General features: G+C 40.7%; 3 protein-coding genes across 6 annotated transcripts; 1 reads left to right on the top strand and 2 right to left on the bottom strand.

Annotated features, from left to right (window-relative positions):
* Positions 1-3,263: 3,263 nt before the first annotated feature.
* Positions 3,264-33,181, bottom strand: LOC127564203 (zinc finger protein 777-like). 2 transcript variants are annotated; one of them, XM_052000612.1, is made up of 7 exons: positions 33,067-33,181; positions 31,859-31,938; positions 28,554-29,414; positions 25,548-25,674; positions 14,175-14,288; positions 5,582-5,830; positions 3,264-4,988 (listed from the first exon to the last, which is right to left on the bottom strand). In XM_052000612.1, the coding sequence occupies exons 3-7, from the start codon at positions 29,397-29,399 to the stop codon at positions 3,754-3,756; spliced, it is 2,571 nt and encodes an 856-aa protein (XP_051856572.1). In that variant the 5' UTR covers positions 29,400-29,414; positions 31,859-31,938; positions 33,067-33,181; the 3' UTR covers positions 3,264-3,753. The 2 variants fall into 2 exon arrangements, with proteins under 2 accessions (XP_051856572.1, XP_051856571.1); XM_052000611.1 differs by lacking the exon at positions 31,859-31,938.
* A 13,469-nt stretch (positions 33,182-46,650) lies between these two features.
* Positions 46,651-59,167, bottom strand: ZNF746 (zinc finger protein 746). Its single transcript, XM_052000619.1, has 7 exons — positions 59,030-59,167; positions 55,948-56,247; positions 55,683-55,809; positions 53,185-53,298; positions 50,062-50,247; positions 49,281-49,406; positions 46,651-48,042 (listed from the first exon to the last, which is right to left on the bottom strand). The coding sequence occupies exons 1-7, from the start codon at positions 59,051-59,053 to the stop codon at positions 46,982-46,984; spliced, it is 1,938 nt and encodes a 645-aa protein (XP_051856579.1). The 5' UTR covers positions 59,054-59,167; the 3' UTR covers positions 46,651-46,981.
* A 17,932-nt stretch (positions 59,168-77,099) lies between these two features.
* On the top strand, positions 77,100-117,425 carry KRBA1 (KRAB-A domain containing 1). 3 transcript variants are annotated; one of them, XM_052000613.1, is made up of 20 exons: positions 77,100-77,511; positions 91,931-92,057; positions 93,073-93,189; positions 94,303-94,458; positions 94,584-94,763; positions 95,635-95,775; positions 97,562-97,735; positions 99,160-99,315; positions 104,550-104,729; positions 105,988-106,161; positions 107,048-107,221; positions 110,735-110,896; positions 112,053-112,229; positions 113,554-113,788; positions 113,874-113,990; positions 114,420-114,524; positions 115,346-115,494; positions 116,605-116,664; positions 116,992-117,100; positions 117,327-117,425. In XM_052000613.1, the coding sequence occupies exons 1-15, from the start codon at positions 77,500-77,502 to the stop codon at positions 113,923-113,925; spliced, it is 2,217 nt and encodes a 738-aa protein (XP_051856573.1). In that variant the 5' UTR covers positions 77,100-77,499; the 3' UTR covers positions 113,926-113,990; positions 114,420-114,524; positions 115,346-115,494; positions 116,605-116,664; positions 116,992-117,100; positions 117,327-117,425. The 3 variants fall into 3 exon arrangements, with proteins under 3 accessions (XP_051856573.1, XP_051856574.1, XP_051856575.1); XM_052000614.1 differs by lacking the exon at positions 116,992-117,100 and having other exon boundaries at positions 117,327-117,364; XM_052000615.1 differs by lacking the exons at positions 115,346-115,494; positions 116,605-116,664; positions 116,992-117,100; positions 117,327-117,425 and adding an exon at positions 114,645-115,201.
* Positions 117,426-144,179: the final 26,754 nt, after the last annotated feature.

Below are 144,179 nucleotides of genomic sequence, written 5' to 3'. Positions count from 1 at the left end.
TATGGATCATTATTGTTCTGTAAGAAACAACCAGCAGGATGAATACAGAGAGGCCTGGAGAGACTTACATGAACTGATGCAGAGTGAAATGAGCAGGACCAGGAGATCATTATATAGTTCTACAACAATATATGATGATCACTTCTGATGGGCGTGGCCATCTTCAACAATGAGATGAACCAAATCAGTTCCATTTGCTCAATAATGAATATAAGCAGCTACATCCAGTGAAAGAACTCTGGGAAATGAGTGTGAACCACCATATAGCATTTCCAATCCCTCTGTTTTTATCTGCTTGCATTTTTGATTTCCTTCTCAGGTTATTTTTACCTTCTAAGTCTGATTTTTCTTGTACAGCAAAATAACTGTATAGAGAGGTATTTGTATTTAACATATACTTTAATATATTTAACAAGTATTGATCTACCTGACATCTGGGGGAAGGAGGGGAGGAAGGATAGAAAAGTTGGAACAGAATATTTTGCAAAGGTCAATGCATGCATGTATCTTGTAAATAAAAAAACTATATTAAAAAGAACTAATTCAGCCTGTAACACCTGAACTAGAACTTTGTATATATATGAGACACTTTAGTTTGCTGCTGGTTTTTTAAGACTAAGTATGTCTGGTTGTTCCCAATAAAATATGTTTTCACTGAGATCTGATTTGCTTCTTTAAATTTTTTCCTCAACACATGGACTGATACTGATTCATCTTCATCAGCACATCATTAATATTTATACAATATTTATCTCACAACTCCACTTTGAGGCAGAAGTTCCAAGCATTATTAATCTCTTAAAAAAAAAAAAAAAAAAAAAAGGAAAGTGTAGTTGAAGAGCTTTTTTTTTTTTTTTTAAACCATGCTCATATATCTTTTCAGTTGGTACCTGAGCCTGGATTCACCCTCAGGCATTCCGAATTCCCAGTTAAAGTTGTTTCACTGAAAAACTCTCTCTCCCCAAATTGACTGCAGTATACCTGAAATTCAGAAACCATTAGAAATTGATTCCTATGGGTTAAGGCATTGTTTTTCCAACACCTGCTTTAAAATGAAGCCTTTCTTAGGGAAGAAACACCTTATACTACTGTCATTTCTATAAGGAATAATCTCTCTCAATCAGAAACTAGCTTGCCGTAAAGTATGAATTAAGTCATGTCCTGGTGGGCACAGGAGTTGGAGTTTCATTGTGGGGCCCAGCAAGAGAAAGAAATGAAGACGGGGACATTGTTTGGGGTATGGAGTTGTTTAGGTTGAAGAACATCAAAAGAGGGGAATGTTCAAGAGGAAGGAGCTGGAAGAAAAGGAAAGACAACTTGTATTTCATCATTTTTTTTCACAGTTTCAGCCTTGCAGGTAGTGTTCATAGTTTATGAATACTTCATTTTTAAAATCTGGATTTTCTAGAAGAACCCAGCCTCTGGAAATGCTCACTTATTTCCAGAATGTCATGACAACTTTAGGGATCAAAGTCAGTTGCTCTCAGGATCTCTTGGCTTGGCAGCAGTCCAGGGTTGCCAGAAAACCTCAGTCCAGTTCTGGTCTCAGAGGCTCTGTTTCCTTTTCTGTCAGCTCATCATAAAATCTATCTTCCAATATTATAAGGATGAAATGAAATTTTTACAAAGCACTTAGCACAATATTTGTCACTTGCAGGTACTTAGTAATGTCATTTCCTTCTTCTGGTTTGTAAATGAGGAGGGTGTCTTAATTTTTTGTATGTCATGGTCCCCTTTGGCAGTCTAATAAAATCTACTGGCTCCTTCTTAGAATGATGGTTATAAATAATTGTAGCAAATTCTAAATTATAAAGATTAATGAAAAAGTAGTTGTTGTTTTTTCCCCCCGAAGTCAAATTCACAAATCCTTTGAAATCTGTCCACAGACCTCTTAACTCCAGCCTGGCAGAAAATGTTTACAGACCCTTCTAGCTTTAACACTTTATGATTCTGTGTCTCTATGGACTTATCTCCACCCAAAGATGTGCAGACTCTGCCAGCAGAACTGACATAGAGTGCTGACTTCTGGTTGTCTGGCTCTTCCCTTTGGATCATTCAAGTACCATGGACCAGAATTCTCAACAGCTTGATTTTTCTGTTTTCTCCAAAAGCCCAGTGCTACTTTGTGTTAAATTCCATTCATTCATGCAAAAATTATCTCACTAGCTAGATTTAAAATTCCTTGAGGGCAGGATTTGTGTCACAATTCTTTGTATTGTGTACCCAGTCTAACATAGGGTTAGGTATACATTCAGGGTTCAGCTTCATGGATGGTATCTTCACACTTACTTCCTCATTCCCTTATCTTTGGCTCATCCCTTCATTATGTTCTCTGTATAAATCATTGTTAATGGCCATAATGCCTTACTTTGCTTTTTAAATAACCTTCCATTCTCTCTTGGCCTCACTTTTTGATAATCTGTTATGTCCTTGGGTCTCAGTTTACTCACCTGTAAAAAAATAAAATAAAAGGAGTGATTGGATTTGATGTCTAAGGTGCCTTCCAACTCTACCATTCATTTCTTTGGCTTGTCCCTTAAAATTTAGCTTTTCTAAATCAGTCCAAAGTATCCTATCCTCCCCTCTGTCCTCCCACATAGATCAGATGCCAGACTGACAATTTAGTACTTTTACTGCTACATGTGGACAATCATTTTTCCTTTTTTCTTCACTGCTTATTTATCATTTCCTTCCATTTTCACTCACCAGTTCAATTCAGATGGTAAGATGAGGCAAGAAAGAGACTTGGTGCTACCTTTCATTCATATCCAAACTTCTTCACACTGGCAGTAATGATGCTGTCACAGAGGCAGCTGTGCTCAGTCCCCCAAGAAGGGACTTTCAGTTCTGAAGGAAGCGTATTTGCCATTTTACTTTCCACATCCACCCTTGAAGCCCTCCCACTTAACTCCAGCCAGCCTCAGTTTTCCCTTCCCAGGGCCCTACGCCTTCTTCAGCTAGGCAGCCAAAGTGCATGGTCTTAGTCATTTATAACCTTACTGCTGTTTTCTGACTGTTCCCTCAGACTTATTTTCTCAGGATGAGAAGATAAGCCTATAGAAGGCCACTCCATCTTAAATTTCTGGCATACTTTATCAAAAGGCTGAGCACTGCGGGTGCCGGGAAAAGGTCAGCTGAAGACCAGACGAACTGACCCCAGGCGAGCAGTGACCGTGACATCCCATCCCATCCTCCAACCAGTCCCACTTCTCCCCCCAAAACAAAATAAAGCAAAAACAAAAACAGCAAACAGGAAACACTGGTCTTTTAAAAATTACTCTATTATTATCAAATAGAACCACAGTATCCAAAAGGTAATTATAAAGTTCTATCCCCAACTAAATCAACCTGCACCACCCCCAGGTGACCCCAAGAGGCCGGCAGCCAAATCACTCCCCCCGTGCTGATTGGTTTCATCCATTTTATTGTCAAGGAAATTAACAACCCAAGGGGGTTCCCCAGGCCCTCACGCTCCCCCTTGGGGCAAAGGTTGAGGGAAGGATGGCAGAGTGCAACTCGGTTTCACTACCCCCTATTTTCCTGGGGGAATAGGGATGGGATGGGAGGTTACAGTAAAGGGGTATGCTTCCCCTCAGCCCCCCGTCCCCAAGTTTCTGGGGTTGGCTCTCCTCCGGGGTGGCAAGGAGGCCGGATGGGTGCAGAAGTGGGATCTTGCCTTGTTTCCCGTGTTCCCCCCCTCCCCCAGTGCCATCCAGCGAGAAGCAGGGCCTGGGAACAAGGGGGGAGCCTGGCTCACTCTCCGGTGTGAGTTCTGAGATGGTACTTGAGCGACTGTTTGTAGCGGAAGCACTTGGCACAATGGGTGCAGGGATAGGGCCGCTCGCCGGTGTGTGCCCGCTGGTGCTCCAGCAGGTGGTGTTTCTGGGTAAAACGCTTGCCACACTCGGTGCAGTGGTAGGGCCGCTCGCCGGTGTGGATGCGCCGGTGCTCCAGGAGGTGGTGCTTGCGGATGAAGCTCTTGCCGCACTCCGGGCAGGCGTGCGGCCGCTCGCGTGAGTGCACGCGGCAGTGGTTGGTGAGCTTGGACTTCTCGCTGAAGCTCTTCTCGCACTCGGGGCACTTGAAGGGGCGCTCGCCCGTGTGAGTCCGCTGGTGCCGCAGCAGGTGCGAGGGCCGGCTGAAGCTCTTGCCGCACAGGCTGCAGATGAAGGACACCTCGTGCTTGCCCGCGTGCACGCGCTGGTGGATCACCAGGCTGATCTGCAGCCGGAAGCTCTTCTTGCACTCGGGGCAGGTGTACGGGCGCTCCCCCGTGTGCGTGATCTGGTGCTTGGTCAGGCTGGACTTGTGGCTGAAGCTGCTGTCGCACTCGGAGCACTGGTAGGGCTTGGCCCCGCCCCCGCCCCCTGCCCCGAGGCCCGGGGACTTGGGCCGCGGCTTGAGGGCGTGCTTGGGGGTGTAAGGGGGCCCGCGGTCCGGGGAAGCGTAGCCGCCGCGCACCCGGTGGATACGCTGGTGCAGCGTGAGCTGCTGCTTATGGCGGAAGCTGATGTCGCACTCGGCGCACTCGTAGGAGCCCTCCTTGATGTGGTTGCGCTGGTGGATGATGAGGTTGATCTTGAGGCGGAAGCTCTTGCCGCACTCCATGCAGGTGAAGGGCCGCTCGCCCCGTCGGTTCCGCTGCTGGTTGGCCGCGGCCGCCGCCGCCGCGGCCCGAGGCTCGCTCAGGGAGGGCGGCGCCAGGCGCTTCACAGCGGCGCGGCCCCCCAGGTGCAGGTGCGGGTGCGGGTGCGAGTGCGGGTGCGGGTGCGAGTGGGAGTGCGGGTGTGGGTGCGGGCGGCCTTCGGGGCTCTCCGAAGACACGGCCGCCGGCAATTGGGCCGGGAAGAGCCCGCCATCATATCTATCGGACAGCGACCCCAGGGCCTGCAGCTGCGGCGGCTCTTCCTCCTCGTCGTCGTCCTCATCCTCATCGTCGTCCTCATCCTCGTCGTCCTGCTCCTCGGTTTTTATCACGATTCCTTCGGCTGTGGGGGAGGGAGGAGAGGCCCTGTTAAACCCCCGAGACAGCGCCGCGCCCGCAGCCACAGACCTGAGACTGTCGAATTCTTCAGCAAAGACCCTGACCCCTCCCCCCTCCCCTTCCCAGAGGTCGCCCCCCCATCCCCCCAGCGTTCGACTCGGCCCCGAGCCTCCCCCACCGGGCTCGTGGGGATGAGGAGCTGCAGGGAAAGTCTGGCACAGATCTTACAGAGGACCAGGCCACTGGGAGAAAGGGCAGCGGGGCTGGGCCCAGGTCACAGGAAGTCTGACTGCAGGGGCGCTGAGCCTGGCAGCCCGGCAGCCTGCTCTCCGAGCAGGACCCCTGCCTACAGCCGGCATTCACATAGTTCCGAACCAGGACCGTCCTGCCAAGGCAGCATTCAATCAAGACGGGGGACATGAAGGAGCTGGCTAAATGGTCCCATCTTTATTCCTCTGGGAACTGTTGGGGAGCTACAAATTGGATGTGGAAAGAAGCGATTTCTCTGCCCACTTCTTGCCCTTCAGGCATACAAGGAGCAGCGAGTCCTTGGGGCAGTCAGTCTGGCCCTGCTGTCAGCCCTTCTCCCTGTCTTACCTGTACAGTTTCTTTGCTGCACCAGCATCTGCTTCAGTTCACTGAAATCCCTGGTGTTATCAGGGGATTCTCCAAGTCTGGCTTCCTGCTGTGCATCCGAATCAGGCTGTTCTCCACAGCCTTCCCCCAGCTCTGACTCCTGAAATCCATGTTCCTCTACTTGTCCCGCCAGTGGTTCTGGGGTTTCCAGACTTTCTGAGCCTTCATCATTGGTCTGTACTTCAATTTTTATCACAATTCCATCATGTGCTGAGAGAAAGGGGGGAAAAAAAAGCAACTCAGGGAAGGTACTTGCTTCCAGAAAGGTCAAAGCAAGAGTCCAAAGATACACAGAGATCAACTTTCAAGATATGTTAAAGATGGGAGGATTCCAAGAGGGAAAAAACAACAACAACAACAACAAAAACTTGTACAATGGTTTTTAAAAGTGGCCAAGACATCAGCAATTATATATCTATATGCCTATTTTCATTGTCTTTTAAAAAAAATTAAAAGTAATCATGTTTTCAGACTTTTTTTGATTTCTTGATTAATTATGCTAATTTTTCTTTTTTTTTTTTTTTCCTTTAAAAATACTATGTGGGATGGCTGTCTGAAAAGGCAGAGGAAGGGATACTGGGAGAAATAACAGTGAAGTAAAAAAAGATAGCAAAATGTAATTTTTAAAAAAGTAATCTGTGTGGGCACTGATGGAATCTATCATGAAACAGGAAAAGGAAGACTTTTGCACATGATGGTGTGTTCCCACTCATATAATCAACTGAGTTGAATGATCATAAAAGCCATTAAAATAATAGGAAGGCATCCTAGACAAAGGGTAGATCTTTTGTGGATGATTTATGTAAAGCAATATGACAAGACTCCCATAAGGTGAAATCATCTTCCAAAGTGGATTAAGTATACACATCTATCAGACTCATCTGCTGTAACCTGAAGTATTCTCATGAGCCCCAAACACCACAAGGCACCCCCCCTCCCCCCCTCCCGCTTCTGTTCATCTGGGCCAGCCTTCTGTATAGGCAGAGTATAGACACTATATGGTGTCTGATGAGCATAAGGAAGGCCTCAGTCCTCAAAAATATCTCCTGATTAAGATGCCACTGTCAAAGAATGATTCCTCTAGCTTCATTCAACTAACATTTTAAGTAATTACTATGTACAAAGTGCTGTACAAAGAGGAAAATAAAAACTTAGAGGAAAAAACTAGTCCTTGTGCTCACAAGTGCTTCCCAGGATTGAGAAGTATGGCCTTTCCTAAGTGCAGAGGTTTTATCAAACTGCTAACACTGCTGATTTCTTCCTCTCAAACTGGAGAGCTCTAGGGTAGCCAGAAGGCATGGGGCCCTTGGGAGGAAAGGTAGGTGAAAAGCATAGGGATGAAAGAGGACTTCAAAGACAAAGTGTAGACATCTCTGTTTTACCAGAGTTGGGCTACAAGGGCACACACAGACCATCCTAACAGCAGTTAGACTCAGTGTTTCAAGCAGCACAAAAGAATTATCTAAAAAGGAAGCATTAATTTAATTGCAAAGGTACAAATTTGGAGTGTGGTTTTGTGGAGATGTTAACTACCTTCTTCCCTACCATGGACTCCAACTCAGGCTCTGGTGAGGAGGACATTAAAAAAAATAAAGATATTTCAGAGGTTCCTACTTCCAGAACAAATCTCAGGTAGCATCATAAGGGCTGGGCTGGCTTATTTCCCCTGGGAAGGGTGAAGAGGTGCTTCAGGGATCAAGTGCCCTGAAGGGGGACATGAAAAGAACTGAAACACAGGGCATTAGAGCTGGAAAGGGCTTTTAAAATAAACTATTCCAAAATAATCTACAAATTAGGAAACTGCATTTGAAAGAGATGAAGAGACTTGTCCAGGATCCTAGTGGCCAATTAAATATCACAGGAAGGTTTTAAACTGGCATCTCTGCACTCCTGAATTAATGCCCTTTTTTTTATTGTGCCGTGCTTCCTAATCCATTTGTCATAAAAATGTTTTTATATCTTTTGATTTCCTATATCACCAAATTTCTTCCAGAATACCTCCCTATCTAGAGAGCCATCCTATATAATGAATTTTTTAAAGAAAAAAAAATCTTAGTAAAACCAGTCAATACACTGAAAAGTTTATATATATATGCAATTTACCAGTAATTGACCTTACACCTCTACAACCAAGTAAGGTGAAAATATCTTGTTATTTCTTTTGCAACCATATATTCTTTGTAATTTTGCAACATAATCTTTTGATTGCTTTGTGGTTGTTCTTCCCATATCTTTATGTTGTATAGTAGTCATTATTATGTATGTTAATTTTTTGACTCTGCTTGCTTTACTCTGTATAAGATTGTGTGAATCTTTCCATGCTTCTCTGTATTAGAGGACAGTAATATTCCATTACATTCATGTACTCCAATTTGCTTAGTCATCCACTAATTGATGGAATATAATCCCATGCCTGGATTGCTTTTCCTCCTCCATTCCCACTACTGACCTACCTGGCTTCCTTTAGATCCCAACTAAAACCTCATCTTCTACAGGAAGCCTTCCCAAATTCCCCCTTAATTTTAGTGCTTCCCCTCTCATTTACTTCCTATTAATCTTACATGTGACTTTTTTGTAGATATTTATTTGCTTGCCATCTTTCTCATTAGGCTGTGACCTCTCAAAGAGCAGAGTATCCCCACCTGCTTAGCACCATCCCTGGCACATGGCAGTTGCTTAATGTTTCTTGACAATCTGATTCATAGATTTCAGTTATTTCCTACCACAAAAAGTGCTGCTATAAATATTTTTGGTGTGTATGGAGATTTCTAATCAATGACCTCCTTGGGGTATAAGCTTAGCAGTGGAATCTCCTAGTCAGAGAGTATAAACATTTTAGTCACTTTGTTTACAGAATTCTAAATTGCTTTCCAGAATGATTGTACTGATTTAGAGCTCCACTATAGCACTAGTATTTGTGTCTTTTTATAACCCCTCTAACTTGGATGATTCCAATCTTTTATCATCTTTATTCACTTTTCAGTGCTTGAGGTACTCAAGTGTGATTCACGTTTCATATGGTGATGTTAACAGCAATTCTTTTAAGAACTGTTCAAATCCTTTCACCTTTGACCATTTTCTAAGTTTTATATTTGCTGTCTTGGTTTGAAGATAATAGGTAATTTGCAGCCTTGGATGTCCTATAGGTTCATCAAACTACACATGTCCAAAAGAAAATTCATCATCGTTCATTCAACGACTTCCAAACTGATTTCACTTCTAAAATCAGATATAAGTTCTTCCATTTGGCATCTAATTCACAACTTGGCCCAACCAAGCTTATTACATATTTGATATATTCTAAGATTTTCTCTAGCTCCAACGTTCTATAATGTTATGCTTCTGTGATGTACAATATTATTGCTTTCTTTTTGAAAAGTTTTAAAATAACTTTTCATATTGATTCTTTTTGTTTTTATATAATATTCATTTTCACATATGCCTCCTACCCAGTGAACCTTCCCTTTTTACAAAGATCTGAAAAGAAAAATACATTAACTGAATTTGACAGAATATATATTATATTCCACACTCACCAAGTGGTGCATTTTCTCACTTTCTCTTGTGGACAAAACACTTAAATCATTATAACTATACATTATTCATTTTATCATTCTTTCCATTTGCACTATTATAGTTATTAGGAATATTAGCCTTCCTGATTCTGCTTACTTTACTCTGCATCAATTCCATGTTTCTGTGATTTATGTGACTATATTATTAGCATAAGAAAATTCCCTTGTGTTCATATATCACAACTTGTTTAGCCATTCCCTAAGTTAATAAGCATCTATTCTTTTCTAGTTCTTTATGACCACAAAGAGGAATATAATGATACTTTTTGGAAGTAGGACCTTTATTTCTGTCTTTGATCTCCTTGGGGTATATGCCCCATAATGGAATCTCTGGGTATGAGGATATGAACATTTTAATTATTTCTAGAAAGCATAATTCTAAATTGCTTTCTAGAATAGTTAGACCAAATCACAGTTTCACCAATAGCATGGTTTGTCTAACACTATTTCCATCTTTTGTCATCTTGGATAAGTGCTGAGTATGAAGTAAAATCTCAGAGTACTTCTTTTCTTTGAAGACCTCTCATCATGAACTCCTTATAATATATTCCCTTAAAAATTTTTTATTTTGAATTTGAACAGGAAATATAAGATTTCTATATATAAGATAGAATCAGAAAAGAAGGTTGTATATGAAGCTGATTATAAGTTATTCAGTATATAACTTCAATACATAACTTTCAGAGTTAACAATCTTGTCTCTTCTGACTTTCTGTTCTCTTTTGTATATTAAATAACTGCTTCAATTATCACACTGTATTTACTTTTACTTTAATATTTTGGCAACTTATTACTGGGCTCCCTTTTCTTGCCACCTCCTGATCTTTATCCCCACCAATGAAAAAGAAAAAAACCTTATAACAAATATTTTGCACAATTACACATGTATAATTGCATTGAATTGCTTGCAATCTCAAGGAGGGGGCAAGGAGGGAGGAAGGGAAAGAATCTGGTACTCAAAAGTTTTAAAAATGAATGTTGGAAATTGTTTTTACATGTAACTGGGAAAAATAAAAATATTAAATAATATATTTTTAAAAAAACTGATCTGTATTAAAGCATAGAATCTTCTCAAATATATAAAAGAGCAGAACTACTAAATCAATCTCTTATGCCATAAAGCAAAAAAATCCTACAATAACCATGTCTTATTCCACACTCTTGAGTTCATCACCTTTCTGTCAGCAGGTAAGTAACATGCTTTATCATCAGTCTTCTAGAACGGTGGGTTAGCTACTGAATAAGTCTTTGTTGTTTTTCTTTACAAAGTTATTGGATAAATTCTTCTTTTGGTTCTGCTCACTACTCTGCACTGGTTAATGAAAGGCTTTATAGATTTCTCTGGTTGCTATATCACACTATGGACTCATTGGATTTGCACTCCACTAAAATACCAATTGTTTTTCAAGCAAACAACTATGTAGAATCAAGCAAAGTAATCTTCATAGCTGTATACAAAATTATGTATGTATCATTGTGAACCCAAAATCCATCACTTTCTCTAGTAGATAGCATATTTCATTATTGGTCCTCTGGAATGATGAATAGTCATTGTATTAATCATAGTTCATATAATTGTCAAAATTGTTTGTTTTTTCAAGGTTGTTTTTATTGTATTCATGGTTAATGTAGAGATATATAATTTTCCTCTAAGAATTGCATTAAGTATATCACAATTTTTTTTTGATATGTTATCTCATTGTTATCATTTTCTTTGATGAGAAATTACCTTTTGTTTTATGATTTGTTCTTTGATTTACCTATTCTTTAGGATTAAATTAATCTCCAGTTTATTTTTAGTTCTTCAGTAGTTCAAATTTTAGTCCTTTGCTAAATATAATTTTTATTGCATTCTGGTCAATAAAAAATGTTAAATATTTCTGCATTTGTGGAGTTTTTACTTGTTATACAGAATCAGTTTTTGTAAAGGAACTGTATATGTAGCTGTAAATTATGAATATTCCTTTCTGCTTCCATTTAGTAATTTCCAGAGATCTATCATATCTAACTTTTCTACAATTCTATTCAGGTCTTTAAAAAAGGAAAATGTCAGGGTTTTTTTTTTTTTTTCGGGTTTTTTTTGGGGGGGTAAATCTTTGCATCAGGATCTGATATCCAAATATGTAAGGCCATAATACTAATACATAAGAAGAGTCATTCCCAAATGGATAAATGCTTAAGAATATGAGCAAATATTTCTTAAAAGATAATGTTCATGATTTTGAAAACCAAAAAAAAGCCACATTTAAAACAAAAATTCAGACAGTTAAAATAAGGAATTATCACAAAATCATGATGCTTCAAATAAATTCTGAAAACAGGGATAACAATCATGCTATCAGACAAGACAATAATAAAAATAGGATTAAAAGAGATAAACAGGGAAACTACATCATACTTAAAGCATCATAGGAAATAAGATTCTTAATATAAATATACCTAATATTATAGCATATAAAAACTAAAAGAAAAGTTATTCAAGGAATAACAATAAAACTATATAATATTAAAAAGCTAATTGCTAGTAAAAATAATAACAAACTTCATCTGGAACAACAAAAGGTCAAAAATTTCAAGAAAATTAATGGGAAAAATGCAAAGGAAGTGGCCTAGCTAAACCAAACCTAAAACTGTATTATAAAACCATTTGTTACTGGCTAAGAAATAGAATAGTGGATCAGTGGTACAGATTAGGTTCACAAAATATAATAGTCAATGACTAATCTAGTATTTGAAAAACCCAGAATCTAGCTTCTGGGATAAGAGCTCACTATGTGACAGAAATTTCTGGGAAAACCACAGAAACCTGGCATTGACTAACATCTAATATTCTATACAAGATAAAGTCAAAATGGTTCGTATTTAGACATAAAGGGTGACACTATAAGCAAATTAGGAGAACAAGGGATAGTCTACCTCTCAGATCTGTGGAGAAGGGGAGAATTTATGGCCAATGAAGAACTAGAGAATATTATAAAATGTGAAATGGATAATTTTGATTATATTAAATTTAAAAGGTTTTGTACAAACAAAACCAATGTAGCCAAAATTAAAAAGGAAGCAGAAAGGGAGAGGGAGAATTATATCCAGTGTTTCTGATAAAGTCCTCATTTCTAAAATATACAGAGAATTGACTCAAATTTATAAGAATACAAGCAATCCCCAATTTAGACATGGTCAAAGGATATGAACAGATAATTTTCAGATGACAAAATTAAAGCCATTTCTAGTCATATGAAAACATGATCTTAATCACCCTTAATCAAAGAAATGCAAATTAAGATAATGTATCATATCTCTCAGATTGTCTAAGATAACAGGAAAAGATAATGATAAATGTTGAAGGGGATGTAGGGAAAACTGAGACACTTAATACATTGTTGGTGGAGTTGTGAACTGATCTGGGGTCCAATCATTATAGAAAGCAATTTGAAATTATGTACAAAGAGCTATAAAGCAGTGTCTCTACTGAGCCTGTATCCCAAAGAGATCATAGAAAAGGGAAAAGGAGCCACATATGCAAAAATGTTTGTAATAGCCCTTTTTTGTAGTGGCAAGGAACTGGAAACTGAGTGGATGCCCATCAATTAGGAAATGACTGAGTAAATTACGATACATGAATAAAATGGAATATTATTGTTTTATAAGAAATGATCAGCAGGCTGATTTCAGAAAATTCTGGAAAGAGTAACATAAATTGATGTTACATGAAGTGAGCAGGACCAAGAGAACATTGTTCACAACAATAAGATTATATGATGACTAGCTGTGATGGGTTTGTCTCCTTTCAACAATGAAGTGATTCAAGGCAATTCCAATAGACTTGTGATGGAAAGAGTCATCCTTATCTAGAGAGAGAACTATGGAGAATGAATGTGGAGCAAAGCATAGTATTTTCACCTTTGTTGTTGTTAAAATTAAGTTGGGGGTTTTTTGGTTAGTTTTTTCCCTTTTGATTTGATTTTTCTTACGCAGCATGACTAATACAGAAATATGTTTAGAAGAAATGCACTTACATTAAATTGCTTATTGTCCAGGGAAAGGGGAAGGGAGAAAAATTTGGAACACAAAGTTTTGCAAAGGTGAATGTTGACAACTATCTTTGCATGTCTTTGGAAAAATAAAAGGCTATTATAGGAAAAAAAAAAACCCCAATGATTTATATCCTTTGGCTCAGCAATCCCCCTACCAGGCATACATCCTCAAAGGAGTTATAGACAAAGGAAAGGGTCCAGGTCCCAGGTAAATATGTTAATATTCATAGCAGCACATTTTGTGGTATCAGAAAATGGAAACTGAGTGGGTATCCACTACTTGAGGAATGGTGAAACAAATTGATATATGAATGTTAATAAAATATTATTATATTTTGATATATATGAAAAATTCAGAGAAATATGGTTAGACTTGAATGAATTGATAGAGCAAAAATTCAGAGAATATAAACAATGACAATAGCAAATGATATGGCAAAACAGTTAAAATATTAAATTAAAACAACATTTAAGAAAGAGCAAAGTTCAGAATAAATGGGAAAATCCAATATTGAATCCAGAAGTCAGAAAACTATACATGCTGAATGAAGCAGATGAAAATAATCACAGATGTGTAATTGGATGGCTTTGCTTTATTCTTTGTTTCAACAGAGAGAGAGAAAGAAGGGAAGGAGAGAGAATAAGAAAAAGAATAGGGAGATAATACATATGGAAATGAATTGTGATGTAAAAAAACAAAAACAATTAATAAAATTGTGTTCAATTGTTTAGACATTTGGAAACATGAGAAAGGATAGAAATCCTCAAGCAGATCTCACAGTCACCCTGAGAGTTTTTTATTTATAATTTGTTTTCTATAGTATGTATTTGTAACATACATAACCTCTCTAATTTATCGTAGAAGAGATAAAACCCAATAGAGCAAAGCTGCAGTTACATAAGAGTTAGAGGAAAAGTGCTCTGGGAACCAGGGCAGCCACTTACCAGCACTGGGGTCAGTGGGTGTTTCTCCTTCCTCAGAATCTTCCTGTTCCTGCATGGTTGGCCTCTCTCCTCTTTCCATCTGTGACATAAGGTCTGGTTTGGAAATTGCATAGTCTGTCCAGGAAACAGGAAGTAATAAAAAAGCATGGGATAATGCTAAAACAGGTGTTATTAACAATGTTACAGCATGTGTGCGGTATTAGCAGATGATAATCTTTGAAAAGGAGTATGCTTATGCTCTTATATATTAAATTTTCTTCTATATGTTGTGTATCTAATCTGTTCTATGGATTGATCTCTTTCTTAACCAGTAAAAAATTATTTTAATAATTACTGCTTCATGGTATCAATTGAGATCTGGTACTGCTAAATCCCATTTATTCCCATTTCTTTTCATTTTTTCTTCTGAGATGCTTAACTTCTTCTCTTCTCCCCCACCCCCCACTTTTTAATTTGTTTTTTTTTCTTACTTTATTTTTTAAAACAATTTTATAAAGTAACCCTTTGGTAATTTGATTGATATGGCCTTGAATAAGCAATTTAGATAGTATTATCATTTTAAAAATACTGACTTATGCTATTCATGAGCAATGACTATATTTTCATTTTGTTAGGTATATATTTTTATAAACAGTTGTTTATAATTTTGTGCATGTATGTGTATAGTTCTTGCGTGTATCTTGGAAGATAGATTTCCATGTATTTTATATATTCTGTAGTAATTTAAACTGCAATTTCTTTATCTCTTCTTGCTGGATTTTGTTACTTATAAGATTTATAAATAGAAAAGTTCATGACCAAATAAGAAAGAGTATCATGAAAATAAAATTAATAATTTTAATTATATAAAATTTAAAAATTTTTATACAACCAAATCTAATAAAGCTAAGATTAAAAGAATAACAATTAATTGGGGAAAATAATTGCGTGAAGTTTGTCAAGAAAGGATTCTGGAAAGATGGTAGGATAGGTCAGAAAACTTTTAGCTCTCCAAATCTCCTCCACAAAAAAAGTTAGATTACTTTAGAAGGATTAAAAAAAAAAGTCCAGAAAAAGCATCTGTCTTTTCCTAATTTAAGAAATTCCCACGAAAGATCTCATCTCTAGGAATGCAGGTTTGGCCTGAGTCAAATGCAAAAACCTCCAACCCAACTCAGTGAGAGCTACAAAACAATAAGCCCTGGGGGCAGCTGAGTAGAGAGGCAGCCTTACTGCAGGAGCTTTCACTTCACTAACTATGGAGGTCCCGAGGCTGTGTACAAGATTTAAAGACCTCCCAACTAACAAGGAACACCAAGCACAGGAACTGGCCCTAATCTTTCCAGGTTATGAAGGTCCCAGGAGCTAACACAGGCCTGTTGAATATCGTGGCAGCACAGTGGGGAGTCACCTGGCTGTGGGCATTTGCAAGAGAGCAGAGTCCCTGGTTTGAGTTCCAGGGCAGAGTGGACCACTGTAGTTGGCAGCCACAGGAAGGATAGCATCGACAAGATTATTTGCAGAGCATCATAGCTGGGGACCCTAGCCACGGCTTAGAATAGAGAGGATAGCCTCAAGACAGACCTCAGAAAATAAATAAAAAGAACCTGAGGCTTGGGCATCAATCCCCAAACCTTGGGACTAGGACTTGATTATACTAATAGCTGCTATTTTAAAATTAAAATGTGCAAGCAAAGGAGAAAGAGCCCAACCACACATAGCTATCATGGGGATAAGGAAAATCAGGATTCATATCAGAGGAAGATAAAGGAACCAAAAAAAAAAAAAACAAAAAACTTCTTTTTCAATAAGAACCAACAAATGGTCCCAATCTTGGAACAAGTTAAAAATGACTTTAAAAATCAAATAAGAATGACTGAGGAAAAATCTGAAGAGGAAGAAAAGAACAATCCAAGAAAATAAGAAAGTGATGAAAACATCAACCTAAAATAGAAAACCAAGAATTTAAGGAAGAAAATAATACCTTAAGAACTATAATTGGCAAGGGGAAACTAATGACACCAAGAAATAACAAAATAAAATCAAGAGAATGTAAAACATCTCTTTAGAAAAACAACTGATAAGGAAAACAGATCAATGAGAAATACTATGACAATAATCAGCTTATTTGAAAGATATGATCCAAAAAAAGAATACTGAAACAATATTAGGGGGAAATTATCAAGAAAAACTTCCCTTAAGTTCTAGAACAGGAAGACATTGTAGAATAGAAAAAAAAATCCACTAATCACCACCTGAAAGAAATTCCAGGAGGAAAACTTATAGGAATATCACAGCCAAGTTTCAAAGCTTCCAGGTTAAGGACAAAATATTGTCAAGAAACAAGAAAAAGCAATTTAAATATCATGGAACTATAATAAGAAATCCACAAGACCTAGTAGCTACTACACTGAAGGACTATAGATCTTGGAATACTATATTTCATAGAGCAAAAGAGATGGTGGTGTGACCAAGGATAATTTACTCAGCAAAGTTAAGTATAATCCTGAATGGAAAAAAAAAAAAAAAAAAGGCTACTTTAATGAATTGAAAGGTTTGCATATATCTGTGACCAAAAAAAAAAAAAAAGAAAAGCAGAATTTAATGGAAAATTTGACATATAAGATCCAGAAGAAATATAAGGTAAACATTAAAGAACAATCATAACATACTTGATGGGATCAAATTGTTTACTTCTTGTATGTGAAAATGTTAGCAATAGTCTTATGACTGTTATTATTTGGATAGTTTGAAAGAAAGCCTTGGGCAAGCTATATAAGATGGGGTGAAGTCTTTAAAAAAAAACTGTAAGAGAGATAAAAAGGAGTACTTATCTCCATACAAATGAGGCATAAAAGGGAAAACTGATACAGAATAAATTAGTAGGGGGTAGTCCTAGAATCTTATTCTCATCAGGAATGGGTTAAAGAGGGAAAAACATACATATATGATAAAGGATATAAAAGTATTCTAAATTTGGAAAGAAATAAAAGAGCAAGGGGATAGGACTGGGGAAGAGGATTAAAGGACTCTTAAAGGGGTGGATAGCTTAAGGAACAGGAGAGCAAGATAGTGGGTAAAAATAAAATAGAGGAGTAAGGAGGATAAGATAAATAGAGAGGGAAGGATTGCAAGGAAAAACAGGAGGAAAATACAAAAGTAAATATTAGAATATGAATGGGTTGAATTTACAACCCATAAGATGGAAATGGATAATAGATTAAAAATTTGAATTCATACTATATTGCATTCAGGACTCAATAAAAATGAGATATACATAAAGATCAAATGAAGGGAAAAAGTAGAATTTGTTATGTAAAAAAAACAGAAGTAGTAATTATAATCTCAAAGTTAAAACAAAGTGAAAACTGAAAAATGAAAAGAAAAAATAGGGAAACTACACTGTGTGTCATCAATATTATTCAATAATTTTAGACCATTTAAAATAACTAGAAAGTATAAAATGAGGGCATATCTGCCAGAACAGACACAAACTATGTGAACATAAACATAAAACACTTTTTATACAAATAAGGCCAGATCTAAATAATTGGAGTAATATAAAGCTAATATAATTTTTATAAATGACAATTTTACCTAACTAATCTATTTATTCAATGCCATCCCAATTAATTACTAAAAAAATCTTACTGAATTGGGAAAAAAAATAATTTGGAAGACCAAATATAAAAAATTTCAAAGAAACCAGAAAATTTTCAAAGAAAAAAATGTAAAGGAATGAGATTCAGCATTAATCTATAAGGTGAGAGCATTGTTGAGGCTTAAAAGGGATAATTTTGACTATTTTAAAGTAAAATATTCTTGCACAAATAAAACAAATGTAGCCTATAATATAAGGGATGCAAAATATTGGGGAAAAATTTTCATAGACTTTCTTAGATAGGATGTGATTGTATGCACTGTGCCATAGGAAATGATGAACTAATTGATTCTGAAAAACATGGAAAGGCTTGGATATATGAAAAAAGATGTCATTCACTTTCAGAAAAAAGAGATCACAAATGGAAATGTGCATATTAGTTTTACATATATGAGTACGAGTGTATGTGTGTTTATATATGTATGCTTATTGGCATTTATGTATATGTATGTATGTATCATATAATTGTTGCTTCTTTATGGCAGAGTAGGATGATGGAGGGGAGGAAAAGAGAAAAAATAAAGTAAAAAGTACACAGCAGAGAATAAAAGAAAATGTACAAGGAAACAAAGAAAAGATGGGTAGCTTGGAAAATAATGTTTAGTATTTATTTTTATATTTATTTAGTATTTAGTTTTCTTGAAATGAAAATTTATTGTTTTATATTGAATCCTTTCTTCTGCGTATATGGCAATGTTCTTTTTTTCCTCATTTATATTTGTTTAAAATGAATAAAAAACTTACAAAACAAAAAAAAAAGTTTCTCTAATAAAGGTTTCATAGATAAGAAATGAATTCAGATTTGTAAGAAGTACCATGTCCCAACTAATAAATGCTCTAAGAATATAAAGAGACAGTTTTCAAAGGAAGAAATCTAGGCTAGTTATAACTATATGAATTATGAAAATGAATAGATATGTGTATATGAAATTCTCCAAATTAGAGAAACTATTTGCATTTTTGTTTTTCTTCCTGGGTTATTTTTACCTTCTGAATCCAATTCTCCCTGTACAATAAGAGAACTGTTCGGCTCTGCACACATATATTGTATCTAGGATATACTGCAACATATTTAACATATATAGGATTGCTTGCCATCTGGGAGAGGGGGTGGAGGGAGGGAGGGGAAAAATCGGAACAGAAGTGGGTGCAAGAGATAATGTTGTAAAAAATTACCCTGGCATGGGTTCTGTCAATAAAAAGTTATTATAAAACAAACAAACAAACAAAAACAATAACAACACTAAAAACAAACAAATAATTTAAAGGGTTGTTGCGTAATGCAAGAATTAGATTTTTCTTCTTGGTCAAGGTGGGCAAGATTAGGCATAATACTTTTTGATTCATTGATTGATTAGACAGATTTAGGGATTTAAGGAAAAATATCTTCTTAGAGCTAATCCAAAACAGACTGAGCTACAATAGGAGGTAATGGATTCCTTGTCCTTAAATATCTTCAAGCAAAGATTGGATAACCTCTTGTCAGGGATCCTGTATAGTAGAAGTATCAAACAGGTAGCTTCCTGGCAGAATAGGCCCTGACACTCTCCTAGTGCATCCCTGAACCAGATTACAATGTGATTGGAAAATATTTAACAAAATCAACAGAAATATAATAGGACATAGATAATGTTGAACTTGATCCTATTGCTGTAGAGGAGATTCTTGCTTAGATTATGCTGAATTTAGATGGCCTCTGAGGTCCTTTGCAAACCTGAATCTACAAATGGCAGTGAAGATTCAAAGAGGCTCAGTGGGGCAGAGCATCAGTGCTGGCCGGAGTGGCTCCCATATTCACTCCATCAATTCGCATTTGTGAAACACTTACTATGGGCCAGGCACCATAAGCTTTGGGCACATAAAGAAAAACAGCAACATGGTATTTGCCCTCAAAGAACTCACACTCTAATAGCAAACAAATTACTTTGTACAAATGAGCCACAGACAGGATTAATGGGGTTAGTTTCGATGGAAGGACTGGCAAAGGCTTCCTCCTGCACAAGATTGGACTTCAACTTAGAATAGATGGAAGCAAGGAAGTCAAGGAGGAGAAATAAGGAGTGACAGCATTGTGTGCCTCTAGATTTAAAAGATCTATGGTTTGTGGAAGAAATTTGATTTCAAAGCTTCAACTCCCTTCAGGCTTCCCAATCCTTGGCATATTGTTTTGACTTTGAACTATGACCTACAACTAATTCACTCTCCTCAGCCTTTAGGAATCAGTACTTACAGACTCCCTCTTCTCTGATTTTTGGCTAATGCATCAGTTCTGTTTTGGACACTTGGGAGTCCTGGAATCCAACACTCCTCTTGGCATATAGGAGTAAAAGTGATCTTGTATTTGAATCCCCAACACTTCAAAAATGGGCCTAAAAAGTACTATGCACTGTTTCCTTCATGTGCCTGTGACATCACACAACTCTGTTATCTCCTACTCCCCTGAGGTCCCAAGGTCCCTTAGGATTCCCTCCAATATTGTGAGAAGAGTTATTCAAGGGATATAAGAGAAAAAGCAAAAAAGAGGAATTCCAATAACATATCTACATATCAACCAAATCTGATAACACAAAGTGATTCTCTATAGCACTTGGTCTGTTCTGCATATTTTGGAAAGCTCTGGATTCCTACCCCTTCTGCTTACTGATAGGGTAACCTTGGGAACTTAATCAATAATTTAGCAGCTAGATGATTACAGATTAGGAACCTGAACCTGAAATCAGGAAGACCTGAGCTGAAATCCAGGCTCAGAGGCATAAGTCCTAGCTATGTAGTCTGGGGCAAAACATTTAACATCTGCCTATTTCCTCATCTATAAAATGGGGATATAACTGGCATCTACCTCCCAGGGTTGTTGGACAAGTAAAATAAGATAACATTTGAAAAGTGCTTTGCTAATCTTAAGTGCTATATAAACACTCATTATTATGCACTTACTATGTGCCAGGCACTGTGCTAGGTGTTGAAGATACAAAGAAACAATCTTTATTCCAACATGATTATGGGGCAGAGAACACATACATATACCTAGAGTAAGTACAAAATAAATCTAAGGCAGTAAGAGATGGAGTCAGGGCTTAGCAGATTGGGGAATGAAGAAAGGTTTCATGGAGAAGATGGTACTTCAAGAGCAACATTATGATTCTCTAAAGCAGAGGAGAGGATAATTAGTGCAAGGACACTTAGATGGACAATGTTATATCCTAAATGAGGAACAGAGAAAATGTCAGTCTTTCTGGACCACACACTTTGAAAAGGAAAGTAACAAAATGAAACTGGAAAGGTCATTTGGGACCAACTTGTGAAAAGTTTCTAAACTCAAATTGAGAAGTTTATATTTTATCTTAGAGGAAATAAGAATGCTTGGAATTTATTGAGTGAGCAAATGATGGGATGAGATCTGTCCTTAAGGAAAATCTCTTTGGCAACTGTGCAGAAGATGGATTGGAGCAGAGAGAGGCCCGAAGCCCGACACTAATGAGGAGGCCACTGGAGTCCCAGCAATAGTGATGGAAAGTTTGCACTAATGTGGCAAATGAGTGAAAGGTGTAACATTGGATGTGAGAGATATGAAGACAGATAGAGGAAGAATTGGCAATTCACTGGACATGTTGGATAAGGGAGAGAGAGTACAGGATAACACTGATCTAGGAGCCTGGAGGAATCCATACAGAGAATGGGAACAACTATTAATTGGCACTTGCTGCTCAGTTCTGCATCAGATTCAAGGTAGGCTGGCTGACCAGGAGACTTGTGGCCAGGAGTAGTGTGCTCCCTGTGCTGTGCAGCAAGTTCAAAAGCAAGTAGCAACTATATAACTGACCCCAGGAGCAAAGCAAGGCCTCAGTTTCAGTTTCTAGCCCAATCTGAAGCCTGCAGAAGAATAATGAGGGCAAGCTAAGAATGACCAAATCTGACAATAGAAGAATTCTATTTCTCAAACCAGATCAAGGTTAGGAACTTGCAGGGTTCAGATGGGGCAGCAGCCAGGTGCGGGGTGGCAAGCAGTATATTGGATTCTTATTAAGATTAGATCACTTTGTGAACACTGAAAGCTTGCAGGTCCTCAGCCTGAGCTGTCCTTGAGAACCTGGAATAACACAATATTCAGCACCCCAAGAAAGCAGAACAGGATAAGCCCAAACTTTCCCTCCAGCAGTATACAGAAACTTGCCTTAATATTCAAGCCTTAAGGCTTGGCTATAGGCTGGCAAATGGAACCACTTAAGATGAAGGCCCCAGAAGAAGAGAATGACTCCAAAATATCTACAAGCAAAGCCTCAAAGAAAAACAGTGTGGACATAAATTTAACAAATTCCTGGAAAAAAAGTTAAGGGTTAAAAATAATTTTATCAATGAAATGATAGCATTAGAGAAAAAAAAAGAAAAAGAAATGAAATCTACAGAAGAAAGAATTAGAAGGGGAATTAACAGCTTGGCACAAGTACAACCTTGCTAAAACAACAAGCTCCTTTAAAATAGGAATGGACCAAATTGAAGCTAAGGACCTACAAGAAATATTAAAACAAAGTCAAAAGACTTAAAAAAAAATAGAAAAAATTGTTACTTGAAATCAAAAGTAAGTTATTTGAAAAAAAATCAAGAGGAAAAATTTGATAACCATTAGTCTATCTGAAAGTCATTACCAAAAAGAATATAGACAGCATATTTTAAGAATGATTAAAAGAAAACTGACCAGATCGATTAAAACCAGAGAGAAAGTTGTTAATAGAAGGAATCCACCAGTTGTCTTCTGAAGGAAATCTCATAAAGAGAACTTTTAGGAACATTATAGCCAAAATTCAAATCTTCCAGATAAAGAAAAAAAAATACTGCAAGCAGTCAGAAAAAAAAAAAAAAAAAAAAGATTCAAGTACCATGGAGTCAGTCACGATCACACACTATTTGGTGACCTTCGCTATGAAGGAGCAGGAGACTTTGATAGTCCAAAAGGCAAAGAATATTGGCTTATAATCAAGAATAACAGCAAAACTCAATATAAACTTCAGGTGAAGGAAAGGGGGGGGAGTAAAGGGCCTTTAATGAATTATATAATTTCCATGCATTCCTGATTAAAAGACCAGAGCTGAGCAGAAATTCTTAAGTTCAAACACAGGAGCAAAGAGAAAGATAAAAGGGCAAACATAAACAAATATATGGAACTAAAGAAGGATAAACTTTTTACATTTTAATATAAGGAATGATGTATGTATCTCTTCTGAACCTTATCATCTTGTGACTTGAAAGTCACAAAGAGAGCCTAATTAGAAGGAAGGCTTAGGAGTGATTTTGCTCTATCTTGATAAAGGAAAGAGAAAGGAAGAGGAATATATGGGAATGGAGGAAAGGGGAAAAAAGGTTATAGAAAATGTTCTTATGTAACAAGGATTCAAAAGTAGAAGTCAACAGGGAGGAAAGGGTAGGGGGAACAGTTAATATTTGAGCCTTAGTCTCACCTGAATTAGTCAAAGAAAGGAAGAGAAGATACATCCACCATTGGGTATAGAAATGTATTTAATTCAACAGGGAAGAAGGGGAGAAGGGGAGAAGTGGGAATTAGGAGAATGAAAGGGAGGATAGATCAAGGGAGGGATTGTTGTCCTTCATTTTCAAAAGCCCAATGACATCATGAGGGATGTCTTGACTTTTGTGTGAATTAGATTAAAATAAGTTAATGCTGTGCAAAAGTCATTAGCCTTACTCTCTCTTCCTGAGTTAATGAAGTCCAGGGGTAGGACAAAAATCAAGATACCTGGCTGTGGCCCGGGATGGAGAGGGGGACCTTGGCACCTTGGATGCCTGACCAAGCTCCAAGCACCTGCTTCAGCCATCTTTATGGTCAGTGGAATGTGATATTCTCATCTAACTATTCCACCAGGGAAAGTCTTTGAATGCTTGGGGAGACCTCCCCCTCACTCACCAACAGGTTTAAGTCAGAAGCTTACCCTCAAACTGGTTCAGCCCGTCTGAAGAGACAGTTTTACTGAGGTATAGCTGCTGCACGTGCTACAGCTTCCTGGAGTTGTGGTGAGAGTTTAATGAATCACTTAGCAAAACAAACTCTGGAAGATGTACATGGTGGGAATTTCCCCACTAGAGTTCTCCATAATAAGAAAATCATAGGTCTGGACTGAAAACAAAAACTAACCTTATATCTAGAGTGGTGAAGGATCATGTTCAAGGTCACACAGTATGTTGGTAGCAGAAGTAGGACTAGAATTTCCCACATCTCATATAAAGTACTGCTGATGATGGACACACAGTCCAGGAGCCCATGGGACACGGCTCCCTGGGTTGGTCTGATCTGTCTTGTGCTGCCATGGTTTTCTTCCTCATGGTTTATTTTCAGAACCTACTACCTTCTCCCTCTCTTGCTTCTGGTCTTCTTGTATGCATCCTCTAAGATGGCAAATGCAGAAATAAGGCCTAAATATGCCCTATCTCCTACCCCTTCTCCATGCCAGGAACACCATCACCCTAGCTAGGTCCTCAGTCTATCCCTTTTGACTCCTGCCACTCGTCCTGAAGGGCTGCTGAGCACAAATCACTTCTAGACAAAAAGAGAGGCATCCTGGTGGGCAGAGATGAGCCATCGCTGAGACCTTGGGCAAGAGGACCAACTTAACCTCTCCTTCAGCCTGAAGTTTTTTTTTTATTTGTAAAGTGAAAATGATAATCTTTATGCCCCCTTCTTCATGGGGTTGTTAAGAGATTCAACAACAACAGGGATTTAATAAGCTCCTACCAAGTACCAAGCACTGAGGTAAATTCTGGGAATATAAATTAAAACAAATACCCAGCCCTGTACTCCCAGTCTAATGAGGAAGAAAAACATGGAAACAACCAACTTAAGTACAAGATACAAAGTAAATGGGAGGTAATCTCAGAGATAAGGCCTCAGCAGGGGGGAATATGAAGGGAGGGGAAAACCTCCTCCAGAAAGCAGGATCTGAGCTAAGTCTTAGAGAAAGCCAGAGAGATTTGGAGGTGGAGAACATTCCAGGCATGGGGGACAGCAGAGGGAGAAGGATGGAGTCAGACGAGAGACTGTCCTGAGGACGAGCAAGGATAGAAAGCAGGCCTCTCTGGAAGAGGGCAAAGGGTAAAAAGACTAAAAAATAGGAGAACGCCAACCAAATGTTTTTAAATTTGATTCTGAGGCCGTTGGAGTTTCTTAAGCAGGGGAAACAAGGTCAGTTTAATTGTTGAATGGAGGACGAACTGGAGTGGAGAGATACTAGAGGTTCAGGATACTGCAAGAGTCCAGGGCTGAGAGGATAAGGCACCAGGAGGGCGGCGGGGATGCTGAGCAGACAGAGAGATCTAGAAGAGATGGTGGAAAGGTAGAAGCACCAATCTTGGCAACAAACTGGGTTTGTGAGGGGAGGCAGGGAGGGAGTGTCCCCAAAGTTTCAGAGAAGAGGAGAGGGTTTTGGGTGGGAAAGGCAAAGGGATTGTTTTGGATCTCTAATTTGGGTTGTCTAAGAAGCGGCTGGTGCAGTCGGTACCCTGAAGACTGGGAGCGAAGTTAGGGTTGTATGAAGATCTTTTGCCCGGAAGAACCCAGAGGAACTGATGAGATCACCAAATAAGACTGTGTAAGGGGAGGAGAGAAGAGGGCTCAGCACAGACTCTTGGGAGACAACTACCATTAATGCACGTGAACTGGAATTTAGGTAAGATAATACACATAAATTATCATATCTAGATAGTGTTATTAAAGAAGCATTCCTTACCCATTGAGACAAGAGATTCATAGTTGCCCCTCATCACATTCTTGTAAAGTTCCTTTTGCCACTCAGACAGGTTCCCCCACTCCTGTTCTGAGAAATGGACTGCAACATCATCAAATGTGACTGGTACCTGAAATCACAAAACAGACCCTCAGCACTGTCCAAATATAGAGCTGGTAAGGATACACTTGTTGGACAATTCTAGCACAAAGAATATGGCCCAGAACTGTTTGAAATTCACAATGTAAGCTAAGGAACATTCCAATTTATAAGTAGAATAGAGAATATATTTAGGGTGAGGGCTGGTTCAAGGGCTGTATAGCTTAATGCATCTTCATTTTGAAATTTTATTTGAGTATGGGCATATGGAAAAATAATCAAATATCACATCTATGCTGCTAATGCACTAGTGAAACCTGACTCTTTTCAAGGGTAATCCTGCAGAACTAGAACATGACTTATCCTGTCTCCAAGAGAAATCCTAAAAAAAAAAAAAAAAAAAAAATCAGAAAATGAGTTGATTTGCATTCCATTCACTTCATGCTGACATTACATTCTACAATACTATAAGCCCGAAAAACAAATCCTAAGGAAAAAGAATTCAGGATACTGTTTCTCATGCCAAAAGTTAAAATCACAAGTAGAAAGACACAAGCCAGAATACAATTGAATTACAAGAAAGGAAAAGGTTTTACCATGGATTCTCCTTTTTTTTGGTCTGGATTTGTGATTTCACTTAGTAAAAGGAAATCCCAGGTAAGGAAACTCTTTCTACCAATCTGGATCATCAACTGTTCTGCAACTTACAGTATTGCCTGGAAAACTGATACTAAAAGAGGTTAAGTGACAACCAGTATGGGTCAAGAACTGGACTTGAACCCAAGACTACACTATGCTGTGCTACCTTTCTTGTAAATCACTTCAAAGGTATCAGGTAAAATAATAAGTGACAGTCCCTGGAAATACATTTTAGAATTTCATTAAAAATCTAAATGTGAATCTGGGAATACTAAAGAATTTAATTCAAGAAAGGTTCCACTTTGATATCAAAAACTAGTCTGAAAAAACAGTTGTTTTTTCTTGTCTATACCCATGATCATAAGTGGGTACACTGGAAACAGAACTAAAAAGACACAGGCTCTAGCAGTTTTTTTTCTTGGAAGCACAGAATATTATGATCAGAAGGTTCCTTAGAACTCAACTGGTCCCCTCTCCCAGGAAATATCTGTGCTGGATCTCTGACAGGTGGTTGCTTATCTAGCTTCTGTTCTTTGAGAATTTACTAAAAAATTATGACACCAAAGTAGGCCTCTAATTTTTAGAAAGTTGAACCAAAATTTGCCTTCTTTCCTTCATCACATTAATGAATTACTATAACTTTCACCCATAATCTTATCTTTATCTTCTTAAAAAATTTAGTCTATAATCCTTCATATTTGAAGCATGTTATCCCTTCTCCAAACTAAACACCCCTACTTTAATATGATTTCTTGACACCTCATTTTCCTAATTCCTCTCCTCTGAACATCCTCAACTTTATTCAGTTCTCTTTTAAAATTGGGAGTCTACAATAGAATCCAGCCCTATAAATGATCTGTGCAACAGGACTCAGTATATATCTGTCCTTAATGATCATTAAGAGACTGTGAGACCTTAGCAGATTGAGGAGTAGCCTTAGACCTGGAAAGAACTGGATTCAACTCTTGTCCAGAAGGAATACTACCCAGGAAACCACAGGTAAATTGCTCTTTGTGCCCCAGACAATTTTTCAATTCAATAAATTACAAAAAAGTTACTGATCTATATCCATGGAGGTTAACTTCTATATTGGAAGAGCATAACTTTAAAAACAAACAATAACTGTTTCACTCTGTTGGCTCCATATTAATCTAGTAATCAACTAAAACCTTTAATTTCATGAACTGTGACTAAACCAAGGATCCTCCATCCTGATTCTTATAGATTTGATTTTTACAAAACAAAGTCTAAGCCTAGGACTTTACTCTTATTTCAGATAAAATTTATTTTGTTAGCTTTAGCTTGTGGAGATATTTGGGAACCCTGACTCTATTATCCATCATGCTGGCTGTGCCTACAAGTTTTATGTCATGTGGAGATTGGCATTCTTATGCCATCTATGTCTTCATCACTAATAAAAACCAATTCTGAACATCAGTGTCCTGTAGCATTCCTCTGAGCCTATCAGGCTAACTAACATGAGACATGTCAACATATTTTGGTTGTTCAATCAGCTGTGATCTAATTAATATCACTTATTCACCCCATTTCACCATCTAATTAACAAGGATATTGTATAAGATTTCATCAAGTATTTTGTTGAAACTAAAATACACTAGAACTTAAAATGTCTCTCTAATCTATTAACCTAGTTTCTCTGCCTTAAAAGGAAATGAATTATTTGGCATGACTGACTCGTGGACATCACCTAATTCTTTTATCTTTACTTAGTCAATACCAAATTATTTTTGATGATTACTGCTTTGTTGAATAGTTTGAGATCTGATACTGACAGATCCCCTTCTTTCCCAATTTTTATTTCATTATTTATCTTAAGGTTCTTGACTTTTTTTTTGTTTTGTCAGATGAATTTCGTTATTCTTTTAAATATATTTATAAAGGAATGATAATTCTTTTGCAGTTTGGCCCAACAGTAAAAAAAAAAAAAAAAAAAAAAAAAAAGAAATTAATTTAGTTAGTATTGTCATTTTATTATATTGGTTTCTTCTATCCATAAGCAATTAATATTCCTCCAAATATTTAGGTTTCCTTTTCCCCTTCAAAGAGTATTTTGTAAATGTATTCACATAGCTCCTGTGTATATTTTGGTTAAGTAGAATCCCAACATATTCTGTAGCTATTCTGAATGTTTCCCTTTACTTGGACTCCCCCTTGATCCACCCCTTTCCCTTTTCCTTGTATCAAATTCAACTAAAATGAATTTTTAGTTCTGTTCTTTAGTTATCATTCTGCCATTCAGGAAAGATTTACCTTGGGAACTTCTCCATTGCTGCCTGGGGGAAGTCGAAGAATCCAGAAATTCCTATTTTTCAGTAAGTTTTCCATATTCTCTAATCTTCTTTGCAATAAGCCATACTCCTGGAGCAAGGTCCCTAGCACAACCCATTTGCTCTCTAGGTGGTTTGCAAATTCCACAGCTGTCTTTTCACAGTCAGTTAGCTTTTTCTCAGCAGTTCCTGCTCGCCCCTCCAGGGTGAGTAACCTCATGGCCTGGGCTTCCACTTTCCTCTCCACTGCTTGGATGGCAGCCCATATTGCCAAGCGGGATATTTCAGCAGTCTGAAGTGGAGTTTCCTTCTGAGAGGCAGCAGAGGTCTGAAAGGATGTATCCTTTTGTATCCCATGGCCTGGGTTTTGCAGTAGGGTCTCCATCTCAGCTTCAGGAACAGTAGGGGAAAGGAGCAGGCTTTCTTTCTCAGGAATTTCAGGGGAATGGAGTGGGATTTCTTGATAATGAACAGGATGGGGCCGAAATAAGATTTCTTGTTCAGAAGCAGCTAGGGGTGGACACTGAGTTTCAGGCTGGAGAACAGGAGGATGTTGAAAAGCTATCTCTTGCTCAGAAGAAGCAAGAATTGGGAGTGAAATTTCCCTCTGGGAAACAGGGTGGAGTCGGGCAGGAGTCACTTTCTCAGGAATGATCCGGGGTGGGGCCTCTTTCTGGGGAATGGCAGGGAACAGTGATGGAGTTTCTTTAGAGGAAAGAGCAGAGTACTGGGATGGAGTCTCTTGGAGGGGTCCAGCAGGTGAGTGAGGGAGAGTTTCTCGCTGAGGAACACTGGAGAATGCCAAAGGCGAAGATCGCCGTGTCTCCATGTCTAGTTCCCAAACCTGTTTGGAAGGAAAGAAATGAAAAGACAGTATTGAAACTCATATTCCTACATGGCAATTAAGTTAAGTCCAAAAGATTATTAATCACTTTTCAGAGGTTCAGTTATGATAAGCAAAAAGATAAGTTCTATAGACAGAATATTAAATCTTGAGGCTATTTTTATCATGCATGTACTCTGAACAGTTTTTATTGTTTTGGAGCTTCATACTAATAAGGCTGTGGTTATTAATTATAATGGTAATATTATCTTGAATCTCTATACAGCATCATACTTTTCTGATTTCATTTTATTCTTATAATGTCTATGAGCTAGGCAAAGAGGGATTATAATCTAAATTTTTAAAATGAGAAATTGAAGACTTAAGAAATATGACAAATTAGTGTTAGTTAGGGTTGGGATTAGAAATCTGGTCTCCTGAATTCCAGGACTATTTCTTTACATCCAGATTATGGGACCTTTTTCCATCATTTTCTCAATAGGATAAAGACTATATGTGTAATTTCCTTAGTGCAGACATCTCCCAGTGAGGAACTTTTTCTACCAGTGCAGGTTAGCATCTTTTCACTGAAAATCAAAGTCACTTTCCCAGGCTCACCAGAGCCAGTATCTTACTGGCTCTCTATTCACTACATGATAATACCTATCAATATCGCTTAGAAAGGGCACTTTTTTTTCTTTTTCCTTTCAAATATTCCAAAATAAAATGTTTAGATAATTTTTTTTTACTAGTGTTTGCCATGATGGATTCTGAAAGTGTTTTGTTCATATAGTACCTTTCATAAAGAGAATTCAGATTCATATAGCATGTTCACTCTTCTGAGAAAAATCCTGAGACAGGTAGCAGAAGGATTATTACTCTCATTTTATACATAAGACAAGTGAAGCTTACAGATATTGAAGGACTAGCCCAGAGCCATGGGCCTAATCATTCCAGAGTGTGACTGCAAACCTTCATTCCAGATCTACCACACTTTCTGACTAAAAATTACACTATCTTCTATAGACTCACAGGATTAAATGGGAGTCTTTGGGCATTCAGTCCAGCCTCCTGCTTCTAGGTAGGAGAACCATTAACATTTGCTCAAAAGATGAGTACTGATTCCAAGATATCATAATTCCAGGGAAGAGAATCGAACAGGATTCTTTCAGCTAGTGAATGACCTAAGCTTCTGACTATAGCACACGATGATGCTGTAAGTATCTCTGTGAAGGTTAGGGATACAAGGTCAAGGACTAGATAAGAAAAATCCAATAGATCCATTTTGCTACTTATTTCTAGCTCAGTTGAAAGACAAAGAAGAAAAAGAGCAAAAATGAAGTTTTCAGAATACTCTGTGAACTTAATATATTCATACTCAAGCTGTTCCAAATAAAATATAACTTTTTCTAAATGGAAAACTTAGTATCTTTAGGGAAAGAAAGCTCTTAATCTACTGGGTTACTAATGTTTCAACTACCAACACAATCATTATCTTACTGAGACCAGATCTGAATCTCTCGTTACAATTTTTGTCCAATTTCCCTTACTTTGTTTTTCAAGGACATGAAGAAAAGCCATAGACATTTATTAAAGTTCCTCTGGACCATTTCTAAGTCTCCACAACTATTCATTCATAAGCTTATTCATTCCTTCTTTCAAATAAGTGAGATGAGACAGTTTAGCTCATAATGTAAAAGAGAGCCTAGGGTTCAAATCCCTGGGGAAATTTTTAGAATGTGTCTAGAAATCAGAACACCTCTTTACTACAGAAGACTCTAGTTCTAATATTCTGAAAATCTTTTAAGTATTCATTAAGTCTCAATTAGATCCTTAGCACTGAGTTAGGATCTTTGGGAGCTACAAAGGAGACCCTGCCTTCAGGAAGCTTACAACCTAGTACATGAGTATGATAGTAGTAGAAAAAGCAATGATACTGGTATCCAAATCACTTAGCTTCAGTTTCTTCATCTGTTAGGAAAAGAAAAAAAAGAGGGAGTAGGATTACATCATTTTTTGAGGTCTCTTTCAATTCTTTTGGGACTTAGGCTCATAAGTACCTGATTAATGGGATGAAATTTATTATTATACCATGTCACCTCTAAAAGATATGAGGTACTAAGTTGTGGTCCTTTTACAGATGAGAAAATAAGAACATGAGGCATGTGATTAATTCTCAATAAGCTCACAATTTTTCAGTTTAGTGAGAACACCAATGATTCACTATGGTCAAGAAAAATGAAAACTATCCAGTCTGTATGAAGAAAATGTGGCTACAATCTAGTAAATAAAGCTTAAAGAGCAGAAACGTCCTGCCTCACAATGCTGATCTGAAAAATATGGAAAATCTGATTTTTTTTCTAGATGTTCCTCTTATTGGTTTAGAGAACTTTATATGAATCCTGAGAGAAAAGAAGAAAGTTCCTTTAAAAACAAAAATAGTGTTCTTGCTGTGATTTCCTCACCAGTCTTAGAAGCCTGTGATCTAATCTGACCAGGACTAGATGACTTCAGAAGTCCCTTCCAACTCTGATATCCTGTGGTTCTGTGAGGTAAAAAAATAAATAAATAAATAAATAAATAAATAAGATTTTTAGAAGTTAAAAAAAAAAAACCCTAAAGTTATCTATCAATTCATTTAATTCCTAGGATACTCGAGTTCACAAATATCAATTCTAAAATTGTAATTTCACAGGGAAGAATCCTATTCAATCTTTCAAAGCCTTTAAAAGATGATTTTATAATTTTCTCTTTTATTGTCTTTTCTCTTCTCTTGTGGTTTGAGTTCCCCAGAACTGTGGTCATATCAATAAAAGAAAACTCTTTGTTCTTTTTTTTTTTTTTCTTTAAATCCTCCAAGTATAGTGAGGGGGTGTGGAGAAGTCACCCATTTGTGAACTTAAAACTAGGGATCATTCTTTTGAGGTCACAGATCCTGGCAAGGGCCCCTAAACAAGCTGTGGGAGCTGCTGTCGCCCAGATACCTGCTTGGGGGGGGGGGAGGGCACGAGGCCGGGGCATCTACTCTTGGGCAGCAGCTCATCCTCTGGCCTTCCCTCACTCTGGGGCCCTTAGTCTGTGGTGGGGGCCGGCGGGGGGAGGGAGGGAGAGACACATGGGGAGCCCAGGGAGCCTCACTACTGCTGCCCCCAGCTTCTCATTAGGGGTGGAGGCCCAGGTCCGGGCCAGTCCTGACTGGGGGCCCCGGCCCGCTTTCTCCGGGTCTGGTCGCCTTTGCTGGAGGGAGCCCGCAGTGCAGGGCAGGAGGCCCCGAGAGGCAGGGATTTCTCCCCAAGTAGGCAGAGAGCCACGGATGACTGGCTGCATGACCTTGGGGCAGGTTGTTCCCTCTCGGTCCCGGATCGGGCGTGAGTGTGCCTCTACAGCCACTATGAGAAATGGGGAGAGCAGGAGCGGCGGGATCCGCCTGCCCCGCTGACCAGAACAAGACCGCTCCCCGAGGGCCCGGCACGGGCCCGGCATGACAAGCCGCCGCGGCCGGCTCCCGCGGACTAGAGGGGATGCCCGCAGTCCGAAGAGACCACTACGGTGCAGGCTCGGGTCCCCGAGGGTGACGGAACGAGCTCCGGCCGGCGCCCCTATCCCCGATTGCTGCGCCCGGACCCCCACCCGCCCCGCTCCCCGGCTGGGCCCGCGCGGGGACATCTCTCACCGGAGCAGGCGCCGCCTCGGCCATGGCCCTCGGACTCGCTCCCAGACCCCGGGGAGGCTGCGACGCGGAGGGCTCCGGGGCGTCCGGCCCTTCCCCGTCCCCTCCTCCTCTGCTCCCTCCCGCCCCGCACCGCGCACGGGACCCGCAGGGGCTCGGGCCCCCGGGCCGGGCCGCGCCGCGCTCTCTGGACGCAGGGGCCGGGCCGCGCCGTCAGCGCGGAGGGCGCCGAGCCAGAGGAGCCCCGGAGCCAGACGGCGGCCGGGCAGGGGCCGGAGGGGAGCTGAGCGGAGCCCCTGGAGCGCCGGCCCGGAGCTGGGCCGCCCCCGTCTCCGCAGCCGCTGCGGCCCGGGCCCCACGCTCAGCCCAGCCCCAGCTCGGCGGACTCGGGCTCGGGCTCGGGCTCCGGCTCGGGCTCGGGCTCGGGCTCCGCGCGACGCTCTCGCCCCAGCGCCCGTTCAGCAGGGGAGCTGCACCGCAGCTGCCATGTTGATACAAACTGCATCCTGGGAGGCATGTCCCTCTCCGACCGCTTAAAGAGAAAGCGCCGAATCTCCGCCGAGCTCACACCAACCCGGACAGCTCCATCTACAGCTGGTAGGAGCGAACAGTGCAGGCAGCGCCGGGCGCGCGCCGCGCGGACACGCCCCAACAGCGGGCTAGCGGGCAGCGACCCTGCCCGCCGCCCCCAGCCCACCCAGCACCGCGGCGCGGGGCTCGCCCGCAGCTCACCTGCCTCCCACATTTCCTGGTCTCTCCTCCCCAGAGCGTTGGGAAGAAGCGACAGGGCGCTCGCTCCCGGACCCTCGAGGACCACGCGGACCTCCGACACTTCTCCTTGACCTGAGTGCTGAAAGCAGGAAGCCCTGAGTTGGGAAGGAACCTTCGCAGTCCCCCCCGCCCCCCCGAGGAGGCATCCCTTCGGTCCCCTCTATGGCATCCGAATCATGTGGTCAGCCAGCCTCCTCCCTGCATGGGGAGCTCCCCGCGAGCGTGCGAGTTATGAACTCTCTGTGTGTGTGTGTGTGTGTGTGTGTGTGTGTGTGTGCGCGTGTGCTGGGGGGCTCAGTGTGAGCTTGAGACAGTTATAAATGTGTGTGTGTGTGTGTGTGTGTATCCCAGGTGACAAACTCCTATCTTATGGGAAATTTATAAAACAATTGGGACAATACCTGTCAACTGTCGAGCAAGCTTTTTACAAATCTTAGAGCCACGTCAATGTTTGCCTCATTTACTAAAAAGGCGTTTTCAGCTTTTGGCTCAGGACCAGGAAGTTCCCCCCCTTACAAAGATCCTAATAAGCCTGCTCTTCTGCAACCTGCTCCCAGTGCTCTTCAGAACGTAAAGAAAATGAATTTATCTTTCTTACCTTAGAGGACCCTTTAAATATTTGATATCATGTCTACGATTCAATTCAGTCAGATGTGGTGTTGGTGGCTGAGGATGCAAAGATTAAAGAACTGACCTTAACTCATTCCTCAGACCGTCCATATTTTTCCTTGGGTTTTTGGGCAAAGTGGAACATCTGAAGTGCCCTAGACGGTTTTCTTGTGACATGGTCCCCATTTCCCTCTGCACCCTTATTCTGCTCTGGTGTCATGGGCCTTCTTGAAAAGGCAGTGCCCGGAATAGAACACAGTACTCCTCATGTGGATTTTCTGAGAAAAGGGGGATTGTCATTCTTTATTCAATCAACCAGCATTTTAAAAAATGTTTACTGTGAACTGTGCTAGGGATAGTCATGGGGATAGGGACCTGGACCTGAAATTCCCTTCAGGATCAGCAGCTTGCAGGTGAGGAAACTCTATCAATGCTACCTGCAATGTGGAGGCTTATCCACTTGCCTAGAGCACTGACAGGTTAGACTGATGGCCAAGGCCACACTGGGTCAAGCCAAAGGTAACACATCTCTGTCCACTATTCATGGAATACAAATACAAACGTGAGTCTGTGACCTCAAAGAACTTATAGTCTATCGGGGGAAAATGTGTACATCAATGTCAGTAGAAAATAAACACAAGGTAATTTTGTGGAAGAGGCGTCAGCAGCTGGAGGAACCAGAAAAAGCCTCATGTAGGAAGTATTCAAGCTGAGCTTTAAAGAAATTCTATGGGACACTTTAATTTAGACACTATCTTACTGTTAATGCAGTATAAGATGTATCAAGCTCTCTTATCCCTCTTATCACACTTTTGACTCATTATGTCTACATCCTACTAAAAGCTCCAGTTCTTTTTCTAATGAGGATAATAATAGTACCTACCTCCCAGGGTTGCTGAGGGGATCAAATGAGAATTGCAAAGTGCTTTACAAAGCTATATAAATGTTAGCTATCATTATCAATACAATTTGGGTGAGGAGAGAAGATGAGGGAAGGGAAGGCAGTTAATATTCTAGTTCTATTTTTTGCTGTTTTTTTATGGATGCCTTCTGTTTTTACATCGCATTTATTTCTGAATATAGATCTTCCCTCTACCCATAGAGACTTCCTTTGTAACAAGGAGTTTGAAAAAAATTCAGCAAAAACAACAGATTGACTAACAATATATGTAATATTATATACTCAAAATTCCCCATCTTTGTAATAAAGGAGTTGACCTCTTATTCTCAGTTTCTTTCTCTGTAAAATGAGTCTTATATTGGATGATCTCTGAGAATCTTGTTATTTCCAAGGGTCTATGCACAAATGAATGGGGATAACAAAGGCCCTTCCTTGTCTTTGTCCACTAGGCTTGAAATGCATTTCTCTCTTAACTTGATATCTTGTAAAATCCCTAGTTACCTTCTAAACTCTACTCAAGAGATACTTCTCCCATAAAAATTCTCATCTCACCATATGTCAAACCTTTCCCCCATCACTTGTAAAATGTTTATTTTGTATGTACTTATCACTGTATACATTTTCTTCCCATTTTCACACACACATAAAGTAAGCTCTTTGAGAAGTAGGGACTGTTTCTTTTTTTGTTTGTTTTTGTTTTTGAGTTTCCAGCATATAACAGTGCCTGGCACTTAGTAAATACTTAATAAATGTTAGTTGATTAATTGCTCCTATTCTCCCATTGGTTAAGCACTTTATCTCCCTGAGTCTTATATAGCACATTAAACTGTTCTTAGACGTGTGTGTGTGTGTAATATTTGGACATTTATTTAAAATTTCCAAAATTATTCTCTCCATCTTCCATCCATCTTTCCCTACTTTCTCGGCCCTTCTTCCCAAATATCTCCTATTCCTGAAAGATTTCATAAGTGGTCTGGTGCTCAATGATAAGTCTAGAATGCTCTTCCCCTTTTCTGTCTCCCTCCCAAGCTCAGCTCATCTAATTCCTCTTCAATTCAACTAAAACATCAGGCCTTTCCTCTCCAATTTCACTTTCCAAGTGTACCCTGAATTGATGTCTTAGCCTTCCTACTGAACTGTAAGCCCCTTGAGGATAGGGTTTGCATATTTTTATTCTTTAAATCTCCCACCGTACCTAACAAGGGCAGCGCTTTGCATATGATAAAGATGTAGTAAATACTTGTGGAGTAAAATTTCCTTTTTTTTTTTTTTTTTTTTGAAACGGGATATCTGGCAGTGGGCCAGTTGTTGCTTAGAGACAAAAAGCCTTCAGGGACAACTCACCTGAAGTCAGAGGGATACAAAGCAAAGAACCCTAACCAGAATCATTCATTTACATCTTAATGTGAGGTATTTTAACAAAATTTCCACACCCACTCACTCTAGGTGAAGAAATGGGATTTTTAAAGTGATGGAGATGAGAGAGGTAATTGGGGATTCAGGGACTGTTCTAAAGTCATTCTACAAAAATGCTCTACCTATTGATCAGAGAAATGCAAATTAAAACAACTCTGAGGTACCACTTTATACCTCTCAGATTGGCTAAAACAACAGGAAAAGATGATGATGAATGCTGGAGGGGATGTGGGAAAACTAGGACACTGATACATTGTTGGTGGAATTGTGAACTGATCCAATCATTCTGTAGAGCAATTTGGAACAATGCTCAAAAAGTTATCAAACTGTGCATACTCCTTGATCTAGCAATGTTTCTACTGAGTTTATATTCCAAAGAGATATTAAAGAAGAGAAAGGGATCCACATGTGCAGAAATGTTTGTGGCAGCCCTCTTTGTAGTGGCAAGAAACTGGAAACTGAATGGATGCCCATCAGTTGGAGAATGGCTGAGTAAGTTATGATATAACAGGGAATATTATTGTTCTTTTTTTTTTTTACCCTTCTATCTCTTTTTTATTATAACTTTTTATTGACAGAACATATGCATGGGTAATTTTTTTTTTTTTTTACAGCATTGTCCCTTGCACTCACTTCTGTTCCGACTTTTCCCTTCCCTCCCTCCACCCCCTTCCCTAGATGGCAGGCAGTCTCATACATGTTAAACATGTTAACGTATATCCTAGATACAATATATATGTGCAGAATCATGCAGTTCTCTTGTTGCACAAGAAGAATTGGATTCAGAAGGTAAAAATAACCTGGAAAGAAAAACAAAAATGCAAACAGTCCACATTCATTTCCCAGTGTTCTTTTTCTGGGTGTAGCTGCCTCTGTCCATCATTGATCAATTGGAACTGAATTAGATCTTCTCTTTGTTGAAGAAATCCACCTCCATCAGAATATGATCTCTTGGTTCTGCTCATTTCACTCAGCATCAGTTCATGTAGTCTTTCCAAGCCTCTCTGTATTCTTCTGTTGGTCATTTCTTACAGAACAATGGAATATTACTGTTCTGTAAGAAACAACCAGCAGGATGATTTCAGAAAAAAACTGGAAAGACTTACATGAACTGATGCTGAGTGAAATGAGCAGAACCAGGAAATCATTGTACACGGCAATTACAAAATTATACGATGATCAATTCTGATGGATGTGGCTCTCTTCAACATTGAGATGACTCAAACCAGTTCCAGTGATCTTGTGATCATCTATACCCAGAAAGAGGACTGGAGACTGAGTGTGGATCACAACATAGCATTTTCATCTTTTTTATTGTTTGCTTGAATTTTGTTTTCTTTCTCATTTTTTTCTTTTTTAATCAGATTTTTCTCATGTACTATGATAATTGTGGAAATATGTATAGAAGCATTGCTCATATGTAACATATTGGATTACTTGCCATCTAGGGGAGGGGGGGAGGGGAAGGGAAAGAAAAAAAATTGGGACACAAGGTTTTGCAGGAATGGATGTTGAAAATTATCTATGTATATGTTTTGAAAATAAAAAGCTTTAATTAAAAAGAAAAGAAAAGAAAAGAGTTATTCTGTCAGGATAGGCCTGGGAAGGTGTCACCTTATGGGCAAAGAAAACATTATAATGATGGAGGGGTACCTGGCAAACTAGAAAGGAAAGAGTATGACAAAGAATGAGGACACTAAAAACAAATGGCTGCTGATGTATCTCAGCATGTAAACCAGCTTCCTCGGCATCCTATTCCCAGTGACAAAACATACTTTTTAAGTTTGAAATATGTGTGTGTGTGTGTGTGTGTGTGTGTGTGTGTGTGTGTGTAAAGATATATGCATATAGTTCAAATGTATCTTTTTCTTTATATCCCCATTCCAGTGCTTGGCACTTAATAAATGTTCACTGTTGATGATTTTTATATATTTGCATATATGAAATATATCTCTTAAGTCCTTCAAGCAAATTTTGTATTTTCTACTTGTTCAAGAACCTCTAAAGATAGCCTCTTTATGAGACTTACTGGCAATAAATTTTCATTTCTCTCTCCTATAGATAGTTTTAAAGTAGATAATCAGATTCTCATTTCTGAACTGGAAAGGTGAATGTCAAAATTTCTCCATATCCTTCACAAGAGCTCTGATTTGAAAGAAATGGCCTCTGAACTCTTCCAGCACTAAAGCCAATTTCTTTGTCCCATGGAATTTTTTTTCTGAAAAAGAAGAAAAAATTCTTTTGCTTGGAAATGCAGGCTAAGGAATATACTTTCCCCTCTTTGGTCTAGTCTTAATCACCTTCCTCTTCTTGACTCTTTCCTCTTCTGAATTCGGTCAGCCTGTCAGCCTGCCAACAACAAAAAAGGTCACACTTTGCACTGAAACCTCTATAGGCAATTAGTGGGCCTCTGGAGATTTGCTTGGGTCTTATCAGAAGTTGAGAATGGGGTACCAGGAAAGTTGGGGCTAGCTCAGAACGACCCTTCTAGCCAAAGGTAAGAGCGCCATGAAAGGACTCATTAGTTTTCAAAAGTCGGATGTTCTACCATAAGCTTTTTAAAAACAATTTCAATTTTTAAAAAATCTCTTCCTACTTGAATTTGCTCATATATGTATCCACACACAAGAACACACGCAGGGAAAAAAAAAAGAACAAAGTTCTTGTAATAACTATACAATCAAGCAAAACAAATTCCCACATTGGTCACATCCAAAAGTTCCTATTTCATTTAGCATGTTTTCTATAAGCTTTTATAGCTTCAGAACTTTGATTAATACAATGATCCACCAGAGACCGCCCAAAAATTCCTGATGGGAGGTGATGGATTCATGGTAGATTCACATTTTTTGGACATAATCAATGAAGGAATTTGTTCTGCATATCTGTTATGCAGAGGGTTTTATTTTGTTTTTTTTTTTTTTTTAATTGGGAGGGGAGAGAAAATTTTTTGAACATTAAAAAATTAGTTTAATTTTAAATGAACATTTCCCTCAAATAAAAAATGTAGGTGTCCCCAAAAAAGCCTTAATCTTGAGGAAAAGTAACACCAAAGAATATTCAAATTACTGAACAATTGCATTCATCTCACATGCCGGAAAGGTTACTTGTGATTCTGCAAAGTAGGTTTCAGCAATTATGTGAACCAAGAATTATCAGAAGTACAGGCTGGTTTTCAGAGACAAAGGAACTAGAGACCAAATTGCTAAAATTTTCTAGATTATGGAGAAAGCAAGGGAGTAACAGAAAAACAACTAGTTTTGTTTTATTTGTATTTTAACTGAGACCAAACAATTCAAAGGAATGAAACCTTCATTGGATCACAGGATTTGGAACAGTGGTTTCCTAAATAGCTCAAACTTCCTTTCTTCTGTGAAGCTTTTCCAAGCTAGTCTATCCACTGGTAATCTTCTCCAATGGTACTTATCTTTTATTTATCTTATATTTATTTCTTCTATCGGAAGAAGAAGGTAAGTTCTCTCAGGACAGAGTTGAATCTACAGGTGAGAACGAAGTACCATGCTGCATGGTACAAGTTATAGCAACAATTTTTTACTTTCACATAGCACTTTGTGACCCACAGAGAGTTTGCTACATGTCATCATTCATTCCCCCTGATAACTGGGTGAGATAACTAGGTGGTGGTCGGTCATTTCTGTCATGTCTGATTCTTCATAATTCTATTTGGGGTTTACTTGGCATTTTCTTCTTCAGCTCATTTTACAGATGAGGAAACTAAGGCAAACAGAATTATGTGGTGGCCTGTCCAGGGTCACAGGGACAGGAAGTGCCTGAGGTCACATTTGCACTCAGGCCTTCCTAACTCCAGCTCCAATGCTGTATTCCCTCACCATTAGCTGCCTCAGTGAAAAAGGTAGTGCAAGTTTTTTCATTCTCCAAGGCTAGAAGTCCAGGATCCAAACACACTGAACTGGCAAAACTCTGAACACATGATCTTTTAATGGCATTGTAAAATTCTAGTTTTCCTCTGACTCCCCCTTTCTCCTCTTTTTATGCTTTTAATTAATGCAAATTTTCTTTGAGGCATCTTCAAAGCATGGTCCTCAAGAAGGCACTTAATTAACTGGAATATTAAGACAAAGTCTACACTTCTGTCTCAGGCACAAATGAAAGATTATAAACTCTGGATCTTCAATAAAAAAAAAATATCATCACCTCCCAATTTGGGTTTTTTAAAGCAGCATCATTTTCCCTTTGTTTTAGTAAGTTTGTATATATGACAATGAGCCAAAAAAGTATGAGTTAAGTGATCCAGGGAGTCATTTATTCTCCAAAGGAATTGAAAGAAATTAAAAATTGAAATTCCCGCCCAAATGCTGTAACTCCAACTGCCTATTCTTCTGCCTTTGCCCTCATTCTCCCAGGCTTAATCAGTCTCACTGCTTCCTTGGTCACTTCCTAATCTCTTTTCCCCCCATCTCTATCCCTAGTAGCCTGGACCATCTTGCTCATAGATGCAAAGCTCCTGCTCCAAGAATATCCTAGTCAGCTCAGCAATAATAGAACACCCTGAAAAAAGTCACTCTCACTGCCCTACTGCTTCAGCTCTAGGCAAATATGAAACCTTCAGGCGTCTGCAACACCTTTCATCTCCCTCTCCCCCATGGTCAATTTTCAGTTCAGCTTTGTTCTTTCCCACATTACTTGAATCCACCCATTCCTGTTTTCCTCTATAAATTTTGTGAAATCGACTTCTTTTCCATAAGTAACAGCTTCTTACTCCCTCTGCCACAGACGGCTCTCCATACTTGAGGTTAAGCAACTAAACAGCCAGCTCCCTGATGGGAAAACTGCTTTTTGCATGCTGTTTAATTCCCAAGCATTCACCTATAGCACTTCTATGGGTTCAGGAAACACTGCCAGAATTCACACTGTTCAATACACTTGGGAAAGCCTTTAAAGCTTTTTGCGGGTTTACCTCTTTTCTTTTGGATCAACCCCTAACTTCTGATACCTTCCTAGCTATGATCCAACCCATACCTTCCATTCCAACCAAATCAGCACCTTGTCCCCACTTTCTCCAGTGTCCAAATCTTTGCTCACATCCATGGAAGGACCTATTTACTATGTTCTAACAAAACTCAAGGATTACCTCCAAAAGAAAAGTCTTTCTCACTTAACACCAGCAAATTCAAACCTAACATTCACCTCTTTCCTTCCATATTATCTAATAAAAGTATTTAAAAATAAATATATAATATATAAAATAGTTTTACACATTTTAAATATGTATAATTATAAAATAAAGGGCATAAAGCATGAGCATTAAGCTTAAAACTGCCCCATCCCTTTTGGAATACCCTGTACATGTATGTGTATACATATACACATGAACATATATGAATATATTCACCTATAAATATACATATATAACACGTGTGTGCATGTATAATATATTTTATTGTTATATGTGTGTATTCTATATTATAAATTCATGCATAAATACATATACAGATTACACACAGAAAGGCAGCATGATGTAGTGGTTAGAGGGCTGACCTTAAAACCAAGACCTGGGTTCAAGGCCTATTTCTGGCACATGCTGGTTGTGTGACCCTGAACAAGTGACTTAAGTCCTCAGTGCTGTGGGAAGCTCTCTACAAGACTCTACTTTGTAGAGAGGGTGCTGACCTGTATTAGAAAAGGGTATTCCCTCTCTTGGCAGGGAATACCCTTATATGATATGACAATACTTATACTAATGACATCACAGGTCCAGTCTCTGTCCCATTTATGTACTGATGTCTGGCAGCCCCTCAAGCAACACAGAACTCTTCTTGAGAGTAGGAATCGTCTTATTTTTTCTACTTGTATTTCCAGTACACAGTATCTTGCACTAAGCAAGTGCTTGGTACTTTTTTCACTTATCCACTCATACAGATAGGCCTAATTGTGAAAGCCATGCCAATGGAAGAAAAACTCTGAAAGATCCTACCAGGCTAGAAAGGCTTTCTTTACGAGTTCATGGCCAGATTCTCTCATTCAAGAACCGGCCTAAGTTTGGAGAAGCTTTTCACCAGCTTGACCACAGCTAGATCCATTATTTTGGCCACAGTGACTCATTCTAAGGTTAACAAAAAACAAATTAAAGGGATATTTCTATAGGCATAGTAGGATAGAAAAAAAAAAAAAAAAGATTGTCTATGAAACTTCAGGTCTCTATTATGTTGTTTTTCAGTCATATTCATTCATGTCTAACTCTTCATGACCCTACTTTCCTTGGCAAAGATACTGGAATGGTTTGCCTCTGCCAGCCCATTTATTTTACAGATGAGGAAATTGAGCCAAACGGTGAAATGACTTGCCCAGGGTTTCCCAGCTAGGAAATATCTGAGGCCAGAAGTGAACGCAGGAAGATGATTCTACCTGACTCCAGGCCTGGTGCTCTAGGTACTGAGCTGCTGAGCTGCCCCCACTGTTTCTATTATGTACAATCTTACTTTTCTTAAGCATATAAATTCAACCTGTAGCTTTCAAAGTTGATCTTGCTAGTCTGTAGTCTTTATGGCCTTCCTTCTGTTTTCTTCTCTGTATGATAAAAAGTTTTGATCACCTTCTTTCCTTTTTGCTATTCTAGTCCTATCCTTCCTTGTCCTCCCACCATAATCGCCTCATTGGGAAAAAGGAAAACAAAACTCAGAACAAGTATGGAGTCAAGAAAACCCCAGATTTCTATCTTGGTCTCCATGGCAACCCTTGCACCCTACTACAACACAAAAAGGCAACTGGGCCAGACCACATTACCTTGATGTAACATTCATGCTGATGAGGGCTTGGCTTTTTCAACTACCTATGTGTCTTATCTGCCTCAGGGCAAGTACATAAACCAATTTGCAGCTTTCATGTAGGGCTGGCTAAGACAGCTTTGACTGCACTTTCTCAGGACACAAGAGCTAGTTCAACCTTAAATGAAACAAAGTTTATGTGACTTCCAAGTTCATATTGCTTGTTAGAGATGGGATTAGAACTCAGGGCTCCTGACTTTCCATCCAGTACTCTTTCCATGCTGCCATATGGCTTATGTTAAGATGAGCAGGAAATAGGTCTTGTTTTCATTTCTTTCTCTGGCTAGGATAGTACATCTTCTGTGGATATCCCTAAGAGTGAATATCACTCATTCTGGAAGACAGAGATAGAAAGAGTGGCAGCTAAAGATCAGATTTCTGTCCAAAGAAGAAATATACAGGCTCAAAAATTCAGGAGACAAAAATGTTTCCTCCAAAACTGCTGAATTTTTAAAAGGGTGGGGAAGAGGCAGGATGAGAAGGGAGGTGGATATTTCACTTTTCCTTTTTCTCTTCTAGGTTTTCCAAAATGTAAACAAATCAAACATGACTATTTCAGGAGCTAATCAACTTAAACACAAATCTATTTTCACCTCCTCAAATTAACAAAAAGCATTTGAATGAGTGGAAAATGTCTTCTAACAAGGTATCTGATTCCTCTGCATATGTGATGTAAAACTATCTTAGTGTCCTTGAAAGATCAATGAGACAAAGCTACTTAACTATCCTATGATGATTGAACTAAGCAAGGCATAAAACAGAAAGGCATATTGCCAAAAAAGGGTCTGTCACTTATAGAAAAACATCTAGGCTATAGACTTGAGGGCTTCCAGTTGCTCCTATTCACAAATGACATTGTGATGACTGCATTGGTCCCAGAGCTTTCAAATTAGATCCATAAGCACCCAAGAGTTCATCTTAACCATTCACTTAGGGGAAAAAACAAGTGGATGAGGAATACCTAGTGTCCAGACTAGAACATGCATTTGGATGGAAAACCCAGAGCCAGACTCTATAGATGAATGAGATGGGCCCAAAATTTAAGGGAAAGAGCATAGGATTTCATTTGGGAAATTTCATAACTTTTTAAATTACCCTAGACTCTCTCCCCATTTGGAGGGAAGGTTAGATCTATTAAGACTCTTGCTATTTCTTCTTCCAATGACCCTATTTGACTGCATCACGGAATACCATTGAGGTTCCGAAGAACAAGATTTGTGTGTTTTGCTCCCCCAACACACACACACATATACTTTCCCCAGAGCAAAAGAATTGCAAGGTAGACAGATTTATAAAGAATTCTGCACCATCAAAAAACGAGATGAATAGGGGGAAAAAAGACAGGTTATATAGGGAGAACAAAGAGTTAACAGAGGGATAGTTTGGATATCTGAGATTTATCTTATTTCAAGAGATCCATAGGCCCTTTGCATACTGGTTAAATTGTCTGTAGAGGATGTATAGGATATAGACAGAATGAAGGATTTTCATTAGAAGTAACACCCACACCAGTGAGATAACACTATCAAAAGATTACAATTAAACAAGGCACCTTCAGGTATGTAAAGGGTATTAAAAAACAACTAAATTTTGATTTTCCCCAAAAATTTGCTCTAACATAAACTAAAAATCAGCAGTTATTATTCCCCAGGGTGGGAAAACAGGCTGTCTGATCCCAGGGACACATTTAGAAACATCAGGTCTACCATTATATTACCATATAAGTTAAAATGAATAATGGTTAAAGTGAAATTTCATCTGGGACTTAAGTTTTAATTTTTATTAAAAATAAATAATCTCTGCTTTTTTCCCTCCCTTAATAATGCCAATCTCATATGTATGAGGAAATATATAGATATAAGCCTTTTTCTTTATCAGTTTTCTCTCCATAAAACTTGTCCTGTTCCTTCCCTCAAAGAGGGAAGAAACATCCATAGTGATAATCTTATGAAGTTCTTCCCACTTGGGACAATGAAATCTGGAGGTTGACCAGTAGTTTTTTTCCAAGGCAATTGGTTAAATCAAAATCAGTTAATAGGTTATGGTAATACAGAAAGAATCTTAAGACTAGGGTTCTAGCTGTGCAACTACTTACTTTGAGTAAGTCCCATCCTTTCTGGGGATGCTTTCTTGTTTAGGTCATATTACCTAACCCACCTTACAGACTTAATGTGAGGGATAACAAAACATTCCACAAATGCATGATAGGCTAAACAAAAAATTGACAGCTTCTCTCGCTCCTTGTCATGATCAATTTTAGGTGACTACTATTTGTCATCTTACATTTGCTATTTTTTTTTTCATATTTGCCATGTTTGCTGGTTCATAAGGGAAAGCCCTAGACCTGGGCAGGAGAATTGACTTTTTCTAACTCTACCGCCAACTAGTGAGCTGTGAGAATTAGAGGCAAGATCCCTCAGTGCAAGCTCATCTCTTCTTCTATAAAACAGAGAATTTGAATTAAATGCTCTCTCTCTATGGTTTCTTCCATCTCGAATTTTCCATGATTCTTTTCTAAAAGGAGCCCAATGGTAACCCTATGCTAGGGCCCCCATTTTCACCAGATTTACTTTAAAAGGCATGAATGTGAATTTGGCTGATATTTCCTAGGTGATGGAGACCCTCTCACTGCCTCCACACTCCCCACTATCTTAAAAAGCCACATGTACCCAACAGCCTTCATTCTATCATGAGGGTACCTTATAAATGACACTCAAAACCCTGAACTCATTGCTATCAAGGGATCTGTCTATCCAGTCCTCAAGGTCAAAGCTATCAATAGCTTAGAGCTGCAAACCTGCAATCCTGACAACTAATTAAAACCTTTCTGACAATGGATAAGTCCGTTTCAGGGATGGATCACATCCTTTTTGCCCTTTCTCTCTAGCTGATATAGTGTTTTAAGTACATTCACTTTCACATTTGATATGGATAGGAGACCCCAATTTCAAAAGTGAAAATGTTTTTCTATCTTGTCAAATCGCAGGTAACTGGAACTGGAAAAACCCACTTTAGTGATGAGGAAACTGATACCTGGGGGAAGAAAAGTGACTTGCCCGAGGTTGCAAAAAGGTAAGTCATTGCTGTTGTTATTTTCCTGGATTTTTATTTAGGGATAAAAAATTAAAGTTTCATATTAAATTATTAAAAATTCTACAGTGCGAATGCACAATCTAAGAATTCTATTTTGTTTGCAAGTGGAATTTTTATTGACAGCTTCTCTCGCTCCTCGTCATGATCAATTTTAGGTGACTACTATTTGTCATCTTACATTTGCTATTTTTTTTTTCATATTTGCCATGTTTGCTGTCTCCATTCTCCTAATATCCTGGTATCTGGAAATTTTATTTTTCAATTTGTGAACTGGCAGCAGCATCAGGGGTAGGGAGCTGCCCAGTTCCTGATCTGCCCAAACTCACAGACTGTTGCCATCTGTAGGTCCTAGGGCATTCAGACCATAAGTCCAGTCACTCGCCAGTTCCGTTGGGGTCAATGGTCCTTTGGAGCCAAGACTCTTAAAAGGATCTGGGAGACTGCTGGTGGCTGGTGGGAGGGGTGGTCCAAGGGCCGCCCCCTTAGGCCCTGCTGTGTGGTTACGCTGGTGTTTGCGGAGGTGGTCCTTACGAATGAAGCTTTTGCCACAGGCCGAGCAAGTGAAGGGCCGCACTCCCGTGTGGGTGCGATAATGGTCGATGAGCTTGGAGCGCTCCGTGAAGCGCTTCTCACACTGGGTGCAGGGGAATGGCCGCTCACCTGTGTGCAGCATCCGGTGCCGGATGAGATGGGCCGGCCGGGTGAAGCACCGTCCACATTCCCCACACCGCAAGGCATTGCCGTCTCGGGCTGCTGAGTCCTGGCCCGACCTGGCGCATCCCCGCTGGTGGGTGCTCTGGTGAATGGTCAGGCTGATCTGCAGCTGGAAACTCTTCCCACACGTGCTGCAGGTGAAGGGCCTTCCCCCAGGGGGCGCCGGCGGATGCTTTTTAAGACCCAACTTGTGGCCAAACCCCTTTGTCCGGCCTGGGTACTTGCAGGATTCACTGTAGGGTCTTGGGCTCTGGCTGGGATTCAGAGCGCCTCCCCCGTGATCAGGAGCGGAATAAGTCAACCCTTCAGGACCAGTCCTGGGAGGAAGATTCATGGGAGGCTTGTACCTTAAATTCCATCCCCACCTGACCCCACCGAAGAGCCAATCTCCAGGCAGGGTCTCTTCCGGGGCCATAATCGGGTTGAGCTCACTGAGATCTCTTTCTGGCCGGGTGGGTTCCCTTAGCCCCAGCAGGGTTTCCTGGGAAGGAAAGGGGTTACCCTGATTCTCCCAGGCTGTATCTTGGACAGTATTGGGGAAGAGCCTAGAGACTTGGCCTGGTTCAAATAGACCCCCATGGGCCTCCAGGTGGGCAGGGTGGACTGGGGCTGCTGCAGCAGCGACTTCCTCCTCTTGGACCTCCGTTTTAATCACGATTTTCACATCCGCTGAAAGACAGAAAGAGTCTAGATGTCACTGACTTCATTAACTAAACTTGGAAAAGATGTGAGAATCAGAAATATGGGAATCTGAGGACTTAGATGTCAAGAATGAGCTTTTGTATAGATGTAAAGTAACCCCCCAAAAAATTATAGCTATAATTCTGAAGTAACTCATTTCCAAACATTAACTAAATGCTCATAGACCTAAAAATAGCCACTACTGAAACATGCAGATTTTTAGAGCCCATTTTGTGACCAAAGACAAAAATATGGGACTTTCCTATAGGTAGAAGGATGTGTGTTTCCAGATTTTTTATCAGGCTAATGTCCACAGCAGGAAAAAGAATCAGTCTATTAATCTGGATTCCATTTATACTGTTAATAATTCAAATGGTTTGTTTCAAGTAAGACATTCTGACTTAATGAAGAATATTAGTAGTCGCCACAATAAAGTGAAGAATGTGTTTGAGTTTCTCTAAGCAGTTTTCAATTTCATCTTCTGCATTGCAGGACGGCGTGGGAATGCCTGATGGAATAAACAGAGGAACTTCAGTCCCCCAGGAGATGTGAATTTGAATACTCTATCTGAATATAGTCAGGAAGACCTGGGCAGTCTGGAGATTTCTAAGTGTCCCCAGACAAGTCTTTCTAGGATTAACAGCTGCTGATTTGTACTGTTAGGTTTCCTCATTAGAAGTTCTTTATGCCAATGAAATCACAGATCTGGTATGTGTGCCCTTTCTCTTTCCCCAGTCCCCGAAAAGGATTTCACATGAGAAATGTTTTAAATTCATTACATTTCAACAAGAAACTAGGCTTGGCTGGGTAGTACAATGGATAGAGTCAGGAATAGGCCTGGAGTCAGGAAGCTGAACTCAAATCCAGTGTCAAGACACTAGTTATGTGACCCTTGCATGTTACTTAACTTATTTGCCACATTTATATGGAGCTAATAATAGCATTTATTTCTCCCAGTACTGTTGTGAAGATCAAATGAGAAAAAAAATTGTAAAGTGCTTATCACAGAACCTGGCACATGGTAAGCCCATAGCTAATACTTATAAATATGTCTTAAATTTAGATAACACTTTTTAGCATATACTGGTATCTATTACTAGGGTGGAGGGTTTGTTTGTTTTTTTTTAATATTCTAGCTATGATTTGCTGATATTTCTAAATCCATTTTAAAGTTTATGAATGTTTTATAGGTATGACATTTCTTTTCTTCCAGCTCCCCATCCTACCTTCCGAAGAGGCCACGGTACTGAGTTTCAGGGTTCCATCTGAGCATGCTGATGAAGGGTGGTGGGGTGGCAGTTCTGCCTGCCATGAGTTGGTTGGGATGGCAGTGGAAAAACTAGGGTGCATACCTGTAGACAGGACAGACCAGAGTGCTTATTAGAGAAATTGAGGGGAAAGGAAGAGAAAGATGATTCCTAAGTTAGAGAAACTGAGGGGGAAGGAAGAAAAAGTTGATCCCTGGGTCAGAAAAACTGAGGGAGAAGGAAGAGAAAAGTGACCCCTGGGATAGAGGAACTGAAGGGAAAGGAAGAGAAAGGTGACCCCTGGGAAAGACCACAAGACCAGACTAGATCCTGCAGACACCTAAGGCTGGAGGTGTTTTGAATGGTCACAGTGGTTCTCTACTTCACCCTCCAACTCTAGTTCTCTTGTTCCTATTTCCAAAGCACCCAGGAACTTATGGATAGTACAAGTTTCATTCACAGAGCCCTCAAAAGTGAAGAGGGAACACTGGTCCAAGGGACACAAACAAGACAAAAATATCATATGAAGAGCCAGGATTATAAGTTAGTGATCATTAAATCATAGGAGTCAGAAGCTTCCAGAAATCATTTGCCTTCAGGCAGCTGAAGGTCTTAACAAGTAAAGCCAGATGGCTATTTATTCATTAGAAATAACTTGCCCCACCACTCGTATCCCAGCACCTTCCTCTGACTTCTGCTTCTAGTAAGTAAGTAGCCTTGCCCCCTTGGGTCCTCCTTTGTCCCCTTTTTAAGGACTCACCAGGACTAACATCAGTAGAAAGTTCTGCTGCCCCAGAGTTCAGCTGACTTAGGGCCCATGATTCTTCTCCAGTGTCTGGCTGACTGGCCACCCATGCCTCTACCCCAGAAGCCTGTTGCCCCTGGAGTCCCAGTTCTCCTTCTTGCTTGATTTGAAGTAAAAGGTCAGGAGCAGGAACAGGGGATCCTGCATGAGAGAAACAGACAGCACATTTATACATTCTGGGGTTGGGAAGAAAAACAAAACACTTCTCCTCAGTTTCCTCATCTGTCAAATGGGAATAATAACTTTTACCCTCACCTACCTCACAGAATTGTTATAAAGGCTACACAATGAGATAACGGATGTGGAAGGACTCTGAAAATGATAGCTATATGGTGCTATTATGATGTAAGAACCTTGACTGTCATCCCTCCCCCACCCCCACCCCCCACTCTCACCAAGGCTCTGAGTTCTAGTTCGGACTGTGCTGTTGCCTTGCTTGGCAACTTCAAAATAGTCTTCAATGACTTGTCTAGTCAAGTCCTCAACTACAGTGGGAATACTGAATTAACACCAGATATAGGTGTCAAGAAGATGGCTACTTAAGTTAGGAAGACAAGATTTAAGTATTATAAAACAGGGTAAACTGTTCCACTTTTGTTTTGTTAAGACTCTTAAGAAATGTTCACTGAAATTAATTAAACATAGACCCATAAATGATTAAGTACAGGTCTAAGTGATTCGGATTTTCAGTGCCACAAGAGCTGAGGTACTCTAAGAGGCATGAAGAGCAGACAGGAAAGACTTCATGAACTTAAGTCTTTTTTTTTTTTTAATAGCTTTTTATTTACAGAACATATGCATGGGTAATTTTTCAACAATGACCCTTGCAAAACCTTCTGTTCCCTTTCCCCCTCCTTTCCTCCACCCCCTTCCCTAAATGGCAGATAGATCAATGCATGTTAAATATGGTAAAGTATATGTTAAATACAATATATGTATACATATCTATACAGTTATCTTGCTGCTCAAGAAAGATCAGATCTAGAAAGAAGGTAAAAAAATCTGAGAAGGAAAACAAAAATGCAAGCAAACAATAACAGAAAGAGTGGAAATGCTATGTTGTGGTCCACACTCATTTCCCATAGTTCTCTCTCTGGATGTAGCTGATTCTCTTCATTACTGAATAATTGGAACTGGTTTGGATCCTCTCACTGTTGAAGAGAGCCACTCATGAACTTAAGTCTTGAGCTAGTCCTTAAATAATACTGAAGGAGCAGGGGCAACTAAATGTTGACATGGATAAAGTACTGCCCTAAAGTCAAGAGGATCTGAGTTCAAATTTGACCTCAGACACTTAACACTAGCTGTATAAACCTAGGCAAGTCACCTTATCCTAATCATTTCACCAAAAAAGGAAAGATGAAATTGAGACAGGTGGATAAGAAAAAGAAAAACATTGTAGGGTTGTGATTTGCCCAAGAATCGCTTTCCAAAAGGGTGAGAAAGAAATCCAGTTCTCAAAGAAACCAGTTTTCACCTAGCCAGGGGGCACAATCAGCTTGCTCCTTGATTTAATAACTTGAAAGCAATGACATGAGAAGGCAGATCACTCCTACAATATGTAATCACATCTCTGGACAAATAACAAAATACACCTTGAAGGTGCTCAGTTCCACCTTGAAACAACATGGACAGCCAATTGTGTTTTCAAATGGGAATATTTTGTTATTTTTTTGGTGCATTTCAATGACATTTTGATCCATGAGAAAACTGTGAAAGACGCAAAAATTTTGTAGGCTGTCCTCCTTTACTGTTTCTCATCTATGACTTTCTGATTCACTCCTTCCAATCCCATTCCTGAAGGCCTCAATGTCTCATACTAGAGAGCAACCACTTAAAAGGTAAGTTTATGATGATTTATGATGAGAGGAACCTAAGAGTATTTACATTTCCAAAGAAGGCTCTGCAAGACTTAAAAACCTTCAGAACCCAAAGAAATGGCTCTTTAATGGTGAAATTTCATGGGAAAGGCAATGGGAGAAATAATGGGCCCTATGTTGAGATTAGGGAGGTAAATAACAAGGAAGTCCTAAAGTTCACAGAAGACTCCTCCTCTGATAGAAGAGTCTTTAGCTTCTCTAATCCCTCATCAAATGGAGGTGTCTGGCTCTTTGAAGGCTATGCCAGCCAGCAAGTATAAGTTCTTTCAAGTCCTACCTAGCTGGCAAGGCTTCAAGCATGGGCCCCAGACTGGACTCAGTATTCGTCACCTAAGGAATAGTGTACCTAAATTGGGAAAGGCTCATCACCAGGCTGTGACCACAGAGTGAGGAAGGAGTTAGTCACAGGAACTCAAAAATGCCATCTGACTAAGTCATAACAGGGTTAGCATCAATGTCAATAAGGAGAGCACCCACACTGAAAAAAAAATCAGATGGTTAGGAATTGATGTTTCTATCCTAAGCCTGGGCATCCTTCATGGCTCTCTTCAACAATGAGATGATTCAGGCCAGTTCCAATGATCTTATGACAAAGAGAGCCATCTACACCCAGAGAGAGGACTGTGGGAACTGAGTGAGGACCACAATATTGTGTTTTTACTCCTCTTGTTCTTGTTTGCTTGCATTTTATTTTGCTTCTCTTTTTTTCTTGTGCGGCATGATAATTGTATAAATATGTATACATATATTGGATTTAACATATTTTTTATCATGTTTAACATATATTAAACTACTTGTCATCTAAGAAAGGGTATGGAAAAGGGGGGGGGGAGGCGTGTGGTAATTGGAACACAGGGTTTTGCAAGGACTAATGTTGAAGAATTGTCCATGCATATGTTTTGAAAAATAAAAAGTTTTAATTAAAAAAAAAAAAAAAAGACTGGGTGTCCTTGCTTTAACTACATTCCCAAGCTCTTCTCATAATAACTCAAAATATGTTTTGCAAGGGTGAATGTTAAAAATTATCCATGCATGTTTTGAAAATAAAAAGCTTTAATTAAAAAAATAATAACTCAAATATAAAAGGAAAACTCCTTATAGCTGACTTTCAAGTTCAACATTTTCTTCAGAAAGCAGTTTTCCTCCTATCATCTCCCTTAATTTTCCCATTTCCTCTGCTTTCTCCCCATTTCCTCACCTGGGTTTGGGTCTGTATGGATGTCTGGATTCTTGGGACCTGCACGTCTCCAGCCACATGGTTCCTTCCCTTGTTCAATCCGAGAGAGAACCTCAGGTTTGGAAATGGCATAGTCTGACAAAGGAGAGACAAGTTAGCCACTGTCAAAGACTGGCAACAAGGCAGCTGGAAGTGAATCAAGACAGACTCATTCCTAGAGAGGACAGTTTCTCTGTCTCTTCAGGCAACAGTGGGTACCACTTATCCCTACCTAGATATTGTATATTAAAGATGATTATTGCATGGTGAAACTCTGTTAGGAAATAGACTGTTGCCTTCAGACATTTTGTGACTAATGAGAATCATGAAATAGGGAGAGGAAGGTAGAGGAAAGGAATACTACTTTATCAGGTCACAGGAATGAGCAGAGTAGAATAATACTAATTGGTAACAAGTGAAGAGTCTAATGACTTGGCCCAAGGTGTCAAAAGAAGAGAAATAAACAACTATGGGAGAGATAAGATATTTTTCTCAAGGACATTCGGCTCACCCCTCCATATAACTCTAAGCATAATACTGAAAAGACCATATAATATTACCAATGCTAAAAAGAATCCTCAAACTTTAAGAATATAGATAGCTTGAGTCCTCTCTACCCAAGTGGTATTTTGGGGACAAAAGCATTAAATCCATGGGCCAATGAGTTCCTGAGAAACAGAAACAGAAAGACTGGAATAATCACTACTCATTATTCTAATCAATTCATATACTGAGGTGTTTACACAGAGGAGGGGTCAGTTGCCATCAAGTGTTACTGGACAGTTTAACTATTAAGCTGACCTTCAAATTGAAGCCACATATATTGGCTGATATGCAAAACTTGATCATAACATAAGTACCCATACCCAGAGCAGGGGTCAATAAGCTGTCTGGACTTGTAGCTTCCTTTGAGGAAGAGGATGACTAAACTTTATCCACAGGCTTGGCAGAGAAGGCTGTGGTAATGGCCAGCAACTCTTAACCAAATAACATGAGCAAAGGAAATTTCAGGACCAGGGCCAGCAGAGAAACCAATTCCACCAGACAAATCAAACCTACTCCATTAAAAATATTTAAGATCAATGCAAGATCCATTCATGGGAATCAGACCTCCTTCTGGGCCCTGAAGAAGAGGTATACGATTTGGATTGATGGAGGAGAGAATGTGTGGTATTCCCAGGAGTCACTTCCCACTTTTTTGTCTTTCATTTCAGTGTTCTTTGAGCAGTTGTTTACTACAAAATCACTTCAATGATATAGTGTTACAGTCCACTTTACATGAAGAAACCTTATATCAATAAATCTTACACAAAAAACACTGATAAGGTCTCTGACCTCATTTAAAGCAATGTCACAGAAACTCCTCAGGGTCTTTACCTGGTGGCAATTTCCTTTTCCAGTCTCTCTCTTACTAGCCATTAATCAAACTCTGGTTTAAGCTGGTCTTCTTACTCTCTCCCAATATATTACACACACTACATCATTTTGCCCACGGCCTGACATGTTCTGTTCCTTTGTAAAGGACAAAACCCTGAGACAAATCTTCTTCACTCTTCAAGGCCCAGATCAAGCCTGACCTCCTTTCTGAAGTCTTCTCTGGGCACTCTGAAATCCCATAGCTCTGCCTATATTGTTTGCTTGGGAATTTAATCACAACTCCTCTCGCTCTTCAGCTCTTCACATGCTTATGATACTAGCTATATGATCTTGGGCAGCTCCTTTGAACTTTCTGGGTCTCAACTAGTTTGTCTATAAAACAAGGGAATAAAAATAGATGATTTGTAAGGTCTCTTCAAGACCTAAGAATTCATGAATTGAAAATACTACCCAAACAAGCATCACTCCAGCTCACCCTGTCTATGCTATCTCTAACAAATGGTCATCTAGCTTTTGCTTGATAACAAAGTAATGGGAAACGTGCTACCTTCTGAGTTCTATTTTGTTTGGGCCAGCCTAATTGGTAGGAATCATTTCACCAAACAGGTTTTTATATAAGCTACCTGTCAGTAAAGACAAATTTTTATTTAACCTTGAATATCTTGAATAGCTTTGAATATCACAGGGCACAAAATCTTACATTAGATTGACACTTTCTTAATGTATTAGTTGAACCCAATGCTCATAAAAAGGCCAGACATTAGGACAGGTGGCTACAGGCGAATCAGGCTCTGTCCTTCAAACCAATTACTTCACCTATCCTGATCAATAGGAGAGTGCTCAGGCTTTCTGGTAAGATTGAAGTGCTAGGCTACAAATAGGCTGGAATGGGATTTTTGACTTTAGCTGATTCAGCACCATCTCAGCTAAGAGGTCAGCCAGCATCATAACTACACCAGGCCAAAAGAGAAAAAGAAGGCTCCTGACTTCATGATCAACTTCTTTGATTATCTATGTAGAATCTTCATTGGAGGAAAGCAGGACTAAGAAGTTTTGAGATCACAGATAACTGCTAATAGGAAAAAAAAAGTCTAACATCTTACCCAGGGAGACCAGTGTTTCATAGTTGCCCCTCATCACATGCTTATAAAGATCTTTTTGCCATTCATCCAACTTGCCCCACTCCTGTTCCGAGAAATACACAGCCACGTCATCAAATGTCAGGGGCACCTAAAACCACAAGGATCATATGTTTTCACACACACACACACACACATATATATATATACACATAAGCCTGGGAGGCCTCATCTGTTCTTTCTGTTCTGGTTGCCTGCCCACCCATCTCTTTAGACCCGGTATTATTACCTTGGGGACCTCCCCTTTACTGCTTGGGGGCAGCCGTAAGATCCAAAAATTTCTGTTTTTCAGTAGATTCTCCATGTTCTCCAGTCTCCTTTCCAGCAGTCTGTACTCCTGAAGCAGGGTGCCCAGCACAGCCCATTTGCTCTCCAGCTGGTTCCCAAACTCTACTGCCATTTTCTCATAGTCACATAGCTTCTTTTCAGCCGTGCCCGTCCGTCCCTCCAGCGTCAGTAAGCGGGCAGCCTGGGATTCAATCTTTCTTTCCATGGCCTGAATTGTTGCTGCCATTGTCCATGGAGAAATCTCCCAGAAATGATAAAAAAGACCAGTTTCACTCCTTCTGTTTACAGTATTCCCCAGCTGGATGCCCCAGAACTATAACTGTCATAAGCAAGGGGGAAGCAGAACTAGGGAGTGAAGTTGAAAATGAGGATGCAGGATTACTGTATCACAAACTGAAGTTGGGGGAAAAGGAGTAAACTACAGATTTGTCACAGGATCTCACAGTGCCCTACACATAGCAAGCATTCAATAAACGTTTGTTGAGATGATGACGATATAGCCAAAGAACAGCCTATTCATTCAACTAGTAAGGCACACACTGAACTTTCTAGGCATTTGTAGCTGTAGTAGTTAGTATCATCCACTGAAGAGCTTGTTAAGGAGATGAGACCTTGTACCCACTGGAAATGAGAAAATACTCCAAATTAACAACCCAAGATACCAAAAAGCAGTATCTTATGAGGTGCTAAAGAAATGTTGTAGATGATAAGTACTATGGGAATTCAGAGGAGAAGGAGATCAGACTTCACAGTGTTTCACAAAGTGGTGAGCTTGCTGTCACTATGGTTATTTAGTAGAAGTGGTGTGATCATCTGTCAGGAGCTACAGAAAAGATTCTGGCATTGGATAAAGTGACCTCTTATGGCTCTTTCAATTCTGAGATTCTCAGAGATAGGATCTGAGAGAGAATGGCTTTGAGGGAAGGATTTAAGGACCAGGATGGTTCCCAGGACAAAGCAAAGCTATGGACATCTTGATCTTTTTTGGATATCAGCCATTTACTGTTAGCACCCTGCTCCAATACAAATTCCTTATCCTGGTTCTGCATCTCCATTCTAAGTTCTCATCTCTGTTTTGAGCAGCCTCTTTCCTCTACTATGACTGCTTTCTCTCCTCCACTCTTATCCACATCCTAACCATTTTTCAAGGACCCAATTAAGATCTGCCTTATCTATGAAATTGCTGTTATTATTGTATTTTTTACTAAAGCCCTACTCTACTGTGTTACTTTGATGTGGAGGTGACCCTGGATTTCTGAAGGCCGTGCCAGCAGAACACAAGTGCTCTGGCAAATCCAAGCCAGAAGAGCTATGAGTAACAATCTCAAAAGTATATTCGTTGTCTGAGGACCAGGTTAAGTTGGTGTGAAAGACTCATCATTAATTAACTGAACAGTGACAACTTTTTAGTTACAACTATTCTTAAACTCATCTACTCAAAGCAGAAAGGTACCAATTATCATGTGATATAAATAATCATCTAACAAACGACATTTATATATTCATTATAATAATCCCATTAGGATTTATGAAACATTATTCTCGACTGATATTCACAACACTCCTACCAGAAGAATAGTATCTATTATTGACTATCCCCATTTTACTGAATCCCAGAGAGGTTGTGGTTCACAAAGTAAACCAAGTTCACAAAGTAAAAAGCAAAACCAGATTAGAACCTTAAAAACAAATTTAATGTTCTTTCTACTGTATCTCAAAGATAAAACAGGAAAGAGCTTTGGGGGAGCACTTGAATTTGAAATATGACTGTTTTAGACTACAAATGTTTTACTCCTAAGCATACTACTCCCCCCCAAGCCTTTCCCTGACTCATCCAGATAAGTGATCTCTATGAACACAGCATTTGTCTATGCCACTCAGTACTTACTCATTCTACTGCCTTGTGGCATCCTTTGTATTGTCTTATATTGATTTTAACTATTTTCTGGACCCTTGTCACACATCTCCCCTGCTATCTACAAGTTCCTTTAGGACAGCTTCTGCAGATCGAGGCTGGGCTCTAGACTAGATCTGAGCTGGGCAGACATGCAGTAGATGCTCAGAAAAAGCTGGCTGAACTGGATTTCACTCGTGTTTGTGAGTTATTTGTACAATAAAGTTTGATTTTCCATACTAAAATGGAACTTGTGGCTCTGGGTGACAGGAAACAGAGAAAGGAGGAAGTATGGGACGGAAGGCAGGAAGAAGGAATGGAAGGAAGGGAGGGAAAGGAAGGAAGGGGATAAAAACAAGAAAAGGAAAGAGCCTGGAGAAGATAATAGGGATGAAGATAGAAAGAGAAGTATGGGGGAGAGGGGGGAAGTAAAGAGGAACAGAGATGGAAAAAGAGAATGGATAAGGAAGTGAGGGGATGGAAAGAAAAGGATGGAGGAACGAGAAATGGAACAGGGAGGAGGATGGGGAGAGAAAGGAAAGGGTAAGAAAACCGAGGAGGGTGGGGAGGGAAAGTGAGGAGAGTGCAAAGTAGAAAAGGGAAAGTAAGAAGAGAGAAAGAAGATGGGGGAGAGGGGGATCAAGGGGGTGTGGAGGGGAGGGAGGATGGGAGAGGAGGAAGAAGATGGGAGGGGAAAAGAGGGAAACATGGTGGGAGGGAGGGGGGAAGAGGTGTGTACCGGGGAGGTCGGAGAGAATGAGCAACACGGCCCTCCCAAGCTCCCGGCAGCCCTCCTGCTCTGCGTCCCTCGGTCACTCGAGCAATCTCCGCTCTCTTACTCCAACACAAAGCTGGGGGAGCTCCCACACCTACCCCCACCCCGCCAAGCTCCCGGGGAAACCCAGGTCACGCGGCGCTGCCCGCTCTCCACTCAGAGCCCCCACCCCAGCCGGGGCCCCTACCCCAAACCTCACTGCCCCCTTCCCCCCACCCCCGCCCCAGCCCAGAGACACGCACACGGCGTCCCAGGCCCCGGTCGGTGCAGGGGGGCCCCGGAGCTGCCCGGGGCCCCCGAGTGCTTTCCTCCCCGTCCCCTCCCTGGCTGGGCCCGCGCGGGGGGATCTCTCACCGGAGCAGGAGCCGCCTCGGCCATTGCCCTTGGTCTCGTTCCCAGGCCCCGGGGAGGCTGCAGCGCGCGCGGGCGGGCGGGCGGACGGCGGGGAGGGCTCTGGAGCTGGCCCTTCCCCTCCTCCTCCCCTTCTTCCTCCTCCTCCCCCTCCTCCCCCTCTCCCTTCGAATGCTGGGCCCCTTCTCCACCCGCGCTCGCTGCGGCTGCGGCTTCGGGCCTAGGAGTAGGGGACCCACGCTCCTCCTCTTCCTCCTCTTCCTCCTCCTCTTCTTCCTCTTGCTCCTCTTCCTCCTCCTCCTCCTCCTCCTCCCGCTGCTGCTGTTACTGCTGCTGCTGCTGCTCTGCGGTCGCTCCAAAACAGCAGCCTGGGAGCCCGGTACCCCACGCCCGAGAGGCTTCCTGGAGGCAGCGCGGCCCGCACAGCGCCACCTGCACCGGAAGGGACGAACAGCAGCGGCCCGGCCAATGGACCGCCCAGCCCTGCCTGGCCCTACCCGGCCCGGCCCGGTCAGGCTCCGCCCAGCGCCCGGCCCGCCGCCTCCGGCAGGCCGCGAGGGCCGCATGCAAAACAGCTCGGCTGCCCCCCCCCCCTCGCGGGGCCCGCCAAGTTGGGGCTGGCCCCCGCGCTCTCGTCCAGCCGTGCTGCCTTTGCCCAGGCCGTGCTCGCAAGCGCCCGCCCGGCGCCTCTCGCGCTCGCACAACTATACTTCTTACTTTAAGACTATGCACTGTTTGATTTTCTCATCATTTTATTCCGGGCCTAAGGTTTAGGGAAGCTCCCTCATCTCCGCTGGCTTCCTGTAGGGATTAACAGAAGCTTTTGACTTGGTCTGTAAAAAGGCATTTTCTCCTGTCGGCTGGATCTCACTCCAGCTTCAACCCAGGGATACACAATATTACACGGTAGTATAATCGGGTGAAGAGCACGAGAAAGTTGTAAAACAATCCGTGTGTTCTCAGAGTAAAGAAAATGATCCCGACGTCTTGATCAAAGCATCCAGAAGGCGTTTATTAAGTGCCTGTGGCATACCAAACATTTTGCGAGTCGTTGGGCATGCGAAGACAAAAGTGAAATAGAAGCAGCTTATATTCTATTTTTAAAAATTAATTTCCCCTTTTACAAACCCCTCATTGAGGAAAATCTTTAAAATGAAAAAATAAAACTCCCTGGCTGAATCAGTCCTGCAAAAGAAATCCCACCTTGGCCCTATCCGAAAATAGGTCTCTTTCTGGATTTTAAGTTGATCACGTGTTGGAATTGTGGTTGACCAGGATTCTAAACTTTTTCAAAGTTGTTTTTCCGAAGACAGTTGAACAAATTGTCTTCCTAATTCTGTTCACTTCGATCTTGATCATTTTATAACGATCCTCCCAGTTTGCTCTGAAACTGTCTATTTCATTTCTTATGGCACAATAATCTTTCACCATTTGTATCGCCACAATTTGTTTTCTGCAGTAGGAGGATGCTGCCTTGGTTTCCTTTTTTTTTTTTTTTTTTTGCTATTCCAAAAAGGGCTGCTATCTATAAGTATTTTTATAAAGATAGGGTTTTTTTTTTTCCCCCTCCTTCTTTGATTTCTTTGGGATAAGGGAGGATAGGCCTGATAGTGGTATAGGTGGGTCAAATTACTTTCTAGGAATTTTGAGGGCTTACTTTCCAATTGCTTTCTGGAAAGGCTGGACCAATAAACAGCTTCCCTAACAGTGTATTAGTGTATCTGTTATTCTGCAGCCCCTCCAGCATTTGTCATTTTCCTCTTGTGAACTGAAATCTTAAAATTACTTTAATTTACATTTCTCTAATTACATTCTATTCAACCAAGTGCTTTGGGAGTTTGGGAGAAGGTGAGGTCAGGGAAGGCTTTGGAGGGAATGTGGCCTGTTTTATTCAGCTTGTTTCTGACTTCTCTTATCCAGCTGGACCAAGGAATTTTTAGAATAGACTTGATTTCTTCCACCTTCAAAAGACAAAGATTTGCTCTCATTAAAATATAGCTAGGGGAGCAGAAAAGGCACCCAGAAAGTGGATTGTGACAGAAGGATTTCTTTTCAAAGGACCCATCATTCCTAAAACAGCTTAAATATCCTGAGATTGGTCAGTGATTTCAGTTATTTACTGCCTCGCTTTTACTGATGATATTTTACTAGACATTGAAGAGAAATCAGATATCCTGAGGTCCTAGAAACATTAGAGAAATTTTTAAGTTAACACAAGGAAAAATTCTTTCCAAAATGAAATGGATTTCTTGGGTGGAGGTGTGCTGGCAACTGATAACAGTGAATTTATCATAGAAGATTTCAAATGGAAGCTGGATAACTCTGGAATGGTATGAGGAGCTTCCTGATTTGTGTAGGGATTTCACTCTCCTTTTCCTACCTCTGAGGTGTTTTCTAAATCCAACTTTCTTTGGTAACTCCAGCCCACATTGATCTCTCCCCTTCTGATGTCCTAAACTTCATCATTTACTTCCCTGCTCTTGAATTGTACCTTCATGACTCCTTTGTCTTCAACCAGACTCAGTTCTCAGAAGCAGGACTCTGCCAGCTGCTTCTCTTTTATCCATCCCCTCAACACCAGGCTCAGGGTTGGTCCCAGAAGTTGGTATATGAGGGGTAAAAAGTCCAACTTTTAAGTCTCTCATTAACTAGCTATGTCACCTCTGGGCTTTTGGTTCCCTATTTAGAAAAAGGCAATGTATGAATTTGTAGTAGAAAGATTGTAGATGATCTAGAAGAGTATTTTCCTTCTAAAATTACATATTTAGTTCCTAGACTTCAATGCCCATAAATCAGGATAAAAGTGTCCTGATATATAGATACCTTTGTAAACTTCTTTTTGGAGCCTAAATTTTGGCCTTAGACCTAATTATGTGCTATTCCTCAAACTTTGAAATGAAAGGGACTCCAGGGAGGGACTTTGATTTGAAATATAATAATGAATCAGTGAACTAGTATAAGAAAGCCAGCCAAGACTGGAAGAGTTAATAATGGGGGCAGTTCCATGTAGAGGCTACAAAGGTCTATATTTCCGCTCAGATCTTCACCTGGAAGGTAGGGAACCAGGTGCTTCAATCGGCTTCCCAATTATGAAAACTAGAATACTTGACCTCTTCTGAGGCTGTCTAGAAAACCTTGAAACTCACACCCCAGCACTTTCTCAGCCTCCCCTTATCCTTCATTAAGCTAGGCTGGAACTTGTCCTAGGATCTATCAGTCAACATAGATTCATTTTTATTTGGTTATAAAAATAGATTGTCTCCTGGAACTGTCTCTCCACAGGCTCTTGTACTATTTTAGAAGGATCTCTTCTTGACGTGTTGATTTCTGTTAGCCTCTGCCCCAGCTTTCCAATTGCCCAACTGCCCATTCCCCAAGTCCTATGTATTTTGTGCCTGTCTGTTATATTTCTAACATCTCCAGTTCCTCCTCTCCCCCAAGGACTTGAGATTCTCTAATAGAAAAACATTTCATGGAAAGAGACTCCTTAGTATGTCCATCAACTGAGGAATGTTTGGGCAAGTCATGGTATTTGGTTGTGATGGAATATTAAGGTGTTATAAAAAATGATGGATGCAGGATGTTTCAGAAAAACTTTTGACTCATAACAACTGATCCAAAATGAAGTTAGCAGAACTAGGTAAACAGAGTACACAGTAATAGCAACATTATACAATAATCAACTATAAATGACATAGCTATTCTTAGCAATATAACGATCCAAGATAATTCCAAAGAACTTATGATGAAAATGCTATCCTCCAGAGAAAGAACTGATTAGGTCTGAATGCAGATCAAAGCAATGGTTTTTTTTTTTTAACTTTGTTTTTCTTGGAAATTTTTAGAGGTCTGTGTTTTCTTTCACAACATTACTGATATGGAAATATGTTTTGTATGACTGTACATATATAACCTATATCAAATTTCTTGTCTTCTCATTGAGGGGAGAGGGAAAGAAAGGAGGGAGAAAAATTGGAACTCAAAATTTTGAAAAACAAATGTTAAAGATCATTTTAGATGTAGTATAATTAGAAAAATGTATTTTTTAAAAGCAAAAAGAAATAGACACCTCCCCCTCCAAGCTCAAATCTAAGATACCCTATTATTTTCTCTGTTAATCAGGTGCTCTGTGCCAAGGCTGATCAATGTATATTTATGTATACATAAATCTGATGTCCCCAAGTCAAATCAAATCAACAGGTATTTATTAAATAACTAAGTGTTGAGGATACAAAGGAAGGCAAAAAGACTCTCTGCCCTTAAGGAATTCACAGTTTGATGGCAAAGATAACATGCAAACAACTTGTACAAATAAGATTTACGCAAGACAAATTGGAGATTGTTGTTGTTTGTCCTTCAATTCTGGAAAAGGACCATGATATCAGGAAGATGATGCCATAACATGCAAGTGAATTGGATTTAAGTAGGATGGGCTGTGCAAAGTCACTAGTCTTACTTTTTCCTCCAGAGCCATTAAGGTCCAATGGCAAAATATAAATTAAGATGACTGGAGATGGTCCTGGATGCAGTGGGAGACCTTGTCCTTTTTAAGCTTAGGTCTTTAACAGGTCTCTGCTTAATTGAGGCAATACCCAATCAGTAACTAATGCAAGGTAAGAACTGAGGCAGAAAATGACCTCTTTTACCTAATTAAAAAAAGAAAAAAGCCAATGTGTAGAGAAGAAAAGAAGAAAGAAAAAAAAAGAGAGAGAAGGGAGGGAAGGAGGGAGGGAGAAAGGAAGGAAGAAAAGAAAAAAGAAGGGAAAGGAAGAGAGAAAGAAAAGAAGAAAGAAAAAAAAAGTAGGAGGGGAAAAAAAAAGAAATCAAAGGAAAGAAAAAAAGAGCTGTGTTGTTCAACTGACTTGTTCTAGCTGGTTCCCCAGCAGGGAAGCTGGACTCATAGAGGTTGTTGTGTGTCCTTCCGTTCCTGAAGAACACCATGATATTAGGGAAGTGATGCCATGACTTCCAAGTGAATTGGATTTAAGTGAGAGAGGCTGTGCAAAGTCACCAGTCTTACTTTCTCCTCCAGTGTCATCTGGATCCAGTGGCCAGATAGAGATCAGGATGCCTGGAGATGGCCGCAGGACAAATTGGAGATAATCATAGAAGGAAGCCCTTAAGAAATGCTTGCCAGCTCTGTTTGTAGTGGCTAGAAGCTGGAAAATGAATAGATGCCCATCAATTGGAGAATGGTTGAGTAAATTGTGGTATATGAACGTTATGGAATATTATTGTTCTGTAAGGAACGACCAGCAGGATGAATACAGAGAGGACTGGCGAGACTTACATGAACTGATGCTGAGTGAAATGAGCAGAACCAGGAGATACTGTATGAGGATGTATTCTGATGGAAGTGGATTTCTTCGACGAAGAGAAGATCTAACTCAGTTTCAATTGATCAAAGATAGACAGAAGCAGCTACCCAAAGAAAGAACACTGGGAAATGAATGTAAACTGTTTGCACTTTTGTTTTTCTTCCCGGGTTATTTCTACCTTCTGAATCCAATTCTCTCTGTGCAACAAGAAAACTGTTTGGTTCTGCACATATATATTGTATCTAGGGTATATGGTGACATATTCAACATGTATAGGACTGCTTGCCATCTGGGGGTGGGGGAGGAGGAAGAGAGGGGAAAAATCGGAACAGAAGTGAGTGTGAGGGATAATGCTGTAAAAAATTACCTTGGCATAAGTTCTGTCAATAAAAAGTTATTTTTAAAAAATTAAAATTAAAAATAAAATTATAGAAAAAAAGAAAATTCTTGCCAGAGCTCGAGTGCCTCCCTCCTCTCTCCCCTCACTCCCGTACACACAGTAAAACTGAAGTCCAAAGAAATTTCTAGCCTGGTACTTTGGGCCTTAAAAAAATATATATATCTTTTCAATTCAATAGCCACTATTTCTTAACTCCTAATAAAGGGAGATGTTTGGAGAAAATCTCTAGATCATCAGTAGTGGTCCAAATTTCTTCTCAGTGAGACCCCATGTTATTCTTTGATTGTAGAATTTGGAAAAGAACTCTATACCATATTCCTGAGAAATTAGGTATTATTGGGCTTAGCCAGGCTATTGAGGAGTTCCCCAGCGCTGAATGCAGCCAAAGCTGGTGCTAGAAGAATGTCTAAACTATGAGTGACTGATTATCCATCTTCTAATTTTGAAGGCCCTTATAAACACCTTCTGTCAATGATATTCCTTACCCTACAGTCTCAGCCAAGATAGCGTACTGAAAAATCAGACAAGAATTCTCTCTGTCTTTAGCCAACTATCCATCCATACTTCCACTCCAATTCCATGAAAAGGAAAGGGAAAAAAACAGAAATGGAAATGGAAAAGAATTGGAAACAAAATAGAACTAGATTTTTTAAAATTGCTAGGTAATTGTTTTAATTAATTTGGTACAACATTGTTTATTATTAAATACTTCTAAAGCAAACTGTGGTAATCAAAACTAGAAAATTAGTAGTATTCTTATCTGTTTAGCCACGAGGAAAGCAATTTAAAAATTACTATGAATCCACAGTTATAAAGAGATTAAAGCAGAGATTATTAATCAGAATTTGTGTTTCCCATGGATTCAAGTCTAAGAATCCCCCAAGCAAATATGAGTATCAGAAGAAGGCAGGAGGTTAGTAAAGAATAGCAGAACAAGGTTGTTTTGGTGGTATGGCTGCATGCTAGCTTAGAGGCAGCTCAGTGTATTCTCAGGGTAAAGAAAATCACCCAATCTTAAAGTAAGAATAAAAACTTTTTGTTCAAATTGGAATAGATATCCCCGCAAGATTTTGATCAAAGCATTTAGAAGATATACATTATGGATGTGTGTGGGTGTGTTTATGAGATTTCTTCTTGGAATCCATCTTTCTAATATCTTCATGATTTTTGACCATGTTCAGAATATCATATACTACTAAATCAAATATAGTCCAGCCTCACTGCCAGGCAAAATTTGGGTCCTAAATATGGATAATGGTGGAAGAAGCTGAATGAAGCAAGAGCTGAGATCAATAATCTATTCCCTCCCTCTGAAAAAGGGGGTAGCTCCATGATCTTAACTACACGGAGAAGCAACAGTAATATTTTTTAGTCTAGCTTTTTATTCAAAGCATATGCAAAATCTTATGTTCCAAGTTTCCCCCTCTTCCCTAGATGGCAAGTAATGCAATATATGTTAAACATATGAAGCAATAGTAATATTGCATTATTTATTTACCATAACTTGTTTAGCTCTTTCCTGATCAATGAACATCTTTATTACCAGTACTATGTTGTTACAAAAAATGATTCTCTGAGTGTTTTGGTGTGTGTGGGGGGGGGACTTTCTTTTTCACTGGAACATCCTTGGGTATGTGCCTAGCAGTGGTCAAAGAGTATGGATGTTTTATCTCTGTTGGGAAGCACCTCAGGAAGCAGTGCATTAAATTGTTTCTGGGAGGCAAGAGGAGCAGGGTTCCAATCCCACTTCTGATATATACCCATTTTGTGACCATGGGCAGTCCCTGAACTTATCAGTACCCCAAGCAATTCTCTCAGATTATAGGCTGCAGAGAAATTGTCAATCTGCAATCTTCATTAGTAGAGGAAATTCCTCACTGAAAGCACTCTGAACCAAGGAAACCAGAGGTCCACTTAAAAGCCTCGATATTCTCTAACCCCACCGAGTTTTCCTTCCTCAGTATCTCCCTTTATTTATACACTCTATCAGTCCTACTCAGGTGGTCATTAGTAAAGGACAGAGACCCAGAACCTAATGACACCCCAAAACTATTTGCCCTGGTCTTCCCATGGAAAGAGAGGACAGGACATGGGCCTGGGCTTGTGACTTCATTGGTGCAGGGAATTCTCAGGAGAGAATTAAAGGATTGTTTCCCAGAGGCATTCCTGTTTCACACAGCCCTCAGACTCTTTTTTTTTTTTAATAACTTTTTATTGATAGAACTCATGCCAGGATAATTTTTTACAGCATTATCCCTCACACTCACTTCTGTTCCGATTTTTCCCCTCCCTCCCTCCACCCCCTCCCCCAGATGGCAAGCAGTCCTATACATATTGAATAGGTTACAGTATATCCTGGATACAATATATGTGTGTGGAACCGAACAGTTTTCTTGTTGCATAGGGAGAATTGGATTCAGAAGGTATAAATAACCCGGGAAGAAAAACAAAAATGCAAGCAGTTTATATTCATTTCCAGTGTCCTTTCTCTGGGTGTAGCTGCTTCTGCCCATCTTTGATCAATTGAAACTGAATTAGCTCTCTTTATCGAAGAGATCCACTTCCATCAGAATACATCCTCAAACAGTATCGTTGTTGAGCCCTCAGACTCTTAAGGCAAAGTGTGGAGCTGTGATCCACGGGCCCCACCACTTTGGGCTCTCGCAATAGAGTTTTAAGGCTCTAGACATCATCTACCAAGTGCCAGGCCCTTTGCTAAGCAATGGAGATACAAAGAAAGGCAGAAACAATCCCTGCTTCCAGATAGTCACATCAATGTCCCCAAGGAGTTCTTTTGGCCTTGAAAGCAGACACAGCCCTGGGAAAAGGGAGGGCACTTTATGCCAATCACCAGGACCATAAACGTATCGGTAATTTGTGAGTCCAGTTCTAAGCAAATCCACTCAAGAACATCAAAGTCCAGATCCACCTAAAGGATAAATTGGGAAAGGATCACTTGCTTTGGAAAAAAAACAAACCATTTGCCTACTCAGCGTCCCTTATTCATCTAAAATAGGCAGATCCAGTGTATAGAAATTAGGTTAATACAGAATGTACTCAGGAACCATTCCATGGAGGAAAATCCAACCATAGTCATAATTAGTAACAGCAGCAAGCTTATGACTCTGTCTTTAATTCATATTTCCCAGAGGTTTGGAAGTTTTATTAGACAGAGCCATCAGTCAATTCTTTGAAGCCTCTGAGTGAATAAGTGCAATATCATCTTGTGACTCTCTGCATTGTCTTCTGTCACATCAAACAAACCATGATGTGGAAAGCCCCCCCATTCTTGGCCACCATTCCTTCATATCCCCCAGAATCTCGCTCCTGCCAGGCTTTTCCTGTGTCCTCTGGAATATCCATTCTACTGTTTATAATAATAATAAAAACAGCTAGCTTTAATTAGTATTTTAAATTTGTAAAGTGCTTTACCTATATGATCTCATTTAATTTTCACAACAACCCTATGATATAAGGGCTATTATTATCCCCATTTTACAGATGAGGAAATGGAGTTTGAGGTGAAGTGAAGTGTCCAGGGTCACACAGCTAGTACAGGGACTGAGGCAAGATTTGAATTCCTTGACTCCAGATCCATTACTCAAAATTGCCCCTCATAGTCTATGTCCTAACCCTGGAAATTAATTTGTATATAATTTGTATTTAATTTTGTGTGTGTGTGTGTGTGTGTATACACATATAATATGTATATAATTTCTCTCCTACCTTGAGGACAAAAATTATTTCATTTTTGTCTTTGTATCCCCGGTGTCTAGCAGAGTGCCAGACATATAATAGCCTCTTGTAATGTATTTGTTGAATTGAATGGAATTGAAAATCTAGAAATAAACATGCCTGGGACACAGATCTCACTCAGTCTTGGCTTGGCCTGATCTACTCAGGCTACAAATCCTTCCTAGGAAATCACCATGTGCCCAGGCTCAGCCAGGTACTGTGGGGCATATAGATGAAGGAGAAAGCAAGCCCTATGTTTTAGGACCAAATTGGGTGGTAGCACTGACCTATATATAACAGGAGCTCAGAGAAAGGAGAGGTCACTGCAGGATAGAGTAAGTGAAGAGAGCTTCCTGGAGGAGGTGATGCGAGCTGAGCCTTGAAGAATGAAAAGGACTGGGATGGAGAAGGTATTCTAGACTGGAATTACAGAATGAGCAAAGGCATAAATGTGGATGTGCATATGGAAATCTAGGACATAGCACAAAAGGTGGGTACACAGGTTGGGCTGGAACTGAGAATCCTCTTGTTTCTATCTTTTTAACCTCTCTCCTGTGTTCCCCTTTTCTTCTGTGACTGCCTTGGTACCCACTTTGGTACAGGCCCTCATCACCTCACTCTTCTAGTTGGATTCTCAATGCCAGTCCATCCTCATCAGTGTCAGACTGATCTTCCTAAAGTGAAGGTCTCACCACATCAATCTCTTCCATTTCAGTGGCTCCCTATTATCTCCAGGATCCAACATAAAATCTTGTCTGGCATTTACAATCCTTCATAACAATCCTTTCTGCCTTTCCAGTCTTAGACCTGGAAGCCCTTTGCATACTCAGTGGCTCGAAGGCATTCTCTCCCTACCATTTCTTACTTGTGGTAACTCCCATCTCCCACATCCCTGCATTTTCACTGGCTCTCCTCCAGGACTGGAACTCTTTCTCTCTTCTTATCTCCTTTTCCTGGCTTCCTTCAAATTCCAGCTAAAGTCTTACTGTCTGCAAGAAGCCTTTCTAGACTCCCCTAATGCTAGTGCCTTTGATCTAGTGATTAGCTCCATTTTATTTTACACATATATGTATTCTGATGGCCGTGGCTCTCTTCAACAACGAGAAGATTCAGTCCATTTCCAATGATTTTGTGATGAAGAGGCCAGAGTAGACTGTGGGAACTGAGTGTGGATTATAACATAGCATTTTCACTCTTCTTGCTATTGTTTGCTTGCATTTTGTTATCTTTCTCATTTTTTTTTCCTTTTTGATTTGATTTCTCTTCTGTAGCAAGATAATTGTATAAATATGTATGCTTACATCATATTTGACATATTTTTACCATATTTAAGATATATTGGATTACTTGCTATCTAGGGAAAGGAGTGAGGGAAAGGAGGGAAAATTGGAACACAAGGTTTTGTAAGGGTTAATGTTGAAAAATTATCTATGTATATGCTTTGAAAATAAAAATCTTTAATAAAAAAAGAAATTGGGGTTTTTCATGTTTCTTCATCAAAAAAGTATCCGTGTTAAAAAGATGTATTTTTCCATGCATACCCTTTGATCCAGCATTGGTTCATGTAAGTCTTTCCAGGTTTTTCTGAAATCATCCTGTTCATCATTTCTTGTAGAACAGTAATATTCCATTACATTCCTATACCATAACTTATTCAGCCATTCTCCAACTAATGGGCATCCATTTAATTTCCAATTCCTTGTCGCTATAAAAAGAGCTGCTACAGATATTTTTGCACATATGGATGCTTTTCCCTTTTTTATAATCTTTTTGGGTGACACCCAGTAGAGACATTGCTGAATCAAAGGGATACGGACAGTTTTATAGTCCTTTGGGCATAGTTCCAAATTCTTCTCCAGAAGGGTTGGATCATTTCACAACTCCATCAACAATGCATTAGTGTCCCAGTTTTACCACATCCCCTCTAACCTATATTATTATCTTTTCCTGTCATCTTGTATGTGATCATTCTTGAAACTACCTTTCCAGCCTCATTGTCTGCTGACCTCCAATCTCAAATCTCCAAATGCCTTTCTGACATCTCAAACTTGATTTCCAATAAACAGCTTAAACTCAATGGGTCTAAAACAGAACTCATTGTCTTTTCTCCTAAACCCTCCCCCTTCTAGGATAGTTTCATCTCTCAGTCCTTCAGGCTCATAATCCAGGAGTCAGCTTGGATTCCTGACTATCCCTCCCCCTCCATCTATGTTTACAAAGCCTGTCATTTAACCATTACCACCTCTCTTTTATGTGTCCCTTTTTGATCCTGTGTCTCTCCCCTGATACTGCCACCATTCTAGTGTAGACTCTCATGGCTGGTAGGTCTGAACACCTCAAGTCTCTCCCCACTCCAATCCATCGTCTGGGTGCTAAGATGATTTCTCTAAAGTGTAGGTCCAATTATGTTACCTTTCTACTCAATAAACTCTGGCAGCTTCCTCTTGCCTCCAGAATAAAATACAAAATGCTGTATTTGGCATTTAAAGTCCTTTATAATGTAGCCTTTTTCTACCTTTCAGTGTGTTTTTATACTTCACTTCCTAACACTCTTCAATCTAGTGACATTGCTCTCCTGGCTATTTCTTGAATAAGATACTCCACCTCTTGGTTCCAGACATTTTCTCTGGCTGCTCCCCTATATCTGGAACACACTTTCTCTTCTCTTACTAGTGACCTCCATGATTTCCTTTAATCCAACTGAAATTCCACCTTCTACAGGAAGTCTTCTCCACCTTCTCTTCTTTCCAGTGTCTTCCCTCTGTTAATTATTTTGTATTTATCCTTTACATAGGTTGTTTTGTGCATATTTGCCATCTCTCCCATTAGATTGTAATCTCCTTGAGGGCAGGGAGGTTTTCATTTTGTTTTGTTTTGTTTTTGGTTGCCTTTTTCTCTAGTGATTAGCACAATGCCCAGCACATAGTAATTACTTAACAAATTTTGATTGATTGATGAAAATACCTAGTACCTTTGGTGAACAAAAGCCTAATTTGATAGTGTAATCAGAGGCTCATTGAATATCTATCTCTATGCTTATCTTTCTTAAGGAATCTTGTGGGATCTTAACACATCTTGTTGAAGGAGCACTTTCCCTTATTCAGTTCTAGGCCCCCCTCATTTTCCATCTGAAGTATTTGTCTAAGATTTATGTTCTGAGAAATTCAGTGAATGACCATATAACTGCATATCCTAGTGTGAATAACAGGCATTTTCATTCACTTGCCTTTTTCTGTGTGGATTGTTAAGCCAATCTCTTTTGAATGATAATACATCTCATTGAAGAGGCTCAGCCTTATTCTGGGGCTCCATGCAGTCATCACAAAGATACACCCAGGCAGGAGCATTTGGGGAATTTTGCTATCTACAAAGAATCCCTAAGTATAGTGTGGGATAGACGTAGCCCTGAGGGGTGTGTTTGGCCCTTCATGTACTATCCTTATCATTTATCTTCTTTTCTGATCTTGTCTCTTGTTGGGTGGCTAAGAGACTATTTTTTTCCGTTTGGGATCTGCCCTGGACATCTTCCACGATGTCAAACATCCCTGATTCCCTGGTTTATACTTTGTTCAGTGCTGACTACGACAAGATTGTTGATCAAAGCTATTTCTGTTGATAGGTCTATTAAGAAATCTTGTATGTGGTTTACATGGAAATATGTTTTGCATGACTTCACATGTGTAATGGCTATCATATAGCTTGTCTTTTTAATGGGTTCCCGAGGGGCTGGAGAGAGGGAGAGAATTTGAAATTCAAAAAATTTTTTTAAATGATTGTTAAAATAAAATCTTTAAAAGTGGGAAAAAAGAAATCTTATGTGGTCTTTACATGTGCAGGGTATTCCTTTTTTGGTGAAGAACCTTGAAGTTTGTTTTGTTTTCCCAAAGTCATATGCTTTTTTTATTGTCAACAAATAATAAATTCAGTATTCTCTACACCTTTAAGTCAATTGTCTGATATATGAAGATGTGGCCTATTACCTTTCTATCCTGTGGTCTAGCCATGTATTCTTTTCACTTCCCCTAGAAATCATCATCATCATTCAGAATAGCTAACTTTTACTATGTACCAGGCACTGTGCTAAGCCATTTACAATTACCCTTTCATTTCATCCTCATAATAGGTGCCATTATTACCCCATTTTATAGATGAGAAAACTGAGGCAAACAGGTTAAATGATTTAACCAGGGTCATAGACTGAGGACCGATTTTAACTCAGGTCTCCCTGACTCTACGCCTGGTGTTCTGTCCATCATGAGATTATATGTAGGTTAACACAGAAACTGAAACCTTTAATTTATCTTCTCGAAACTTTATTCCCAAATTCAGCCTAGTAGAGTACAAGTCAGTAAGTTGCACAGCTTTCTATAATTAATCTTCTGTGGTAATGTTGAACAGTAGTGTCAGACTCATAGAAATAGGAGCCACTGGGGTAGCTAGATTGTGTAGTATATAGAGCCCCAATCCTGAAATCAGAAGGACCGGAATTCAGACACTTAAAGACTTATTAGCTGTGTGACCCTAGGCAAATCACTTAACCTCAACTGTCTCACCAAGAAAAAGAAAAAATATATATGTGAACCACTAATCCCTACCTAAAGCTCTAGGCAGGGGACAATTAACTTAGTTTTAAAAGTTTTAAATTTACTTAATGTAAAATAAAATAAAATTATCTATGTTTTATTGTATTCTTACGTATTTTGTTAAATATTCCCCAATTACATTAGAATCTGGTTCTAGTGGGATTTGGAAGTATGGGTAGCCTGTGTGACTCTCGCGGATGTAGTGCAGGCTGTAAGAGAAAATAAGATCAAAACTGGAATCTTGCCTCAGAGGATCATGAGCTCTATGAGCCTGTCCAAGTCATTTATCTTCTCTGGGTAAAGACTATGTAGGTCCTTTTCAATTCTTAATTTATGATTCTATGACCTCTTTAAAGAGGAATCTGACAAGATGTTTTTAATAACTTTACTATTCTTCCCATTAGCATTCAGTCTTTCCAAATCTTCTTTCCAAATCCCTTTTCCCATCCCCTCACAATCAGTAGCCCAAAATGGTGGATTTTTTTTTTTTAAACTTCTCCCCTTTCCCTGTGCATTTAGGGTTAGGGTTAGAGTTAGGGTTAGGGTTAGACTACCCCATCATTTCTTCAGAGAAAGGTTACCTGGTTAATAATGGAAGTAAGTCCCTTGCCTGGGGTTTGGTGATTGATTGAGGTGATCTATCCCCCTTTGATTGACACTTGTCATTTCCACGGTTCCACAAAAACATACATTCTGTTGACATAAACATTCCTATCATCTTTTTTATTTTACTAGGTATTGTATATACATTAGTTTGACTCAATATAGCATAGATATTTTTAACATAACTAACAGTATAATATATTGCAGAGCAAAAACATTCATTTTTAAATTTTGATTAATAATTTTTAACATTTAATACTATACTCCCACTTGAGTCTCTTACCATGTATAATGAATACTAGCAAAACAGTACAAAAGAATGATCGTCATTGCCAAAGAGTTCTTACAACCTTGTACTACAATAATTGTCTGTTTGTTAAAGAAAGTGTTAAATGAAAGTACTATAAGTTACGATTTCACTTAGTTCCAAGTTTTTGAACCTTGTTTTTATAGTGCACATACCACAACTTGTCCAATTTATTTTCCCCAATTTTTTTCCAACTTTTTGCTGTTATAAGTAATGCTATTTTCACTGACCTGTCTTTTCCTATCAATAATATCTTCAAGTTTTAAAACAGAAAGTTCTGTTAAAAGTAGGAACTACTTTTTTGACTTTTTGCCCTTAGTTTCTAGGACAATGCTTGAGACACACATAGTAAGAGCCTAGTAAATGCTTATTGAACTCAACTAAATTCAGAAGTTGATCTCTGGGTCAAAGAATATGGAAACTTTTCTTTCATTAAAATTCAATTCAGAAAGCATTTTTTAAAGTGCCCACTACAGCCCTCTTTGTAGTGGCCAGAAACTGGAAACAGAGTGGATGCCCATCAATTGGAGAATGGCTGAATAAATTGTGGTGTATGAATATTATGGAATAGTATTGTTCTGTAAGAAATGACCAGTAGGATGAATACAGAGAGGACTGGCGAGACTTACATGAACCGATGCTGAGTGGAATGAGCAGAACCAAGAGATCATTATACACTTCAACAACAATACTATATGATGATCAATTCTGATGGACGTGGCCATCTTCAGCAATGAGATGAACCAAATCAGTTCCAATAGAGCAATAATGAACTGAACCAGCTACGCCCGGCGAAAGAACTCTGGGAGATGACTATGAACCGCTACATAGAATTCCCAATCCCTCTATTTTTGTCCACCTGCATTTTTTATTTCCTTCACAGGCTAATGGTATAATATTTCAGAGTCTGATTCTTTTTGTACAGCAAAATAACTGTATGGACATGTATACATATATTGAATTTTACTTAAACTTTAACATATTTTACATGTATTGGTCAACCTGCCATCTGGGGGAGGGGATGGGGGGAAGGAGGGGAAAAGTTGGAACCAAAGGTTTTGCAATTATCAGTGCTGAAAAATTACCCATGCAAATATCTTGTAAATAAAAAGCTACAATAAAAAATGCCCTCTATATGCCAGGCACTTGAGTTACAAACGAAAAAAGGAGATAGGCTCAGCCCCTTCAGGAGCTTTAAGTCTATTGGGAGACAATAACAGGTACACAAATAAGCAAAGGCAAAATAAATACAAAGTCATTTAATTAGAGACTGGGGGAAACATTAACACCAAGGATTACGGAGAAAAGACTTTGGTAGAGGGTAGTACTTGAACTGAGACTCCCATTCTAGGACACTTAGATTTGTGATCTCTGTCTAGGCAACATTCTTCATCTGTACAATGAGGGGGCTAAATGAGAGGACCATTAATGTCCTTTGCAGTTCTGAACATGATCCCATGTCACAGGACTGCTTGCCACCAACATTCTGGAATGAGGGACGATGACTGGGCAGAGCTATTCTACACGGAAGCCAATGGAGCAAGTATGTGCCTACATACACCAAGGTGTGAAATTCTCTTAGAGATCTAGTTCTGTGATTTTTAAGGTTTTCTGGTCAAGGAAATCTCTCAGATAACACTGGAAGCCAACAGCAAGGTTTTTAACCTGGTGTGTGTGTGTGCGTGCGTGTGTGTGTGTGTGTGTGTGTGTGAGAGAGAGAGAGAGAGAGAGAGAGAGAGAGAGAGAGAGAGAGACACACAGAGAGAGACAGAGAGAGAGTGACAGAGAGACAGAGAGAGAGAGACAGAGACAGAGACAGAGAAAGACAGAGAAACAGAGACAGAAAGAGAGAGAGACAGAGACAGAGAGACAGAGACAGAGTCAGAGAGACAGAGACAGAGAGAGACAGAGACACAGAGAGAGAGAGAGACAGAGAGAGACAGAAGACAGAGACAGAAAGACAGAGAGAGAGACAGAGATGGAGAGACAGAGACAGAGAGAGAGAGAGAGAAAGACAGAGACAGACAGACAGAAAGACAGAGACAGAGAGAGAGAGAGACAGACAGAGACAGAGAAACAGAGACAGAGAGAGAGACGAGAGAGAAACTGTTTTTTGATAGTCTGGTCAACCTATGAACCTCTTCTCATTTAATGCATAAAATATATAGAATCACAAAGAAAATCAATACATAATTATGTGTGTGGATATTTAAAACAAGTTTATGGAACTCAGGCTAAGAACTCCCATTCTAGAGGATCGCAGGGTCATGGATTGATGGATAGATGGCTAAGAGAACGGACCAAATAGTAAATAAATAATAATAACTCTCATTAACGTGGGACTTCTTTAAAAACCCCATGGGGTGAAAACAATGGGCACCCCCATTCATAGATGAGGAAACTGAGGCTGGCATGGGCTAAGTCATTTGCCCAAATCAGGAAAAGACCAGTTTGATCTGTGATGGCATTGGAGAGTCTAGAACTCTTTCCACCACGTCACGGCAGGGAGGAGGAAAGTCTGTAGAGGCAGGAGAGGGCACCAAGGATGAGCTTTTCGGTCCTGCCTAGGACAGGCACTGGTGCTGCACTTCCCAGAAGTATCTGCGGGAGCTCTAATCGTGGAATTTCACGCGCGGTGGGGAAAATCAGTACGGGCAAATGCGTTTGCAGGAGGCTAAAAGAAAGGGGGAATGGGTCCTGGGAACGGTGCTGACAGCAGAGGAAGGGTAGTGGCCAGAGATGCCCCAGACAAACTTGGCCAACATCCAGCTCCTGTACTATGGGCATGCCCCCTGGGAGTGAGTATAAGCTACGGGGCTTGCAGGTGTGTGTGTGTGTGTGTGTGTGTGTGTTTCACATGTGCGGAACATGGAGAACCCAAGTACCAGGGGCAGCCGTTAGAGATTAGCGTGTGGTTCCTGGGGCCTCCCATCAGCTCCCTTCCCCCATCACAGCCCCTGCCCTGTCCCACTCTAGGGGAAGGAACAGCAGCCCCAGATTCCTCCCCCCCCCCGACACAGCCACCCCGGGGCCTTCTGGGATTTGTAGTTCTTTTTTTAAGTGAGCTACCCAGACAGACATCCCGCAGACTGGAGGGACGGAACTACAACTCCCGGGATGCCAGACTGGGGCGGGGAGGCGGTTCCACTCCGGCGAGGTAATCAGCTGGAGGAGAGCTCCTTGCTCTCAGACATTCCCCTCCTCCCTCTAGCATCCTTCCCCCAACCCCGTGTTCCTGGGGCTGTCCGGAGCCTCCTCCGCCCCTCCCCAATAGCCCGTTCCCCAGCTGGGGTCGGACAGCCCTTCCCCCAGCCCTCGGGTCTGCTGCCGTGCCATTCTGTCATCGCCCCTTGCACTGCCCAGCCCAGCTCCCTGGAAGGGGAGGGACGCACAGGCAAACAGACAGACAGACCCTCCCCACCCCACCCCCAAGTCTTGGGGGAAACAAAGGCCTAGTGGCTGGGGTTGGGGGATTCCTGGCCTCGGCCTCCGAGGGCAAGTCAGTGGGGAGGCTGCCTCTGGCGGTGATGGCTCTCCAGGTAAGGCTGTGTGTGCATGGGTGTTGGGGGTGGGGTTGGACGTGAGCCCCGTCCCTCGGTCTGCCTCCTCCCTCCCTCCCAAGACGTGTACCCCAGTGAGGAGCCCCCGGGGATGGAGACCCCGCGCAGCTAGTAGGGCACCTCCCCTACTTTAGAAGAAGAGGCCAGGGCCGGGGCGCAGAGCATCTGCAAACTTTCCACCCGGCTGGGACAGCCCGCGAGAGCCTGCATCTGGGTGAGCCCTGCTCTCCCGCTCCCCCGCTGTATGGACCCGGGGGGCTTGGCAGGCTTTGGCCATGGAAAAGAGGAGCTCGGGAGGAGTCTCCCGAGACACAGCTCCCTCCCCTAAAATCCCTTTCTAGGCGGTGGAAATCCCAGCTCTAGAAATTCATTAGTTCGGTGAAGCCCTCAGCTCCCTGCTCTCCCCGCTCTACTCTTTCCCCCGACACGCACGCCGAGAAATGGGGGGGGGGGGGGGGGAGAGATACTAAGCAGGAGCTTTCCAAAACCCCGGAGCCTGGCGCACGGGAAAGCCCACAGAAAGATGCCGGGAGGTGTGCGTGTGTCACGTAGGCGCTTCGGAAAGGTGAAGAAGAGGGCTGGAAGTTCGATGGAGGCCGCAGGGGTGGGACCGTCCAACGCCTCCCCTCCCCCAGTGGAAAAGTAGAGTCCCCGAGAGGTGGCTTCGGTGAGACGGGAGGGGAGCAGCCGCCTGGGAGCAGCCTGGGGCACCTCCCGCTTGGCTTTGGGGGGTCCTAACCAGCCCGGCCACGTGCTTCGGAGGGGAGGTTTCTCTAGGGATAAATGATTGGCAGAAGGCTCCGGGACTCCTTTTGGGAGGTTGGGCCCTGTGAGTTGCTTCTGTAATTGTAGAAGAGTTGGAGGCATTCTTCCATCAACATATGACCAGGAGCAAGCGGTTATGGGAGGAACTGAGAAGAGTTAGAAGAGGCCGGTGCATTAAGGGCCAGCCTATAACCAGGTGTCACCTGAAGCTGACTTAGAAGTGTGGTCTGTGGCCTAAGGGAGATAAAGCCCATGACCTTGACCTCTTTAGCTGTAGGACGCTTGAAGCTCCGACCTGAGAAGGGAAACTCTCTGAGAGGGAGGCTGTAATCTCTTAGGAGTTGGGGGAAGGTAGGGGGGGAATAAGTATTTCTTAAGCAACTATTATTTGCCAGGCACTGGCACTTTGCAAATGTTATCTCCTTTAAATTAGGCTGATAATACCTGTATCCGTGCATAGGCCCAAGAGAGCAAGATCAGATGAATCTCCAAAAGCTGAGGAGGCCATTCTCAGTCATCCAAGCAAGGAGCCTTTCCTGGTCCTTTCCAGGACTAGAAGCTTTCCCTCTGAGATTGCCTTCCATGTCTGGTGTGTGTGAGAGAGAGTGTGTGTCATATGTAAGTGTGTCTGTATGTATGTTGTGTATGTACACCACAATATGTATACCACAATTTACCCAGCCATTCTCCAGTTGATGGGCATCCATTCATTTTCCAGTTTCTAGCCACTACAAATAGAAGCCCATTTTCTTAATGTAAGGTCTATAGAAAGAGTCTATGAACTTGGATGGGAAACAGATCCACATCTTCATTTCAATAGAGTTGTTCCCTTATAATCCTATGTATTTTTTACTTATTCACTTAAGAGAAGGGGTCTGTAGACTTTTTCCAGACCGCCAAAGGGTTCCAGAACACACACAAAAAGATTTAAACTTCTGCACCAGAAGGTAAGGGAGGCCGAGTAATGTAGAGGCTGAGACTTTTAATTATGTATTTTAAAAAGCTCTATTGTCCACAGTCGAAACTGAGGAAAAAACAGCTTGTTTAATGACAAAGATTCAGAAGCCCTCTAGTCCACCCTCTCATTTTACAGATGAGGAAACTGAGGTAGAATAAATAACTCGTGGGGCCATTTAAGTGAGTTACAAAGCTAGTCTTCCAACTCCAAATCCAGCATTCTTAACAGTATCCTGTGGGCCACTTCACTGAACAAAAGTCTGGCAAGACATCTTTTATGACTTCTGACCCTCCTGCTCTAATGTAATTTTCCCCAATCCTCTCTTTGAAACATTCTCCTACCCCTAACTAGAGGTCCATAATAATTGTTTAACTTCCTTCTATTCCTTTAACTATACGTGAAGGCCATCCCATAATATCCTTGTTGATAGCTATAGTGAACTCATTCCCCATTGCTGTTTGCTGAGAATTCTGGACAGAATTAGGCAGTATGTTGGAGTTCCTCCAATTTCCATTTTCTTTATGGACGCCTTTTATTTTCTCAAAAACCAATATATTCTGGCCATCTAGGTATTTTTACACTTATTTTCTAAGGAATATAAACTTTAACTCTTAAAGTAGACCCTTATCATAAGAATTTTTCATTTCTTTTCTATTGGCTTCAGCAATTTTGTTTGTAAAGAAAATCATGTAACTGTTTGAGGCTTTCCTTATACTGTGGAATTTAGCTGAGATCTCCAAAAATTTCACTCAAATGATTAACTGTCTAAGAGTAAAAGAATTTCTGGCTCAGCTTTAGGATAATCATTCCCCTGCTGGTGGTAAATTCCAGAGTAAATCCTCTCAGGGTTTGTTGATCAGTTTACAACTAGAGCTGATATAAATTTCTCCCTTCTGTATCTGTAAACCTTCTTCCTTTCTGTTTGCTGGCTATACGTTTTTACAAGTTTATCTTTGAAATGTAAATCTTCCTTTCCTTTTTGGCCATAAATTCCAATTGTATCTTTCTTGTAGGAGTAACTACAGCCTTCATCAGTTAAAAGAATTATCCAGCCCTCAGTGGTCATTCAAATACTATAAGCCTATGCTTTGAGCATCTAATAAGCCAGTTATGAAAATATTTCTTCATGTTGATAGGTATAATTGGCAGCAGAACCTATCAGGGTATCCTTGATTATTTTTACATCACCCTGGACTGGGCCACTCAAGTTTTACACTGACAATGGCATAGAAGCAGCTGCATCTTCTAGGCTGTTTCTCTGCAGTTCTTTCCCTTGACATTTTGCGCCTTTATCTTGAGAGATAATGGGACCTCCCCTTTTACCCTTAAAATGAGATCTTCCTGATAAAATAAAGCAGGCACTCAAGTCTGACAGTAAATATATTCTTTATGACAACCCTCATCATGCAAGTGGTGTTATACCCATTTTTTTATAGATGATAAAACTGAGACTCAGAAAGATGAAATGGGCCTAGGGGAAAAAAATAGGCAGATAATAAACATTTTATTAAGTGCCTACTGACTGCTGTTTAGGAGTGACCAGAACATCTGTGACCTTACAGCTGGTGAAACCTTTAATGGGTTAAAAGGAAATCAGAGTTTTAATGGAATTATTTGACACTAAAGGGAGCGGGGTAGCAAAAAGGGCAGTGCTGCCAGGGCCCAATTAGTTCCAATGCCAGCTTTGTCACTTATTTTGTGTGTTACCTTAGATACATCATTTTACCCTCTGGACCTTAGTTGTACCATCTGGACACTTAGTTATGTGGTGTAACTACGTGGTTAGACCTTTAAGATCCCTTCCAGCTCTAAATCTGTTAGTGCATGAGGCTATTAGATTACTGCCAAGAGACTGATGGGTAGAGTTGGGGAGTTGCACAAATATCACTAACAAATTTAGTCAACAAGCCCTTATTAAGTACCTGATTATATTGTGACTGCTACTGTTGGCTGCTGGGCATGCAAAGAAGGGTCAAAACAATCCTTTGCCTTTAAGTAAATCACTTTATAATGGGAGGGACAACATCCAAATAAGGATGTACAAGTGAAATCTATGCTGATTAATTGGAGGTAATCTCAGGAAAAAGACTAACTTTTGGGGGGAAAGAAAAAGCTTCTTTGAGGAAAGCGAGATTTATCTGTGCTTTGAGGGAAGCCAAAGAAGCTTCCCTGAAGGAGGAGAGAATTTCAGACATAGAGGTGAGCCAGTGAGCCATTCAGGGGTTGGGAGATGGAGTCACTTGTTGGAAAGCCAGTTGCACTGGACCGGTCTGTTTTGGAAAAAGATTGGATAGCTAGGAAGTGTCCAAGTTATGAAGGGCTTTAGAAGACAAGGTCATGATTTTGTAAAAAGTACATTTTTAAAGTAGTTGAATTAGTAGTTGAACATGCAGCTCTTGGTTAATAACTTTGTTATTACTTTGTAGTTTGTTCAATGAGGTTTTACTCCATCCATTTAATAGTTACTGCATTTTGCTATAGGAAGGTAGGAATGGAGTAGAGGAGAGGGTCAGACAGAAGACCTGACTCCTTTAAAAATCAGAGTTGTGACTCTGGGGCTGGGGCAGCTCTTAAGCTTGTTCTCCTCATCCACACAATAATAGACCATCTGCCTCCGTGAGACTGTTGTGAAGGAAGCAGCATTTTGCAAGCCATGAAGTGCTCTATGGAGCACTCCAAAAGTTTAAATATAGTTCTAAACTATTAAAAGCTAAAACTTAAGACTTCACAGAGACTTTTGGGACACCCTATATCAAGCTAAGTGTAGTCAAACAACAATCATTACCTAAGACCCTACTATACACTAGCTCTGGAGATTCACATAGAAAAACTAGACAGTTGCTCCCTAAAGTGCTTACATTTTACTATGTGTTCACAGATTAAAAAAAAAAAAATCAAGTGGTTTGGGGGATAGGGTGAATCACAAAAGGCTTCTTCAACAAGATGGCCCTAAGGTGACCCTGGAAGGGAACTAGGGCTCCTCGAGGGGGAGAAAGCATTTTAATGCAAAGGGGAAAGCCTCTGCTTTCCTGAGAGATGGAGAGTTATAATGCGAGAAAACAGCTCAGTCTGCCCTTTGGGCTGCAGGTAGTAGACTTGAGGGGGAGTAATGTATTGGAATTGGACTTCCTAGAATTGATTTCCGCCCCATTGGGAAGGACTTTCAATAAGCTAAGATATGTAAAATGCTTTGCAAATCTTGGAGTGTTATTTAATTGCCAAACTGAGGAGTTTGTAATTCCTACTAGAGATTGTGGCAGACCCAGCTAGCTTCCAGGGAAGAAAAGGGGTTTGGGTCTTCAGCCTGGGTTCAGCAGAGCCAGAGGAAGCCCAGGCGGACTTCCGGGGAAATCACTTAGGAGCCAGTGACACAGTCCTACTGAGAGGCCTCGAGGGACCTGAACTTGAGTGGATGTGGTGTGAGGAAAGTAGTTTTTATTAATTGGCAGATTTCCTTTGTAGATTGGAAATACATATTGTCTTTGAGTTACATCACTCTGTACCTTGTTTACATGAATACTGAGGTTACTGGACCTCAGAACTAACTACCCACAACTTCTGGGCTTTGATGGTATGTGGGCCAAAAGGGTCCTGATGAAATTCTTAGGGGAGGGTACTTTAAAAACATCGTCAAAAATTTGGGTGATGTGAGGGGGGATGGCCCAGACCTGTGATTTCATTGTTTTAGTGGCTTCTTCCTGAGGAAATACTGCTTACCAATGCAGATCACTTACCTGATTTTTAAAAATTAGATCCTTTGAGGAGCCAATGCTAATAAACCAGAAAGAGACTGAGACTGTCTCACTGAAGTTGATTCACTCAGACTGAGACATACTTCATCAGCAATTATATGGAGAAGTGTGCCCCTTACATTTTGGTTGGTAACATTTACAAATTACACAAGACAAAAAAAATAGCTGCTTGTTTCATTGTAGCTGGTTATAAAAAGAATAACAGGCGTGCTTGTTAAAGATTGTTAAGGTGCTTGTACAGGTTACAGGAGATAAAGAAGGAATATGTCCTTGTTAGTATAGCCAGTTGCACTAAAGCAAAGGGGACTCTCCATGACCCCATTCTGGGGTTTTCTAGGCAGTGATCCTGGAATAGTTTGCCATTTTCTTTTCCAGCTCATTTTATAGATGAGGAAACTGAGGCAAACAGCTGCAATGACTTGCTGAGGATTATACAGCTACACATTTGAATTCATTAGTCTTCCTGATTCCAGGCCCAGCACTATTCCCTGCACCCCAAGTCCTTGGGCTTTTGAAGTCCTCCTTTGTAGAAATTGAGTCTCTATGACAATTAAGAAATTAAGCACTGCAGGAAAGGCATAGTTGTAAGCTGGTCCTGAAGTACTTGAAGAAGTTAAACAACAAAAATAGCAAATACAGAACAAAATATAGTTAGTTGTATCAGTTTTTAGCTGACTACTCAACTCTTTAAAAATCCACTATTAACATTACGAATGGTTTTCAACATGTAATTTTAGAGCATTCCCTTGGGGACACCGAGAGATTATTCATTTTATTCATGTCCTACACCCAATCTGTGTCAGAGATGGGGGCCAGTATATGTCACCAGAGTTAGTACTTTCATTATACTTATATATTATACAGAGATCTTCATCTGTTAAAATAATTAAAATGGCCATGATGATCATTAAAAGCACTTTTCCCAGAGAAATAAGAGGGTCACAATTTAGAATAGATTATGGACCAAATGTGTGATACCCATTGAAAGTATCTCTAGGAAAATGTAGGAAGGAGAGACCCCTGTGCACTAGGATGGTCAGTAATAAAATAGGTAGGTTCTGACTTGTAAAGACTTGATTGACTTTAAAAAGATGAAGAAGAAGAGAAGGACTTTTGAAGGTCAGGGGAAAGTTCTGTTTTTTGAGGGGGAAATGTGGGAAGAGAGAAAGGAGGGTGGTAATGAGAGCTCAGGTATTGAGGAGGCAGTAGGAAAATGACATTGAATAAGAAGGTTGGGTCAGGTAGAGTGAATTTGAAATGCAGAGCAGACATGTATTTGATTGATTGTTCTGCTGTCTGCAGAGCTGCTTTCCTGGTGTCTTTCTGATTGCAAAAGAGTCCCAGCCATTTGGAAGCTGAAATACCCTACTATAGGTTTCATTCGATGACTGTGTTCATCTTCTCTCCACCCCCCCCCCCAACAAATAATTGGAGGCTCATCAAGAATATTCATAACCAGAGGAGGCAGGTTGGTTATGTGTTGTGAGGAAAGGATAAAAATAAAAGATGGACAGCCTGAGGGTTGGGTGAATACCCATGAAAAATTAAAGGACCTAGAGGAATATATTTAGCATATGGAGTAGATAATTGCTGGAGGATTTCTTGAAAGTGGGAGGGAGGAATTGTATGAGATGAAAAGGCATAGATAGTCATTTTCCAAGACTGTATCCTACCTCCACATCTTCTGCATCCATCCTGCCCTGTCCAATCATGTGCTCTGGCTCTGGCTTTCATGACTTCACCTCTGGAGTGCGGCCTTCTGAGAGCTCTCCCTCCAGAGCTAAATGATGGATGTAGAGATCCACATTCTACATAGCTGTCAGATTGATAATTCTAAATCACAAGTCTGACCAAGTGAGTCTTGCTCAGAAATCCTCAGTAGCTCCTCCTTACACAGATCAGAGGCTCCCACACTTTCTTGGTTTACCTTAGTCCTGGTAATTTTTTTTCTCAGCACCTCCAGACCATCAACCCCCTTTCCCAAAAAACCCTAATAGTTACATTTAGTAAGGAGTTAGGTGGAAACAACTTAATAATTTAATAGTCATTTTTAAAAATAACACGTAAATATAAAAGAAAATAATCATTGTTTCCTTTCATTCTTACATAGCTACAGTTACTTCCTAATGGGATTTGTGCCTCTGTTGGGCACAGCTTCTCAGACTTTGGAATCGGGTTGCCTGATGCTGCCTTCATTTCCTGTTCCACAGTGCTTTTCATTTGGTACTTCTTTTTATCATAGCATTTTCCCCAAACCCAGCTTCACAAAAACATGTTGTTGCAAATGACAAAGTTCAAGAAGTTACTAGCTAGCCCAAAGTACAAAGTAAACAAAACCGTCTCAAACATTGAAGAGTGTCATCTTCATTGAAGTAGCTCAGTTGAATGAACCACCTGCAACTGGGTGTTAGCACTCAGTATAGTAGCAGATGACAGACATTACATCCCTCAAAAATTTTAAATATCCCACTATCCTTAGGAGTTTGCAAGCCTGGGAGTACAGTTTGGGACCTGAACATGGAGGATAAAATACAAAATCTATAGGGAGGCTGCTGAGCCTAGAACCAGGAAGATCTGAGTTCAAATTCTGAGTTACTGAATGACTGACTAACAGTTAGGCCCATGTTCCTCAACTATATTGTTGTTGTTGTTCAGTTGTGTCTGGCTCTTCAGGACCCCATTTGGGATTTTCTTGGGCAAAGATGCTGGAGTGGTTTGCCTTTTCCTTCTCCAATCCATTTTACAGACGAGGAAACTGAGGCAAATAAGTTGAAGCGACTTATTCAGTTGTACCTGAGTACATTCCAACAATGAATGTTAGAATGAATTTGGGAAGATGAGTCTTCCTGACTTCTGACTGGAAACTCTATCTATTTAGCCATCCAGCTGCTCCCTTCCTTCGCTATAAAATGGGGATAATAATAGTACCCACTTTATTGGATCATTGTGAGGATCAAATGAGATAATAGCTGTAAAGCACTTAGCACAGTGCCTGACATATAACAGACTCTTTACAAATGCTCCTTCTCTCTCCTCCTTTCTTCTTAATCCTTTACAATTTTATTTCCATGTAACTATTTTTCCAGTTTTATTTTATGTTGCTTTTATTCATGAATTCTCCAAAATAGTTACATTGGCCTTATAGTTATTGGTTGAACTTACTATTCTAACTCTTGCCTCTTTGCTTTGTTACAAGCTGCCTTTTAAAATTCCTTCCTTTCTCCCTTCTTTTTTTCTTTCCTTCCTTCTTCTTTTTTCTTTCCTTCCTTCTTTTTTCTTTCCTTTATTTCTTTTTTATTTCCTTCCTTCTTTTTTAAGTCTCTTTCTTTCTCTCTGTTTTCTGCTTATAAACATTATTGATGATGATTTTCTTCTTCCTCTAATTGCCTCCTATTGACTTGTGACTTGTATTGTTTGTGCTTGAGACTTGTATTCCCTTGCATCTGTTTTATATGTTATCTCCCTCTGTAAACTGAGCTCCTTTGGAGCTAGAGCTTCTCATTTTCTCACAAAGCCTTAGGCTTTTTCTTTGATGGGGTTTGAAAGCTTTCTTTCATAATATAGATCTGCTATACAGTCTTAAAGGATGCCTGAGGCAGTTAGAGATTACTCTGGCTGACAGCCAGGTAGTGGGAGGGGAAGGCAGGGAATAAACTTTCAGATAACAAGGATGCCTTGAGTAAAGCAACTGAACTGAAGCCAAGTTCAAAGGCAGCCTCTGACACTGACTGGCCGGCTGACTTAAGTCACTTATCCCCATTTGCCTCAGTTTCCTCATCTATAAAATGAGCTGGAGAATCTCAACTAGGATCTGGAAGACCTAGACATAAATGAAAGGACTGGACAATAGCATAGTGCCTTTTGTATTATCTGCTGTGTTAAAAATGCTTCACAACCACTTCATTTGATCTTCACAGCAAATCTGTGGCTGGATTTGAACTTTGGTCTTCCTTGCTCCAGTCTAGGGCTCTGTTCGCTTTGGCTAGCTCTTTATTTACTATACCACACCGCTTTCCTAAGAGTTTGTACATAGTAGGTACTTAATAAATGCTTATTAAAATGAATTGCTTACTTGGAAATATGTCCCCAGAGTTGTCAAACTGAATACTCTTTGAGCCAATGCTACTAGGTCTATACCCAAAGAAATCATAGAAAGAGGAAAAAGATATCTATACAAAAATATTTATAACATCTCTTTATCAATTGAATGTGATGGAAAAATACTGTTGTACAACGAGAAATGATTGGTTCAGAGAAACCTAGGAACACTTTTATGAACTAATACAAAGTGAGTAAAACCAGCAGAATAATATAGGCACTAACAGCAATATTATAAAGACAACTTGGGAAGATTTAGGTACTCTGATCAGGAACTTTGTTAAATAACAACAACCAACCATAATTTCCGACAATTCATAATGAAACATGTTATTCATTTCCATATAGAGAGCTGATAGCGAGATTGGAGCATTTTTTTTTTTGATTTCTGTCAAATCTTTTTTTTTTAATTTTTATTTAATAATTACTTTATATTGACACTCGTTTCTGTTCCGATTTTTTTTTCCCTCCCTCCCTCCACCCCGAGATTGGAGCATTTTTAAAATTTTTGTTAAAGCTTTCTATTTTCAAAACATTTACATGTATAATTTTTCAACATTGACCCTTACAAAACCTTGTATTCCAAAATTTTCCCCCTTTTCCTCCCCTTCTCCAGACAAGTGATCCAATATATATTAAACATGTGTAATTCTTCTATATATATTTTTACAATTATCGTGTTGCCAAAGAAAAATCAAATCAAAAAGGAAAAAAATGAGAAGGAAAATAAAATGCAAGCAAACAATAACTAAAAAAATGAAAATGCTGTGTTGTGATCCACAAGTCAGTTCCCACAGTTTCTCTGTGGGTAGAAATTGCTCTCTTTATCACAAGATCATTGAAACTGGACTCAGTCATCTCATTGTTGGAAAGAGCCCTGTCCATCACAATTAATCATCATATAGTATTGTTGTTGCTGTGTACAATGATCTCCTGGTTCTGCTCATTTCACTTAGCATCAGTTCATGTAAGTCTCTCCAGGCCTCTCTGAAATTACCCTGCTGGTCGTTACTTATAGAACAATAATATTCCATAGCATTCATATACCATAACTTATTCAGACATTCTCCAATTAATAGGCATCCACTCTGTTTCCAGTTTCATGCCACAAACATTTTTGCACATGTGGGTGTTTATTTAGAAAGTATGCATTTTTAAAATAACTAAAAAGGGAAAAAAAAATCACACCAAAATCAGTTTTGTTTGGAGAATATTAAAGGGCCTTAAGCAGAGCAGATATTTTTTCTATTTTCTTTTTTTAAATATAACTTTTTGTTTATAAAACATATGCATGGGTAATTTTTTCAATATTGACCCTTGTAAAATCTTCTGTTCCAAATTTTCCCCTTCTTCCCCCTACCCCCTCCTCTAGATGACAGGTAGTCCAATACATGTTAAATATGTTAAAATATATGTTAAATCCACTATATGTATACATATTTATACAGTTGTCTTGCTGCTCAAGAAAGATCGGATCTAGGAAAAAAAAAACTGAGAAGGAAAACAAAAATGCAAACAAACAATAACAGAAAGAGTGGAAATGCTGTATTGTTGTCCACACTCAGTTACCATGGTTCTCTCTCTGGGTGTATAAGAGATTCTTCATCACTAAACAAATAGAACTGGTTTGAATCATCTCATTGTTGAAGAGAGCCATGTCCATCAGAATTGATCATCATATAGTCTTCTTGTGGTATGATGATCTGGTTCTGCTCATGTCACTCAGCATCAGTTCATATCAGTCTCTCCAAGACCCTCTGAAATCATCCTGCTGGTCGTTTCTTATAGAACAGTGCATTCATATACATCTAGTACATGCATTACATTAATATCTCTTTGGGATATAAACCCAGCAGTAACACTGCTGGGTCAAAGGGTATGCACAGTTTGATAGTTCTATGGGCATAGTTCCAAATTGCTCTCCAGAATGGCTGAATGTATTCACAACTCCACCAACAATGTATCAGTGTTCCAGTTTTCCCACATCTCTTCCAACATTTGTCATTATCTTTTCCTGTCAGCCAATCTGAGAGGTGTGTAGTGATATCTCAGATTTTCTTAATCAATAATGATTTGGAGCACCCCAAAGAGATCTTAAAGCAGGGAAAGGGACATAGTATGTGCAAAAATGTTTGTGGCAGCCCTTTTTGTAGTGGCTAGAACTGGAAACTGAGTGAATGTTCATCAGTTGGAGAATGGCTGATTAAGTTATGGTATATGAATGTAATGGAATATTATTCTTCTGTAAGAAACAACCCACAGGATGATTTTAGAGAGACCTGGAGAGATTTACATGAACTGATGCTAAGTGAAATGAGCAGAACCAGGAGATCATTATACACCTCACCAACAAGACTATGATGATCACTTCTGATGGATGTGGCTCTCTTCAACAATGAGAGGATCCAAATCAGTTCCAATTGATCTGTAACGAAGAGAACCAGCTACACCCAGAGAAAGAACACTGGGAAATGAGTATGGACCACAACCACACCAGAGATGTGGTGCAACCACGATGGACCATAACATTTCTACTCTTTCTGTTATTGTTTGCTTGCATTTTTGTTTTTTCTTTTAGGTTATTTTTACCTTCTTTCTAAATCCGATCTTTCTCATGCAACAAGATAACTGTATAAATATGTATATATAAATATAGATATAGATATGGATATGGATATGTAGATATATAGTATTTAACATATACTTTAACATATTTAACATGTATGGGACTACCTCCCCATCTAGGGGAAGAGGTAGAGGGAAGGAGGGGAAAAGTTGAAACAGAAGTTTTTGCAAGGGTCAGTGTTGAAAAATTACCCATGTATGTGTTTTGTATATAAGAAGCTATGATTAAAAAAAAAAAGAAAAAAATGTTTTCCCAGTTTATTGCTTCCCTTCTAATCTTGTCTGCATTAGTTTTGTTTGTACAAAAACTTTTTAACTAAATATAATCAAAATTATCTCTTTTGTGATCAATAAAGATCTCTAGTTCTTCTTTGGTCACAAATTTCTTCCTCCTCCACAGGTCTGAGAGTTAAACTGTCTTATGTTCTTCTGATTTACTTATAATCTCATTCTTTATGCCTAGATCATGAACCCATTTTGATCTTATCTTGGTATATGGTATTAAGTGTGGGTCAATGCCTAGTTTCTGCCATATTAATTTCCAGTTTCCCCAGCAGTTTTTGTCAAACAGTGAATTCTAATACCAAAAGCTCTTCTCTTTGGGTTTGTCAAACACTAGAATATTAAAGTTATTGACTATTTTGCCTTGTGAACCTAACCTGTTCCACTGATCAACTAGTCTATTTATTAGCCAATGCCAAATGGTTTTGATGATCGCTGCTTTATAATATAGTTTTAGATCTGGCACAGCTAGGCCACCTTCATTTTTTTTTTTTTTGTTTTTTGTTTTGTTTTGTTTTGTTTTTCCATTAGTTTCCTTGAAATTCTTGACCTTTTGTTCTTCCAGATGAATTTTGTTGTTATTTTTTCTAGGTCATTAAAATAGTTTTTTGGGAGTCTGATTAGTATAGCACTAAATAAACAGATTGGTTTCAGTAGTATTGTCATCTTTATTATATTTGCTCGATTTATCCAAGAGCACTTGATATTTTCCCAATTATTTAGATCTGACTTTATTTGTGTGGAAAGTGTTTTGTAGTTTTGCTCATATAGTATGTTACTTTCCCACAGTAGATAGATTCCCAAGTATTTTATACTATCGACAGTTATTTTAAATAGAGTTTCTCTTTGTATCTCTTGCTATTGGATTTTGTTAGTGATGTATAAAATTGCTGATGATTTATGATGTGGATTTATTTTGTATCCTGCAACTTTGCTGAAGTTGTGGATTATTTCTAATAGCTTTTTAGTTGATTCTTTAGGGTTCTCTAAGTATACCATCATATCATCTGCAAAGAGTGATAATTTGATTTCATAACCTACTTTAATTCCTTTAATCTCTTGTTTTTGTCTTATTGCCAAAGCTAGCATTTCTAATACAATATTGAATAGTAATAGTGATAGTGGACAACCTTGTTTCACCCCTGATCTTAATGGGAATGGTTCCAGTTTATCCCCATTACATATGATACTTGCTTATGGTTTTAAATAGATGCTACTATCTTAAGGAAAAGCCCATTTATTCCTGTACACTCTAGCAGTTTTAATAGGAATGAGTGTTGGATTTTATCAAATGCTTTTTCTCTATCTATTGAGATGATCATATAATTTTTGTTAATTTGATTATTGATATAGTCAATTATGCTAATAGTTTTCCTAATATTGAACCAGCCCAAGCAGAGCAATTACAATGAATGTTTGTTGAATGGTCTTTTTTTTGAAGGACATAAATTCTATTTGGCGGGTGCCTCCATACTTACACTTAGATGGATCAAGGATAGGGAATTCCTCTTAGTTCTGGATTTTGTTCAGGAATTCTTGACCTTGGGGAACACCTTTGGTGAGCAAAAATCGGGGGGAAGGGGAGGAGAGATAGAATGTCAGGTCCCTGGCTGTGTATAAGACCCACTAAATCACTTGCACAATTGGCCACAGATGATGAGGAGCTGAAAGCTGGGTACAGCAGCCTCCCATGGCTTGGGTTCTATAAGTCAATGATTGTGTATGGCCCATGACACATTTCCAAATGGCCCTTGGTAGACAAAAAGGTTTCCCAGCCCCGTTCTAGGAGAAGGCACCTTTTACTCTATTTGATCTTCCTGGTAACCTTTCAGGATATCTTAGGAAGCTGTTGTAAGAAATCTAGGTTGTCCTAGGTCAGTTCTCCTACTCCAGCTTCCCGACTGACTCTCCCCCACAGGTGCCTGTGACCTTTGAAGATCTGGCTGTCAAGTTCTCTGCTGATGAATGGCATCTCCTAGAGGAATGGCAGAGAGAATTTCACCGGGATGTGATGAGGGAGAACTATGAGACTCTGGTCTCCCTGGGTATGAAGCTGGCGTAAGATGGTGTGGTATGATATCTGGGAATTGTAGCCAGATAGGACTTTCCATAGGATTTCAAGTCTCATCTCTGGAGATAGCATGATACTGGAAGGTACCTTGTACCTCTGTACTAACTGTGTGACCTTGGACTTAAATTTTCTTACCTGTAAAATAAGGAGGTTGAATAATTTAAGAGTTCTTAATCCAGGGTCCATGGGCCTTCAAGGGATGTACAATAGATTTCACACACTCTGTGAACTTAGATAGGTGAAAAAAATCTTTATTTTCACTAACCTTTAAGTGAAATCTAAATGTTCCTTTAAATATTTAAATTTAATTTTAATTAAAAAGTTTACATTAAATATAAAAATTTTAATTCCTTTAAATATTTAAAAATATTCTGAGAATGGGTCCATAGACTTTATCCAGAAGGCCAAAGGAGTCCATCACACAAAAAAGATGAGGAATCTCTAAATAGATGATCTAAGGCCCCCATGTATCAGTGACATTCTTTGTTTTCTGGGCAGAACGGCGGGGTTTTGTTGACTATTATCTGTGCCAATAAAAAAGAAATGGAGGTGTTTTATGAAGCTGGTCCCCGTCCTTGACTCTCCCTGGCATTGTCTTGGCCCTTTGCTAGGCAGATTTGAACCACGGGAGTCTCTGGGAGGCAGGGGATTGGTCTATTTAACACAGATAAAGGAGGATCTCTCCAATATATGCTCAGACAATAGCTGCTTTCTGGCTATGTCACCATTTATCTAAAGGGTTTGTTGGTGGGGAAAGAGTGTGGTTTCCATAGTATTTGGGCATTCTCCCGAAACCTGAGGGGCGATGAGAAATCCTCAAACCAGAACTTCCAAGCGCATAGGCACGTGGGCCCAGGGTTTGCCCCCCTGGGTGGGGAGAAGGGGCTGGTCCATGCTGTAACCGGTGAGCATGTCAGTGCATGTTTGCATGCTTGGGGGCGGTGCTGGGTGCCCCTTCCCAGGGTGAGGCTTCCTGTTCTCTTCCTCAGGGACAGCTCAGTTGCTTCCACTCTCTGCATTCCTCTCCCTGACAGAACCCCACGAGGACATGGGGGACAGTAGCTGTTCTGATGGAGAATGGGAGAGGCCTGGTGGAGCACTCCAGGGTGAGTGAGAAGGGGCCTCCCCCTAGGTCGCGTACCAGGCCCGAAGGGTTCCTTCAACCCTCACCTGGCTCCTCTGTCCTCAGCTCCCCATCTCTGCCCTTAGTTCCCCAGCCCCAAGGGAGGAAACAGGGAAGGAGCCTATCCAGACCGTAGTATCCTTAGCTTGACTCCACGCATGAGAAGTTCTCCCCAGTGCAAGTCTTGGCGGCTCACTAGTTGGCTCCTAATCTTTTCTGGGTGTCATCCGGGCCATGTCTTTGGCAGAGAGATCTGGCAGTGTGCCCACACCTGCCCCTCCTCCTCACCTCAGAGAAGCACTGGAGGTCTTAGATGCTTGTACAGATCGCACCCAGAGTGCAGGGCTTGCGGGGGGAGGGAGGGCAGGTGGAGGTAAGGCTGACCTCCCCAAGGGAGTGGAAGGAAAGAAGGGAGCCCTCGGGACCTTCCCCGTAAGATCATGGAGATTCAAGGGAAGGGTGACCATGTTTTGTAAAGAAACAGGAATCCAAAGAGTTTAGGTTCTGGTTCTGGCTGTGTGGCGTACCTGGCCCCTCCCTCCCCCTCTTAGGGTGGTGAGAATCAAATGAGATAAGACTTGTCAAGGGCTTAGCACAGTGCCTGGCTTGGAGTAGGTGCTATCTGCAGGTTAGCGATTATTATTATTATTGGTCATTATCTCTGATCCTCTCCAGGCTCAGTTCAGGTACTACCCTATCTCCCTTACATGGCCTTTCCTGCCCCCAATTGTGAGTGCTCTCTCCTTCCTCACACTATTTTGTGTCTATGTTATCAGGTGTCTGAATCCATGCTATATTCCACCCAGTGGAATGTAAGCTCCTTGAGGGCAAGGATCTTTGTCTTTGCCCCTCCGACACCTAGCACAGTATGGAGTCGGCATTCAACAAATATTGTATTATGCTAAAATGTTGAGTGGGTCCCTTAGAATTTTGGATCCTTATCTTTTCATTTGTCATCTTCAATTTTGCTTTGCCCGATTCAAGATCTCTGTGGCGAACAAATAAGATGATAGGAACTATATCATCATGAAGTGCTGCTGCTGATTATGATAATGACCCTTACAATAACAAAGATTATTTTCTTTAATCCTGCCAGTGGGTCAGCAGCAGGGCAGCCTTCACCTCAATGCCCTCGTCCGTCTGGTGAAGGAGATTCCAGAGTTCCTGTTTGGTGAGACCAAGGCCATGGAAACCCTAGAAAGCCTTGAGAGCAAGGAAAGTGGTTCAGAGGGGGAGAAACTGAGCCTGGATGGTGAGTATGGCAGCTATTCCAGGGTCTTCCTTTTGCTGCTTTCACTAATTTTCTCTTCTTTCTAGAAGACCATTCACATCGTCAGCCAATACTATGAACCTTTCTTCTGCTTTCCATGATAACAGCCATGATTGTGGATTCCAGCCCCCTCCAGGGCTTGTTGAACTGCCTCCCGGAGATTCCTATCAGCAGGCCTACCCTGGCTGTCACACCTGCCAGCAGCTCATCTAGCAGTAGTCTCCAAGGAGATGGGGACCAGGAGCTGAGGACCCCAGAGCTCGGAGGCCAGACCCTATATCCCTATGGTGAGACCCCCTGGTTCAGTCCTTGCTAATACTGGGACAAGCCACCTCTACAAGGGATGGGCGAGGTCCAGAACTGCCCCTTTGGTCTTCAACTCCTGATTGATAGATAGCAGGACCCTGAACAGATGCCTTCCTATTTGATGGGTCTAGATTTCTTCTCCTTAAAAAAAATAGAAGGCTTCCTACCTGATCGCCAGGTGAGTAGTGAGAAGGTTAGGAAATATTTATTGAACCCACAAAGGTCATAGCAGATGGGCTGCAGATTAATGATGAGACATAGTCCCTTTGCTCTCAAGAGATTTCCATCAGAAACGAAGTTGGTCATAAAGACAAAGCATTATCAACAGAAATTATAATTGCCTCAGAAGGAAGGAGGCAATTAGCATGCATGCATAAGCAGCTACCACAATGTCTATTTATTAAGTACCTGTTGTATACAACAAGGTTGTGTGCTAACCACCGAGCTTGGGGGGAAGGGATTGTGCCATAAAAAGGGAAGAACAGATAAGACTTAGTTCCATCCATAGAGACCTTACTATTGGAATTTCAAGCATCAGCTGTACAGTTTATCCACACTGATGGCCATATACAATTTCTGCTTGTTCTTTGGTTATTAGCCTGAGCTCCAAGGTACTCTAAAAGGGAGGTGCCCTTTAGTACTTTATGTGAACTGTTTAGTTTTTTAGAGTTAAAGCAGAAGGATAAGGAAAAGATTTCTTCTCTATCCCCCGCAATGAGATTCTTAAAGGAGTTAGCCCATACCAAGGCCCAGAGCCCACAGCTCAGCCATCACCCAGATACTTGCTGTTTCACCTGGAATTTATGGGCATTTTGAAATCTGGAAATAATTTCCTGTCATCTCCTTTATTAGAACCGGCTGCCAAAACTAGTCCCTTGGACATCAGCAGGAATGCTAGTGGTAAAGAAAATCCAGAAATGTCAGCTAACCAACTCAATATTTCTGGTTTCACTGGCACTCAGGAACAGAAGCAATTGAGGACCATGGAGCGAGGTGAGACATTTTACTCAAGAGTTAGATCCTGGGCAAAGCAGAGGAGGTGGTACAATGGAGTGGATCGAGCAAACTTGGAATCGGAGGGCCTGGGAGTGATTCCTACCAAGATCTGTTAAAAGCAAAGAATGAGTTTTCTTTTCTTCAACATTATAAAGATATCAGACCAGATGATCTCTCAGATCCCTTCCAGTTAGTAGGGCAAACAGTAGAGAACTCCTGCTTGACCAAGCCCCAGGTCCTCCAATGTTGTGGTCTTTGCATTCTATCATGGTTCTCTTTCATAAAACATGGGACATGAAACTAGAAGTCCAATGCATCAAGAAAGCTACAGTATTTGGTTGAGTAACTTCTCTCCATAGGAAAGAATTAATCTTATTGTAATCATTTATCACTTTTTGTGCCCCAATGGTCTTAACCAATTTGTTCACTCACATTACTCCCTCCCACTTGGTTCCTAATTACTTTTGGTTATTTTAAAAAATTAAAGCCACCCTCAGAAGATGAATGTGGAGGATATTGAACAGAAAGTAGCGCTGAAAGCAATTCTAAAAGAGTTCCCAACTCTAAGGTTCTACAGGAGAACAGAAAGATGGTCTTATTGGAATAAATTCATGGCCTCTTAAGGAGACTGCTTTGAAGGGGATGTAACATACTTTTAAATATTTGGTACTAGTATTTCTTTTTCTCCTTTCTTTATCTGTACCTTATGTGGTATTTTTTAAACTTTATTTATTTATTTATTTTAAATTATAACTTTTTATTGACAGAACCCATGCCAGGGTAATTTTTTACAGCATTATCCCTTACACTCACTTCTGTTCCAACTTTTCCCCTCTCTCCCTCCACCCCCTTCCCCAGATGGCAAGCAGTCTTATACATGTTAAATAGGTTACAGTATATCCTAAATACAATATATGTGTGCAGAACTGAATAGTTCTCTTGTTGCACAGGGAGAATTGGATTCAGAAGGTAAAAATAACCCGGGAAGAAAAACGAAAATGCAAGCAGTTTATATTCATTTCCCAGTGTTCTTTCTTTGGGTGCAGCTGCTTCTGTCCATCATTGATCAATTGAAACTGAGTTAGATCTTCTCTTAATGGAAGAAATCCCCTTATGTGGTATTTTTAAAGCTTTCTGAGGAAAGAGTTTCTCCAGCTTCTCATTGACTCATGTTATCATTTTCCTACTTTTTAGGTGGTTGGAATTCTTTAGGTCTAATCTCAGACACCACATGTTTCCTTGTTGTTGCTTTTATTATCATACTGCCTACATTTTAAAAAATTGAATATTTTAAAAAATATCATAGCAATAAATCTTGGCTTTGTTTTAAATTCTCTAAATCATTGTGATACAGCAGCAACTTCAAATGTGTAGAGTACCTTGAGGTTTTACAAAGTACTTTTTCCCTTACAATCCTGAGAGGTAGGTGTTTAATATTATATTCCTGTGGAGGAACTGAAATACAGAAATGTTAACTGTCCAAGGCCACACAGCTAGAAAGTGTTAGTTAGGATTTGAAGCTGGGGCTACTAAATCCAGAACCAGTCCTTCCTTTCCTTCTTTTAAAGTTCTATTAATGCCTTTTATCTCACAGTCTTTCCCTAATATATTCCATGAGCTTTTCCTCAAGTGAAACTGACAAAATGACAGCATATATTCACTTTGAGGTCCTCAGCTCTCTTAGCATAGGAGGGAAATATCTTATTAGTTGTTCTCCAGGACCAAGATTGCCCATGGCAAAGTTTTTGTGCTGACTTTGTGTTTGCTCTGACAAATGCTATAGGAAGTCCTTCTGAAAGCAGCCCTCTCCAAGGCCTCATCAACTGCCTGAAGGAAATTCTTGTCCAGGGACCCCAGCACCCACAGCCTCTTGCTACTGGATCCTTTCCTCAAAGCAGCCCAAGGGAAATGAGACTAGTAACCTCGGACCGAAGACCCAGAGGCCCCCCGTGGGCTGGTGAGTCTTACACAGCCAGCAGCCCTGAGGGCTCTGAGGCGAAAGCTGCTAAGTCCTGGCGGTAGAGACCAGGCTGTTGCAGTGTCTTGTGTTCTTGGTGTTGGGGGCAACGATGAAGGGGAAATGAGTCAGAAAGGTGGACACTTGACTCTGGGCTGTCTTCCACCTGTCATTTAAGAACCTCTAAAAAAGAGGGAGCTAGATCAGATTCCCTTTTCAGAATGATTCCCCACCCTTCTTTTTCAATCTGTGATTCACCAGTGAACGGGCCTTGACCCACTTTGGGTTTGGAGAGAATGGCCAGAGCTGTATCTGTCCAGCCACTCAGTGGTGCAATATGTTTGTATGGTCAACCCGTCCACAGAATTTATTAAGTGCTTGCTATATTCTCCATGGAGACATGCAGTCATTTTTAGAGGATGAGAGCTGGACTTGTGATCTCATTAGCATAAGACACTGCCTCTGCCAACATTTGCTCAAAGTCCCACAGTCAGTGTGTGTATGTATTTTATGTCCAAGGCAGGATTTGTGCCCTGATCTTCGTGGTTCCAAGGTCAGCTTTCTACTCACTACTTATTTAAAGTCACTTAGTTTTTATTATTTTTAATAGTAAATATATTCTTTATCATCATGAGAGTCAGGGGGCTTGTTAGAGAGTTGACCTTGGAGTCAGGAAGAACCAAGATTAAAGTCTTGATTCTGATAAAGTCTTGACTCTGATGTATCTTGTCATCTGACAGGGCAAAGCACTTGAACTCTCAGGGCCCCAGGATACTGTAAAATTGCAAGTTATGGAGCAGGTACCGCTCTACCTTGGTAGAGAGAATTTCCTCACTGGAAGCTCCATATACCTATTAAGTCTACACATTTGGACAAACAGAATGTAGTTTACATATACCTACATATACACACATATATACATAACATGATCTAGGGTCTCAAGGGAAAATGACATTAATAACATTAACTAAAGTAAGGGAGTGAATTCTTGGCTCCTAGGCATAGGAAAGCTAGGTAAAGGTACCAGCCTCATGAGCCTGCTGCTCCAAACTTCCATGTATCATTTACGATGCCCTCTGCCTTTTGTATTACACTGTTACATCAATTTATCAACTCAGGCCCCAGAAATAGCCCTGTGGAAGAAGAAGGACTGGTATTATTTTTTTATTATCTTTCAGATGAAGGAACTGAAGCACATGGAAGTTGACTAACTTAGGTACTGACTTTCCCCAGGACCAGGCAGTAACTTACTAGAAGAGCCAGAACCAGAATCCAGATCTCCAAATCCCAGCCCTGGACCCTTCCCCATTTCCAACTCCCGTGACTGCCCATTTCCCATTTTGCAGTCCCTATAACTGAGGGTCACATAGCCCAAGAACATGCTTGTGGAATTGTGGCTAAAAGCCTGTTTTTTCTTCTTTTAGTGAAAGCAGAAGCCATTTCAGAGAATTCTCCACTCCAGGGCCTGCTGAACTGTCTTAAAGAAATCCCAGAAGCCCAGACCAGATGTGCTGGCCTCCCAGGTGGAGGGGTGCAGCAGCAGACAGATGGTTCAGGGACTTGGCAAAAGAAATCTGGAGGTAAAGGGTGGATTATCATGTACCTACTCCTTGGACTGGAAAGGCAGCCGGAGGAGCAGTAGAGTGATGGGTCTGGAGGCAAGAAGACCTGAGTTCAAATTCAGACTCAGTTACATTCTAGCTAAGTGGCTCTAAGAAAATGACTTAAACTCAATCTACCTCAGTGCCCTTAGCTGTGAAACAAAAATAATAGTAACATCTACCTCCTAAGTTTATTGTGAGGATCAAGCAAGGTAATAGTTGTAGTCTATAACTCTTAACAGTCTTCTGACACTTGTTTTCCTCTCTCCAAATAGCTTGTACGTAACTGAGATTAATGGTCCTCAGTGCTCTTTGAGTACTGTGTAGAGATAAGTATGAGCCTGATTTTGAGCCTTTGTGTCTTAGCTAAATATATACAGGGCAAATCATAAATACTCAAGAGAATACCTCTTGTGTGATTGCTTGTTCAATACCTGTATTAGGAATCCTGATAGGAATTAAGAATGAGAAGTTTCAGGCTCTGGCATCCAGTTCACAGGAAATTCAAGAAGAAAAGACAGGACATAGAGAAAAGAGAAAACAATATTGTTTTTCAGTCAATTTCATTTGCAAATGGGAAATCCTAGAACTATTGATGTTTGACTTTGGATTGTATGAGTATATTTAATTAACTTGCATTAAGTTCTCTTCTCCAATCCTCATTTTTCACTTGCTATTTTGTGTTTATTGTTTACAGCAACAATGGTAAATTTACTTGATTATTACCCTCTGAGCAAGAGGGAGAAAGCTAGGGATTGGGGAAGAACACAGGTGACAGCAGGGTAAGATGATACGATGCTTAAGCCCTGGTATGTGACATCTGCCTGGACTGGGAGATGACTGGACTGAGTGAGTTTTGACTCGGTCACTCTCAGATCTAGCTCATCTCAGCTACAGGGTCAGTTCCTAAATTGAGATTAACCGTGCCCACAATATGTGCGCTGGGACATTCTGAAGGTCTGTGTCTGGAGGGTTGCTTTTCTTGGTGTAAAGAAGTAGCCAGTAGCAGTGGAGATGAAAGATTGCCAGACTGGCCACCTCTGGGGTCCTGGTGAAATGAGGCCAGATTTGGAGGATGAGAATCTGGTTTCAACTTCTGAGTGGGCTGATTATCAGCTGGGCAATCTCAGATGATCACAACCTCTGTGGACCTCAATTTCCTCCTTTATATAATAAAAGTCTCTATTAAATCTGCAGTCTGTGATTCTCAAAGTAACTAGAAATGAAATTGTCTACCTTATGTGGTAGTAAGTTTCCTATAGGGATGAGAGCTAGAGGAAAAAAGACCTTAGAGACTCAGCTTCCTTATTTTACAGGTGAGGAAACTGAGGCACAATGAGATTAAGTCATTTCCCTATGGACATGTGGGTAGTAAGTAAAAGATCTGAGACTTGACTCAAGTCTTCTGACTCTGGTTTATATACTTTTTCTGCTATACTATATAATACTGTACAATATAATACAATAATATATTATACTATACAGTACTTTTTTAGGGGTTTTTAAGTGAAGGCTGGATTAACATTTGGAAAGGGGATGGACAAGATGAATTCTGAGATACTAACTCTGATTCTGTGATTATTTATTTTCATTCTACAGAGGGATAAGACAATTTTGTATCGCTAGCTTTTTCTATTTACTAATGGACAGCATCATTTGTAGTTATATAGCAGGAGAGAGAACTGGAAACTATTTCCTCCTAATAAGTAAGATAATAATACAAGAGGAATCTTTGTATGGAGATGTTAGTGAGTGTAAACTAATGTGTTAATGAGGTGACAATGAGAGTGCAAGTTGACTTGCAGAGTCAATGAAAGGTGGTGATTTATTTGGGATTTTCTGTATCTTCTCAAGTTTCAGGTTTGGGCCTATGTGAAGAACTAAGCATCTATTATAGCCCTAGGTCAAATTACTCTAGGGTTGATGGTTAATTAAAATGTCAAATAAATGCAATTTTTTCTTCTCTAAGTTATGCTCCCCCCCCCCTCCCCGAGGCAATTGGATTAAGTGACTTGCCAAGGGTCACACAGCTAAGGCGTGTTAAGTGTCTGAGTTCAAATTTGAATTCAGGTCTTCCTGACTTCAGGGCTGGTGCTCTATCCACTGCGCCACCTAGCCGTCCCTCCAACTTTGCTTTTAACAGTTATCAGGGTGAACAGCCAGAGGACATAGGGAAAGCTGGAGAAGAGACTTTTGGTTTGTGGGCAAGAGTAGAGAGGATAGCTCTGACTTAATGGTTCTTTTTCTACAATTCAGTTCAATTAACTTTTTACACAAGGTCCATTCTACATAGATACAAGGCACTATATTAGCTTTGGGGAATATAAATAATAAAAATCATACTGTTTCTGTCTCCAAGGAGCTAGAAGAAAAATTTGTTGAAATGAATTTGAAAAATGAATGTTGAAAACTATTTTTACATGTATTTGGAAAAATAAAATACCATTGAAAACTTTATTTATTAAATTAATAGCCTTTTATTTTCAAAATACATGCAAAGATAGTTTTCAACATTCATCCCTGCAAAAATCTGCGTTCCAAATTTTCCCCTTTCTTTCCCCCACTCCCTCCCCAGCAAACAATCCAACATATGTTAAAGATGAGCAATTCTTCCATTCATGTTTCCACATTTGTTATGCTGCACAAGGAAAATCAGATCAAGGAGGAGGAAAAAAATGAAAAAGAAAAAAATCAAGCAAACAACAATAAAAAGGTGAAAATACTATGTTGTGATTCACATTTAGTCTTCACAATCTTCTCTGTGGATGTGGATGGCTCTCTTCATTTATTAGCCTATTAGAACTGGCCTGAATTACCTCACTGTAAAAAGAGCCACATTTGTCAGAATTGATCATCATTTAATCTTGTTGTTGTTGTGTATAATGATCTCCTGGTTCTGCTCATTTCACTTAGCATCAGCTCATGTAGGTCTCTCCAAGCCTCTCTGTATTCATCCTGCTGGTCATTTCTTACAGAACAATAATATTCCATAATATTCATATATCACGATTTATTCAGCCATTCCCAACTGATGGGCATCCACTCAGTTTCCAGTTTCTAGCCACTACAAAAAGGGCTGCCACAAACATTTTTGCACATGTGTGTCCTTTTCCTTTTAAGATCTCTTTGGGATACAAGCCCAATAGAGACACTGCTGCATCAAAACTGTATATACACTTTGATAGCCCTTTGGGCATAGTTCCAAATTGCTCTGCAGAATGGTTAGATCAGTTCAAAATTCCAACTACAACGTATCAGTGTCCCAGTTTCCCCAAATTCCCTCCAACATTTGTCATTATCTTTTTCCATTATCTTAGCCAATCTGAAAGATGTGTAGTGGTTCCTCAGAGTTTGCATTTCTCTGATCAACTATTGAAAAAATTTTTAAAAGATTTTAAATTCAAATTTTTTTCTCCCTTACCTCTCCCTTCCCTGAGACAACAAGCAATTTGGTCTAGCTTATACACATATAATCATTTTAAACATATTTTCGTATTAGTTATGTTATTATCTGGATGCAAATGGTATTTTCCATCCCGAATCTATTAGAATTGTCTTAGATCACTGCATTGCAGAGAAGAGCTAAGCCCATCACAGTTGATCATCACATAAGCTTGCTGTTACTATGTATAATGTTCTCCTGGTTCTGCTCACTTCATTCAATATCAGGTCATGTGAGTCTTTTCCTCCTGATTGTTTCTTGAACAAGACATTCCATCTCTCCACTCAGGGATTGGCTCTGGGTATTCCCCCATGTCCAGACCACTCTCCCTCTTCCACTCCACTTACCTACCTACTTGGCTTCCTTTAGATCCTAACTAAAATTCCATCTTCTATAGAAAGTCTTCCCCAATCCCTGTTCATTCCAGTGCCTTCCCTCTGTTAATGATTTCCTATTTATCCTTCAGTTAGTTAGCTTTGCATATATTAGTATATTGTCTCCCCTGTTAAATTGTAAGCTCCTTAAGGGTAGAGACCGTCTTGTGCCTCTTTTTGAATCCTTAGCATTTAGCATCGTACCTGGCACAGAGTTGGTGCTTAATAAATGTTTATTGACTTATTGATAAGTATAATACAAGCTAAGGAAATGATGGAGACAAAGGAAATTTCTAGACACAATTTTCTAGGAAAATTTGCAGAGAAAGTTCCCTTTTGCCTGGAGTGAGGTATTTAGGTAGAAGGATGGGAGAAAGCTTGAGGAAGGTGTTACCTGAACTGATCTTTGAAGGAAGATAAGGTTTCCAAAAAGTAGACATGGGAGAAGGGAGTTCATTTCAGGAATGTGGAATGGCTTTCAACTTGTAATTTGGGGAGCTGTTAGTGGTGGTTTGTTAGGCTGTAAAGTAATGTGGACTTTAGAATTAGAATTAGACTGGAAAGTTTAATTGAAGCCAGACTGAGAAAGAATTTAAATGCCTGCCTAAGGAGCTTGTGTTTTATCCTAGAGAGCCACTGAAAGTGACTGAATAGAGGAGTGACCCAGATCAGTCCCTCAGACAAATTATTTCTGTAATATTATAGAGATTGGACTGGAGAGGAGAGAGACTGAAGCAAGATGACCACTGAGCAGAGCTGGGAAAGCTAAGAACAACAATAAGGATTTGGATTTTTTTTTGGGGGGGGGAAGAAGTAAAAGTGCTGCTTCTGGCATAGGTAGGGTGGTAATCTGAACTGCAGAGAGAAGACAGAACTGTTCAATTTTCATTTTGCATCTGTTTTCTCTGCCAAGGAGAATGATGTGCAATATGAAAAAGATGAAACAAAAATGCTTAGCAGGGAGTTTGCTAGCCAGGAGAGAAGTAAGGGATCAGCTCCATGCCCCTGGAGAGCTCACATTACCAGACCTAGAGTTAGCAGACATGGTTCTGAGTCACCAGTAGGAACTTTATACAAATGATAAAAAATAGAGCCTGAGGACAGAGGAAGGGAAATCTGCTATTTTGTTTTAAGGAAAAAATGGAATCTGCCAACTATAGATCAGTACATTCACTCTGTTGGAAAGAGAACTGGTTTCAGATTCTAGGATTTAGAGAGAACTGGTTTCAGATTTTAGGATCTAGATTCACATCCTTGTGGAGTTACTAGCTTCTTTGGGTTGCAGTAGGATGATGGGTGCATGTCTCTGTCTGTTACTACAGACTCGACTATGAAGGCATTAGCTTAGATGACTTCCAAGTTCTATTCTTGCTCTAATCATGGGATTCTTGCTGCAGTGAAGATGGAAGGAACCCCCGAGGATGTTTGGACCCAGAACCCTCCAAACTACATCCATGACCCTCCTGTGTCCTGCGAGCTCACTGCACTTAACCACAGCTCTTCCACCAGTAGCAGTATAGAGGGCGATGGCAACCCCAGGGGGCCAGAGCTGCCAGGTTGGACTCCAATGAACCAAGGTGAGACCCGGGCATCAGTGCAGCACAAAGCTGGGTGGAAGTGAATTAATCTAGATTGGGTACATCAGGTTCCTTGTCTCAGCCCTGGAATTCCCAGTTCCCATCTTCTTCCTCACAAGAACTGAGAGTAAATTGAGAAAGAGCTGCTCCTTCTATGCTGGAAGTAAAGCCTGTCCTTTCATTTTCCAATAGTTTATTTATTATTTGGGGATCCTGGAGACCTTGGGCTCTGAAAGCTCTCCACAAGTTTTTTGATTTTTATCTTTATCTTGAGAAAGAGCAGACCCTTGTTTTGCATAACTTCACATGTGCCTTCACAGTGGGACGTGGCAGGATGGGAAGGGAGGAAGGGAGACAATCTGGAACTCAAAGTTTTAAAAACAAACGTCAAAAATTGTCTTACATGAAATTGGAAAAATAAAATGTTAAATATAGAAAGAGTAGACCCAAAATCATAGGGAAGGATATTTATTCCCTAGTGTTATAAAGTGCACTTTAGTCCCTAACCCAGATCCCTTCTTGCTCACTTTTTTTTTTTTGGCTGAGGCAATTGGGGTTAGTGACTTGCTCAGGGTTACACGGCCAGGAAGTGTTACGTGTCTGAGACTAGATTGGAACTCGGGTCTTTCTGACTTCAGGGCTGGTGCTCTATCCACTACTCCACCTAGCTGCCCCTTGCTCACTCTTAAGTGAAGATACAACATGGGGTAGCCAAAAAGAGTATTGTCCTGGAAGCCAGAAGACTTGGCTTCAAATTCTAGGTCTATCATCTAAGAGCTGTGAGAACTTGGCAAATTTCTTCCCATCTCTTAGCATCCGTTTTTTCCTTTGTAAAATGAGGGAGCTGAATCAGATGCTCTCTGAGGAGCTTTTGTTATGATTTATTGAGATGGAGAAAAGCTGGAAACCACTGATAAATGACTTGGTATGGACCTAAATCCCTTCTCATTTCCTTTTTTCACTCCTTTTCTCTGACATGCTGGCTGGTTTCACAGCTCTCTTCTGTAACGACTTAATGATTAATATGAGGCTAAAGTCCTCCATCTGGTCCCAAAGCGAAGCATGGGTGCTTTGATGATGGCTGCATGGTTAGACAGGAGACCCACTACGGCCTTAGGGAATTTCCTTTACAAATTGGCTTCCCCAGGGCCAGGTTCTTCCTGTGCTCCTTTTGCGGAGTCTGGAGTCTGGGCACCTATCACGCACCCTTGGTATCTTGCTTGCGATGACGATTGTGCAGGGATGTCTCTTGTCCTAGCTGGCAGTGCCCAGAGCTCGCCTTTGGAGGCCCTGGAGACCTATCTGAAGGACATCCCCCTGAACAGATCAATACGTCCTCAGCCCCTGAGCAACCCCTGGTGCCTAAGCCCTGGGCAGATGGAGAAGGTTCAGCGGAGGTCCGACCCCCTGGCCCGCAGATGGCACATGGAAGGTAAGTGTGCGATGCTTGTGGAGACAGTAACAGATAGTAAGGGATGAGGGAGAGAGAGAGGTCTCTCTGGTCCTAACTGGTGCACCCCAAGCCCAGTTCAGCTTGTCTTTGTCTCCGACCCCGGCACTCTTTCAGGTTTCCCCCTCACATCCCCAGGTTCCCTGATGCAGGGATTCTACAGAGTGCTCAAGTTCCAGGCTGCTCCCATCATAGTAGGGTGCCCTACAGAGGCCTGTCCTTTCATCCAAAGGCATCTGCCCATCCCAGTTTCACAGGGCCCTCAACTTTCTGCTGTTGAACCTGGTAAATGGGTGCTCGCTGAGTATGTGAATGAGTGCAACGAGGTCATCCAGGCAATAGTTGCATATTAGTGGCCTTCAGTGCCTTAGCTGGAAGGAGTGACTGTGAGCATCTTAGACCCTGTGGCAGGCTGTCAAGGAGAGGTTTTGAACCTCGTACCAAACAGTACCACAGAATTTGTGGGCCTCTCTCGCTGCTCTTTGGATTGTCTCTGACAGTGTTATAACAGCAAGCACAGCTGATTGCAAGTCAGAGGACCTGGTGTGCCACCTGTCCTGTTTGTGTGACCCTGGGCAAGCCCTTTCACTTTTCTAATGTCCTCATTTGTAAAATGAAGGGAAAGGACTAAATGTCCTCAAAGACCCCTTTTCTGATTCCATGATGCTGCCGGGTCTTATTCCAGATTATCTTTGCTTTATCCTGGAATAGACCCAGCTAAGCCATATCCTTTTCATGCATTCCTCCGGGTCCCACCACATGTCTAGCCCCTGTTTCTCCCATTTTGGAAGGGATTTGTCACCGAGGTAGATCACTGCGCATTATTTCTGGCAATATCTCGATGGTGGGGATATGTTTTTCCACACAGCGGGGACCACAGGTTCTCTACCTTCTCTGGGGCCTCATGGTTGTGTGAAAGATCTCTCCGCTCGCCACCCAGGCCACCTCAACACCCCCAATAGCTTCTCCTCAGCTAGCAGCACAGATGGGGACCTGGATCTCAGGAGCCCGGAAGGGAGCCGGGGACGATGGGGCAGAGAAGGTGAGCTGGGCCTTCCAGGCCCTGTCTTCAGCAACTCAGACACAGTGAGGGTGGGAGATGGGATTGGGGAAGTGGGGTTGGTCTGGATCAACTGTGAGGAAGGAGTCTGGGGAGTCATTCCCTCTCTGTCGCTGGCACTGGGAACCTCTCACCTAATCACAAGACACAGCTGAATGGGGAGTGCTTGAACTGCTGGGAGGAACTGAATTGTTTTCTGCCCATAAGGAATTTTCAGTCTAATTCCACAGCCCATTATAGGTTGTGAAGCTAAAAGTGACTCTGGGTTTTCCATTTCTAGAGTAAGGCTGTCTTCCCCCACTAGAGTTCCCTTTGACCTTAAAGCTTACCAAAATTTGCTGCCCTGTGGACACCATATTCCTTGGGGTCTTCTCTTTCGGAGATCATTTCTGTGTCCATTCTCCACATCACAGAACTTCTCTTAAGCACCATTTGTAAAATGGACATAAAACCCATGCTATACACACCTTGATCTTCAATTCACTTCCAGAGACCATCCCTCAATCGTGTTTTCTCTTTAAAAATCTATGTGGTTCACTTGTACCACTACCTTTTCTTGCTGTCATTTAATGACCTCCCAAATCAACCAGGGACTTGAACACCACTTAGATCCCATTTTCTCTTGTGATTGCACCAACTCTAAGATTCATGATTTTAAAATTTCCCCTTCCAGGCTTCCAGAATCTACCTCTTATCCTTCTGTCTCCCACTCCCTTGCTCACACTAAACCTACCCTTGCCTTTACTGCAAGCCATCTTAATCTTCCCCTTTTTAGCTTCTCTTGCCTTGTACCTACCTTTGACCCCATATTCTTCCATTTTAAAGTTTCACTACCCTGGTCCCTCACTTCCTATTTTGGCTTTATCCCTGGATAACTCCCATTATCCAATTTACCACAAAATAGCATTTATATAATCTTATTCAAATAGGTCTTTGGCACTACTTGAGAATCAAAATCACAGTCTCAAAGGACTATCCAGGCCAAGCTAATACCTGAACAAGAACCCTTCACTGCTTTCTTTTTTGCCTTTGTTCTTAAACTACAAATATTGATTGCTCTTTAAACCTGAAGTAAACTCTTCCTTATATTAAAAAAAATAAACAAAAACTTTTAAGCAAAACTGATGTAATATAGCACCTAACAGTGCATACCCCATTCTCCTTCCAAAGTCTGCCTCTCTGCTAAAATGAGGAAGGAATCTATCAATTCTCTACGACTAAGATTGGGGTAGCTGGGTGGTAGAATGGATAGAGTCAAGAATTAATCAGAAAGTATAGACCAAGATAGTCAGGATAGGTCAGGAAGATCCGAGTTTAAATCCAGCCCTAGATACTTACTAGGTATACAATCCTGAGCAAGTCACTTTATTTATCTCAGTTTCTTCATCTGTCAGATGATCTGGAAAAGAAAATGGCAAGCCACTCTAGTGTTTTTTCCATGAAAACCTCCAAACAGGGTCATGAAGAGACATGACTGAAATGACACAACAGCAACAAAAGAGCAAGATTGTTCAAACAGTGATTTTTAAAAAATTTGTTTTTTATAGGCCTTTTTAACTTATGGTGAGCAAAAAAAGAAAAAAAAAACTGGTACATGAAACTTTTAGATCTCCTTTATGAACAGTTTGTTTTTCTTAAACCAAGCTGTCTTGCCTGTCAGCTTCTTTCTGGCCTTTAAAAAAAAAAAGTCTTGATGATCATCTTTTTTCTTTTCTTTTTTAATCCTTGACCTCCTTGAGGTATAGTAGTTGAATTTCTGGATCAGAGTAATTTTATTTGTATAATTCCTAATTATAGTCAATTGCCAAATCCAGTAATCTTTTTTCAGTCTTCATATATTCTGACCATTTCTGTCCACTACATAGTCTTTCCCCACTTGCCAATCTCTCCTAATTTTCCTTCTAATCCTTTAAGTATTCCTTTCCTGTCTTTTCCTCAAGTTCATCTTCTTCTTTCCAACTTTTCAATCTATTTCTAGAAATTCTGCTTGGCTCTCTTCTCTCTTAGAATTTACATTCACTCCCAAGACTTTTGAACTTCCATTTAAATGGTTCTCAGATATTTTCTTAAGTCTTGATTCTTAATCTGTCTCCCAGACCCATGGATCTACATAAATCCACTGGTTTGCAGGATATCTCCACCTGGATGTCCTTCAAGAGTTCAAACTTAACATGTTAGAGTTTGAGGTCATCATTCTCCTAAACTGTCTTCCTTTCAATTTTACTATATCTATTCATTATTTATCTTTTCTCCTATATTGGAAGACTCCTTAATTCTCAATCCTTCAACACTTATACATTGTTACCTCATCCTGTAGAATCCATTTTCTGCAACTCCTTCTCCAACCATCCGTCCTCACTTCTCTTCCCACTGATACTCATTTCTCCTTGTGTACATTCTTAAAAAAAAAAAAAAAACACACACACACCCTAGACTAGTTATTTGGAAAGGAGAGTTTACCCATCAGCTTCCTTTTTACATATGAGTAAACTGAGGCCCAGATAGGCAGTGTCTTGGCAACATCATACTGCTGATAATAGAGGTTAGATTTACATTTAGATGTTACTCTAAATTCCATGCTATTTCTACCATATCTTACTGCCTCCTTCCAGTGTTTCCTGCCCATATCCTTGCTCTAATCAATCCTTCATACCACTACCAGAATATCCTCCGATAGACAAAAATCTTGGTGTAGTTTTAAGTTTTATTACCTAAATTTTTGTTGCTGTTTAGTCAAGTCTGACCTTGTGGACCACAGCACACCAGAACTGTCTATAGAATTTTCTTGGCAAAGATACTGGTGTGGTTTGCCATTTCCTTCTTAAGGCAGACAGATTAAATGACTTGCCCAGGATCACATAGGTTATGTGTGTCTGAGGTCGATTTGAACCCAGACCCAGCACTCTCTCTCTAAGCCATCAACTTCCTCCTAGAACTAGTATAGGTTTAATTTCATTTTTCTGCTCAGAAAAGTTTAAACTTCTGTCATTTAAGGCTTCTACCCCTCTGATGTTACCTACTGCAATATTTTCTATATATTTTATGTTCTAGCCAAACTGCACTGTTCTTTATCCCATGTCCCACCCCAACCCTTACCCAATTTATCCTATTATGCTTCCATACCTTTGCTTATATTGTTTCTTAGACCAGGAATATTCTCTGTCTCTCTTAATTTGTTGAATTTAACTCATTTTTCAAAGTCCATATCATCCAGAAAGCCTTCTATTCCTCTATCATTAAAAGCCTTTCTTTCCTCAAATGTTACATTATACTTTGTAATGCTCTAAGGCAATTACTTGATAATTATATAATATTGTATATCATAGATTTATCTGTTTGATAGCTTATTTCTGCTACTTTACCCGGATTTGACAAAAATGATTGGCCATGTGCTCGTGGACCCCAGCCAATCTGGGCAGAGATTGGGAGATTGAACCCTAAGATTTGCAGACTTCAAACTGCATAGCTAAAGCCAAGATTTTTTGGTTTCTGCAGCAAGTCCAATTGGGAGCTCTCCCCTCCAGGGCCTGGAGAACTGTCTCAAAGAGATCTCCACAAACAGGCCCCATCTCAGCCAGCCTGCCCCATTGTTGGTCCCAGCAGGATATGGTATATCAGCTAGAATGGAACCCAGGAGCTGGACTACACCCAAAGAAGGTAAACCAGAGATTGCCCTGGTGTGTGTGTTGTGTGTGTGTGTGTGTGTGTGTGTGTGTGTGTGTGTGTATGTGTGATAGAGAGACAGACAGAGAGAGACAGAGAGACAGAGACAGAGAGAGGGCCTGCTAGTGTTCGATTATGTCTATGGGAATAGGGAAAAGGACCTCCTAACACTTGAACTCTTTTCTTTCAGAGATCTGTAATCTGGTCCAGCATTTGAGAGAAAAAAAATTCCTATTTCTAAAAGATCTGCATCCAAACCCAAGTCAGACTGGACCATTAGGACCTTGTGGCTAACTTTAGCCAGCCCAATACTTGACCATTTTAGAGAAGAAGAAACTGAGATCCCCTAAAGTGACTTGCCCAAGATCTTGCAAGAAATACCACAAGTAGGACACGAGGCCAGATTCTCTAACTACAAAGCCAGTTCTCTTTCCTGCCAAAGCAAAAATGAACATTTTGCTAGCTCTGTACTAACTCCTACCAGTGAAACGAACCAGTTTTGTTGGCTTTCTATGCTGACTTTATTTACATTGTTGTAGTCATTGTTAATTCTTTAGACTCTGTTTTCTTTACCCGAAACAACTTTCTATTGGGCTTGCCATATTTCTCTGAATTCTTCATATTCTTTATTCCTTAAGCTGGGTTGTTTCCACTACATATGAGCTGCGTTCTAAGTCTTGGGCAGCATCAGTGGGCCCCTGTGCTTACCAACTAAGTCTCTTTCAATTGTGGGTGAATTGGCAGGACTGGCTGTGCTATTTCTTTACTCCCAAATGTCCTGGCCCATTTCCCAGGAGGAAAAAAAGGAGCCATGTCTAGAAGCAAAGAGTATCTTGGAAGATTCTAAGGTGCCAAACCCCTGAGAAAATATGGACCTTTTTAAATAATTGTTTTTTCTAATTACTATTTATTGATTTTTCTTACTTTCCCACTCCTTCACTCCTTCCTATTAAACAATTTAAGAACAAAGTAAAACAAAACACAAACCTCACAGAAAATATGCACGATACAGCAAAACATTTCCACATTGACCATGTCTAAAAATGTCTTTTTACTTTAAGGTGATCACCTCTCTCACAGAAGGGCTAGGTAGTGTGTTTAATCTTTAGTCCTCTGGAGCCAACAGGTCTGCCTTTCTTGTTGCCTACAGGACTGGGGAGTGAGTCGCATGACTCTCTCTGCCTGAGGCAAGGTGAAAAGGAGGCTTCCTCTGAGAGTCTGAACTTAGGCAGCCCACAGACCAGAGTCTGCAACTCCTTTGCTCACCACCAGATTGGGGACAAAGACAGGACAACTGAAGCAGGGCCTTGGAAGTGCCTTGGAAAAGGTGAACTTAAATCTCATTGTATGCATGTCCTATTGGTTCCATTAGAGTATGAACTTCCCGAGACCAATATTTTATCTCTACCACATTTCCTTGCCAAGAAGACTCCTTGAAGAATGGACTTCGTCTACGCAGTTCCCCTGTATCTTTTTTCTTCTTTACTGTCGACTATAGCCATTCTGAAAGTTTAACAAGAAAAGTTGGATAACTTTGAAGGATAATTGAGAAAAGCTGAGGGTGCTTAAGAACTGTGTGGTATATCAGATTGCTTGACTTTTCAATAAGGGGAAGAATGGGAGGGAGAAGAGAATTTTTAATTAAAATTATTAAAAATATAAATGTTAACAGTTATTTTACATGTAATTGGGGGGAAAGAAAATATCAATTAAAATGTTTTTAAATAAAAAGAAATGTGTGGTAAAGTCAGGGAAGAACTCTGAATTAGGAGTCAGAGTAATTGGGTTTAAATCTTGGCTTTGCTACTTAATGATAGCAGCAGCAGCTGCTGCAGCAGTAGTAACAGCAGCAGCAGCATTAATAATAATGATAACTAGCATATAGTGCTTTAAGGTTTACCAAGCACTTCTGTTTTTAATTTGAACCTCACAATGACACTATAATGTAGATTCTTTTGTTATTACCATTTTACAGATGGTACATCTGTATGTATGTACAGACAGATCAAGTGACTTGCTTGTGGGTCAAACAGTAAATATCCAAGGCAAGATCCCAATTTGGGTCTTCTTAACTGTAAGGCCAGGGTTATATCCACTGTGCCATTCAGATACTGTCTTGTTACTGTATGATTTTGGACGATCACATGATTTCTTTATGCATCATTTTCTTCATCTGTAAATTAAAAAGGTTGGACCAGGTAATCTCCGACATCCAGCCTGGATCTAATTTTTAAAAGTGTATCAATCATTTTGTTGTCTACTTTGTATCAAATCATACCACAAACTGGAGATGCAAAGCCATTCTAAATTGGACAATCATAAGTGTGGCTTCTGTAGATGCTCCTTCCAACCCTCCGGAGACTGTGGAAGAAGAGGCTGTGACTCAATTCCCTGGGGGTCCCCCTCCGGTCAAAAACCAAAGCTGGTGTAATTTAGCAAAATAATTCCCTCCAGCCTGGGCCTAGTGAAAGGTCTGTTAGATAGGAAGGGTGACTGGGGACACTCATTTCTTTGCATCCCCGTGGACTTCTCCTCCTTGTATACGGCTCTTGCAGAGTTCTGGACTTTGGTAGGCTCTGGGTCCTGGGCTCGGGTGTGAACACGCCTGTTTGTAAGAGAGCCATGGGTTTGGGCCCTTCTCGTTTGTCCAGGGGCTGCTCCCAAGCCTTCTCCACTTCGCTGTCTGGAAAACTCCTTGAGGGGGATCTCGGCCATGAGGCCCCTGCGCTTCTCCTGTTTGGCCAGCCCCAGCCTTAGCTCCAGCTCCAGGCCGAGCTCCAGCCAGCAGCAGCAGCAGCAGCAGCAGCAGCAGCAGCAGCAGCAGCGGTGGCTCAGAGGGAGAAGATCAGAGGTTGGAGCCCGAGCTGTGGAGAGCTCATCTCAAGGGTAAGTTCTGTGGTGGGAAGGGAAGAATGAGGCGGAGAGCTGTGGGATCCCCAGCGCTGACCCTGGCTTTGGTTTCTGTTGGCAGAGTGTTCCCCCTTCCCCATCCCTCGGGGCCCCGTCGCCAGCAGTACCAGTAGCCCCACGACAAACAGAGACTGTGGGAGGAGGACGGAGCCGGGGGATTGGGGAATTCTCAATGCAGGTGATCTTCGGAATTTCTTATTGAAGAAGCAATGGAGGGGATATTCTGTGCTTCTTTAAGGGAAAGGAAAAGAGAAAAAATTACATATGGTAGGGGAGTGCCATGAGCTGTCTTTCTAACACTCAGTGACCTGCTGACCTATTTCCAAGCAGTCTCTGTATTTTCTTGCCTCAGTTTTCCTCTGTAAAATGGGAATAGTCAGACTGGCCTAGATTTTAGGCCTAAATGAGGAAAATTCATGTTTTTACAGAGGTTAAATGCCATGGCTAGGTTCATACATCTTGCCCATTGTTTAAGACAAGATTTGAACTGGGGGGGTCTTCTTGATTTCAAATTCAGATCTTTATTCACTAGGTATGCCTAGCCATGTATTATTGTAATGAAGGTGTAAGTCATTCTTGTTTTGCTGAGCCTTGTTTTTTCTCCCAGCTCTGAAAGCAGAGGAGACTTCACACTGTAGCCCCAGGATCCATGGGAAGGACGCCCCTTCAGAGGCCTCTAGTGGGTTTCATAGCCCTAGCAGCACTGAAACAGGTGAGAATCAGTAGATGGAGAGCAGAGCATAAGATTGGGGGAGAGCACTGGGGCTCAGGGGGTAAGGAATAGGAAAAAGGATGGGTTCTAGAGGTAATAGAACCCATCTCTTCATGACAGAGTGCAGAGACTTGGACGTGGAGTCAGAAGACAGGCCTAGCTTTGATTCCAGCTCTGCCATTTTCCAGCCTTGTGATCCTGGATATTTCATCTCTTTCAACCTCACCTATAAAATAGGGATAATACTGTTTATAGTATCTACTTCACAGGACTATTCTGAGGATGAGAATGAATTGAAAATACTCATCTAGAGAGGAAGATGAGTTTCCCCAAACTCTGTGTGATCTCTGGGGCTCTCCAGCACTGCTTATAGGCTGTCTCCCATAACATAGCCTAGGAAGGGCCCGTTTCCCTGGCAGAAGAACCTGTAAATAAGAGGTGTCTGGTTAGTCTAGTTGAGAAGGCAGTGGATGGTATAGCAAATAGAGGCCTGTACTTAGAATCAGGAGTAACCTAGGATCAAAGCCCATTTCAGATTTATCTGGGCAAGTCACTTATTCTCTCAGCCTCAGTTTCCACATCTGTAAAATGAGGCTAATAATAAGTACCTTCAAATGAAACAACACATGTAAAGTACTTTGCAATCCTTAAAGCACTATAAATGACATTATGTAGTTCAACTCTTTAGCTAAGGAAAATGTGGTCCCTTAAGACATATAGACACTCATTCTCCAGTGGGGACAAAGGTGGACATGAACAGACAGCCTTCATTTATGGCAGGTTCCGGGTTTGTAGAGGCTCAGAAAACTGTCTTCTCATAGGGTCATCTGTAGATCCCTGTCCTGCCCCTGACCGGGAAGAAACTCCTGATGTGCCAACCCCCTCCCCTTCTTCTGGAGAGCCGGAGGTAGATGAAGAAGCTGATGGCCCGAAGGCTGTGCCTGGAGATCTGAGTGTCGCAAGTGAGCTAGTCAGTGTCCCCTCATTTCTCCTCAGGTGGAGCAGCCACTAGGGGCATGGCCCCCGGGGCAGGGGAGGGCTCTGTGAAGACCCCAACATGGCTGGTAGAAGCATCCAGTCTCCTCCTCCACTCCTAACTGCTCCCTCTGCTCAGCTGTCCTCAGCAGGGTTGGAGAGGACACCAAGCCCTGAGCTGTGGCTTCCATTCCCAGCTTGGCTTGTGCTACTGTGAACACTTGCTCTCATTCTTTGGCTCAACTCCTTGGCCGGGATCATTGTTTAAAGAGCCCAAAGTGCGGGAGCTTGGCTCTCATAGTGGGAGAGCCCTGGATTTGGAGACAGAAGTCTTGGCTCTGACGTGCACTTGGTCCTGTGATCTGGAGGCAATCACTCCACTTCTTAGAGCCCTTGTTTCCTCATTTGTCAAATCAGTCTGGTACTGCTGCTAACCTGTTCTCCATGCGTGTCATGGGGAAAACACTGTAAAATACCAAATAAGTCTCCCCCGAAGTCCTCTGATCCCTTGGGTGAGTGGGGGGAGTGTTTGGAGGAGGATTTTTAAAGATCACCAATGGAGGATGGGATCTGGCCAATCGTACAAGATGGGAAAGGCTGACATGCAGGCTCAGGGATGGAATGTGTGTCCCTTACACAAGGACTAGCCCAGCCAATTTTGGAGAGCCCCAGAGGCAGTTTGGCAGCTGTATTCAGTTACTGCTGGGTTGGACTCTGATGTGGTGAGGGCATCTGCACAATCTTGAAGTTCTATTATTCAAAGACACTAAGAAATACCAGGAAAGACAAGGCTAAATATGTAGACCTATTAAGAGATACTCTTTGATATGAGTCAAATATGTCAAGTATGCACCTAGACACACAAATAGAGACAGTTCCCTCCTTCTCCAGAGGAACAGAGCTGGTGAGTAGATAAGAAAATATGTCCACTTTCAGGCTTCAGATGCTTTCCTGAGGACTAGCCAGCCCTGGGACTAGCTTCCCCCTCAAAGAAGCCATCCGGAGAGGCTCCCCACTCCTTGCTGAGGGCTAATGCTCAAAGGACCTGTTCTGCAGGAGCTTGGCTCTTCCCAATATCTCAGCTTTCAATGTTCTCTCTGTCCAGGTCCCAAGGATGCTAAGCCAGACCCAGCAGGGACAAAGGCCAGGGACTTGACAGGACTTGGTGAGTAGGCTGAGGGCCCCATTCAGAAAGAGGGCCATGGGCAGAGAGAGCTGGAACATGCCGGCCAAGAGTCGCTCGTGAGCTGGCCCTCCTCTGAGCTCGCTCCTGGTTGGGGATGGCAGTAGTTCTATAGACCTTGAGGGGATAAGGTGCTTTCAGAGATTCCTGGACCTTTGGGTCATCTGTTGGAGCCTATAAATTCCTGTTCAGAGTAATGTTCTTAAATATACAAAACAAAGTGTATAGGATTACAAAGGAAACCAGTTATATTGAAAAAGATGTAATTTTGTTTCTCATCCAAGTTCATCAACCCCCTGATCTTTCCAGGGTTGGTGGACCCCACCTCAAAAAGCTCTGGACTAAGTGCAGAGGTGTCAAATACATGGCCTGTGGACTGCCTGCAGCACTTTCAGGTGTGGAGGAACCAGATTGAAATGTAATTGGAAAAAATTTTTTAAATAAGTAAAAATATAATACACCATAGCTAATATTAATATGTGCTTTTCTAAGTCAAAGTGCAGCCCATAGGGATCCTTATGTATTGCTCAAAGGCCCCTTTCTTTTCATTTTGATCCCTCTCATCTATTAGTTGTGAATCCTATATGAGTGAGGGCAGAGGGTAGAGCCCTAGAAGCCAAATGCCATTTGCTTATTACCAACAGCGCCAGATGCTGAAGCTGTCTCCCAGTCATGCCCCCCGGAAACTCCTGAAGGCATCCGGAGCTCGGCTGGCACTCCTGCCCTGACCTCCCAGGACGCTCCGTCATCCCCAAGGCCGGATAGGGGGCACAAGCGCCCGTGTTCTCTGGGTGATCCTGCTGCCAGCTGTTCTGCAGGTATGAAGAAATGACCCATCTCTGGTTGTGGTGACCTTTTAATGAGATAGATTAAGACCCCAGAAATTGGAGGGAGGGGCCAGAAGGAGCACTAGCTTGGAGCTGGAAGAAGAGTTGGAGTGGAAGTTGGGTCAGGTCAAGGAGAGGATGCTCAGGGGGCTGGATATCGAAGTTAGGACAGAGATCTGGCTCAGTCTCTGTGGTTACATTAGGCAGATTGACCTTCACCATTATGGACTCTAACCTTTATTTTAGCTTATTTACCTTTTGTCATTATTAAAGTTCTCTTAATTCTAATCAGAAAGATATTAGGAAGTTGGCCCTTGAGTGATGACAACTATGAAAGACTGTCTATAAAAAGGCAGGGGGAAGATCAAGGAGCCTTCTAGTGTTGAAGTATTCTATTTGCTTTCAGCCCATTTCTCCATCCTCATCCCTGACTTACCAAAAAAAAAAAAATAACAAAAGTTATGTATTTTGATGATACCTTTGGTAGAGGGAGCTCCTAATGGGGACATTTCCTGACCAATTTAAGTTGTCATCTGTTCTGCAATTTATAGTCTTAGAAAAGGGTCTGAGGCACTGAGAAGTGAAATAATTTACCCAAGACCACACAGGTAATAATCACTGGAGTCAGGATTTGAACTCTATTCGTTATGCCCCACTTGCCTCTTTCTTAAGTTTTTTTTTTTTTTTTTTTTTTTGCTGAGGCAATTGGGGTCAAAGGACTTATCCAGGGTCACATAGCAAGGGAGTATTAAGGTGTCTGAGGCCAGATTTGAACTCGAGTCTCCTGACTTCTGGGCTGGTGCTCTATCTACTGGACCATCCAGCTGCCCCATTTCTTAAGGTTCTAACCCACAAAGTTCTTTAAATAAACTCCATCTTGGTCTTGAACAGATTGAAGGAAAGAAAGCAGGGTGTCCATTTTTAGCCATCTGAGTGGGCCTGAGGCAGGGGACTTTGGGACCCTGAGTAGGAGTGACTGAGGAAGGAGAAGCGCTGACCTTTCAGGGTGGGGCCGGACCCTGGATGGCTTTGAGAACTGCTCCCCTGCCTGCAGGGAGTGCATTTCTCCATGCCAGTCCCAAAGGCCACCCACCCAAGGGCCTCCCCAAAGGCCAGCACAAAATGCTCTCCACTGCCTCTCCCAAAGGATCTCCCTAGTGGGCAGAGCTCACTGGTGATTCAGCCTTCTGATGGACTAGACTGATGGAGGCAAAGGGGGTGTCTTGGAAGGGGCGCAGGGGCAGATCCATGCTCCATACTCACTCTCTTTTCTGCTTTCAGCTCAGATGGGCAGGAGAATCTCAAACAGTCAGACTCACAGCTCGGCCGAGACCCCCAGCAAGACCCCTCGACTGGCCTTGTCCCCCGTGGCTCCCTCCCCTGCCGCCTTGCCCCTTGAAGTCCCCCAGGCTTCCTGCCACTGTGGGGACGCCCTCCGGGGAGAGCTCCTCAGCCTCGGGGCCGCCCTCACCCAGCAGCTGGCCCGCCTCTCTTCGGCCCTGGCCACCCTATCCCAGGACGTGTCGGTGGTGAAGACCCGCATGAAGTCTCTGGGGCGGGACTTCCGGTCGCACCAGAGGCTGGGGAGGTGCCCCCGACCCTGGCACCTCTGCCGGGGATACCGCAGAGGTTCTCATTCTGTTCGGGGACCCCGACTGGGACAAAAAAAGTCCATTCAGGCCCGACCCCCGCAGTTTGGGCCCAAAGGCCTGGGCAGGAGCTCCAACTTCCTGCCTCCCGGCTCGCTCCCTGGTGGGACGCCTGTGGTGCTGACGACGCCCCTGGGCGGCCCTTCCCCCTGCTCTCTCCTCTTGTCTCCTACACGCTCTGCAGTGCCCACTGTGCACTCACCCCAGAGGCGACTGGAGGATGACCAAAGCCCATCGCCCACACCGGTGGCTGGGTCAGCTTCCCAGCTCGCCCCTCCTCCAAGCCCAGAGGAAGGGTTCAAGCCCTGGCAGGAACTGGAGCCATGCAAGTGGAAACCCGCCATGGCCACAGGGGTGAAGGGAGCCTGGTCCCAGCAATCCAGAGAAGCCTCCGCTCGGAGGCCCGGGGAAGTGAGCTCCAATGCCCAGCATGGGGGCCCCGGCTAGCTCTGGGCGGGATTCCCTGGGAGGCAGAGGCTCTTCTTCAGCGGGCGCTTGGTGGGGAGCCAGGCTTCCTTCCGGGGCGGCATCAGGAGGCCCCCTCCGTGGCACAGAGAGCCTAGGGTTCCTGCCTGTCATTCTTATTAGTCCTAGGCTTTCCCAGGCATTTGGGGATGTTTTCTTCAGAGAAGAAGCAACTGTTGGGGATGTTTTCTTTCCCTTTTCCTTAGCTTAAACCTTGATTCCATGTATCCTCCCACCATTATCCCTTTGCCCAAGAACTGCCAAGTAAACACAAGAGAGAGTCGGTATTTATGTTACCCAAGTGGCTACGGAGCACCCTTGGTTTCCGTCTCCTGCCGCCCCCCCCCCCCCCCCCCCCCGCTACCTCAGCTTTCACAGTGATTCTTGTCCCTCTGCTGACCAGAGGACGCGTTATGTGCCTGGTACAGACAGCTCTCATGTCAGGAGACTCCGTCCGCCTCTTGGTATAATTTGGCTTCAGGGCATGGGGTCAGATGCAGTCATTAAAGTTCTCGGTGGCAGACTAAATGTGGGAGACTGGGCTAGGTCTCCCAGGCTGAAAAATGGGGCAGGGGAGGCGTGTGCCTTGGGCCGACCCCCTCTTCGGATCACAGAGGGTGAGGCAGTTCTTCTGATGGTCTAGAGGGGGGCGCAGCTTGAGCTCCCTTACAGAGGAGGTAGCTGAGTGAAGGAGGTAGGGGCAGGTAGTTGCTAAGAGGACAGGCCATCATCGGAGGAGAACGGGATGGTGTTATGGATACAAATATAACCTGGAAGAGACGACATTTCAGGACCTTGTCTGACAAACTTGGAGGTTTCAGTGGCCTGCTCACCCTACAAGTCAGTAGTATGGTAGGAGAGCCAAAAATGCTAATAACATCTTGGGCTATAGCAATAGTATAGTTTCTAGGAAAAAAAGAAGGTGATAGTCCAACTCCTCTGTGCTCTACTCTTGTTCAGATAATATCTGGACTATTCACTTGAGGAGGGCCTTGAGTCATTGTCATATAAAGATCAGTTGAAAGAACTGGGGATATTTAGTCTGAAAAAGGAAAGGGTTGGGACTGAGGTGGCTGTTTTCAAGTACATGAAAGAATTTCTCCTAGTTCCCAAAAGGTAGAAGTAGGAGCCTCAGATGGAAGTTTCAAAGAAGCAAATGCAGGCTCAGGATCAGGAAAACAGCTTCAGTGAGCAGCCCCAACGTGGACTGGGCTGCCTTGAGTTGTGGCCGGTTCCACAAGTAGCTATCTTCAGGCAGAAACTGGATGGCCTCTCATTGGAGGTGGTGGGTTTTTTGGGGGGGAACAGGTTGGATGAGATGGCCACTGACCTCCCTTCCAGCTCAGACAGTATGATTCTGGACAAAGACAAGTGGGAATGTAGGGATGAAAGAGCAAGAGTTGGAGACAAGATCTCACAGAAGAGGTGGGAATCCAGAATGGGCTGGGGCTTTCCTTATGTGTGGAAATCCTTACCACTTCCAGGACAGCCACTTGCCAAAAGAACAAATAGTATGCATTAATGGTAGAAGGCTCGCTATAATGACTATAAGCTAGAGCATGAAACCTGGGCCCAAAGTAAACAGGTAGAGAACAGAGCATCCAGAAGAGATGAGTGATGGAGTGCATAAACATGCTTAATTCCTGTCAGTTCTCAGCCCTCTACGCTGTGGGAATAGAGAGATGTTTTGGGGCACAACTTTCACTTCAGAGAGGGGGCCCTCTTGGATTCTCTGTGGGAGAGATCAGAGGAGGACCCTGTTGCTGTTCTCCACAGGATGGTTGCAACTGGCACAATATTTTCTATTTGTAGTAGGTATTCCTATAACAATCCCTCTGTACCTCAGATCTTTCCCAATCTTGTCTTATATGTAGGCAAAATAGTCCCCTTATCTAAAAATATCTCCCTCAAACTAATCTCTGCCTTAAATTCGCAAAATATCCTACAATACCTTCACTTCAATACACATTTTAGGTTGACATTGTCTCCAGAAGCCCTTTGTTAAAATTCACCTATTGGTTGAGAAACCTGTTGTACCAGGATCCTTTGACCCATCACTAATAATAGTACTTTGAGATTTAAATAGTAATTTAAGATTTGCAAAGCATTTTATAAGTATCCAATTTTAAGCCCACAACAACCCTGGGAGGTAGGTGCTATTTATCTCCATTTTACAGATGAAGAAACTTAGGTTAAAAGAGGTTACCAGGGTCACACAGCTAGTAAATGAAGCCAGATTTGAATTTAGGGTCTTGAATTCAAGTCTAGTGCCTTATACTCTTTTTGCAAATTTAGATTATCAGTGAAGATTTTCTTCACTTAACAAACTCTGTGAGAGGGGTCAAACATGCCTGTTTTACAGAGGCTCAGGAAATCAGCTTCAAATTAAATGACTTGCCCTGTCTACATCACATGTCACTAGGCCTGGTGTCAAAGTTAGGGCCCAGAATTCTGACTGAACACATGACATTGCCCAGCCTTAGCTATTCCTAACAGAGATCAGGCCCCAGAGACAATAAATTGGGTATGGGATGAGAATGGATCAAGGGAACAGTAGAACCAGAGTGAAGGCTATTCCCTGAAGAGCAGGTCTGGCAGGACACTGCAGTGCCCTGGGTGCAGGGCATGAAATCACTTGAACATCCAGAGGAATGATGGAAGAGTAGGGGTAGGGGGTGGGGGGAGGGTGAGAAGGAGGTGGGGGGGGAGTGGAGGGAGTTAGGGGAAAGAAGAAACTTTCTACAGTAGAAAATGTCTACCGTGAAATTCTGCTAAGAACAAACCCAACTAGTCATTCAATATATAGCCTCTCTGAACTTACGGGGTGGGGGTGAGGGGGACAATGCCCTTTTAGGTGTGGTGTATAAAGGTATATTTAAGGTACAAAATAACTGGCTAAGGTTCCTCCATGGCTCTGAGCTCTGAGGATACTGGAGGGGGGAGGAGGGGAAAGAGGGTGAAGGAATCCCAGGTGTGTTCTGAACAAAGGCCAAACTATGGGAATTGTGGCTTCCCAGAAGAAAGCTTTGAACAGAGACACTCATCTGAATGCTTACGTTCTAATGTGTGTGTTTTAGAACAATGAATCTTATTTTATGGCCGTGTTAGATACAAAATAGAGAACACAGACTTGCCAGGATAAAATATCCATAGAGGTGGAGATAGCTATTTTTAAGATCTGCCCCTAATGTTGGCTAAATCCCTTAACACTGGGCTTCAGTTTCCTGACCATCAAGGGATTTGGGTCAACTCTAAAATTCTTTCTAACTCCACATCTAAGATTCTATGACGCTCTGTGATCTGTGAACTCCACATTAAGATGGGAGAGAAGAATCCCCCGTGGCAGCTAACGAACGAAGCGGGCTGAGAAAAAAGAACAGAAGGTACCCTGGATTGTTGAGGGTGGATCCATAAAAACAGATGTGGAGGTGGAGCAAGTTGGGTTGGCATTTTCTCTTGCTAAAGTTTCTTTGAAAGTCCTTTCATCTTCCAGTTCCTTGCTTAATACGTAATAATAAGTGCTTAATACATGTTGAATTGGGAATTTTAAAAGATATGGCCAGTCACAATTAGGAACCAGAAATAGGATCTCCCATCTTCATTTCCTAAAAACCCGAGTTCCATTGTACTTTCCTAAATTTCCCTATATTACCTTGAGTCATGAACTCCTGACTGATTCTACCTTGAAGTCACGAGACTTGGGTTGTAGTCTTAGCTTTGCTTCTCACTTGCTACATGACCATACACAGGTGACTTCACATTTCTAAATATTTTATTTTTTCTTATCACCTCTAGCTATAATGTTCTGGGTATAAAATCCTGGGGCAACCCATGTTGTCTCCCAGTTGAGCAGCTACTTTTCAAAGCAAGCTCAGACAACTCAAGATAGGTCAAAGGATACCTGTTCAAGGAGGTTATGTAGATATAAAGGCACTAACTAGACCTTCCATATTTTGATATATCAACTTTTGATTGATGGGGCAGGATCTATGTGGTCTGGTTCATGGGATGTTGTCAGGGATGACAGGTCACTAACCATGTTGTGTGGGTAACTTTGGTACCTAAGGAGGAAATTGGATTCCAATTGGGAGCAGATGGAAGATGAAAAGAAATCTACTACACAATTGTGCCTATGACTAAGCTAGCTGTGTTATATTGGGAGCAAAAGTTTTCTTCTAGATAATTCAGTTTCCTTTCTTTAAATTAAGGTGGTTGGAACAGATGAATTTCTAAGCTTCCTTCTAGCTCTAAATCCTATAAAACAACATATGGCTCCCACTTGGTGTTTGTCCTCCCCATGTTCCAGCCCATTCTCTCTCCCCATTGCTCTTAAAAAACACTGAAATCTATCCCAGCACTGTAACCTCCTAAACCAGGCTCTCTACTAAAAAAAAAATACTGGGTTAAGAGGGAAAACAGGATTTATTTTCAATTTTGTCATAAGTCATAAACAAATCAGTTCCTTTCTTGGGATCTCAGTTTCTTCCTTTGTAAACCTCACCTTCTCCATAAAGTCATCACTGTCCATCCAGAGTCTATTCATTATTACCAACCTCTTAACATTGTAATATCTCTCAACCATCAATTATGTAATCTGATACATTAATTTATACTTGAGGAGTGATAGGTGAGGACTAGGAGAAAAAGTTACAAACTGAGTAATGCCTTCTCAGGAAAGTAGTGTACTTCATAATTGTGACCTCTAGCAGTAGCTACAAGCCTGTTCCTCTTTTTTTCTTTTTTAAATAACTTTTTATTGATAGAACCCATGCCAGGGTAATTTTTTACAGCATTATCCCTTGCACTCACTTCTGTTCTGATTTTTCCCCTCCCTCCCTCCACCCCCTCCCCCAGATGGCAAGCAGTCCTTTACATGTTAAATAGGTTACAGTATGTTCTAGATACAATATATGTGTGCCGAACCGAACAGTTCTCTTGTTGCACAGGGAGAATTGGATTCAGAAGGTATAAATAAGCGGGGAAGAAAAACAAAAATGCAAACAGTTTACATTCATTTCCCAGTGTTCTTTCTTTGGGTGTAGCTGCTTCTGTCCATCCTTGATCAATTAGACTGATCTCTTTATCGAAGAATACTCCATCAGAATACATCCACAAACAGTATCATTGTTGAATTATATAATGATCTGGTTCTGCTCATTTCACTTAGCATCAGTTCATGTAAGTCTCGCCAATCCTCTCTGTATTCATCCTGCTGGTCATTCCTTACAGAACAATAATATTCCATAACATTCATATACCACAATTTACCCAGCCATTCTCCAATTGATGGACATCCATTCATTTTCCAGTTTCTAGCCATTATAAACAGGGCTGCCACAAACATTTTGGCACATACAGGTCCCTTTCCCTTTTTTAGTATCTCTTTGGGGTATAAGTCCAGTAGAAACACTGCTGGATCAAAGGGTATGCACAGTTTGATAACTTTTTGAGCATAGTTCCAAACTGCTCTCCAGAATAAGCCTGTTCCTCTTTTAAAAAATTTTAAAGAGGTAGGATGGTGTAGTAGACAGGGTACTAGACAAAGTCCAAGGGACCTTAGTTATGTGACCTTAGACAAGTCACATAACAAATAAGTAAGTTAAAAACATCTTAGTATGTGCTAAGAACTGATAGGGTAACCAGGGGTGCAGTGGATTGAGCACTGGGCTTGGAATCTGGAAGACTTATCTTTCAAATTTTATGTTAACCCTGTTTGCCTCAGTTTCCTTATCTGTAAAATAAATTGGAGAAGGAAATGGCAAACCATTCCAATATCTTTACCAAGAAATCCCCAAATGGGATCATGAAGAATTAGACTTGACTAAAAAATGGTTCAACAAGAACTGGGGATACAAAGACCAAAACAAACTATAAACTCCAATGCTGTCCCTCAAGGAGTCTTTGTTTCAACAGGAGAGACAACATGCAAAAAGTTTTATAGAAGAAACACATAAATGGAAAGTAATCTCATAGGGATTTCCTCAGTGTAGGGAATTTGGATTTAGGAATTTGCATAGGATTTTGACTGAATCTTGAAGGAAGCCAGAAAATAGAATTAAAGGGGAAAGCATTTTGTACATGATCATCTAGTGGAATCCTCAAATAGCAAGAAGTCTAGAATTGATGGATTATAGAGTATGTGGAAGGGAGCAAAGTGCGGGAAGACTGGAAAGGTAATAATAATACTCACTGTTTAGATATTGTTTTAAGTTTTACATGTGTTTTTTTTAATGTATTGATTAACTCTGGTCTTGTTCTTCCCTGAGGAATTAGAATGTCTCTTTTCTCTCATGCTCTCAGCTTTAGCCCATGCTATTTATTGTATCCTCTTCCCACTGTCTCCCTCTCCTTTCCATTTAACCCGTTAACATCATTTGGCTTTTACAGATAGATATTGACATAGAAAATATGACAAAACAGAAATACATTTCCCCCAGAGATTTGCGGGCATATTCTCCCATATGCCATCTAGTTCCCTAGGGAGAATGGGTTCAAATGAAATTTCTACATAGCATTAGTCCCACCTAATTTACTTTCCATTGTGGTATAGCCAATGGGCAGAGGAGTCCACATCTCTGCTGTTGTTGGGTTAGGTTAAACAAATTACTTGAGAATTTTTCTCCTTTCCATCTGACTTTTCACAAATCCCAGCATGGACTATAGCTCTAGGACCCTGGTGGCTCATTCTCCTGAAAATTTTTTTTGGTGGGGAAGACAATTGGGGATTAAGTGATTTACGATTGAAGCCATATTTAAATTCAGGTCCTCCTGATTCCAGGGTTAGTGTTCTATGCACTGTGCCTCTTAGTGATCCCAAATCCTGAGCTTTCTAAAGGCAAGATCCTAGACATCTCAATCTTCTTCATCTAAAATAGGAAAGAGCAAATGCAAAGAGGCAAAGAACAGAGGGCTTCCTAATCACGGGTACCACGTTCACCCCAGTTTATATTCTTGGCTCTCATCCGAGCAGCAGCCAAGCAGGAAAAATACAGAGCAGTGTAAGAGCCAGGCTCTGACTGATAAGTGCTTTTTTGAAAGCAGCCCAGTTTTTGGCTGTGCAATCAATCACTTGTTTTGACTCCCTATCTCATGGTGAGCAGCCTAGAATGAGCTAAAGAATGGCTATTCATACTCCAGTCTGGGAGCAGGACACTTCCATTCCTTGTCATGCTGCCTTCCCAGAAGCAGCTTTTGCCTCTAGACTTAGGTGACCCAGGAGGAAAGAGTGAGGCTGGTGATTTTGCACAGCCTTTCCTCACTTAAATCTACTTCTCTTGAAAGTCAAGAGATCCCTTCTGGTGTCATTGGTCCTAGTTATGTTTTAATTATGTGAGAAATCAGAATGAAGGACCAACAACAACAATCCCTAGCTTCAATCTGGCTTCTCTTCCCCTTGCCATCCCATTCTGCCAAAGAAAATAATTAACTGTTCTCTGCACCTGTCTGCCAGAAAAACCTTTCATTTTAGTCTAATTCCAAGTCATTTCTAACTTAGATGTCTAAAAAGGGCAGAGTTTTCCCTTTCCTTCTGACGTGTCTCTGCCCTAAGGCAATTTTAGGTAATGTTCATAGGAATCCAAGAAATAATATCAAGATATATGACAATATAGTCATAGATTAACATTTGGAATAGTTAGCAATCAATTCCTGTCTTCTTCCACCTAGAGTCTAAACCATTCTTCTGGAGGGTTCTTCCCAAGATCTCCATCAGAAGAAAAATTGAATAGGTATGGTTGAATGTGTCCCTTAGATTGGAAGAGGGGAACTCCAGTCTAATCCCTTCAATTGATAGAAAGAGATTACCTATAGGTATTATAGGATGGGGAAAAGCAATAGCTAAACAAGAGGTAAAATTTAAAGTTTCTGATAACTACCATTCATCCATTTAGGAAAGGAAATAAGCATTTATGTAGTACCTACTATGTGCCAAGGAGCATACTAAGCTCTTTACAAATATTACTTTTGTATTTATTTGTTTGCAAGTCTAATGCAGGACAGCAAGGTAGTATAGTGGGTAGAACGCTAGGCTTGAAGTAGGACTCATCTTCCTGAGCTCAAATCCAGTCTTAGATACTTACTAGCTGTGTGATCCTGGGCAAGTCACTTAGCATTGTCTGCCTCAGTTGTTAACTATAAAACAAGTTGGAGAAGGAAATGACAAACCAAGAAAACCCCAAATGGGGTCACAAAGAGAAAGGAACAATGTTTAGTACTCCTCAAGGGCAGTGACTAACTTTTGCCTCTTCTCGTGTCTCTAGCACACAGGATACAGAGTAGGCCCTTAATAAGTGTTTATTGATTATCTTGTTATTATCCCCATTTTATAGTTGAGAAAACTGAGGCAAACAGAGGATATGAGTTGCGCAGATTAGAAAGCATTTGAGGCTAAATGTGAATTTCTGATCTCAGACAGCATTCTATCCACTCTAACAATGAATGCCTCATGTATAACCTATAAAAGGCCCTTTTTCCATTTTATTTTGATCTGTCCCACGTTCAAACTAGAAAGTAAAAGGCTTTTTTTAATCACAGCAGAGAAAATGTTTCATTTTTTTCAGTTTTACTAATAAGGATTTTAAAAATATGCCAATGCAACTTCCCCTTTGATGCTACTAGCACAGTGTTCCCCCAAGAATATTGTCTTCATCAATTCGATTTCTTTCTCTCTCTGTTTCCATTGATCTTCAAAATACATTGCTGTCGTTGGTTTGTTACGAATATGGGAATTCTGGTGCTTTGCTTTCCTGCCGTGAATGTAGCAAGGCAGTAAAATTCAGAGAAACTCTGTATGGCACTTAAGGCCATTGTGACTCCAGCTTTCAGGCAGCTGACATTTCTCTTTTACCGGACACTGTGGCCCAGCTGGCCCTCCTATTGTTCCCTCTCCACTATGTCCCTTCTCTTTGGTAAGTAGGCCGTGTCTGACTCAGAGCAGATTGGTATGAAATGCAACGCTTGGGGAACACTCCACAATTTGCAAAAGGTGTTAGAGTCAGTTATAGCATGGAAAGGATGTATTCTCACCTCTCCAATGAACCCGCCACCTCTCCAGTCAGTCCATTTCATTTTTGGCTATCTCTGTTAGGAAGTTTTCCCTGAGAGCTGGTGAAGAAGAGCCTCTGCAATTTCCCCTTATTGTCTTGGTCATCCTTCCTCTCTGGGACAGCCTTTCAGATACCTGTACTCAGCTATTACGTCCTTCCACAGCTTCTTTTTCCAGATAAATATCCTAGATCTTCCAATGACAGGAACTTCAGGCTCTTTGCCTTCCTCAGTGGATGTTCTCCATTTTTATCAGGGTCCTTTTTAAAGCAACACACTGAATAAAATACTCCAAAGGTGTATAATGAGGGCAGAATATTCCTGGAACATATGCCCTTCTTAATGCAGCGTAAGATTGTATTCATTTTCTGGTTGCCAGATCATAATGCTGACTCATAGTGGTCCACTAAACCCCCTAGTAATTATCAAATAAATTGTTGTCTAATGATGATTTGCCCATCTTGTTCTTGTAAAATTGATGTTTTTTAGCCTAAGGCAAGACTATTTATTAACATAAAATTTTATTTTGTTAAATTCATCCCAATGTTTATCCTGTCACAATCTTCTTGTCAAGTCAAAAAGGTCCGATTTACAAACTAGAATATCTTAATAATACAGCTATTCTAGTTTGTAAATCGGACCTTTTTGACTTATAATAATAATATAAATAATAATTAATAATAATGTATTATTAATTTCCAGTGGGAAATATATGTACACATAGAAGACTGGAATATTCAATTTCACACTCACTTCTTGCTGTCAAGATCAATAAAAAGAAAGTTTATTTGGTGAGCATCAGATATAGGACAAAATAAAACATTGAGTGTCTACAAGGAATATTTTTATCAAGATATGGGTTACTTTATATAGAGCCATATCTGCTAGTTACTCTTCTTAATATATACAGTCAATTGTATTGCTGCTCAAAAACTTTCCACATCTCTATTATCTACTGAAAAAAGTACAAATTTCTGATCCTGGTATTCTGGATCTTCTTCAGTCTAACTCACCAGATTTTTCTCTCTACTTTTTCTTTTGTAAACAGATGTCACACTTAAGAGAATAAAGTAAATATGTCCTTTCCTTTCACATTTGTGTCTTTGCTCACAACATTACTTATACCTGGAAAGTCCTCTATTTCTGCCAAATGATAGTCTGTCAACTCAGATACCATCTCCTCCATGAAACATTCCTTGATTCCCCCAGCTGGCAATGATTTTTCCTTCATCTGTTCTCATAGCACTTTATAACCATCTTATGGACTAATCCTATTCTAATTTATATTTCATGTCCCAGTAATTTCTAAGAGGACCATCTTATCTTAATGAGACATGATTAACATGAATCAGTTCACTCTGAACTAATCATAACATAGAATTTTAAATACAAAAACTGAGGATCATTGTGGACCAGGTAGGAACTTCTTCAATGCTTCCCAATCACTAGAGAAAGCTCCTTTCCTTCTCACTGAGTCAATAAAAAATGGTCGAAGAAAATGGAGAAAGAACATTTTGCAGAGGAAATGGCTGAGATGACAGTAAGAGGTCCCTTATAGATGGTTGCAGATTGAGTACCAGAAGGAAGAGATGATACAGGACTTGAAAGGACTTCTGTAGCCTCTTTCAAGCCTCTCTTTAGGGTAAGTACTGATATCAAGATATTTTTGAAATACTGACAGATATCATAGAATCATAAGACATCAGAGCTAGAAGGGACTGTCCATGTACTATCTGCCTATCTGCTCAAATAAATTAATGTTTTTGTGTATTCATTTTTTCAGCCAAAGAAATGAAATTATTTGCCCAAAGTCATACCTGGCAACCCTGATTATTATTTTCTCTCTCTTCTGTGCAATAACATCATAGCTGCTAAACAGAAGTCAGGAGTCTGGTTTTTCTCTCTCAGCTCCCAGAAATATTTTTCTTTTCCTTTTCCCTCCTGCATTCCCATCACTAAATCTGTGGGATCGCTGATTATCCAAAACAGAAGGGCCTCCAGGACACAATTCTGATTGTACAGCAAAGACTGGGTCCCAGAGAAATGAAACGCTTTGCTTTGGGTCACAGAGTCCATTCCTGAACAGCCAAGGGTTGGATATTTTTTTTCCTCCTTTGAGCCACACAAACTTTATAACTACTGAAGCCAGCAACGTGATCTTACATCTCTATTCCTAGAAATCTTTTTTTTTTTTTTGGGGGGGGGGGGTTCCAACCCTACTTGTACTCTCTCAGATCTGCAGATGATCTTGGCAGATGATCTGGAGTTCTCTGCTTTCTCTCCAGGACAACCCAAAGTTTCTCTCCAGGTCCAGGCACTAAGTTGTGTGACTCAGTGATATGACCCCGAAGGAAACTGAACCCTTCAACAAGTAATTATTGATCACCTTTGTATAGGATGCCTAGACGAGAGGATAAGGGGGATTGATGGGCCCTTTCTGTGGACCTTTTATATTTTCTCTTTACTCTCTCTTCCCTGCTTTCTAGCCCTAATTCTTCCCTTTCTCCTTTCCCTCTCTTTTCTAGTCCTGGTGAAGGGGAAGAATCAATGTGATTATGTACTGAAGTCCCAACAACCGTAATCCCCTTCTAAAATCCCTTTATCTTTGCTCTATTGAAGCCAGAGAGACAGGGGAAGCAGGCAGCTCTTGGATTTCTTCCAGGCAAGGTCCCATCATTATTGCACAGGCATAGATTCACCCCTAAGCAGGCTGGTTAAGAAGAAACAGGAGACATGGCAGCGGTCAAGGCAGCTCAGGTCAGTTCCCTGAATGACACTGTGGCACTGGGAGGATGAAGAGAACTTCTGGCTGTGACTCTGAGTGTTTGATCACGTCTGTGTAGCATGCTTCCTGAGGGTCTAGATCTGTAATGAATGCATGTTGAATAAATGCGTGTATCTGGATGACAATTGTATTGATGGGACTAAAACTATCCCTTCCCTTTTGGAGACTCTATCCTAATTAACCTCCTCTGCTGCAATGGGGTCATTGAATTTTTTTAGCTTTTTATTTTCAAAATATATACATAGGTAGATTTAAACACTCACTCTTGCAAAGCTTTGTGTTCCAAAATTTTTTCCCTCCCTTCCCCCCACCCTGTCCCCTAGATAGTGAACAATCTAATATGTCAAACATATGCAATTCTTCTATATGTATTTCCACAATTATCTTGCTGCACAAGAAAAATCAGATCAAAAAGAAAATGAGAAAGAAAACAAAAAGCAAGCAAACAACAACAAAGGTGAAAATGTTATGTTGTGACCCACACTCGGTTCCCATAGTCTTCTTCCTGGATGCAGATGGCTCTCTCCATCACAAGTCCTTTGGAACTGCCCTGAATCACCTCGCTGTTGAAAAGAGCCACATCTATAAAAACTGATCTTGTTGTTGCCACGTACAATGATCTCCTGGTTCTGCTCATTTCACTCAACATCAGTTCATGTAAGTCTCTCCAGGACTTTCTGAAATCATCCTGCTGGTCATTTCTTACAGAACAATAATATTCCATAACATTCATATATCACAATTTATTCAGCCATTCCCCAATTGATGGGCATCCATTCAGTCTCCAGTTTCTGGCCACTATGAGAAGAGTTGCCACAAACATTTTTGCACATGTGGGTCCCTTTCCCTCCTTTATGATCTCTCTGAGACACAGGCCTAGTATAGATACTGCTGGGTCAAAGGGTGTGCACAGTTTGATAGCCCTTTGGCCACAGTTCCAGATTGATAACTGACTTTGTTGAAGAGCAGTTGCTAGAGGAAGAGATGGCTTAGTAGCTGATGCTAAAGCCCCTGTCCCACTCTATATCTTCCCTCAATCCCCACCAAGACAAAGAAGTTGTACCCCTTCTCTTTTTCTTTCAAAACACCCTACCCATCTGGTTGCCATGTTGCCCATTTGTTATTTATTTGCTCTACTTGTAATTTTCATATTAACTAAAACATACAAATCTTTCCAGAGTGGGAAGGAAGAGTCGAGAAGGGAGTAAAAAAGCAATTTGAACTAGACTGTTCCCTTATGAGGACAGCCCCTCCACATAATTAATATATTAGAGAGCAGGGAAAGGATTGTGTGTTCACAATTATGTACTCTGTCTAACTGCAACATTATCTATGAATCTAGGACAGTTATGTATCTTGCTTTGTGGGTGTGTGCTTGCAAACTTAAAGGTCAAAATGACCACATGATTGGTTCATTTCTAAGCTGTCAGGCAAAGTTTGTGTTGGATATTCTGCAACAGCAGTCCATGAGTTTTGGAAATTTCATTCAACATTTTTTTTTTTTTTTTGCTAGGTACCTTCTATGTGAAAGGGATTGAGCTAGATACTAGAGATAAAGAGCTCTGTCCTTAAACTTTCAGTCTGATGGGAAAGAGTCAGGAGATATGTACAAGCCAATATATCACAGGATAGTTTTCATTTTGGGTTTCTTTTAGTGCTTGGCCCAATACCTGGTGCTTAATATATGTTCATTCATTGACTGGTCAATTTCAGGAAGCAACTGGTAGATTCTTTATACTTCCACTTTGTCCTCTGATTCTAAGAGATGTGAGCGGTTTTCTTCAATGATTTTTTTTCAAATAGGATATCTCAGGGTTTTTTTGGTTGTGGACTTTTAGGTAAGACTAAATTATCTCTCCTTGATCTTTTTTCCAGATATGTTGTTTTTGTTATGAAATATCTTATATGTTCTATTTTTTCAATCATTTGTCTCATTTTTTTTAATCTCAAAGAGTCTTGTTTCCCTCTTAATTTCCAACTAGTTTTTTTTTTTTCTTGGACAAAGCTTTGTATCTCTGTGTTAATTCTCTCTCTATCCCCTATGTTAATTTCCTTTTTAATTATTTCTTTTTTGACTCTCATTTCTTTCCCAATTGTCCCCATTAGTGCTTTCATTTAATTTAGAAAAATAAACACTTCAATTTTAAAAGATCATCTCTTCTATGAATTCTAGTAAAACTGAAATCTAAGTTGTATTTTATTTTAATGCTTTGCTTTTAGATATTTTGGAGTAACTCCCTTTTTCTTGGTTTATCTTAAATGCCTCTTACTATAAAATTTTTTTTGTGGTAGGATTCTTTTTTTGTTGTTATTGATTCATTCTTTCACCCTTCTTCTTGATTCTCAAAATATTCAGAATATTTTTGCTTCCTTGGGTCATTGAGTTTTGCATTATTCAAAAATCTCAGTAATAGCTGCAAGTCTTCCAAAATTGTCTGATCTAGGGCAAGATCTGATGGTTGTTCTCTTGGTCTGGGTTCTGCAAGTTGTAATATGAGTTTGGCTCTGAGGAACAGGCCTTTTGGAGTTTCAGTAGACTGCTTTTGGACTCAGGATTCCTGCGCAGGATTCTCCTGCCTTAGACTTAAGTCTGGAACTGAGGCTTTGCTATCTTCCTGGGATCTGAGACAAACTGCTGCTTACTTTTAGGTACTGCAACTACTCTTCACCTAGAATAACATCACTAGGTGCAAGTCTCCTCAGTCTACTTTTGATCTGTGACTTGGAAGTGAGTAATAATAAATTTTCCAATGGGCATCGGTTCCCAAACTATGCACAAGTTTAATCCCCACTGTGTTGGATTTAGGAACTATTTTTTGGTGTCAGAGCACAGTATCTTCCTATTCTGAGATGTCTGATATGATGAACTTCTGGACAGATCTCATCTCCAATATCTGCAGATCTCTTTGTCAGGCTCCCTCAAGTGCTATAGACTGGAAAAATGACTCATTGTAATTTCTGCCCCCCCTTCCATTTTTCTATCAGATTTGATTTAGTATGTTTTCCAGATCTCTTTGGAGGAATTTGAGCTACTATAATGTGGGTGGCACTATTTTTGTCTATGTCATAAAACAGTGAAAGTTTTCATAGGAATAGTTGTTTGAGAGATATAAATTATATATCATATACCCTATTCAAGTATTTTATTTTTATTTTTTATTTAATTAATTTTAAAAGTTTTTTTTTGTATTTTAATTTTTTTCCTTTAAAATCATAATTCTTTCCCAAAACAGGAACCAAAAATGAAATATTTCATTTGATCCTTGCAACAACCTGTTCAGGTAGGGGCTATTGTTCTCATTTTACAGATTAAAGAGATATTGGCAAACATGAGTTAAATGACTCGCTCAGGGTCATATAGCTAAGAAGCATCTGAGGCTACATTTCAACTCAGGTTTACCTGACTCAAGTCCCAAATTCTGTCCACTGAGCCATGTAGATGTCACTAAACTGAAGCAATCACTGGCTGAGATTTTACTGGAATTACAAGTTCATTTTGTGTGTGGGTTACTTCCTTTTTAAAGGTTGAATCCAGCAACTCAAAAGTTATGAACAGACTGTTACAGGAAAAGCAGCCTAATAGAAATATGATTAGCTATGTCACCCTATATAATAACCCAGTCTTGGGTGGCTTTGGACTAGAAAACAAGACTCATTGAACAATTGTTCCTTTCTTTTAGTCTGAGAATAACCAGCTGTAGTCAAGGCTCTGAAGGGTTTATAGAGAGGTTAATATGAGAAGAATTTCCTTGCTGTTTTAGCTGTGGATTTAATGGTTTGTCCAAAGAAATGTGTTTCCCTTTCAGGGCTAGGCAAATATATCTTTATTTTAGCTAGTACGAGCATTTGTAAACATATATATGCATTGTATCCATTATGTAATTCCTGCCCCAATGCTCTGAAGAAGAGTAATGGTGGAAGATTGGAAGGAGGACTTGAGTTGGGAAGCCACCAAGAGGCTGAGAGCTCTCCACCTGAGGACAGTCTTGCTTGTTTTCCTGCTTGTCAGGAATACAGGCTGTGGGAAATAAGTGGACAGAGACAGAAGTCTTGGGTTCAAGACTTTTCTCACATACTGACTAGCTCTGTGATCATGAGCAAGTCAAACTACCACTATCTCAGTTTCCTGATTTATAAAATGGGGATAATACTTGCACTACCTTCTTATTTACTTTTCAAACATAAGAATTATCTAAAATAATAACTATTGTTCAAGTCAACTGGGAATCAATATTGTATTCTTATCTTCATGGATCCGTAGCAAGGGCACTGAGAGAGGAGAAAAGAATAAAAAAAAAAGATCTCAAAATGGGATTGAGGGATCAGAAATATCCTAGACCTTGGGCAGTAACTCTTGCAAACAGGTGTTCCTGTGAACAGGTTTTCCTCCGGGAAAAGAATGTATGATTGGTAATTTCAGGTCTTCCTAAAGATGAAGGACGTCGCTGTCACTTTCAGACCGAATTGGGGATATTGACTACCTGAAGACAAGAGCTGTACTAGGATGTGATGGAGGAGAAAGCTGATGACTTGAGTTGTTTGAGTATTGTTAAGTTTGGTGTTCTATGCTCTGGGGAAGATAAAATTTTAGAAAAAGTAGAGATAGTCTGAACTGGAGACATTATGAAAGATAGATCTGATAGGCTGATAAGTAGAAGAAAAACATTTTTGACACATATTCATTTAGCAGATAAGAAAATCTGTCTGGGTGAAGTCCCCAAGAGTGTGAATTAAAAGAGAACAGACTTTGGTGAGGGGAGGGCAGTAAAGAGGAAATGGCAAGAACCAGATTAGGATGAACTCTTGGAAGGTACTAGAAGATGTTAAGATGGATGTGTTGATGCAAGTGCAAAGAGCAATGGATATATTTCTTTTTCCCTTAATCCGAACCAGTTATGGCTTGGATTGAGCAATGGTTTCCTCAGCACAGAAAGGAAAGAAAGCAGATGTTTGTTAGATGTAAACCTTGGCATAATAGAATCATATGTTGAAATTTTGTTGACTTTGCTTCTAATGGGCAGTTTGGGATTCTTTCCAGACATGTTCTGTAGGCAAGTAAAGGTTTTCTGGAACATGGAAAGACAGGGTCTGGTAAGAGGTAGCTGAGGAATGCATGCTTTAGCGATTATCTTCCTCCATCTTCCTGTGGACTACCAATTGAGTTTACTCAACAAATAACTTGGATTGAGTACCCATGTGTTTACAATACAAACTAGCAAGAAAAAATACAGAGAAAGAATGTCTTTACCCTCAAAAAGCTGAACATCTTATGATTTATTCATAGGAATTCAATTGAATATATATATAAACACTATTTGCAAAGTACTGATCTAGGTAAGTACCAGAAATACAAAAACAGCAAGACAATAGTCAGGGCAAAAAGATTCCATTTTGCTGGCAGACATAGAGCATGGGCACAAGTGCAGAGATAAGTGCATAGAAAGTAATTTGAGAAGGGGGAAATTTTATGTTTGCAACTGGGACTGGCATTTACTATTGTGTCAAAGGAGGTGGCAACTGAGGAAAACCTTGAAGGAAAATCAGGATTTTGGATGAATGAGTGGCTCCCTGTCCCATCTGTGTTGTGTGTATTCATGTTAGCCTAGCAAAGTTTGAAGCCTGCTTAATTTTATATCTACCTTGTGTGACTTGGGCAAATCAATTTTTCCTTTGCCAGGCCTTCTTTTACTAAATCTGGTCCTATGATTCTGTGTTTATATAATTCTTTCTTAGCAGCCCCACCCTCATTCATTTATGTCACAGACCCCTCTGACAGTTTTATTCTTAGATATTCTAGAGTAATGTTTTTAAAGGTATAAAATGCATGTGAATTATGATAAAAACCAGTTATATTGATACACAATTATCAAAATATTAAGAAAACAAGCTCAGGGACCTTGGATTAAGAATTCTGTAGGTAATTCTGGCTTCTTTTTCTCTTATGGGCTTTGTGGTTATAAAGCCTTTTCAGATGATCCTGGGAAACTGCAATTAGATGGGGATTTCCCAGTGGGACAAGATAAGGCAAGTTCTCTAATCCTAAACCATATATAGTCTAGGGGATAGAAGCCATGTCTTCAGGACAGATAGATAGCTTGGTGGGAACTAATAATAGAGGCTTTGGGATACATGATAGGGCTTTTCTCATCCTTTCTTCAGGTGAAGTAGCTGACAGAGAAGCTCAAATATCAAGAGATATCAATCTCAAAGTACCAAGGGACCTAATGTCCCCTTGAAACCTTAGCCTTGTCTTGACTCTGAAAAACCATTCAGGAAATGTTATGAGATGGCATGCAAAGGAACAGCCTTTTCCCTAATCCCAGAACATGGAAAGTGCTTCCAACAGAACTCAGTCCTGATGACTCACCATAGTAATGAGTGCCCCTTCCCATTTCTTTTTTTTTGGGGTGGGGCATCACAGGTAATTTATATTATTTCAAAAGTCTTTGAACACATTTCTATTTCTGAGTTTGTGTATTATGTAAAATGTTACTGCCACAGGAAGAGCAGTTTTCTCTTTTATAAAGAATTCGTAATTAAAACCCTACTGCTAAAGAGTTTTCAAATCTGACATGTTTTCATAATCTATTTAAAAATTTTTTATAAAGCTTTTTATTTTCAAAACACATGCATAGTTTTTAACATTCATCCTTGCAAAATCTGTGTTCCAATTTTTTTCTCCCTCCTTTCTCCCCACCTCCTCTCCTAGAAGACAATCCAATATATGTTAAACATGTGTAATTCTTCTATACATATTCCCTTTTCTTAGCTCATTACTAAAAACAATACCAAAATGGATGTAAAACAATTAACATTCTTTTCCTTAGCTGAAATGGGTGGTATTTGTCCTAAAATCGAGACCTCAAGAAACAGTAGCATATGCACATAATAGAATCCTTTTATCCTTTACTTGTATGAACACTTCACTCAAAAGTAGAATTTGAAAAAGCACACTAGTGGGTGCAGAGTGGTGAAAACCTCTTTTCTTGCCACAAATGAGAGAAGTGTTTTTGAGTGAAGTGAGCTCTGTGAGGCTATATGAGTTACAGCCATTTTCTCACTTTGAGTGCTTCCAGCAGAAGTGATTGTCCTGTGATTGTCCATTCAGGAAGTGTCAAGTAAGAGTGTGCAAGAAAGGCTTTTGGTTTTTGGCAAAGGCAGGCCTTGGTGGCCTCTGCTGACTCTCTGTTGGATGACTAAGGACCATTCCTTAGAGTGCTGAGCGTCACTTGATTCAAAAGCAGGAACTAAAGAAGTACCAAGTGTGTGCGCACTAATCTGTGGCCATTACTCTGTGGACACCACTGTGATCAGAAATAGGACTTAATGATGCATTAGCAATCAACTGGTAAGTGGTCCTTCCTCTCCCCTGAATCCAAGTCTCTCTTCATTGAAATACATCATCTAAACAAGCATCAGCACATTCACAGAAGTGAGCATCCATTTCCTTATCAGTAATGGTTGGGGCCAGGCTTCAGCAACATGGTCAACAATTCCATCAGCTTGAAGTTGATCAAGCTTGAACCACTGGAGTGTAGAACACAGGTCTTTCTTGAGATGTCCCTTTCAGGATATACTCTTTTCTATGGCATCGTCTAATTTCTCTTCACTGATTCAAATTTACCTATCTTGTGTTCCATTCCCTAAGGACATAGCTAGATGGTAAGAGATTGGGAAAGGACTTTATCCCACTGGAGTATGCTTAGTAAAAGATGAAAAGGACAGTGAGGGAACTGAAGACTTTGGCTGGACTGGTTAAAGGAAATGAGAATGTTTTGTCTGGAGTTGTTTTAGGGAGGAATTATAGATCTCCAAGTATCTGAAGTGCTACTAAGAAGTGTGATGGGGTACAGCTTGTAAAAGAAATATAGCAGTAATTCTGAGGCCCCCAGACCTTAGGAGTGGAATTGTTGTAACAATATTTGTCAATGATCCTAAAGTCTTGGCTTTAGAAATACCATGGTATGGTCCTAGAAACTTTGCTGACTGCCAGATAACAATCTGTTGGTCATTGATAACAAATGATGAGATGCATACCAGACTACTACTCAGTTCTATCTCTGGGCCATAAAACGAGCATATCAGTGACATGAAGAACCAGATCTCTGTCTTGTCCTCTAAATTTATCTTCTTTCTCCAGTTTCTTTGCTAAAATCCTTTTGGAACATAACCCATTGGCGTTACAGTTACAACAAACTTTGCCCCTTAACTTGGAGATGGGTTCAAACCTGCACATTCTTTTGAGATACCTCACAACACCTGTCTGTGACCTCAATCTTTTGGGGTCCCTTTTGATTCTCAACAAGTGTATCCTGCTTACCCCCAAAAGGCTAAAATAGTGTCGATTGATAAAAGTTTCACAGATGGATATTTTAGCTCAATGAAAAGAAAGCAAGGAAGGAAGAAACAAAAAAAGGAAAAGGAAGGAAGGAAAGAAGGAAGAGAGGAAAAAAAAAGGAGAAAAAGAAAAGGAAGAAGAAAGTCTCCATTTTTGTAGTACTTACTGATGGAAGGGGTAGAAAATCAGTATATTTAAATTCCTTTGCCTTTTAAAAATATTAAAAGGAAAAAGGACCTTCTTTCTAGTGCCCTTAATTTGGTGTACAAGAACTTGATTCCCACCATTTACATACAGGTTTTGATCTATTTGAAGATTTGTTAATTGGGGGAAAAAAGGATGAGACTTCTTTGTGTCTACTTGGTGATATTTCTATTTTGTCCTGTATATATCAGTTCTGTGCATTTTTGTTTTCCCTATTAGACTGGGGTTCCTTGAAAGGATTTTGGGGGGGTCTTTGTCACCCTACCGCTGGCTGCTTTTTCAGTAGGCACTTAAAAAATTCTTCATGACTTAACTTTCTTTTTTAAAAATTGTATTTATCTATTTAATTTTAAATTCTTTTATTATAGCTTTTTATATACAAAACATATGCTTGAGTAATTTTTCAACACTGACTCTTGCAAAAACTCTGGTTTAACTTTTCCTCTCCTTCCCTCCACCCCTCCCCTGGATGGCAGGTCATGACGTAACTTTATAAAAGGCAGATTTAGGCCCAGTAAGTGAAAATGTCAGGGAAGATGATTTATGTAACCAGGGATTATTTTAAACGGAGTAGGTTGCTCTAAGGAGCAAGGAATACCTGCTACTCCTTGAGAGGCCAGCTATTTAACCATATGTCTTGAGGGGATTTTTTCCCCCATATATAAATTGTGCTAAATGTGCTCTGTGTTCCCTTCCAAAGTTGGCATTTTTTCTACTATTCTAAACTTTCACCTCCCCCATAATTAATGGTTTTAATTACCTCAGCTAGGCCTGTGCCTTCTTTCAAGTACCGATGATCACCTCTGCCTTAAATCTAAAGTTTAGACGTTGTCCTGAGGTGTCAAATGGCAAAATTTAAATTTTCTTGCCTTGGATTTTGGCAAGATAACTTACTTTCCTGTGCCTCAGTTTCCTGGTGTGGAAAAAACAAAAGGGAGTTATAACCCTAAGGTTATAAAAGCCTGAGGTTCTAAAAAAGAGGCTATCTAATGTATTAAGCTCCTCGCAAAAACAAGGTACGTTGCTATATGAGATTGAATTGGCACTTAAGAAAATGAAATCAGGAATAGCAGCTAGGTCAGATCCAGTACACACGGAAGAAATCTCTTCTGGATGTGGCAGATAGTGAAAGCACTGAGAGGCAATACAATACCTCAGGGAAATAAAGATAACTAGAAAAAGGAAAAAAAAGCAAGTTATGAACACTGAGCCGTCCCCCCCAAGCGGAAAGCAGCGAGGAGGAAGCCACTTTGGGGGCGGATCTTGGTCAGAGGAGATACCATCTGTATGTACTGCAGGCCTAAGGACAAAGAACCAAACATCCGGGTACCCAGGGACAGCCTCTGTCGTCTAAACAACCAGCTCATAGCAACCGCTTCCTTCTAAACGCGCCTTCCTTCTCCTCCCCCGGAAGTGATAACCATCTCTTTGAAAGATAATCGTTCTGCTTCCTTTGGTGTGCTCCGTTCTCTTTCGAAGAATGCCTCCGCCTCTCCTCCTTTGAAGTTGAACCTCAATCTCAGATCGGACTACAGGAGTGGCTGTAGCCATAGTGCAAGACTACATCTCCCAGGATACACTGCATTGACCCATTAAAGGCTCCAAGTGTCCCAATATGCAACGCTTTTCCTTAAAATGAAGGGTCAATTTGGGCGGCAGTGGACTTCGGGAATTGTAGTTCTTACAAGATTCCCTTCCCCCTTCTTCTAGACATTGACACCAGCCATTGGCTGGGAGGCGAGAGGCCGGACAACGAGAAAGGAAAGTGGCTGGAGTTTTGACATCACGTAGTTGTCCTTGGGAGAAAGTGGATAAGAAGGGACCCAGAAGGAGATGGGAAAAAGCCCGGGCAAGCGAGGGTTGAAGCCTCAACCTCTGCTGGTCCCTGTGGTCACGAGGGCTCCTTGCTACCTCTTTTTGACTCTCAGTTTCTAAGTTGCCTAGGACGAGGTCTTTTCGCAGTTTCTGAGATCTAAGTTAAATGTCATGGACTCATAGGAAACAAGAATTGGAAGCAACTTCACGGAACCCAGATTAACCCCCCTCATCTAATCCGACCTGCGCCTGAATCCCCTCCTCCTCCGGGCAGGGGCGCTTTTAGTCAATAGGGTCCCAAGACTTTTGGGGGCAGCCAGAAAGCCCCTTTCAGATCGCTGAAATTGTTGCAAAGATTCCCCTTACACAGATTTGAAATCTTCCCCTAACTTCCCGGGTTCTTCTCTATATAGCAAAGTCTGGTTTTGCCCTCTGGGGCCGAGTAACCCTTTTCTACCCCAGAGCCCTTAAAATACTTGAATACAACTCCCCGTAGTTTTCTCAGTCCACAAGTATTTATCAAGTAAAATGCCAGGCGCTGTGCTGAATTTAGGAAATAAAAATACCTGCGGAGGGTAAGTTTATCCTCAGGGAGTTTATATACTAGAGGGAATTTGATACTTAAAAAGAAAGTGGAAGCCGAAAGTGGAGGGGGAGCTTATGGAAATACTCAGCCCCGAGGCATGGTAGAGAAAGTCAGGAGTTATACCTGGAGAGGATTGATCCAAAGACTGGCTCCCGAACCCTCTCTAAATAGAGAAATCTTCAGGAGGTAGAGGAACAAAGGTGATGGGTACTTCATTGTACGATTTCCCAGGGGGGAAAGTAAGCTTCCTAGATGAAGTGTCTGGAGAGAAGTGTCTCCTCACAAAGAATTAGATTTTAATTTAAATTTTAGCTAGCCTCCAGTTTCTTCTTTCAAATGAAAATGATCACCTCTGCTTTAAATCTTAGGTTTCAAATGCAATCCTAACCTAAATGCGTGAAAGCTTTCAACTCAAAGATGTTTAATCAACAACAATCACATTTTTAAAAAAATCTGAATTTTGTTGCTATTTAATTTTTTTTTTCATTTATAGAGTTATAGCACATGTGTACAATGACCTTTTGATTCTGTTTGGTTAAATATGTAATTGTTTTCCTATATTTCTACATCCATCATCTTATGGCTCAGTAATATTCTATTGCAGTTATGCACCATATTGTATCCCTCTTCTCACTATAATTAGGTATGAAGTTTGTTTCTAATTTTTAAATTTTGCTATTAAAAATAGTGCTCTTAAGGTGATTATGGTTCCAGGGGGGCCATTTGTGTTGAACAATACTTAGTTTTTTTCAAAATAGCAAGCAATTTTGCTGACATTTTTTCTCTTTCTCTTTTTTTCTTTCTTTTAAAAAATTATATTATAAAGGATATCTTTCTGGGAGAGAGAGGAGGAAATTTAGGCAATATAAGAACAAAGATATTCTAAAATAGGGCTACTATATTGTTGTAGGTATTGTCTAATAGATCTTGTTGTCAATAATCCCTGGGGGTATACAGCCAATAATTGGATTTCTGACTAAAAAGATATAAATAATTCTTTCTGATAAGTTTCTGTAGATTATTCTTTCTTGGTTCTCTTCCTTCCAATTCAACCTCTTTTCAATCTCCTTATATATTCATCCAGGTCACACCTTAAGCATCTCACAGGGCTTTGTCTTGTGCCCTTTTTTCTTCTTCCTCTATACTATTTCACTTGGTGATCTCATCAACTCCCATAAATTCAGTTTTTATAACTATGCTGATGATTCTCAAATTTATTTACCCACTCATAACTATTTCTTTCCAGTCTTACATCTCCAGGCACCTAGAGGTCATCGTCAATGATGGTCCCATAGATCTCTTAAACTCAACATGTCCCAAACGAAACATTATTTCCTCCCACCAAATCTTCCCCTCTTTCTAACTTTCTTATCACTGTTGAGGACACCACTCTCTTCTCAGTTGTCCGGGGTTGAAACCTGGGTGTATCTCTAGAGGGAGCTAAGTGGTACAGTGGGTCTGAGGCTGGAGTCAGGAATACCTGAATTCAAATGGGACCTCAGGTACTTATTAGCTGGGTGACCCTGACCTCATCTGTAAAATGGGGATAATAGCAGCACTGGCTCTTCTTGACAAAGAGACTGGAGTGGTTTGCAATTTCCTTCTCCAGCTCATTTTACAGATGAGGAAACTGAGGCAAACAGCATGAAATGTCTTGCCCAGAGTCATATATTAGTAAGTGTCGGAAGCCATATTTGAACACATGAAGATGAGTCTTCTAGACTTTAACACCCAAGAACTCCTCCAGAAACATCCTCCCCAATTTGTTCTGAGGCTCAAATGAACT

The sequence above is a fragment of the Antechinus flavipes genome, chromosome 5 (genome assembly GCF_016432865.1).
Source record: "Antechinus flavipes isolate AdamAnt ecotype Samford, QLD, Australia chromosome 5, AdamAnt_v2, whole genome shotgun sequence".
NCBI classification, from domain to species: Eukaryota; Metazoa; Chordata; class Mammalia; order Dasyuromorphia; family Dasyuridae; genus Antechinus; species Antechinus flavipes.
Note: the sequence above shows the minus strand (reverse complement) of the source record. Positions and strands in the feature narration are given on the sequence as shown.

Coding starts and splice junctions, on each gene's coding strand:
- LOC127564203 (XM_052000611.1), bottom strand. CDS start 33,090: ATGGCCGAGGCGGCGCCTGCTCCG. Junction 25,675..28,553: donor GCAATGGAGAAGTTCCCAAG/GTAAATCTTTCC, acceptor TTGTGATTTCAG/GTACCAGTCACATTTGATGA. Junction 4,989..5,581: donor GCAGCAAAGAAACTGTACAG/GTAAGACAGGGA, acceptor CCTCCCCCACAG/CCGAAGGAATCGTGATAAAA.
- ZNF746 (XM_052000619.1), bottom strand. CDS start 59,053: ATGGCCGAGGCGGCTCCTGCTCCG. Junction 49,407..50,061: donor TTCTACTGATGTTAGTCCTG/GTGAGTCCTTAA, acceptor TCCTGTCTACAG/GTATGCACCCTAGTTTTTCC. Junction 48,043..49,280: donor TACCGTGGCCTCTTCGGAAG/GTAGGATGGGGA, acceptor TCTGTCTTTCAG/CGGATGTGAAAATCGTGATT.
- KRBA1 (XM_052000613.1), top strand. Junction 94,764..95,634: donor CCAGACCCTATATCCCTATG/GTGAGACCCCCT, acceptor CTCCTTTATTAG/AACCGGCTGCCAAAACTAGT. Junction 110,897..112,052: donor CTGGACTACACCCAAAGAAG/GTAAACCAGAGA, acceptor TGTTGCCTACAG/GACTGGGGAGTGAGTCGCAT.